Source organism: Homo sapiens, chromosome 20 (assembly GCF_000001405.40).
Source record: "Homo sapiens chromosome 20, GRCh38.p14 Primary Assembly".
Lineage (NCBI taxonomy): Eukaryota > Metazoa > Chordata > Mammalia > Primates > Hominidae > Homo > Homo sapiens.
Window position 1 is genome coordinate 2,074,669 of NC_000020.11, and position 141,275 is coordinate 2,215,943.

The 141,275-nt window shown below is 46.0% G+C and overlaps 1 protein-coding gene, 4 long non-coding RNA genes and 1 pseudogene across 6 annotated transcripts, besides 14 other annotated features; all 6 read left to right on the forward strand.

Moving 5' to 3' along the window:
- Positions 891 to 1,220, forward strand: RPL7P2 (ribosomal protein L7 pseudogene 2; annotated as a pseudogene).
- Positions 20,009 to 20,510: an enhancer, noted in NCBI's record as "H3K27ac hESC enhancer chr20:2075323-2075824 (GRCh37/hg19 assembly coordinates)". NCBI's record gives its function as "activates a minimal SCP1, AML or CMV promoter by ChIP-STARR-seq in primed H9 embryonic stem cells {active_cell/tissue: H9 hESC(primed)}" and the evidence as "EXISTENCE:reporter gene assay evidence [ECO:0000049][PMID:30033119]".
- Positions 20,511 to 21,010: an enhancer, noted in NCBI's record as "H3K27ac hESC enhancer chr20:2075825-2076324 (GRCh37/hg19 assembly coordinates)". NCBI's record gives its function as "activates a minimal SCP1, AML or CMV promoter by ChIP-STARR-seq in primed H9 embryonic stem cells {active_cell/tissue: H9 hESC(primed)}" and the evidence as "EXISTENCE:reporter gene assay evidence [ECO:0000049][PMID:30033119]".
- Positions 27,045 to 27,234: a silencer, noted in NCBI's record as "silent region_12598". NCBI's record gives its function as "represses an Ori minimal core promoter by ATAC-STARR-seq in GM12878 lymphoblastoid cells {active_cell/tissue: GM12878}" and the evidence as "EXISTENCE:reporter gene assay evidence [ECO:0000049][PMID:35858748]".
- STK35 (serine/threonine kinase 35) lies at positions 27,159 to 73,887 on the forward strand. 2 transcript variants are annotated; one of them, NM_080836.4, is made up of 4 exons: positions 27,159 to 27,507; positions 28,100 to 28,697; positions 41,998 to 42,747; positions 69,116 to 73,887. In NM_080836.4, exons 1-3 carry the CDS (start codon positions 27,214 to 27,216, stop codon positions 42,708 to 42,710), a joined length of 1,605 nt encoding a protein of 534 aa, NP_543026.2. In that variant the 5' UTR covers positions 27,159 to 27,213; the 3' UTR covers positions 42,711 to 42,747; positions 69,116 to 73,887. The 2 variants fall into 2 exon arrangements, with proteins under 2 accessions (NP_543026.2, XP_011527476.2); XM_011529174.4 differs by lacking the exon at positions 41,998 to 42,747.
- Positions 27,335 to 27,624: a silencer, noted in NCBI's record as "silent region_12599". NCBI's record gives its function as "represses an Ori minimal core promoter by ATAC-STARR-seq in GM12878 lymphoblastoid cells {active_cell/tissue: GM12878}" and the evidence as "EXISTENCE:reporter gene assay evidence [ECO:0000049][PMID:35858748]".
- Positions 27,635 to 27,684: a silencer, noted in NCBI's record as "silent region_12600". NCBI's record gives its function as "represses an Ori minimal core promoter by ATAC-STARR-seq in GM12878 lymphoblastoid cells {active_cell/tissue: GM12878}" and the evidence as "EXISTENCE:reporter gene assay evidence [ECO:0000049][PMID:35858748]".
- Positions 27,920 to 28,888: an enhancer, noted in NCBI's record as "NANOG-H3K27ac-H3K4me1 hESC enhancer chr20:2083234-2084202 (GRCh37/hg19 assembly coordinates)". NCBI's record gives its function as "activates a minimal SCP1, AML or CMV promoter by ChIP-STARR-seq in naive H9 embryonic stem cells {active_cell/tissue: H9 hESC(naive)}" and the evidence as "EXISTENCE:reporter gene assay evidence [ECO:0000049][PMID:30033119]".
- Positions 27,975 to 28,504: a silencer, noted in NCBI's record as "silent region_12601". NCBI's record gives its function as "represses an Ori minimal core promoter by ATAC-STARR-seq in GM12878 lymphoblastoid cells {active_cell/tissue: GM12878}" and the evidence as "EXISTENCE:reporter gene assay evidence [ECO:0000049][PMID:35858748]".
- Positions 28,525 to 28,574: a silencer, noted in NCBI's record as "silent region_12602". NCBI's record gives its function as "represses an Ori minimal core promoter by ATAC-STARR-seq in GM12878 lymphoblastoid cells {active_cell/tissue: GM12878}" and the evidence as "EXISTENCE:reporter gene assay evidence [ECO:0000049][PMID:35858748]".
- Positions 43,019 to 66,930, forward strand: LOC124900458 (uncharacterized). Its single transcript, XR_007067499.1, has 2 exons — positions 43,019 to 50,888; positions 53,252 to 66,930. It is a non-coding gene; the product is annotated as an uncharacterized LOC124900458 (long non-coding RNA).
- Positions 71,029 to 71,692: an enhancer, noted in NCBI's record as "H3K4me1 hESC enhancer chr20:2126343-2127006 (GRCh37/hg19 assembly coordinates)". NCBI's record gives its function as "activates a minimal SCP1, AML or CMV promoter by ChIP-STARR-seq in naive H9 embryonic stem cells {active_cell/tissue: H9 hESC(naive)}" and the evidence as "EXISTENCE:reporter gene assay evidence [ECO:0000049][PMID:30033119]".
- Positions 75,854 to 76,370: an enhancer, noted in NCBI's record as "H3K27ac-H3K4me1 hESC enhancer chr20:2131168-2131684 (GRCh37/hg19 assembly coordinates)". NCBI's record gives its function as "activates a minimal SCP1, AML or CMV promoter by ChIP-STARR-seq in naive H9 embryonic stem cells {active_cell/tissue: H9 hESC(naive)}" and the evidence as "EXISTENCE:reporter gene assay evidence [ECO:0000049][PMID:30033119]".
- Positions 76,371 to 76,886: an enhancer, noted in NCBI's record as "H3K27ac-H3K4me1 hESC enhancer chr20:2131685-2132200 (GRCh37/hg19 assembly coordinates)". NCBI's record gives its function as "activates a minimal SCP1, AML or CMV promoter by ChIP-STARR-seq in naive H9 embryonic stem cells {active_cell/tissue: H9 hESC(naive)}" and the evidence as "EXISTENCE:reporter gene assay evidence [ECO:0000049][PMID:30033119]".
- Positions 88,386 to 88,886: an enhancer, noted in NCBI's record as "H3K4me1 hESC enhancer chr20:2143700-2144200 (GRCh37/hg19 assembly coordinates)". NCBI's record gives its function as "activates a minimal SCP1, AML or CMV promoter by ChIP-STARR-seq in naive H9 embryonic stem cells {active_cell/tissue: H9 hESC(naive)}" and the evidence as "EXISTENCE:reporter gene assay evidence [ECO:0000049][PMID:30033119]".
- LOC124904859 (uncharacterized) lies at positions 98,507 to 102,370 on the forward strand. Its single transcript, XR_007067500.1, has 2 exons — positions 98,507 to 98,742; positions 102,108 to 102,370. It is a non-coding gene; the product is annotated as an uncharacterized LOC124904859 (long non-coding RNA).
- A 16,984-nt stretch (positions 102,371 to 119,354) lies between these two features.
- On the forward strand, positions 119,355 to 126,757 carry LOC105372502 (uncharacterized). Its single transcript, XR_937202.3, has 3 exons — positions 119,355 to 119,630; positions 125,827 to 126,076; positions 126,203 to 126,757. It is a non-coding gene; the product is annotated as an uncharacterized LOC105372502 (long non-coding RNA).
- Positions 132,260 to 138,483, forward strand: LINC03086 (long intergenic non-protein coding RNA 3086). The gene is made up of 2 exons (NR_161305.1): positions 132,260 to 132,851; positions 138,241 to 138,483. It is a non-coding gene; the product is annotated as a long intergenic non-protein coding RNA 3086 (long non-coding RNA).
- Positions 132,351 to 132,851: an enhancer, noted in NCBI's record as "H3K4me1 hESC enhancer chr20:2187665-2188165 (GRCh37/hg19 assembly coordinates)". NCBI's record gives its function as "activates a minimal SCP1, AML or CMV promoter by ChIP-STARR-seq in primed H9 embryonic stem cells {active_cell/tissue: H9 hESC(primed)}" and the evidence as "EXISTENCE:reporter gene assay evidence [ECO:0000049][PMID:30033119]".
- Positions 132,534 to 132,653: an enhancer, noted in NCBI's record as "active region_17463". NCBI's record gives its function as "activates an Ori minimal core promoter by ATAC-STARR-seq in GM12878 lymphoblastoid cells {active_cell/tissue: GM12878}" and the evidence as "EXISTENCE:reporter gene assay evidence [ECO:0000049][PMID:35858748]".
- Positions 138,484 to 141,275: the final 2,792 nt, after the last annotated feature.

Below are 141,275 nucleotides of genomic sequence, written 5' to 3' on the forward strand. Positions count from 1 at the left end.
ACTAGCTGGGTACAGTGGCACACACCTGTAGTTCCAGCTACTTGGGAGGTTGAGCCAGGAGGATCACTTGAGCCCAGGAGTTTTAGTCCAGCCTGGGCAACATAACCAGACCCTGTCAAAAAAAGAAAAGAAAAGAAAAAGGAAGGAAGGAAGGAAGGAGAAAAATTAACAAAAAATATCAACTTTCAGCAAACTAGGAATAGAGGGGAACTTCCTCGACTTGATAAAGTACAGATAAAAAAACCTTACAGCTAAAAACATATTTTGACAAAAACAAACTCACTAGAACTAATTGGTGATTATAGTGAGTGTGCAGGATACAAAATTTATGTTTAAAAGTTAATCAATTTCCTATATGCCAGCATTGAAAAAGTGGAATTTGAAACAGAATACTATTTACATGACCACTCCAAAAATGAAATACGTAGGTATAAATCTAACAAAGTATGTCCAAAATATATATGAGGAAAACTATGAAACTATGGTAAAAGAAATCTAAAAAGAACTAAATCAATTGAGAGATATTTCATATTCATGGATAGGAAGATTCAATATTGTCAAGACGTTGGCTCTTCCCAACTTAGTTCAATGGATTCAATACAATATAAATCAAAATCAAAAGCAAGTTATTTTGTGGATATCAACAAATCGTTTATATTTAGAGGCAAAAGATCCAGAATAGCCAAGACAATATTAAAAGAGGAGAACACTATTAAAGAAGAAAAACAATATTAAAGGAGAAGAAAAAGTGTCAGGACTGACACTATCCGATTTCAAGATTTAATGTAATGAATGCTACATACTTCGGAGGCTGAGGTGAGAGGATTGCTTGAGCCCAGCAGTTCAAGGATGCAGTGAGCTATGATCATGCCACAGCACTAAATAGATGTAATCAATAAGAAAAGAATTGCTTTGACAGATAACACTTTGATTGCTCGATATCTTGGCAAATACGGCATCATCTGCATGGAGGATCTGATTATGAGATCTATACTGTTGGGAAACGCTTTAAAGAAGCAAATAACTTCCTGTGGCCCTTCAAATTATTCTCTCCACGAGGTGGAATGAAGTAACAGACCACCCATTTCACAGAAGGTGGAGATGCTGGCAACAGGGAGGACCAGATCAACAGGCTTATTAGAAGAATGAACTAAGGTGTCTATCATGATTGTTTTTCTAATCTGGTCAGTTAATAAACAGTACCTGCTCTCAAACGGAAAAAAAAAAATACACACACACACACACACACACACACACACACACAAAGCTACAGTAATTACAGTAATCAAGACTGTAATATGGGTGAATGAATAGACAAATCAATGGACCAGAATAAACATCCTAGAAATAGACCCACATAAAAATAGTTGATCTTTGACAGAGGAAGAAAGGTAGTACAATAGAGAAAAGATAGTCTTTCAAAAAATAATAATGGAACAACTGGTCATTCACATGCAAAGAAAATGAATCTAGACACAGATCTCACACTCTTCACAAAAATTAACTCAAAATGGACCATAAACCTAAATGTAAAACACAAAATTATAAGACTCTTAGAAGATAACATAAAATAAAATCTAAATGACCTTGTGTATGGTGATAACTTTTTAGATACTATTTACATTATTACACCAAAAGCATGAAACATGAAAGAAAGAACTGATAAGCTAGACTTCATTAAAATTAAAAGCTGTTCTTGAGAAGACAATGTCAAGAGAATGAAAAGACAAGCCACAGACCAACAGAAAATATTTGTAAAAGACACATCTGATATAGGACTGTTACCTAAAATATACAAAGAACTGTTAAAAACTCAACAGAAACAAAAAAACCCTGATTTTAAAATGGGCAAAGGACCTGTACACACACCTTTGTGTGTTGTGTTGTGAAGATATATGGATAACAAATAAACATCTAAGCAGATGCTTCACATCATATGTCACCAGGGAACTGCAAATTAAAACAGCAATGAGATATCACTACATACCCATCAGAATGGTAAAAATCCAAAACACTGATGACATCAAATGCTAGTGAGGATGTGGAGTAGCAGGATCTCTCATTCATTGCTGGTGGGAATGCAAAATGGTACAGCCGCATTGAAAGACAGTTTGGCAGTTTCCTATAAAACTAAACATACTCTTATTGCGTGATGTAGCAATCACACTCCTTGGTATTTACCCAAAGGAGCTGAAAACTTATGTCCATGCAAAAATATGCACATGGATGTTTATAGCAGCTTTATTCATAATTGCCAAAACTTGAAAGCAATCAAGATGTCTTTCAGTAGGAGAATAGATAAAAACTGTGGTACATCCAGACAATAGCATATTATTTAATACTAAGGAAAAATGAGCTATCAAAACATGAAAATAGATGGAGGAAACTTAGATGTATGTTCTTAAGTGAATGGAGACTATCGGAAAAGGCCACATACTGTGTGATTCCAACTATATGACATTCTGGAAAAGACAAAACTACGGAAACAGTAAAAAGAATCGGTGGTTGCCAGGGGTTGGGGGGAAAGGATGAATAAGGAAGAGCACAGAGGATTTTCAGGGTAGTGAAACTACTTTGTGTGATAATGTAATGGTGGATACATGTCATTCTAGATCTGTCCAAGCCCAAGATATGTACAACACCAAGAGAGAACCCTAAGGTAAACTATGGACTCTGAGTGATAAAGATGTGTCAGTGAAGGTTTGTTGATTATAACAAACATAACGCTCTGGTTTGGGATATAGGAAACTGCTGCCACATACACACAACTGTGTGTATGTGGGAGCAGGGGAAATATGGGATATCTCTCTACCTTCCACTCAGTTTTGCTATGAACCTAAAAGTGATGCAAAAAAGAAAGTGTATTTTAAAATTAAATTTCAAAAAGCTAGCATTTAATGTGTGCCAGGCACTATGTACATATATATATATATATATATATATATATATATATATATATATATATATATATATATATATTTTTTTTTTTTTTTTTTTTTTTTCTTTTTGAGACAGAGCCTCACTTTGTTGCCCAGGCTGGACTGCAATGGCGCAATCTCGGCTGTCTGCAACTTCTGCTTCCTGGGTTCAAGCGATTCTCCTGCCTCAGCCTCTGGAGTAGCTGGGATTACAGGCACCTGCCACCACGCACGGCTAATTTTTTTTTTTTTTTTTTTTTGACGGAGTCTGTCTCTGTCGCCCAGGCCTCTCTCTGTCGCCCAGGCTGGAGTGCAGTGGCGCGATCTCGGCTCACTGCAAGCTCCACCTCCTGGGTTCACGCCATTCTGCTGCCTTAGCCTCCTGAATAGCTGGGACTAAAGGCGGCCGCCACCACGCCCGGCTAATTTTTTGTATTTTTAGTAGAGACAGGGTTTCACCGTATTAGCCAGGATGGTCTCGATCTCCTGACCTCAGGTGATCCGCCCACCTCCCAAAGTGCTGGAATTACATGTGTGAGCCACCGCGCCCGGCCTGTGTACACATAATTTAATTTTCACAACAATGCTATAAGATGGTTCTATTACTGGGTTGGAGTATACTTCTTCAAATGAAATTCTGTGTCAAAACTGACCTGTGAAAGACCTCAGGTGTCTTAGAATTGACCGTGGTTAGGCTGGGCGCGGTGACTCATGCCTGTAATACCAGCACTTTGGGAGGGTGAGGCAGGCGGATCACGAGGTCAGGAGTTAGAAACCAGCCTGGCCAATGTGGTGAAACCCTGTCTCTAGAAAAAATACAAAAATTAGCCGGGTGTGGTGGCACATGCCTGTACTCCCAGCTACTCAGGAGGCTGAGGCAGAAGAATCGCTTGAACCCAGGAGGTGGAGGTTGCAGTGAGCCGAGATCGTGCCACTGCACCCCAGCCTAGGCGACAGAGCAAGATTCCATCTCAACGACAAAAAAAAGAAAAAAAAGAATTAACCATGGTTTATCCCTCTGGAGGACAGAAGTATGAGGCAGAAGTCATTGAAAGAATTTTCATGCCTCTCAACAAAAGCAGATTTGGACTTTCGAGAGTTGACTCTGGCTGCAATATAGGAGATGAACAGAAGAAGAGGAGAATGGCATTTGAGAAGCAATCCAGATGAGAGATGGGGTGGCCTGAACCTGGGCAATGCCTGGGAGGAGTGGAGGATTTAGGAAGAAGAATCCCCCTGGTCCAGGACTAAGTGCATTGCCAGGGCAGGAGGAAGGGTGTCCAGGCAACTTACTCACCTGTCTCAGTTCACTCCTTATCAGTGAAGGTTCCTAACCACAAGCCACAGATACCAACTCTGATCAGCGTAAGCAGAAAAGAAATAAACTAGGAAGAAATGGGGTGGTACAGAAAATTGCCAGAACTGACTAACCAGGTTAGGGGCAGAAACAGGTGCTTCAGGTGCCCCATGTTACAATTGCTTGGCCCCAGCTGTGGTGAATAGATCTATTCACATTGATCATGTTCTACTTCAGGGGCCTACTCCATCTCTGCTTTTCTGCCTTGGGACTTTCTTGAAATCCCAGGAGTCTGCTCAGCCCACGCATAGGTTCAGTTCAGAAGTGCAAGAATATGGCCACTCCTGGAGGCAATCCAATGGGGAAGGACTCTGGCACATAAATGCCTACTATTCTTTTTGCTTCTCAGAGGTCCCTGGAGTTGAGCCCCATTTCCTTTAGGAGCCACCTTGAGAATGCACCCTTTCTAGGCTTTTCCTCCTTCCCGCTGTCATTCTCCTTACTTCCTCGTACCTACTTCCTGGGATCACCTCCCAAATAAACCATCTCCACCTGAGGTTCTTGTTTCAAGCTCTGCTTTTGGAAAAACCTGAAGACAGAGACTCTGCAACAGGGAACCATGCTGAAAATCAAAGTACAGGACAAAGTGGTCCAGGAAGCACACCTCTGATCTAGGGGAGCACTGAACATGGTGAAGTGCATCACTGACCCCTCCCACCTGGGAGCCTGGATGCTGCCTCAGCACCACGACCACCCCTGCTGCAGGAACACGAATTTCCTGTGACTGCTGCCCTTGTCATGCAAGCCTTCCTCACCATCCTCATTTCTTGTGTCACTTGTTTTCTCTCCAGAGTGTGGGTAAGTGTACCTGACTGGCTAAGCCCAGCTCACATGACCATCCTGTAGCTGCAAGGGAGGCTGGGAAATTGAATACGTCTCCTTGGAGGTTTTGAAATCCCAAGTGATGTCTGCCTCCCATTAAGACTCATAATATGAGGAATTCTCCAAATATAGCAAACAGAGGCAGGATGGCCCCCAAATAAATAATATCCATCCCACATATCGCACAGGTTAGGGCTGGACCCACTTGGATACTTCATTCCCCTGTCCTGAGAAGCGGTAGCATCTGGTGCTGAACCAGACAGTTGAGGTGTTGCCTTGACCTTGACTTTCCTTTACCAAGTTCAGATTCACTTTTACAGTATTCAAAAGAGCTTCAGTAAAACCCAGCCCTACTAGGGAGCCTAAGGGCAGAGGCACAAAGAGTTGTGATAATTGCCCTGCCTTCCCCTTTTTCTTTTTTCAGACAACGCACTCTGCCTTCTGCTGGACTTTGAAGTGTAATTCAAAGGACTGAGCTGATTTACTCCTATCCAGACCAGCTCTCAGCCCAATTAACAAATGCTTCATCCTGAGACTGGGAACACAGGTGCTGCTGGGAGAAGTTGGGCTTTTCCACCCAGACGCAGGAGGCACATCCCTCTAAAGGAAATGGGGAAAGTCAACAGATGGGGAAACACCAAGTGGTCACCTAAACTGAGAAGAGAAGTTGGGGGCCAGGAAAGACTTCCTGGAAAAGCTGATATTTAAGATAAGTCTGGAAGGAAGAGTAGGAATTAACTCCACCTAATAGGAAAAAGATGATCTAGTCAAATTACCTGCATGTGCAGAGGCCTGGAGTTGTGTGAAGGTAAGATATATTCAAGGAATAAAGCCAGGGAGAGAGCTTAGAGACTCAGACAATAAGTGGATCATCAGTTCTTAGGGGATCTGAGACCCCCTTGAAGAATCTGATTAATTCTACCCCAAAATTGAGCCCATATACCTGCATATACAGAAACTGGCACACTGCCAAGGGATGCAGGGATCCAAGATTAAGAATCCATTATGTCCCCAACCCTTCATCTGCAGATGCACAACAGCCCCAGAGAGGGCTAAAGTGGAAGTCACAGCAAAGCATTGTTTCTGCAACAAGATTTGGTTTGGTCTCTCTTTCAGGCTGGAAACTTACCTCAAGGGACTGATGATCTTTATCTCAAAGGGAGGCGAGTAAAAGCTGATGGAAAGCTTAGTAAGCACGGAGAGGGTTTCACAACTGATGTATTTCCTTATAGGCAATTGAGTGTCCAGCCAGATTTTTCACTGAAAAGTTCCAAAGGTCACGATTGCAGGTCCATTCTCTGGGGCAGTTCAATTTCTTCATAGAAAGAAGCTCCAGTCCATTGCCTGTTAGGGGATGGGGGACATTGCCCAATGAGCCTAGATGTAATGTTCTAATGCTGGGCTAGGAACAGGTTGGAGGTGTCATCATTCGGGAGGCAGCTTTTTAGTTAACCCCTATGTTGTTCAGCCCCCTCCCACCTCTCCCCTATATCGCAGCCAGAGTCAATGCTCTCTTTGTGGCTGCTAAATCTGGAACCTGATTCAAATTTCCCAGAGATCAAATCCCCGGTGGCCTCTGGGGACAGACGTGCATGGCTGCATAAGGTCAAAATGCCCCCACAAAGACTTTCAGTCAATCCTCGTGTTTTCAGCATCCTGCTTTCCCTCCACCTCCTCAATGTCTGGTTCTGCCAATTCCTGAGGCTTTCTGGCATTCTGGGGTGAATTGGATGTTCCTCAATAGATGCCCCTTCGAAGGCGGCAGGGTTAACCTTCTTCCACTCTGCCAAATTGTTTACCATTCCCCAACACAGTTTCTGTCTTCCTTTACAGTGTTGCAGGGCTAGAGATGTTCTACGGGCTTCATCAAAGATGGAAAGGGTGTTTCTGTTGCATGTTCTCCTAATTGTCTGAAGTGGATTTAATGAGAAGAGAAGTGGATAGAAACAAAACTTGGCCCTCCTTGAATATACTTAACACTGTTGATCTTTACACTTTGTAAAGTTGTTCAGATGGTAAATTTAAGCTATGTGTGTGTGTTTTTTTAATCATGATTAAATACAAGACAAATAAGCAAAACTCAGCCATCTTACTAGAAGTGTCCCCACTGAGTTTTCCACAAATTTTGAAAAACAAACACAACAAGACATTTCCTTTAAAATTTATTTACATGTACAACATGAACATCTTAATTCCTCCTAAACAATTTATTGAGGCTATTACAAGGACTGTCTAGAGTGGTGCCACTTAAAGTATGGTTTCTGGACCAGCAGCAGCCACAGCACTTTGAAACTTGTTAGAAAAGCAAATTCTTGGGCCCTACCCCAAACCTACTAAACCAGAAACTCTGAGAGCAAGGTGCAGCGATCTGTGTTTTAAGAAGCTCTCCATGACAAAAGATGACCAGCTTTGTGATGGTTGATGCCCAGTTAACGTTTGACAACCACTCATCTAGAACAATATGTGGGAAAAACAAATGAAGGAGGTTGAAGGTCAAAGGAAGGGCCCAACTTCATAACCTGGAGAAAAGCTAAAGGAAATCATGAAAGGAGAAGAAAAGGTAACTGCCATTCATTGAGTGCCTACAATGTGCAAGGTACCATGCTTCCCAGTTTACATATGTATCTCATTTAATCTTCACAGTTTTCTTCAAAAGAAAGACATATTTCCCCCATTTTACAGATAAGAAAACTAAGGTTTAAAAAAGGTAAGCAAGTTAGCCATGTAAAAAGGATTTCAACCACGGGTCTGTCTGACTCCTTAGGCTCTTCTGTTTATTTTCCATATGTCACTTTTTTATTTTTATTTGAGACAGAGTCTCGCTCTGTCACCAGGCTGGAGTGCTGTGGCACAATCTCAGCTCACTGCAACCTCCGCCTCCCAGGTTCAAGTGATATTCCTGCCTCAGCCTCCTGAGTATCTGGGACTACAGGAGTGTGCCACCACGCCCAGCTAATTTTTGTATTTTTAGTAGAGACAGGGTTTCACCATGTTGACCAGGATGGTCTCAATCTCCTGACCTCATGATTCACCTGCCTCGGCCTCCCAAAGTGCTGGGATTACAGGCATGAGCCACCATGCCCGGCCCCATCACTTTTTAAAAATTAACATCTTCACTGAGAATATCACTGACTATGGAAGAACAGAAAAAAAGAATGTCTTCATTGCTTGGCAAAATCCTGTTCTTCCTCCTAAGCAGAACCCAAATGCCACCTCCTCTAAGTCTTCCAGGACTGCCCTGCTCAAAGTTAACTGTCTCATAGTACCTTGCACATACCAGTCCTGCAGTACTTCACAGACCTTATTGTACAAGTTCTCAAACCTTGGGTCCCAGGGCCTCTTAAAAATAATTAACATTCACAGGCAAATATAAACTTTGACTTAAACCTCACACAAGAAAATTAATTCAAAATGGATCAAAGGTTAAATATAAAACACAACACTATAAAACTTTAAATTTTTCATTTTTATTTTTAAGAGACAGGTTCTCACTCTGTCTCCCAAACTGGAGTGCAGTGGTGTGATTATAGTTCACTGCAGCCTCAACCTCCTGGCTCAAGAGATCTACCCACCTCAGCCTCCCAAGTAGCTAGGACTACACTCATGAGCTACCATGCCCCACTAATTTTTTTTTTATTATTTTTTGTAGAGATGAGGTTTTGCTATGTTGCCCAGGCTGGCCTCAAACTCTTGGCCTCAAGTGATCCTCCCATGTCAGCCTCCCAAACTGTTGGGATTATAGGCATGAGCCACCATACTTGGCCTATAAAACTTTTAGGAAAAAGAATTAAAAAAAAAACATAGGATATCTTTGGAATGTAGAGCTGGGTGAAAAATTCTTAAACTTGATACCAAAACATGATGCATAAAATAAAAATGGATAAGATGGATCCTTCAAAATGAAAACCTTTTGCTCAAAGACCCTGTGAAGAAGACAAAAATACTGAAAGTATTTGCAAACCGCATATCTGAAAAGGCACTGCTATCTAGGTATATAAGAAACTCTCAAAATTCAAGAATGAAAACAAACAATCTAATTAGAAAACGGGCAAAAGACATGAACAGACATTGCACTGAAAAGGATCAACAGCTAGTAAATAAGCACGTGAAAATATGTTCAACATCATTAACCATTAAGGAAATGTAAATTAAAACCATAATGAGATATCACTACATAACTATCAGAATGGCTAAAATAATAATAGCGGCCAGGCGCAATGACTCACGCCTGTAATCTCAGCACTTTGGGAGGCCAAGGCAGGCGGATCACCTAAGGTCAGGAGTTCGAAACCAGCCTGGCCAACATGGTAAAACCCTGTCTCTACTAAAAATACAAAAATTAGCCGGGCACGGTGGTGGGCACCTGTAATCCTAGCTACTCAGGAGGCTGAGGCAGGAGAATTGCTTGAACCTGGGAGGTGGAGGTTGCAGTGAGCCGAGATTGTGCCACTGCACTCAAGCCTGGGCAACCGAGCAAGACTCTGTCTCAAAAACAAAAACACCAAATGCTGGTGAGAATGGTGAGAATGGATCACTCATAAATTGCTGGTAGGAATGTAAAATGGTACAGCCATGCAGGAAAAAGACATGGCAGTTTCTTCCAAAATTAAACATGTGCTTACCACACATGCAATTGTATTTGGGCATTTATCCCAGAGAAATGAAAACTCATATCCACATATGAATGTTCATACCAACTTTATTCATAATACCGAGAAATCAAAAATATCAAATATTCTTCCACAGGTGAATGATTAAACAGATGGTGTTACATGGCTACCATGGAATGCTATGCAGCCACGGAAAGGAATGAACTATTGATACATGCAACAACATGGATGGTCTGAAGGGAACTATGCTGAGTGAAAAAAAAGACAATCTCAAAAAAAGTTACATATTGTGTTATTCTACTTACATGGCATTCTTGGAATGACAAAATGAGAGAGAGAGAGCACACAGGGATTAAGGATGAGGGAAGGAAGAAGGTGGCTGTGGCTACAAAAGGGTAGCATGAGGGATCCTCGTGATGAAACTGTTCTGTATCTTGACTGTGGTGGTGGTGCCACAAATCTACACGTAATAAAGTTGCATAGAATTAAATACACACACGCACACACACGTGAGTGCATGCCACACATGACATCTGGATAAGGCGGGTGGATTGCATCAGTGCCAGTTTTCTGGCTGTAATATTGCACTAAAGTTATGCAAGATTTTACATAATAACAGCAACCACTGGTAAGAATGCAGAGAATTATGAGAATGGAGAGAACAGATCACTCATAAATTGCTGGTAGGCATGTAAAATGGTACAGCCACTGTATTTGGGTGAAGGGTATAAAGGATCTCTGTATTATTTCTTACAACTGCACATGAGTCTACAATAATCTTAAAATTAAAAGTTTTTTAAAGTATTGAGTACTCCAAAGAGATTTGTATATCGATATGTACTGTACCAGAAATTAACAGACATTTTAAAAGTATTTATTAGTCTATTTTTAAGGCAATAATAAATCCATTACATGCTAATATAAACAAAACATTTTTTGTGAAATATGAGTATATTTTTCAAAAAACATAGTGTGAAGAGTGACATTGCCTTATATTTCTGTAAACCTCTTTAATGTCTGGCTTCATGGACAACTGGATTCTCATGTCTGCTTCTCTATTATGATGTGTTGATAATCACACATCATGTAGCCTCTGCAGGGTTTTCTGGAGGTACGCAGTTGGCCCTTGACCAACACAGATTTGAACTGGGCAGGTCCACTTAGACACGGATTTGTTTCAACCAAACGCAGACTGAAAGTACAGTATTCTCAGGATGTGAAAACAGCATGTATAGAGGGCTTTGGTTTACAGGAGTTCCACAGGGCTGACTGCGGGACTTGTGTATGTCCTGATTTGGGTATTTTCAGGGGTTCTGGAACCAATCCCCTGTGTATACAGAGGGATGACTGTATGAATCTGGGCTCGATTCTGGGGTAAAACCCTCTGTATACTTGTGAAAGAAGGAGAGTGAAAAAGGCAAATAATGCCTCGGTGTTATTATGAGAATAGTTTTAACCTCATGGATGCTTTAAAGGGTCTCAGGGTCCCCCAGGTAACCCCGATCGCATTTGGTGATGATTTGTCCATGCGTGCTCTGGCCCTTACAAGTGAGTTGGGGCAAGGAGAGCATCTTTTCAACTTTGTATTCCAAGTGCCTTGTACAGTGCCTGGCACTCAGAGAGGGAGAGAGAGGGCGAGGGAGTGAGAGAGAGAGCATGCGCCAATCTGGTTGACAGCATATTGCTTTAGACTTCTAGTTCTGAGTCAGAGTAAAAGTCAGAGCGTTCTGATATAGCTTGGTCTCATGGAACAAACACTATTCTAAGAAACCAGTTTCATGCTCCTGGGGCATGAAACATGGGGCTGCAGTGATGGAGTGGCCTTTAAAAAGGGTCACAGTTTCTCACAAGTCTTGACCTTGAGGCCATTCAGACCAAGCACGGAGAGAAAGGGGCTTAGCGGGTTATGCAGACGTATAATAAATGATTTCCTCCTAATTTACTACCTTCCTCGTAACTCCCGACTCCTGTCCGTCCCCAAAGCACCCATTAGGGGCCAGTCTCAGTCCACTTGGTCCACAGCTGCTCTGGGAAGTGGAAAAGAATTTCAGGCCACAATTTCAGATTATGAATTGATTCTCAGTTCTCATCCAAAGTACTCATCAAAGCACAATTTAGCCAGGAGCATAGAAAAACGCAGATGCTGACTTGAAATTGCCCCTGAAAAATGTCTGTTGGTATCTACTGTGTGGCAGACACTGAGTCAGAACTGTGGGAATATTCCAAGATGACCCAGCTTGGCCCCTGCCTCGAAGAGCTCCCGATCTCATGGTGAAATGATTTGACTACAGCTGGCCAGCAACAAGGACTCTAAAGTGGAATGAGCAACCAGTGAAGAGAAATCAACTCTTCTAGGATCGGGGAAAGGAAGTTTGCATTTGATTTTGTTTTTGAAAGGAAGAGAGGGATGTGGCCAGTAGAGGGAGGACAGTGTACGGGAAGGTATTGTATTAGGGAAGATAGTTAATTGCTTTGACATAGATCTAAAGTCACAGTGGTCAAATAAAATAGGTTTCTGTCTTTTATAACAGTCCAGGCTTATGTATTCTATGGCTCCCACAGTGACCCCACAGCATGAAGAACCCAGACTCCTTCCTTCCTGATGCTCCACCACACCTGAGCCCCAGTCCTCATCTGTTTGCATGGTCCAAAGCCATCATATCTGTGTTCCAGCCAGTGCAAATAGGGAAAGGGGATAGCAGGCATACTCTTCCCTCCTAAGAGCACATTTCAGCAGTTGCACGTTTTACTCCTGCTCTTGCCCCATTGGCCAGAACACAGTTAAAAGGGAGATTGGGAAATACAGTTTTTAAATGACGGCCTCTGTTGCTGTAGAAAAAATTGGGAGACAACTAGAGGTTTCTGCTCCAAGCACAGGGATGAGGAAGTGGAGGGGGGTTTTAGAAGGAGCCAGTAGCTAAGTATGTTTAAAAATTGTTGGAGGAAGGAAATACAGTAAGAAAGGTAGGTTGGGGCCACAGTTGCCCCAGACTGTGGGGCTACAGACTTTATTCTGTAAATCAGTGGTTCCAAACTTAAGTATGTATCAGTATCACCTGGAGGACTTGTTAAAACCCACATTACTAGGCCTCACCCCCAGAGTGTCTGGTTTCATAGGTCTTAGGAGGGGCCTGAAAATACGCATTTCTTTCTTTTTTCTTTTTTTTTTTTTTTTGACAGTCTTGCTCTGTCGCCAGGCTGGAGTGCAGTGGCATAATCTCGGCTCACTGCAACCTCCGCCTCCTGGGTTCAAGCAATTCTCGTGCCTCAGCCTCCTGAGTAGCTGGGACCATAGGTGCGCACCACCACACCCAGCTATTTTTTTGTATTTTTAGTAGAGACAGGGTTTCACCATGTTGGCCGGGATGGTCTCGATCTCCTGACCTCAAGACCAGCCCACCTCAGCCTCCCAAAGTGCCGGGATTACAGGCGTGAGCTACAGCGCCCAGCCAAAAATACACATTTCTAACCAGTTCCCAGGTGCTGCTGGTCCAGGAACTTTGAGAAATGTGGAGCCACAGAAAGTTCTGAAGAGAGAAATGGCATCTGTATTTCAGGAAGTTGTCTGTTATAGTAGAGAACAAGCCGTACTGAAGCTTCTCAGAGCACCAGAGCTTCACACCTTCTTGATCCTTCATGTTCCTGAGAAATTGCACTCAAGAAAAACAGGGATGATAAAGAGCCTGCAAAGCAAGTTCATAGAATTTCCAACTGCCCAGGGCTCAAGGATTACTCCCCACTTCCTGGCAGGGCTAATGGCATCAGCCTCAACTATCATTTCTTTGCTTTGTGTGCAGAAGCCTGGATATGGGTGGTGTGGGGCAACTCCCTTTCCTCCCTGCACCCGGGTTTCTCCATCAATAATAATAATGAGAATCATTTACCTGTCTTAGGTGCCAAAAATGATCAGATGACACAGATCAAAAAGTTAGACAATGTCCCAAGACTGTGGAGACTCCAGCACTTGCCTACACTGTGGAGAGTGAATTGGCATGGCCTCTAGAAAGCAATTTGATAATCAAACCAGAATTAAGATGCTCATAACCTTTGACCTAATAGTTCTATTTCTAGGAATGGAGCCTATAGATACACTCATGTTTATTTGCAAAAGACAAAGTTGTTCAGTGCCCATAATTTTTACTGGAAAGAGATAGGAAACAACCTAAATGGCATCCATAGAGGGCTGGTTAAACAAACCCTGGTGCATCCAAAAATGGAACAATAGACCAGGCTTTAAAAATATTAAGTTAGAGCTACATGAGCCCATTTAGAATATATACATCTTAGAGCACATCTCTGGAAGGATTTAGAGAGATAGTTTGCCTTCGAGGATAGGAATTGGAATGGAGGTCCGGGATGAGAAGGAAACTTCCTTCTCACTCTAACCTTCTGTTTACTTGTTTGATTTTTTCTACTCCAAGTATGCAGTACTTGCTTAAATACATAAACACACAGGTAGTGCCAGGTGCCTTCCATGCTTTATCTCACTAAATCTTCAGAATAACCTAGAAGGGAAGCACTCTTATTATTCCCAAGGCACAAGGAGGTTAAATCATTTTGGGGAGGGGCTGCAGGAGAGAGGGGAGAGAAGGAGACTTGATTTGTAGGGCTGCCCATTTCCATAGTGTGAATACTCTCACTGTGACTGATTTCAAGCTCCCAGCATGATGTCACTGAACAGAGTTGGAAAGAGAAGCTCACAGTCAGCTCTCAGAAGCACAGAAGAGCCAACTCCAGCACACACACCACTGTAGGGAACCTTGCACCTGTAAAGAAGGCACCATTGTCTCTTTCCACTTCATTCCTGAAAGAGTTGGTTTCCAAGAACAAAAGAAACGCAAGCAAATACATCACTTCAGGACCTAAAAGCAACTTTCCCGATCCTTATAAGTACTGGGGACTTCAGCTATAGTGTAAACAACACGCATTGTGTTGCAATGGATTTGAAACAGAAACCCAGAAATTAAAATTAAGCATCTGGGTTTTATATTTGCAAATTGCTTTGTCATTTTCTTTATGAAATACTGCACACAGCTATACCACCATAAGGCAATAAAAGAATAATAAATGAATCAGCGCTAGCATTCTGTCAGCACAGCTTCACACACTTATGGAGGGCCAGCAATCTAAATTAGGAAGGTGGTTTAGAAACTTTGTCAGTGCTTTAATGGAAGAGGTGAGTCAAGAGAATCAGACAGGCTTAGATTTGCATCCCAGTTCTACCACTTGCTGGGTACCTCGGACAAAGCACCTCACCTTCTGAGTCTCACCTTATTCATGTGTTAAGTGGGGATAATGCCCACCATACAGACTTCTACAGGCTGGTTGGAATGTTTAAGAAACAAAGTCTGGCCGGGAGTGGTGGCTCATACCTGTAATCCCAGCACTTTGGGAGGCTGAGGTGGGTAAATCGCTTGAGCTCAGGAGTTCAAGACCAGCCTGGGCGACATGGCAAAACCCAGTCTCTACAAAAATTAGCTGGGCGTGGTGGTAAGCACCTGTAGTCCCAGCTACTTGGGAGGCTGAGGCAAGAGGATCACCTGAGCCCAGGGAGGTCAAGGCTGCAGTGAGCTGTGATCACGCCACTGCACCCCAGCCTGGGCGACAGAGTGAGACCCTGTTTCAAAAAAAAAAAGAAAGAAAGAAAGAAATGAAATGAAGTTAACATACAGTATACACCTGGACATAACTCAAGGTGTTTTTTCCCCAAAAAAACTCTTAGAAGAGAGAGTTGCCTTATATTTAAGTTCTTATAAAAGCTCACAGAATCTTTCATATTCCCTAGACTCTCTCAATTACTTTCTTTTAAACAACAAGGTATTGTTGGAGGTAGGCCAATCTATAGAAGTCATCTGAAGGAAGTAGTTAAAAAAAAAGCAAGCAATTTTCGACATGGATGTAAGTCATTACACTGGGGACTGACCTCACACACTTTATAAAGATGTAAGCCTTAAGAAAGAGCACTTTTAAAAGCAATACATAAAATGTTTGGATGTTGTGATCACAAATATAAACCAATGGGAGAAATGGAAAAACAATCTGTCCTAAGATTTAGTGCACTGGGAATTCTAAGATAAAATATTTCAGAGAAAGCATCATATAGAGGCTCAAAAAGTACTGGATCACAATTTGGATAGGAGTGAAAATTATGTGACCTAGAAAGAAGGCTGAGCGACATAGAAATCATCCCCAGTGACTGAGATCAAAGGTGCTCAGAAAGAGATGAAAAGAATTGTTTTGTGAAATGGAAGAATGGGAGAAAATCCAATATTTCTCAATGTTGAAAGTGTGTATGTACCTAAAATAATAAATTAAATATTACACAGATATTTGATTATTTATACCACCTTAAGAATTTATATATTCAAGTTGAGACCCCAAATATTTTCTCTTCTGCAATCTTCTTAGTGTGACAAGTGAGAGGGACACCTTACATTTTGGGCCACCCTATGTTGAGACATGTCTAATAGGTGAAAGCACTTTAAATCCCACAAAGCTTTGTATGATTTGTGACAAGTACTGTTATGGTGGTTAATACTATTTTTATTATGACTTTTCTACCACAGGGTGGACTCTTTGGCTATGCTCCTCTAAGCACTTCTCCAGGTGGGACTCCCCTGAACTATTTCCAAGTTGTGGGAATTTTTTTTTTTTTTTTTTTTTTTGAGACGGAGTCTTGCTCTGTCGCCCAGGCTGGCTGGAGTGCAGTGGTACGATCTCAGCTCACTGCAACCTCCACCTCCTGGGTTCAAGCCATTCTCCTGCCTCAGCCTCCCAGGTAGCTGGGATTACAGGCATGCACCACAATGGCTGGCTAATTTTTGTATTTTTAGTAGAGATGGGGTTTCACCATGTTGGCCAGGCTGGTCTCGAACTCCTGACCTCAGGTCATCCACCTGCCTCAGCCTCCCAAAGCGCTGGGATTACAGGCATGAGCCACCGTGCCCGGCTAATTTCCTAGCTGTATGATCTTAAGCAAGCTGCATAACTTGTCTGTGTCTCTGTTTCCTCATCTGTCAAGTAGAGATAATAACAGGATTGAGAATTCAATAAATTATTATATTGAGAAGTGTTTATAACAGTGTCTGGTAAATGCTTCTTAAATGTTAGTTATTATTTTCAGCAAGGGAGAACTTAACTGTTTGTAAACACATCAGTTTTCTTCACCATATGATGAGATTTTACCACCAGGGACCCTGTCTTATTCATCCCAGGATCCCCAACTCAAACACGGGGGCTAACATATAGTAAATGTTTGCTGAACCTACAATAATTTCTATAAAGAAAGAAAGGTAGTATATAAAGTCCAGAGCCCAACACAGACCCTGGTTCCCATTAGTTGAAAGAGGCACACCGTGAGTGTTGATAACTGGCTCAGCCTCATTTCTCACTGACCAACCAAACTCTAAAACAGCATCACAGTGCGATAGAGCTGGAAAAGACTCAAGACTGGATGTTTCTTCGTGTCTTCTCTAAACAATGAGTTCCTCTACAATAGGAACTGAGTTCAATTCATCTCAGTCCCCAGTCTGGCAAACAGTAGGGGCTTAATAAGTACTCATTGACCAAATGAGTGATGAAGTACATTCTACACTATTGTACGTTACTTGTTTTTTAAACTGAATTTTATTTTTTTAAATACCTACAAAAAAGAACTCAAATTAATACCCAAATATGCACATAAAAACTTCAAATCATACAAAATTATCCTGAAAGTGAAAGAATCACCTAGGGAGAATTCTTGGCATCTAGAGTATTATTTATACAAATGTTTCCATTATGTATACAGAAATTAACATGTAAGTACAAACGCTGTATCATGTGCTAGTTCAAGATCAAGAGCTTTGGAATCAGATACACCAGGGTTGGAATCCAAGTTCCATCGCTTTTTAGTGGTATAGCCTTGAAAAAGTAATAACCTCTTTGTGCCTCAGTTTCTATGGAAAATAGAGCTAAAAATAAAACCTACCCTAAGGCTTATTGGATTAATTAATTAATTATTACATATGAGCACTTAGAACCATCAGAATACACAGAAGTAACTCAATGAAGGTTAGCAATTATGTATACATGTTTAAACAAAATGTGGTCATATTATAGATGCTTGTTTGCATTTGCTTTTTTATGTAACAAAATATTGTGTACATGTATTGTATGGTAGTACATACAGAGCTAACTCCTTCTTTTGATGGGCATGTATTTAAATATATGATGACCCTGTGTAACCAAGCCTCTACTTTTGGTATTGTTTCTAATATTTTATTATTATTTTATATATATATATATATATATCTCACCACAATAAAATCCTTGTTGCACATATATTTTTCCACACCATGTGAGTACTTCTATAGGATAAATTCCTAGAAACGGAATAGCTGATCAAAGTGTATTAATTTTTAATTATATTAATAAACAATGAGTTATCAATTTGCCTTTCTAAAAGACTGTATCACTTTACATTTTGATTAGTGAGTGTACTTTGTTGCCTTATGGTTGTGTACATTTTAACCAGACGCCCCAATAATTTATTTTGAATGTCCCAGTAGTTACAGAATTAAGGACTTTGCCCTGCTCATTTGGCATTATAGCCCTTTATCTTTCCAAAAATCATAAACAACTCCTAAGAACTTAGCAACCAATTTCCTGCAGCAAATATTCAGATACATAGCCTGACAAAAATTTGTATGCCATTCCCAAATGGGAGAGGAAGAAATGTCAGACATTTCTTAGCCTTTTCAGTGGCCAGTAGGAAGAACACTTGAAATTAGACCCATCTATTAAGTTTTGGAGACAGGGTGGCTGTTATCTGCACCCATCTTTGTTTTCTGTAACTGAGACCCTCATTTAATAGACAAGAAGCCTCTCTGTTGAGTATTACTGGGTGCAGTGTCTCTAATCCAGTGTTCCCCAAGTGTGATAAGGGTACTATTGTTAGCCCTCCAGATGTGTTTAGGTAATACAAGGAGGACAGGTGAACCCCTTGGCCAGAAGCTGAACAGCGCCACCAAGCTGACAGGCTGCTTCAGTGGTGGCTAAAGCTCATGCCCACTTTTAGTTTTAATTTCAATTTTAATCCAAATGATAAATAGACATAATGTTTGAGTTAGATACCATTACAAGTTAAATACTACCACAAAGCTTATAACAAAAATCCTGTTTCACCTCTGATCCCATCCCAGAAGCAGTAACTTTAATTCTGTAGTTATTTTTCCACACTTGATTATGGGATCGCTCCTTGATTTAAATTTTTTTTTATTAACTCACGGCTATGGAAGATAAGGATTTAGTTATCTCTCCTTTTCTTCCCCCTCCACCATACACACAGACACACTTTCCGTCTCCAAGTCTCCCAATATAATTATATCATAATTTTTGGTTAAGTCAAAGTGCTGTTTTACATGACAATGACAATGTAATATTATTTCCAGCTGAGTGTTGTAGTTTATGATGATTACAATGTTTTTCTTATCAATTGTTTTTGTTTTCTTGCCTTTAATAATCGCTTCATGTTTTATTTGCTTAGTTTCCTAGGTAATTCATTCAGCTCCTATTCATCCTCGAATTCTTACCAGAACTCAAATCCTCTCCAGTTCCCTCTGCTTTGTGCTCAGTCTAGGAACATGACAGTGTGATGTAGTGGTTCTCAAAGCATGGTTCCGGGATAACAGCGTCAACATCAGCATCATCTGCGACCGTGTCAGAAATGCAAATTATCAAGCTCTACCCGAGACTTACTGAATTAGTCGCACTGTGGGTGGCTCCAGCTATCTGGGTTTTAATCAGCTCTCCAGGTGATGCCAGTGGATTGGGCACTCAAGCTTGAGAGCCATAGGTCTAATGGTTGAAAACATGGATACCCAAACCTAAGGCTGCTGGGGTCCAAATACCAGGTATTCCGGTCATTGGTGATGTAGCAACTTCCAACCCTCAGTCTTCCTAGTTGTCTTTGTTTTTCTTTTGAGACAGAGTCTCACTCGTCGCCCAGGCTGGCGTGCAGGGCATGATCTTGGCTCACTGCAACATCTGCCTCCCAGGTTCCAGCAATTCTCCCACCCCAGCCTCCCAAGTAGCTGGGAGTACAGGCATGCGTCACCACGTCTGACTAATTTGTGTGTTTTCAGTAGAGACAGGGTCTCACCATGCTGGCCAGGCTGGTCTCAAACTCCTGGCTTCAGGTGACCCACCCACCTCTTCCTCCCAAACTGCTGGAATTACAGGCGTGAGCCACCACATGTGGCCAGTCTTCCCATCTATAAAATGGGGACGAAAACAGCCTCTCCCATATAGAGTTATTGCGAGTTGTGTGGTGTTAGGCATCATGACAAGCTCTAGCGTTTCCTGGAGACAGCCTTCCTGGAGCCCTCTGAAAATCCAGAGCCATTATGGGAGGGGAGCTCTCCAAGGCGACTGCACACACTCCTCCAGGCCTCCCTAGTACTCCCTGCTCAGGGGATCTCCTTCATTGAGGCAGCCACCTCAAGCTTCAGTCTTCAGCACCTCCTGCTCCCAAGATCCTCCTCCTATACCCCTGTGCCAGCCTCTCTGCCTTTAACCCTCTCCCACGCTCGGCTCCCCCTTCTACAACCACCACACCACCTCATTCCTAGCCCCTACCCCCATGCCACCTCTGTCCTTAATCCTCAGCCCCAATCCTTCCTCCTCACTCCGCATAATCCCTCTTCCAGCCCCCTGGAGCAGTCTCAGCCCCCTGTCTCCTACCTTCCATTCCCCCACACTCCTTTACTCCATCCACCCTTCCCTCCCAGGACGAAGCTCCCTGCTTTCCCATGGCACCACCCCCAGGGCTGGCTGCCCCTCGGGTGTCCTCAGCCCCCTGAAGTACAGAGATGGATCACCAGCCTCAGCCTTACTATTCTGCCTTCTCACTTGGGACGGTTCTTACCTATCCGAGCTTCAGCACTCTCGTGTGAAAGGAGGGCCAATGGGGTCCAGCCACATCACCGACCGTAAGTGCTTGGCATATAGCAAGCACTCAGTAACTCCACCATTCTTTCCATGGCCCCTGAGTCCCTGCCTCGTTATGGGGCCCCACACATCCCTCTTCCTGTGTTTCCCACCACTCTTCCCCCATTCACTCAGCTCAGGCCACACTGGCCTCCTTGCCTGCTCCCTCCCACCTAGGGCCTTTGCTCTTCCCTCTGATCTGAAATGCTCTTCCAGTAGAGATGCAATTGACCTATTCTTTAACTTAAATCAGGTCCCTGCTCAATGGTCACCTCCTTAGAAAGCTTTCCCCAAACCACCCATTCTAGAATACCATCGACCCCATCCCTTGCTATCTTTTTTTTTTTTTTTTTTTTTTGAGACGGAGTTTCGCTCTTGCTGCCCAGGCTGTAGTGCAATGGTGCAATCTCAGCTTACTGCCACCTCTGCTTTCTGGGTTCAAGTGATTCCTGTGCCTCAGCCTCCTGAGTAGCTGAGATTACAGGTGTGTGCCACCATGCCCGGCTAATTTTGTATTTTTAGTAGAGACGGGGTTTCTCCATGTTGGTCAGGCTGGTCTCGAACTCCTGACCTCAGGTGATCCGCCTGCCTCGGCCTCCCAAAGTGCTGGGATTACAGGCATGAGTCACCATGCCCAGCCTCCATCCCTTGCTATCTTTTGTTTACTTTCTGGTCCCTAATGGGTCTACTGTGATGTGGGACTGCATAACTGCACTGTCATATTGTCTGTGTCAGCCCCTCAAGGCAGACACTGAGTTTTCTCCTGCTCATCCCCATACATCAGCTCCCAAACTGCCTTGCACATAGAGGAGTAAGGGTTCAAAAAATGTTAAATGAATGACTTTTCTTACAGTAAAAGTGTAGCCATTGCTTTATTCAGCCAGTGTCAGCGACTCCTTGAGTGTAGAGAGCACAACCAATGATGTGACATTCCATGCAGCTCTCTGTGCTCAGCAGAGAAAGGACTTCCTTCCGCATCCCTGGCCTGCTAAAAGGGCTGAAAACCTCACTGCTTGGTCGGTTACGGTGGCTCACGCCTGAAATCTCAGCACTTTGGGAGGTCAAGGTGGATGGATCACTTGAGGTCAGGAGTTCGAGGCCAGCCTGGCCAATATGATGAAACCCCATCTCTACTAAAACACACACACACACACAAAATTAGCCAGGTGTGGTGGCAGGTGTCAGTAATCCCAGCTACTCGGGAGGCTGAGGAGGAGAATCATTTGAATCCAGGAGGTAGAGGTTGCAGGGAGCCGAGATCATGCCACTGCACCCCAGCCTGGACAACAGAGTGAGACTCCATTTAAAAAAACAAACAAAAAACCTCACTGCTGCTCTTCTCTTCTACATTTCTTCTATCACTAAATATTGAGCTCAGTCAGATGTTTGGTACTGTCTGAGGTTCCAGGGATACTGAGGCAGGCATGTTTGTCAACAAGAAAGATGTAGAAGAGGGCTCGCTGTAACGTTTACACTGCTTAGCCTGGGGAGGGGCTGAGTGCGATCAAGAGATGTGGAGTGTCTGGGGCCTCAGTTTGAAACCCAGCTGTGCCAGCTTCACATTCGGTTTCTTCATCTGTAAAATGGGGCTAATGAAAGTCACTACCTCATGGAATTGTCGTAATTCTTTGTTAATCCCTGTGCCTGGCAGACAGAAAACTTTAGTAAATGTTGGCTATTAGTCCTAACAGTAAAGTATAGGTTACTTCCATAAGTTAAGCAAGACAAAAACAAAAACTAAAAATTTGGTCAAGGCATCAAATGATTTATCAAGCAGTCCAGCCCTCTTAACAGCATATAAAAGGATTCACACTCCTTGTGGTCCTCCCAGAACTTCATATTCAATCTCTCTCAAAATTCAGGTGGGGGATACAGCTGGAGGCCATTATCCTAAGCAAATTAACTCAGGAACAGAAAACCAAAAACCAAATACCGCATGTTCTCACTTATATGTGGGAGTAAACAATGGGTGCTCATGGACATAAAGACAGGAGTAGACACTGTGTATTACTAGGGTGGGGAGGGAAGGGCAAGGGTGGAAAAGCTACTGGTTACTATGCTCATTACCTGGACGATGGGCTCAACTGTATCCCAAACCTTAGCATCACACAATATATGCATGTAACAAACCTGCACAGGTACCCCAAAATCTAAAAAAACAAGCTGGAATTATAAAAAGTAAATAGGCCGGGTGCAGTGGCTCATGCCTGTAATCCCAGCACTCTGGGAGGCCAAGGTGGGAGGATGGCTGAGCCAGGAGTTCGAGACCAGCCTGGGCAACATGGTAAAATCCTAGTGGCATGTGCCCACAGTCCCGGCTACTCAGGAGGCTGAGGTGGGAGGATCACTTGAGCCCAGGAGGTCAAGGCTGCAGTGTGCCATGATCATGCCACTGCACTCCAAGCTTGGGCAACAGAGCAAGACCCTCTCTCAAATAGATGGATAAATAGGTAAGATGCCTAAAAACAAAATAAAAACATGTATATGTGTATTAGAAAACAAAACAAAACAAAATCAGATAGGAAAACTAGCCAGGAGGAAAGACACTGCTGGCTGTGCTAAACCTACGAAGCCAGTGATACAGGAATGGGGCCAGGGCCACACAATGCAGCCTTCTGTCCTTAGAAACTTCTAAGTAAAGACACAAGTGTTCGCAGCTACAGGGTTTTGGCTTTTTTTTTTTTTTTTTTATGTTTTAATTCAACTTTGTCGTGGTACAATTTACACACAATAAAATTCCATCACCCAGAAAATTCCCCTGTGGCCCTCAGCAATCAATTCCCACCTGAAAAACAACCACTGATACGATTTCTGCCACTCTAGACTATTGTTGGTTGACTTTATATTAATGGAATTATAGTATGTGTTCTTTTCCAATTTTTTTATAGCTTTATTAAGTTGTAAAACTGATTTACATAAATACACCTAATATAAAGGGTACAATTTGAAGTGTTTTAATATATTCCTATCTTGAAACTATTACTACAGTCTAGATAACCCATCACCCCAAAAAGTTTTATGTCCTTTTGTTTTCTATCCACCCTTCCTACCCCAACTACTGATCTGCTTTCTGTCACTACAAATTAGTTTGTATTGTTAAGAATTGTATATAGAATCATCTAGCAGGTACTCTCTTGTGCCTGGCCTCTTTCACTCAGCATAATTATTTTGATTCATACATGCTGTTGTATCAATACTTTATTCCTCCCCCCATCAACACACCCTCAGCAACATTTCATTGTATGGGAATACCACAATTTGTTTATCCATTCATTTATTGCTGAACACTGCAGCATTTTCCAGTTTGGAATTCTTATGGGAAAAGCCACTGTGAATTCCTATACAAGTTGCTTTATTAACAGAAGTTTTCATTTACCTGAGACCCATGGAATTGCTGGGCCACAGGGTAGACATATATTTAACTTTATAAGAAACTGCCAAACTGGTTTTTTTTTTTTTTCCCAAAGTGGTTGTACCATTTTAAAATCTTACCACATGGCTGGTTTCACAAGCTTGTATCCATCTCATGGCTTTTGTACTTGTTCTTCTTTCTTCTTGGAATGACTTCCCATTCGGTTTCAGAGCTGGGTTCTTGACATTCAGGTTTCAATTCAAATGTCAAATGCCAAAGAGGCTATTATGGACTGAATTGTGTCCCTCCTCACTCCAAATTCATGTTGAAGTTATAATTCCCAGTACCTTAGAATGTGCCTATATTTGAAGATAAGGTCTTTAAAGAGGTAATTAAGATAAAATAAGGCTGTCGGAATGAAGGACAAAAACCATACTATCATTTCAATTGATGCTGAAAAAGCATTTGATAAAATTCAACATGGTTTCATGATAAAAACCCTAAAAAAAACTGGGAATAGAAGGAAAATACCCCCACATAATAAAAGCCATATATGACAAACCCACAGCTAGTACCATACTGAATGGGGAAAAACTGAAAGCCTTTAAGATCTGGAATACAACAAGGATGCCCACTTTCACCACTGTTATTCAACACAGTACTAGAAGTACTAGAAGTACTAGCTAGAGCAATCAGGCAAGAGAAAGAAATAAAGGGCATCCAAATAGGAAAGGAAAAAGTTAAATTATCCTTGTTTGCATATTATATCTTATATTTGGAAAAACCTAAAGACTCCACCAAAAAACTGTTAGAACTGATAAACAAATTCCGTACAGTTGCAGGATACAAAATCAACATACAAAAATCAGTAGCATTTCTATATGTTAACAGTGAACAATCTGAAAAAGAAATTTAAAAAGTAATCCCATTTACAATAGCCATAAATAAAAATACCTAGGAATTAATTTAAAGAAATGAAAGATCTCTATAATGAAAACTATAAAACACTGATTAAAGAAATTGAAGAGGACACACAAAAAATGGAAAGATATTTCATGTTCATGGATAGGAAGAATCAACATTGGTTAAAATGTCCATACTACCCAAAGCAATCTAAAGAGTCAATGCAATCCCTATCAAAATACCAATGACATTCTTCACAGAAATAGAAAAAAGGTTATGGTTAAAAAGACCTTCTGATCACCATTTTGCAACTGTAATAATTGTTTCAAGCAAGAATCACCATGAATTCTGAAACCAGTGGGTAAGAGTCTAAAGAAGAGGATATTTAAATAGTCTCAAAATATCTTCCCACAGAATACTTAATAGTTACAGAAGGAAAAATCGTAACTTTATGGTAGAGTGTAACTACTCCTACACCACCTCAACCAAATGATGGAAGTTAACACCACGAATACTGGGACAAACACAATGCCATGTGCCTCCTGATGAAAGGCCCTGAGGAGGCAACTTTTTTCAGCAGTAGTCCTGCCAAAAAATGCATACCCTCTCAGAATAGCAAGGGATGGGTTGGTGGGGGGTGGGGGAGGAGAGAAAAATGGATACTCTGAAACTAATAAGAAAACACAGATGAATAAAAATTTAGGGACATTCTACAATATAACTCGCCAGTATTCTTCAAAAATGTCAAGGTCATGAAAGACAAAGAAAGGCTGGATAACTAACTGCCCTTCCAGATTAAAAGAAACTAAAGAGGCATGACAACTCAGTGCAACGTCTGATCCTGAATTGGATCCTGGGGAATAGCTATAAAGGACATTATTGGGACCATTAGCAAAATTTAAATATGGATGGAGTGTATTAAATAAAACAATTGTATCATTGTTAAAATTCCTGATTTTTGACCACTGTACTGAGATTATGCCAGATAATGTCTTTTTTTTAAGGAAACACACACATATATTTAGGATAAAGGAGTTTGATGTTGGAAACTCTAAAATGATGTAGTAAAAAAGAATATATACATTATATATGTGTGTGTGTGAATATCTATATACCGTATACTGATTTCCTTTCTTTTGGGGTATATACCATATAGATATCCACACACAATATGTATTTGTGTGTATATATACACATACACGAGAGGATATGGATATGCAGCAAAATATAACAATTTGTTATTCTAGTGGAAAAGTATATGATCTTTACGATTCTTGAAATTTATGTGTAAATTTGAAATTTAATCACAAAAAAGTTAAGAGGTTTTCAGCGACCAAATACATTATAAGAAATGGCCTGTATCCAGTGAGCACTCTTTAGCTCATTCTTTTTCTCCATCACACTTACCACTGGCAAAAATTATCCTGTGCATTTATTTAATAATACTTAACATTGTGTGCAAGGCTGTCCTAAGTGCTTTACCTGTATAACCTCTGTGGATCTTCTTACAGGTAAGGAACAAATACACAAGAAGGTTGACTAACTTGCCCAAGGCCACCCATGTGGTTTGTCTCCTGCAGTGGCACAGAACCTCAACCAAGGCAGAAACTGCCTTGTCTATTGCTCTTTCCCCAGCGACTTGGAATGGTGCCTAGCACATTACGGGTGTTCAATAAACATCTGTAGATTCAGTTAACAAACACTGGGCACCCACTAGGCCTACACTGGAATACAAAATACAGAACAAAATATTCAAAAATCTGTGCCTAAATGGGAGCTTTGGGTACTAACAGCCCCACACCCAATTAGCCTCCATCTAGGTATTTCATTTGGGTCTATCATTCCTGGGAATTAAAGCCCATTCTATCCATTTTGCAGAGGATCATTAGATAAACGGATGCTCAGGGTGGGTCAATGATTTGCACAAGATCACTGGGCTGGTAGAAGGGAAGGTCGGGATTCCAACCCAGTCCCTGAGGTTCCCAGGACAGAGCTATGAATCAAACGACCAAGACAATCACCCAGTCAGTATTTATTAGGCGCCTACTGCGGACGGTTGGTCTTCACGCAGATCAGGCGAGAAGGGATAGTGATGCGCGGGCCGCTGCGGAGACCCGGAGCCCGCCGCGGATCACGGGAATTTCGCGCCTATTTTTTGTTGGCTGGGTGTTCTCGCCAGTGATTGGGTCCCGGCAAGGCGTGCCGGTGCGCTCGGCTGCGGCTGCTCCGTCGACCTTTGCAGGACCGGGCGGTGCAGGGCTCACTCGGCTGGCGTCCCGGGGGATGGGCCACCAGGAGTCTCCGCTGGCCCGGGCGCCGGCGGGAGGTGCAGCTTATGTAAAGAGGTTATGTAAAGGGCTCAGCTGGCGCGAACACGTGGAAAGCCACGGGAGCCTAGGAGCCCAGGCTTCCCCAGCGAGCGCCGCGGCAGCAGAAGGATCCGCTACACGCCGGGCTCGGGCCGCCACCTCCCGCGCTGCTCGGTCCCGGAGGCAGCCCGGGCCCGGAGCGGACCATCCCCAGGCAGGGGCTCCAGGGGGGAAACGGGCCGCCCGGAAGTGGAGGTGCGCGGGCCAGGTAAGGGCGCCGTTGGAGGACTGAAGGCCAGCGCCGAGGCTGGAGTTACTGCCACTGCCTCCGCGCTTGGGAAGGGAAATCGGGTCCTCGGCCAGTCGCACTCCGAGAAGCCGAACTTTTCAGCCAATCCCTTCTACCCGTCGCCCTCGGGGACTTGGGTCGGTCCGCTGGGCTCCGCTAGGGCTTAATTCAATGGACTGTTTACACCCGGGCGAACACAAGGCGGGGCGCGGGGAGGAGCGTCACAGAGGGGGCCAAGCAAAGAAAAATATTTCCGCCGGCCAAATCGCGTCTCTAAGCGGTTTTCAGAAGGCGTGAAGCTTGCTGGCTCTTCTTTTTCCTATCGCTACATGACAAGCTAACAGAGAGAGCGGAGAGTTTGTGCTTTTCTTTCCGGTTCCCCCTCTGAGCTGCTGCCCAGTGGTTCGGTCTTTCCCGCTTTCCCCTCCCCTCCCCCGTTCAATCAGCGGCGGTGGCTTCCGTCTTAAAGGGGCCGCGGCGGCCGGGGGAGGAGGAGGTGGGACGCCCCGCGGCCTACGCTCCTGGCCTCCCCGCCTTGGCCTGGCCGTTTAACCGATTCTTTCGCCCGCAGGTCACAATCCAAGGTCCGGCTCCTCCGCGTCCCAGGGCCGGACGGAGGGATGAGGCAGGGGGGGCCCGGGCAGCGCCGTTGCTGCTCCCCCCGCCGCCCGCAGCCATGGAAACGGGGAAGGACGGCGCCCGCAGAGGTACACAAAGCCCGGAGCGGAAAAGGCGAAGCCCAGTGCCGCGGGCGCCCAGCACGAAGCTGAGGCCGGCGGCGGCGGCCCGGGCCATGGATCCGGTGGCGGCCGAGGCCCCGGGCGAGGCCTTCCTGGCGCGGCGACGGCCTGAGGGCGGTGGCGGGTCCGCGCGGCCGCGTTACAGCCTGTTGGCGGAGATCGGGCGCGGCAGCTACGGCGTGGTTTATGAGGCAGTGGCCGGGCGCAGCGGGGCCCGGGTGGCGGTCAAGAAGATCCGCTGCGACGCCCCCGAGAACGTGGAGCTGGCGCTGGCTGAATTCTGGGCCCTCACCAGCCTCAAGCGGCGCCACCAGAACGTCGTGCAGTTTGAGGAGTGCGTCCTGCAGCGCAATGGGTTAGCCCAGCGCATGAGTCACGGCAACAAGAGCTCGCAGCTTTACCTGCGCCTGGTGGAGACCTCGCTGAAAGGTAGGAGCACCGCGGGCCTTTCCACCCACGCAGGGCCTGGACCCCCTGCTCTCCGGACGGCTTGGCCCACACTGTTCCTGGCCTTCCTAGGCCTCAGACCTGGTCCCTGTCACCCTGTGCCCTGACACACCCTCCTTTCCTGGGCCCAGGCATTCGGCCCTCTCTTCTCAGGTCCTAAGATCAGTCCCTGGGCCTAAAGTTGGCTGGTGTTTCCATAACAAGAGCTCGTTTAAGTGCTAACCATTAACTTAATAAGTGCTCAAGAATTGCGAGCTATGGTTATTAAACGTCTTCTATTTTTAAGATCGGTTGGGGGAGTGGAGGAGGGGTCGGGTTCAGTTAGTAGCAGAACTGCGGAGCCTCCTCACCCCCGAGGGCCTCTCTCTTTCCCTCCCAAAACAAACAAAAAGAAAAAACTTGACTGGACCCACCCACACCCTCTCCCTGTCTGGTTCCAAGTTTCCTGACACCCTCCAGCTCCAACCCCCAAACTCCTGTGGCTTCCTCGTCTGCCTTTTCCTCTGAGGCCCCCGGCCCTTCATCCCAGGCAGCCGAGCAAACTGACTGTCTTCTGGCTTGGTCCTCTGAGGGGTGCAGGCTGACAACCCTCACAGGTGGCCTGAGAGCTGTCACATAACAAAGCATCCGGCATCTTTTCCCTCCGTTTTACATTCTTAATCTTTTTCTTAACCTCAGAGGCTGGCTGGGAAGTGGTTTTACTTAAAAGGAAAATGGGGTACATTGAGGCAAGAGGTCTTGCAGTCCTGGAGGAACTAATTATCTTAGTTTCCGGGTTTTAACTGCAGTTAGGGAATGTATTCATCCTAACTACTCAGTACTCACAAGCCTTTTTCATACTACCAGTAGCTAAGTGTCTGCTTGGAGAGGAGAGAGGCGGTAGAAAGTTTGAGGAGACTTTCCGAGGCAGGAGGATCCAGGGGAAGAAAGTTTACTAATCCGAGTCCCAGCTGTGGTCTCAGTGCTGAAGTAATTTTTAGGTAATAACTTCAAAAGTAAATTCTATCCTTTTTCTATAAATAAACTAAGGCTTAGAAGTGAACAAATAACTTGATCAGGGTTAATCCGCTTGAAAGGGAAGTTAGACTGTACTCCTGGTTTCCTTACATTTCTCAGAGCTTAAGTGACGGGGATCCCAGATCTGTCTTGATTCGAGGCCTGGATCCTTTCGAAGGCGTAATGCTGTTCTCTGCACCCTGAGGATGAACTTTTTTAAGAGTGGGTAGGATTTGGGGTGAGTTTGGAGGGGGTGGTTTCCCAAAATCTTGTTACTTTTGCACAACTTAAAGATCCCCCAAGTCTTTCCCAAGAGAACGCTTTGTCCCATTGCAAGTCAGTTGTTTGACAGTGGAGTTGGAAACATGAATCAGTATCACCTAGAGTCCTTTAATTAGATGTCTAACTTTATAAAGTCCATCCGTGCCCCATCCATTCTGAGAAGCCTACCCTCTCCCCAGGGTGAGTGTTTTTGTTTTGAAAAGACTTCCAGCAGGGCACAATGGCTCACGACTGTAATCCCAGCACTTTGGGAGGCTGAGGTGGGAGGATGGCTTGAGCCCAGGAGTTTGGGAACAGCCTGGGCAACAAAGTGAGACCCTGGTCTCCACAAAAAATAGAAAAAAAAATAGCCGGACCTGATGGCACAGGCTTATAGTCCCAGCTACTTGAGAGGCAGAGGCAGGAGGATCAGTTGAGCCTGGGAGGTTGAGGCTACAGTGAGCCATTATCATGCAATGGCACTATAACCTGGGCGACTGAGCAAGACCCTGTCTCAAAAAAAAAAAAAAAAGACTCCCTAGGGGATTCGTTTATCTTACCTATATTCTAGGAGCGCATCACTTACTTTGAAGTCTTTCTATTCTCAGACTTCTCTTAGTCTTCTCCTTTACTGCCAATGAATGGTCTGGACTTCCTACTACAGGATTGCCTTGGGATGTAGGAATTTGCCTTGCCGAATGTTTATTCCTTGTGTCCTCAGTTCATTGACGCCAGTCTCGAACCTTCAACCTCAGCTTGAAGCTCTTGCTTACTCTCTCAACATATAAATACTATGTGGACTTTCCTCACCTGAAGAATTTGTCAAAATTCCAAAGTGACCCCATGGCAGCATAGCATAGTGGTTAGTACCATGGACTTTGGGGTTAGACCCTCTGGCTCATCCCAGGACTGACTGCACAAAACATGGAGCAAATTGTTTGAACCCTGTGAGGAGCATTCCTTTATTGTAAGATAGTGGGTATGTACCTATGACATTAGGTACATAGGGTCACTGTGCAAACTGTTAATGTCAGCAAGTGCTCCACATAGGGAGGAATTCACTGCCTTATATAAGTTCACACCATGTTCTGTACTCTTCTACCCTCACCCCCTTCAAGATTCACATTGTTCTTGCTCAAGTTTCCCAAACTTGTTTCATCATAGAACACACCTTGTTTTCTGTGTTGTCAGGCACACCAAGTTGACAGAAACACTGGTGTTTTCATCCTCCCTTTGTGAACTAAAACTGGGACCTAGAAAAATGAAATCTTTTGCTTTAGGCCGTACACTGGATTGGATTGGTCCCTTTCAGTTGTTTGGAGTCTTTAAAATATTTGAACCTCTACGGTGTTCAGGGCTCAGAGACAGAGCAGTGAAGAAAATATGTGTTGTTTCTGCTTATGAAAATGACATTCAAGCTGACTTGCAATGTGTGGATTTTTCAAGTAGTAAATAGGTAATCATTTTTGCTTCTTAAAATAGAGAACAGATACCAAAATTACTCCAGGTTAAACTTTGCTTATTCTGGATTCCAAAATTTAGGGGTCTTGATCTGTCCTGGGGCCTTGGGTTTACAGCATGCAAATACCACCCAGTAATGTTAAAGCTGGAAGGAATCGTAGAGATAACCTGGTTCAGCTCTCTCATTAAATAGAAAAGTCCTTTACAGTCACCCTTGGCCCTGCCTCCTAAAACTCAGAATGATTTTGAACAGGCCAAAAAGTGTGAATCTGCCTTGAAGTCTCAACTAAACCTAATGCTGAGTCCCTACTGTGGTATTTGAAGGGAAAGAAAAAAAGCAAAGCAAAACACACCACCCCTTGCCCCAATGGAACTTACATTTGAAAAGTTTGAGAACTGGAAGAAGATTTAAATGCTATTCAAGATCACTGGAGGAAATGACCAGTCAACTCATAAGCAAGGGCTTTGCACAAGAATTAAGAGGAAAGAGAATCAGGAGTTAGGGAGAAGGTGGGCTTGAAAGTAGGGTGCCTAGGACTGTGGATAGGCGAAGAGACAAAGGGAGTCCGTTTCACTATTTGGCCAGTAAAATAATCCAGTATCGAAAAGAGAAATGTCTTGAAATGCTGTTCTTGGTCTTACCCCATTTTGTTTGATAGCCTTAAATGCATTGTCTCCTTCCATTCTGTGCACAGACCAAACACGTCCTACCCAGAGGCATTAAGACAGCAGAAGCTTCGGAGGAATAGAAAGAGGTCTTAGATGTGTGACCTGGCTGCCTGTTTCACAAGGAAGGAAACTGAAGCCCAGAAAAGGGACAAAACTTTTATCCACAATGAGTTAGTGATAGCACTCAAACCAGCCTCCCAGGCTTTTTAAAACCACATTTACAATCCTGTAAATTATTTGGTTGAAGGGTTGGTGCCTATGTTTTTAACTTTGAAATACTTCTCACATAAAGGTTGGGGGGGTGAAGGCATCAACAGTTTGCTTTTATCCCCTTGTTTTCCATTGCGAGAATGCCTGTCCTGAATGTGCCTAAAACAAAGTTCAAGATTACTGCCACTTAGACAGCAGGCAAGCCTGAGTCACTGTCAGTCAGAAATTCTGTTGCTTTGTCTAAGGCACACACTGATTCTTCTGACAAATAGCAAGTGAGGACACACTCACAGACACTAATCCAGGACAAACTCTCAAGACTCATATAACAGAATAGTTAGAAGTTTGGGAGAGCCGGGAGCCTAGCTTACACTCAACTTGATAAGACACTAATTGTTCTTTACCAATTGTTTGATGTCGATGCCTTTAGGTGGCTGGGAACCGAGGCCTTGGAAAGTAATCTTGCCTGCACACCAAGTGGCTTTGAGCCAGGCTACTATAAGAGGCCATGCAGAGTTTTTCTCCACGAGGCATGCAGAGGACGCATGCCCACATGAACATAATGCAGGGTCACAAGTGGTAGCATCTTAGAAAATAGTACAGTTGTCTGGGAGTTTAGTTAGGGGCATTGGGGAAGCAGGGGAAGGAAGAAGCTGAGGGAGGAACTATAATAGTATAGGATAGACCAGGGTCTTAGCAATAGATGGGTTGTCAGCCTGCAAACTTCCCCAACTTGTCGAGTGCCTAGGGAACCTTCAGAGCAGAGCAAGGCCGTTCCCTCCCCAGCCCTTAGAAAAGCAACTCTGAATCCTCTTCTGTGGCTTGGGTCTCAGAGTTTAGAGAGCCGCCAGGTCAAGAGGCAGAGAGCTGGCTGGCATTGGGGAAATATAAGTTAACACAATACAATAAAATGCTAGACTCAGAGTCAGAAGGTTTTAATCCCAGTTTCACCCTGTAAATAAGAGCTGAAACTTGCAGGTTGCTATGTATCAGGTGAAGTCAGTACCGTGATTATCTTCATTTTATAGGTGAGGCAACTGAGGTACCAAGGTTAGTGAAATTGCCCAATGTAAAACAGCTAAGCAAGTAACCAAGTCAGGATTCAAGGCCAGACATTCAAACTTGAGTATGCTTTCTTAACTGCTGTGGGGTACTGCTGGGACAGGTAGCTTAAGTTCTAGGTTCTTCTGTTTTTCTTGGTTGTAAAATGGGCATAATCATATTTTACTCAGAAACTAATGGCTCAGGCCGTGTGCGGTGGCTCACACCTGTAATCCCAACACTTTGGGAGGCCGAGGTGGACGGATCACCTCAGGTCAGGAGGTGGAGACCAGCCTGGCCAAAGTGGTGAAACCCTGTCTCTACTAAAAATACAAAAAATCAGCTGGGCGTGGTGGCGGGCGCCTGTAATCCCAGCTACTCAAGAGGCTGAAGCAGGAGAATCACTTGAACCCGGGAGGCAGAGGCTGCAGTGAGCTGAGATCGCATCAGTGCACTCCAGCCTGGGCGACAGAGCAAGACTGTCTCCAAAAAAAAAGAAAGAAACTAATGGCTCCTCTTTGTTTTTAGTTGTATATTGATCAGTGCTTGTGGCACTGCTGATTTCTGTTGGTTCCTTCTGTGTGTCTCAGCTGCCAGGGACCCCACCTGCTCTCTGCTCTACTCTTGAATGACTTGGGGCAACCACACAGACTTCTTGCTCCTGACCGACTACTTTTTATGTGCATTGGGGATTTTAGGTACCAGCCCCAGGAGACAGAAGCAGCCCTTCCTTAATTGAGAGCTTTGGTTAATTGGGGTTGCGTTGGGTAAGGCTTTTTATAGTATAAACTCTCGAGGGGTGCTTCCTAAGTAGAACTTGTAGTCTGCTCATATTCACCTCAAATGTGGCCTTTGCTGGTATCTGTAGGGCTAGGAACCCTCCTTAGTGACTTCTAAATTCTGGATCCTGACCTAGTTGTCTTTAACTTGCATATTCTGCATACCCTACTACTACTTTCTGTGTTCTTTCTCTTTTTACACCTCTCCAGCGCATGACTTTTATCTTGATTTATTTCACCCTCTTATCGACCACCTAGGTGTGCATGTGGTATACTGTGGGGAACCCAGAGACTTGATTTCATTCCACCGTGAGTGCCCAGTCTAATGGAAGAGATGGTTACAGTACAATAGATGTTACTTCACTGCAGCCTGTAAGAGGTGCTCTGGGTGAATCAGCTGCCAGGAATGTGGACTAAATCTGGGGAAAGGAAGGATGAGTTGTAAAAGGGTAAATCAGAAACAAGCCTGGCAAGAGCTGAGGCTTAGGTGTGTGGCAAGGCCCATGCATATGGAGAGAGATACTTGAGCCCGGACTGCCATGGATTAGGGGTACCCCAACTCTCTGCCTGGCTGGTGGATTCTACATTTTAACAAACCCCTGTAATGTTCCAAGTAGTAATAGCTAGCATTTCGTAGTATTTTCATACTCCTTTTCTCATTTAATCATCACCACTGTAAAGTTGGTGTTTATATAACTTGTTCTTACAGACAAGAACGTCAGTGTCCATCAAGGTCAAGTTGCTTGTCCAGCACAACACTAGAGAAAGGTCAGGGCCTAGGTTTACATCCAGATGCTCTTTCCAGTGTCCATGTTCTTGACAGGCTGCCTTGTGACCGTGTTGGACAGCTGCCAGTGGTGTCCAGAGACATTAGCATAATTCACACCCAGTAGCAGTCTGCTCTAGTGTCCAGGCACCATTCAAGGTGCTTTGTATGTCACAGTTAAGCCTTAGAGCAGTCCAGTGCTGTAGGTGTTTCTTCTCAATTTATAAAAAACTAAACAGATTCTTAGTGTTCTAAGAAATTTGCCCAGGATCATATAGCTATGTAATTGGGGGATTGGGGGCAGGTAGTAGAGGGAATGTTGACCCCAGGCCTGGCTGGCTTTACAGCCCCTGTCCGGCCGGTGGGTTTACTCTTGTCCTCTTTTGGACACTGTGTTTTGCCCTGGCAGCCAACAGAACAAGTCTGTTAATCTTAGGAAGTACTTTGGACACACCCTGTGGTGTTGCTATGGTACCCAGCCTCTTTATAATGACATAACAGCACAAAATCATTGAGAATGGGACCAATTCTTGGTCTGCATTTTCATATTTCTTTGGGAAGATGTGCCAGGATGGGTCCGTGTCTTTAGCTTCTTAGGACAGATCTTTGGCTGAGCCAGCTCTTTAACTAAAATATTTTAATGTACAACTCCTAATTAAACAGGGATGGCTATAGTCATAATTTATTCAAACTTCATTTTTCGGGGTTCCCTCATCCTTTTTCTTAAGACATAACTTTATAATTTTAATATTCTGCCCTTTTCCCCCCTTCACATTAAAACTTGCTTATTACATGCTATGTGACTTTCTCTTTTGGCTTTTTAAGTAAACTTTTGTTGAAGTATAATATGGTCCTTTAAAACTTTCAGCCAATTGGTATTACCATAGTTAACTGTTACTCATTCTCATTCTTGGACAGTAGTTTTCCAATCCTCCACTTTGACTTACTCTGTATGGAATACCAGTTCTGAGTGTCTCTGGTGTTTGGTGTGTGTTTTTTTGTTGGGTGGGGAGGCTTGTTTGTTTTGTGTCTTTTTGACACTTTTGGAATGAATTCCTCAAGTGGGATTTTTCTTTCAAATGGATCGAGCATTTCTAAGACTTCCTATATGTATTGCTGAATTGCTGAAGTGTGCGTAAGTCAAAGTCCTAATTAGTCCTCTGCTGAAAGACAGATCTGCATGTTGTGTGGTTGGACCATCACGAGGGACTGGATGAACATTAAACTCTGGGGGGCACGCATCAGAGTCTGCTGTGGGAACTAGCACATCCAGGTGTGCGATTTTGCTGCAGGCACTAAGGCAGTCACAGTGCTTCTGCTGAGAATCTAGCCTATGGAAACTCAAGGTCCTGCCCTCAACTAGGCAAGTTACTTAATCTTTTGCTCCTGAGTCTCCTCACCTGTGAGAGGAAATGTAATTATTATCTGAATAGATAGCAGTTTCGAGTAACCAGAGAGGAATGGCAGAGCACTCTCTGAATTCTTCCTTTCCATCTTATGTGACAAGTTATTAAATCTTATTTATCCTAAACTTCTAAGACCTTTCACATCCTCTTCTCACCTCCTCCCTTGCCAGCCCTCACTTCACCAGGTTTCAGAGCCTCTTGATAAGTCAGTCGGCCACTAGGCTGTCTCCCATCGCCAACCCCTCATGCCTCCATAAGGAACTTGTTTCATTGTCCAAGATATGCTCTTTCACAGTTTAACGTCTCTGAAATCAGCGGTTGACTTAGTCAATGGTGTGCCCATAGCGTTGTCAGCAGCCTATATGGCTTACTTAAATGGTATGCCTTAAAATTGGTGACTTGTAGATTCTGTAAGCGACACATCTCTAAAATACGTCAGTGGCCAGGCGTGGTGGCTCATGCCTATAATTACCCAGTACTTAAGGAGGCTGAGGTGGAAGGATTGCCTGAGCCCAGAAGTTCAAGACCAGCCCGGGCAACATAAGGAGACCCTGTCTCTACTAAAAATAGAAAAGAATAGCCGGGCGTGGTGGTGCATGGTTGTAATCCCCACTACTCTATTCGAGAGGCTGAGGCAGGAGGCTCCCTTGAGCCCAGAAGGTAGAGGCAGCAGTGAGCTGTGATTGGCTGCACTCTGGCCTGGGCAACAGAGCTAGACCGTTTCAAAATAAGTAAATAAATAAAATGTATTAAGAACTTTCAGTCACTTCCCATTTCTTGGAGTCTAAATCCACCTTAGAAGATATCCAGCCTCATTCCGGCACATCTACAGAAACTCTTCTGTGATTATCCAGACTACTCGTGTCCCTGGCGCACACCCACCTGCTCCTGTGCCCACTCCCCTCATCCTGGGAGACGCAGCTGCAGGGCCTCTCGCAGTTATTCTCAGCCTGCCTTCCTCTCATCCCAGCTTCTCTCCCAACTCTTCTGGCAGATCCGGGCCCGCTTCCTAGTTCTCACAGCTGTAGTCATTCTGCTTCTAATGACCAGAAGCCTATGTAAGGGCAGGGATGCCCCTCAGCTCACCGCACCTCTGTCTCAAGAGCAATGTGTGCTCAGAAATTGTTGAAGTGGCGTTGACTAAAACCTGGAAATCTAACTTCTGGAGAAGGCTTAAGGATAGGCTTGTAAAAATCTAGAGCATTTTGTATTTCTTTACAGGAAGTGCCTGTCTTTCCAAAGCTCCTACTGGCTTGTCTTTATGCTGAGCCTGCTGGCCTCACGTTTTTCAGCGAAGCAAGCCATGTTTTTATTGGGAACTTAAGCACTACTGATGAATTTCCATGACTAATGAGATGCAAGACACCTGCTTGGTTTTGTTCTTGGGTTTACTTTAAGCATCTTCTCTCCCTGTGGACTGTGGCATAGGATATGTTTTGAAATACATAATTTATATTATGGTCACCTGACTGTCAGACTTGAGGGAAAGGTAGTAAAACTGTCCCCAAAGGCAGGCCTGCCTCTCTTGGAAGAACACTTTTTAGCCCTCTGTGAGCTGGGAGACAGCATGGTCTGGGGGGAGGACTTGCTGTGGGGGTTCTCTCCTATCCCCCCCAGTTACTCATGGTAAGGGCCCTCGGGCAGACTCTGAAGCCTTTCTCAGCCTTAGTTGCCCCACCTGTAAAACGGTGCCTGGTAAGATGAGATAGCTCACATAATAAACTTTTAAAATAGTACCTGGAACCCAGTAGGCTTTCACAGGCTAATTTACCTCAAATCCTTACTATCTCCAAATAACCTGCCTGTTTTCTCCCTCTCTGGGAAGGAAGCTAAATTTGTAACTCTTATTAATCTTATACAACTGTCAGATTATACCAGACAAGGGAATTATAAAACTTAAGTAAATTTTATTTGTTCCTCTCAGCTCAAAAAACTGAATTTCATGTGGGGATTTTAGTGGTTGCTGCATATATCTATTCCAATTATATATCCTGAAACTGGGGAAATACCCGCAGTTGTGGGTGGGTCGGGAGCCCACTGTGAGATGGGCCTGAGCTGAAACTCCATGGATCACCTGCCCTCCATCAGTCCTGTTCTGACTGGTGGACCACAGTGACAGTTTGGTTCTTTGGGAATTAGTGTCTTTTTGGAACTTGTGTTCAGTAATCCCCTAAAGTTTGATTACTTTCCCTTCCTCAATGCACAGGCACCTTGGAAATGACTGCAGGTCTCCCTGGGGAGGCCGGAAGACTGAGTAAGAAATCTAGTCCCCCGACCTCAAAACATCTGCAGAATGTGCCAGCATTTCTCAGGGTTAAGTAGAAGAGTTAAGCCATAGATTGCTAACCAGAATATCTGGTATAATTTAATAAAAACTAAAATAAAAATATGAAACTAGGGCCTTGGCTGGTCAGAAGAGGGAAGTTACTGGGAAATCAAGTGAGTATAAGATAGACTGGTGTTGCAGCTAGCCTTAAGGTGCACATTTCAATTGTACCTGCAGAGATTGTGGGGGCAGCAGGCCTAGGGAGAGGGATCACTTCAAATAGGAATAGCCTGGTCTGCCTAGAACATGGGTTTCAGCTGTTACAGCCTAAGAAGTGTGATGTCTTAGATGGAATAATACACTTTCATTCTAAGATCTAAATTTCATCTTTTGCCTAACATGTAAAAACTTACTCTTACGGCCTACAGCACTGGGATTATTGAAATCGGTGACTTCCAAGGATTTGGTTGGGGTTGAGTGGGAATGATGATGTTAGTGATGGTCAGTGGTTCATTTCCCCAAAAAGATCTTACATTCTGCCAAATGTAGTTCCTATCTGACTTAAGTCACAGTACTCATGTGGTATAGTTTCATTCTCTCATTTGATAGATGTGAAGACTGAGGTACCAAAAAGACTGAGGCTCAGAGAGCTTCAGGGACTTGCCCAGGGTTCCAGCCATCTTTTCATCACACCTCAGTCTCCCTGTGTTTTCCTTGAAACAAAGAATCCACCCAGTGAGGCAGTGGTCAGAGTTGGGGTCTGAACCCAAACTCTTTGTTTCCTGGTCTGTGTTTTTCCTGTTACTTCACCAAGTGCCTCCGAGTGCCTGGCATCATCCACGTCGCCTCCTTCCATCTGGTCGTGAGGTAGCTGAGACCCCGTTAGACAGTCTGCTTGGAGTAAAGGACTAGAATTCTGACATGTTTGTTTTCTCCCGGGAGTTCGTGTGTGAAAGCATACGCTGCAGCTTCTCATGAAAGAAGTCCAGGGGCCTTTCCTGCGCAAAGAAGTACTTTTGAGGCCAGGTGCTATTGAGAAGCTGGGACTATTGAGGCCACTGCACCCGGCCTCAAAAGTACTTCTTTTGGAAGTACGTTGGGAAGCCAAGGCGGGAGGACCACTTGAGCACAGGAGTTGGAGGCTACTGTGAGCTATGGTCACACCTCTGCACTCCAGCCTGGGTGACAGAGTGAGACCTTGACTCGTAAAAATAATAACACTTTTGTATCTGGGACAAATAGCTGCACTCCCAGTTTTCCATTCTGTCATACCCACTGTTACTGGGTGTGATTCTGAGAATACTTCTTCCTGTCCAGAATTTTCCTCTCAACAAACAGCCCCTCCTGTAGCATCTCCTGAGTCTAGCTCCTTCCTCAGAGCAGCTCCTCAGTCCGAAGGTCCAGTCTCCCCCAACCACTCACAAACTTTGGGTTCTTTTTTTACCATTTTTTCTTTCCCTGGATTCTCATAACCTGGACTTAGATTATAGTCTGTTTTGCAGACTTGTTTTCTTTTTCCTTAGGTTGCCATAGTTACTAACTTTGTATATAAAATAACCATCATTCCTCTTCCTTTATTCCCCCACCAGAAGTTTCAGTGTTTTCTGATGTGGCCTTTGCAAAAGGAATTGGATGGCTTTTTGATCTTTTCCTTTCTGGTTCTACCTGTAGTACACATTTCTTGCTCTCCTTTTTGTGGGTCTTTAGCATCTGGATTGACTTGGGCTTCAGATTGATGCTTCATTGTGCAGTATTTTTACATAGAGGGCCTCTGCCCATGACCTAGATAGAGGATTATGAGAGGGGAAATAACTGATTTGAAAAGAACAAAAAACATCTGCCCTAAACTGGTTCTACCTGTATTACTTTGATTGTGAGTAATATAAGCAAATAAATTATATAATTACAAGGGAAGTGAGGGCTATCCGATTGTGATCAAAAACCTAAAGCTTTTGTTTTGTGTGTCACATCATCTTGGCTGAACCCAGAACTCTCAGACCATTGGCTTTAGTAGACTGTGAGCCTTGGTAATTTCAGGCTGTTGGGGTTAGCAGAGCCTCACCTAGATCACTCGTTTTCTTTGTAATAGAGTAAATGACTAGTAAAAGGAACCCTCTGCCAGAAGCTGTCTGAGGAAGTGCAGTCATTTTTGGTAGGATGCATACTCCATACTGGGGCCAGAGAGAGGACTTCTCTTCAGGTCCTGGCTCAGTTACAAATGACCTTGTGACCACCCAGAACAAGCCAGCACATTTGCAGGCCCAGCCTCTCCTCATCAGTGAGATAAAACATCTGCCTTCTTACACTTAGCTTTGGGAGCAGTTGTAGTCATCACATAACATCCACATAAAGATTCACTGGACTGTCAGTTGCTTTATAAAGAACATTGAGATTTGCTTGGAGAGGTTGGTCACCAGCTTTCCTAGAGTTTCAAGCCCACACAATTTAAATCTGTCTTGTACATCGACTTTAGACTCCACTGTTCCCACCAGACTTCCAATTTACACCTTTCTGGTCTTTTTGTCCCTGTGTTCCATCATCCATTCCATCTTTCAGCCTAGAATTACCTTCCTGCTCCCCCACTGATCTACTGCCTGCCTTTTACAGGGTAAGTTCAGTCCTGCCCCCTCTGACACCTTCAGATCTGGCCACTCCTGCCCCCCCCTTCACTGTTTATATGAGTTGACCCTGATGGAGATGTACATTCAGATCTGGCGACTCCTGCCTCCGCTTCACTGTTTGTAGTAGTTGAGCCTGATGGCGATGTACAGCTTTTGATGGTTGCTGCTGTGGATACCTGTCATCTCCTTGAAACTAAGCCTCATAGAGGTGGAGGCATGTTATGTACCTAACTTGTGCTAGGCATGTGGTGGGCTTGCAGAAAATATTGATGGATCGGACTGTGCCTCTGAAATAAACCAAGGAAATTGTAGGAGTGTGCCTCTGAAATAAAGGAAATTCTAGTGCCATTCTAGGTGCATTAACAAGAATCCTTCTACAAGTCAGGAAAAAAGAGAGGGAAGGTCATTTGCTCAGCATGGAGTAACAATGATATTAGAAGCAACAGACCCGTGACAGCCTTCTTGCATGCTTTCCCTTGTCCCATCTGCCCAGCAGCTTTGGGAGGTGTGGGTGGTATGGCACTCCCTGTTTGGAGACAGTATAATGAAACAAAAAGGCTTCGCAGTCAACCAGACGGCAGTAAACCCGAGTTTCCACCTGGGCCTCATTCCAAACCCAGGTACCTGACACCAGTCCCTGGTGCCTGTGTCATACCTTAGAAAGGCACTCAGTGCCAGTTGTGCAGGTCCCCTTGGAGCAGTTGTTTGTCACCAATGTCACTCTTGAATACACTGCATCCTTTAGTTAAAAAGAAGTGTGACTGTGTCCATCTCACTCAAGCTCCTTCCTGTCTTCTTTGATTTAGGAGAAAGGATCCTGGGTTATGCTGAGGAGCCCTGCTATCTCTGGTTTGTCATGGAGTTCTGTGAAGGTGGAGACCTGAATCAGTATGTCCTGTCCCGGAGGCCAGACCCAGCCACCAACAAAAGTTTCATGCTACAGCTGACGAGCGCCATTGCCTTCCTGCACAAAAACCATATTGTGCACAGGGACCTGAAGCCAGACAACATCCTCATCACAGAGCGGTCTGGCACCCCCATCCTCAAAGTGGCCGACTTTGGACTAAGCAAGGTCTGTGCTGGGCTGGCACCCCGAGGCAAAGAGGGCAATCAAGACAACAAAAATGTGAATGTGAATAAGTACTGGCTGTCCTCAGCCTGCGGTTCGGACTTCTACATGGCTCCTGAAGTCTGGGAGGGACACTACACAGCCAAGGCGGACATCTTTGCCCTGGGCATTATCATCTGGGCAATGATAGAAAGAATCACTTTTATTGACTCTGAGACCAAGAAGGAGCTCCTGGGGACCTACATTAAACAGGGGACTGAGATCGTCCCTGTTGGTGAGGCGCTGCTAGAAAACCCAAAGATGGAGTTGCACATCCCCCAAAAACGCAGGACTTCCATGTCTGAGGGGATCAAGCAGCTCTTGAAAGATATGTTAGCTGCTAACCCACAGGACCGGCCTGATGCCTTTGAACTTGAAACCAGAATGGACCAGGTCACATGTGCTGCTTAAAATTCAGGGCTAAGCATTTTGGGTGATTTTAAACTAGGTGAGTGCTCTCTGTTGTTGTTTTTTGTTTTTTGTTTTGAGACAGGGTCTCACTCTGTTGGTCAGGCTGGGGTGCAGCGGGTGCAGTGGCAGGATCTCAGCTCACTGCAACCTCCACCTCCCGAGTTCAAGTGATTCTCGTGCCTCAGCCACCTGGGTAGCTGGGATTACAGGCACCTGCCATCATGCCCGGCTAATTTTTGTATTTTTAGTAGAGACGGAGTTTCACCATGTTGGCTAGGCTGGTCTCAAACTTCTGACCTCAAGCGATCTGCTGGTCTCAGCCTCCCAAAGTGCTGGGATTACAGTTGTGAGCCACCATGCCCAGCCTCTCTTTTTTTTCTGTATGCCCACTTCTTGGACCGGGTTCTTCATTCTGGACCCTGGCATGGGCCCTGTGAACTTGCAGGGGAATACAAAGTTGAAGAAAATGAAGTGCTTCTTTTCAAAGATCCCCCCCATATCTTGATGGGAGAAACGTGCAATTATCTGAGTACACGTTGGAAAGTCTAGAGAAGTCTTCTCAGAGGAGGTTGCGTTTAAGCCGAGTCTCCCTTTTTTTAGAAACGCTCTTTCTCATCATTATAAATGCTCACTGTAGAAAATGTGCATAAGAGGTAGACAGGTTTTCAGAGAATAAACACTATCTCTGATTGTATCCCACCTACTCACACATCCGGTTCCACATAGTTTAGATCTTGCCCTAGTTGGTCAAGGTCTTTTTCTTTTTACTCATTACTAATCTGAGCATTCCTCCATGTCATACTTTAGAAGTATGGCTTTTCAGGGACTGTATGACATTCCCATTATATGTACCATAATTTAACCATTCTCCTACTTTAGAAAACAGATTTTTTCCATTTTAGATACTATAAAGAATGTATTAGTGAATATTTATGTAGAAGTCTTTGCTTATTTAAAAAATTTATTCCAAGGTGGGCGGATCACGAGGTCAGGAGATCAAGACCATCCTGGCTAACACAGTGAAACCCCATCTTTACTAAAAATAACAAAAAAATCAGCCAGGCGTGGTGGCGGGCACTTGTAGTCCCAGCTACTCGGGAGGCTGAGGCAGGAGAATGGTGTGAACCCGGGAGGCGGAGCTTGCAGTGAGCTGAGATCGTGCCACTGCACTCCAGCCTGGGCAACAGAGCGAGACTCCGTCTCAAAAAAAAAAAAAATTTATTGTGAGTTTTCCTTTGTGAAGTACAGTCATGCTCCGCATGAACAACGTTTTGGTCAAAAAGGAATGGCCTATATGACGGTGGTCCCATTAGATTATAATGGAACTGAAAAATTCCTATTACCTAGTGATGTAGCTGTTGTAATGTTATAGTGCATATTATGGTGTATGTGTTACCTTTTCTGTGTTTAGATACACAAAAACTTACCATTGTGTTACAACTGCCTATAGTATTCAGTACAGTAACATGCTGTACAGAATTGTAGTCCAGGAATGATAGGCCATACATGTCATCTAGGTGTGTAGTAGGCTACACCATCTAGGTTTATGTAAGTACACTCTTGACATTACACAACAATCGCCTAATGACTCATTTCTCAGAAATCGTTAAGCAGCCCATTGTTAAGCGACCCATAACTGTATGTGCTAGGCTCTGGGGTGACATGATAAGCCAAATCAGAGACTTTCTCCATCTTCATGAATTCTGCATCTTAATTAGGGAGAGAAACTCCAAGTTGAACTTGGTTTCATGTGTAGTATTTTCAATGAAGGTATTTTTGTAATGAGTCACTAGGTCTAATTCTTCAAATCATAATTGTTTTATAGCTGTTTAAGGAGAAGAGGTATTCAGGGAAATTGACCTTTCGGGTGTTGATGCACAGAGTCAAGAGGAGGGAATTGGGGGTGAGGGAGCATCCCAGATAGACCAACCTCTGCGAAGGACCTGAAACCAGGGAGAGCCTGGCACATTTGAGAGACTAGACCAATTTGGGTTAATGAGGAAGTAGGCATGTGGAAATTAGAGAGGACAGGGAACAGTGTAGACAGAAATTGAACTGGAAAACCCAAAGGTATTTATAGGAACAGCAGAATAGTTTAGTTGGACTGAAGTTTGATGTGTGTGTAAGAGAAATAAGATGAAAAATTGACCAGCATATATGCTAGGTAGTTTCACATGAACCATTTTGTTTCACCTTTACAACCCTGCAAGGGATTAAGTAATTTACCCCAGATCCTACTAAGTTAAGGATGGGTATATCTTATTCAAGCATCCCCCACCCCCTTTTCCCTTAATATGGTGAGCTAGAAGTAAGCTGCTCTTACGTTGTGCTGAAGTCTTGATGAGGTGATGGAGCTAGTGCTGATCCTCCTGGTGGTCACAAGAAGCCTCAGGAGCCATAAGGCACGGAGCTTTCCATCACTTGGGTGGGTTCCCTCCCTTTCCCTTCATTATCCTCTGGTTTCTAGGTGGGGTTGGCTCATTCCAAGTTGAGCTTGGTTTCATGTGTAGTGTTCTCAGTGAATGTATTTCTCGAGTGAGTCACTTAGGTTTAATTCTTTCATTCTACAAACGTGTGTTCCAGGTGCTGGACCAATTGGGCCTACCACCCGTGGGTAGGAGAACAGCAGTCCCCAAAGCTAGGTTTAGGGTAGTGCTATATTAGAAACCAAAAGGGTTGGCTAGACAGTGTTTTAAATGTATTTTGTGCTGTCACTTCCCATTTCCATCTCATGCTTTCTGCTTTTGAAAGACCTCTTAAAATTCAGATTTGCTCTGGCATAGGAAGGTTGTCATTGGAAGAGGGACCTGAATTTAGGTTACGATTATGGGGTTGTCATAACTAATTGAGATCAGGGCTTCCATGTGGATATCCACACTTGAGATTTGTGCTGTTTTGCAGGGCAGTTTTGGCTAAATTGGAGTGATTCTTTCATGTAGGAGAAATAGGCGACCTTGAGAAGAGGGGAAAAGATTAGGAATATGGTTACTGGTGAGTGTCCCAGGCTGTTTTGTTAATTCATTTTGTGGCTCTTACAGCTAATCTTTACAGTACTGGTGGTGCCAATTTGACCATAGCCTATCCTCCCCTGTCTTAGGTGGGCACTTAGAATTGTGGGCCTGGGCCCAGGTCTGTGACCAGAGCCAAACCCTGTGTTGCCAGAAACTTCAAATCAGCTTCTGTAGAAGAGCTGTATCTGGCTGGTCAGAGAATCTGAGGCTTGACTTGGGAAGAACATTGAGTCTGACCTCCCTTTCCCCTGCCAAGTTTTGTAGATGGACAAGCTAATTTCATTTATTCATTCAACATGTTCTTTGGAAACTCTTTCCAAGTACCATTTTAGACACAGATAATACATCGGTGAACAAAACAGACAAGTTTTTGCAGTATGGAGCTTAACATTCGTTCTGTTGGGAAGACAGTACCCATAGGTAATGTACAAGAAAGTGCTCGGTGCTGGGTGCGGTGAGAGGGTAGGATGGGAAGAGTAGAGCAGGGTAGGGGAGATCTGAAGCTTGGGTGGTGGGGAGGGGTGGGGATGTACTTTTAAATGGAAGATATCAGAGTGGGTCTCCCAGAGACGGTGACCTTTGAGCGAATGTTAGAAGGAGTCGAGGGAGTGAGTCCCAAGGATTTCTGGGGAAAGAGCATCTCAGACAGAAGTAATGGCCACTGTGAAGGTCCTGAAAGTTGGCCAGAGTGAGCAAGGAGTGTATAGGAAGAGATAGATAACTAGGAGCCAAGTAGGCCTCGTAAGCCTCTAGAGATTTTGGCTTGTGTTTTTGGATGAGATGGAAAGCCATGGGGATGTTTTCAGCTGTGTGATATCTGCTCTTTTGAAAGGATCACTTTGCATCTTGAAATAACGGGATAAGATGGGAGGCTGTTGCAATAATCCAGGTGAGAGATGACGATGGCTTGAAACAATGTAACAGAGAAGTGATTATTGGATTTTGGGTATTTTTTTGAAGTCAGAGCCAGCAGGATTTCCGGCCGGATCATATGGGAGGTGTGAGAGAAAGGAATTAATCATCACTTCAAGGTGTCAGCCTAAGTGATGGGAAGAATAGAGCTGCCATTAAATAAGATGGGGAAGACATTGGGGGAATAGGGTTGGCAGGACAAAGTTAGGTTTTAGTTATCTGAAAGTTTGGCATGCCTATTTAGAATCCAACTACAGATGTAGAGTAGGCAGTTGGATGAGTCTGGAGTTCAAGGGAGGGGTCCAGCCTAGAGATACAAATTTAGAGATTTGCCACAGTACTGGAGTGGGTATAGACAAGAGGAGGTCAGAGGACTGAGCTCCAGGTGGTGCAACATTGAGGATGGGAAGAAAGAAAGGAGCCAGAGAGAGGGGAAAAGACATCAAGAGGAGGAGGGAGCCAGCCGTGGCATCATCTGCTAGTTGATTGAGAGGACTTGATCATTGGATTTAGTAAATGGGAAAGCATCAGTACTCATGAACAATTTTGGTGGAGTAATGGGGAAACCTGTAACTAGAGTGGATTTGAGAGGGGAAGAGGAGAGGAATTGGAGACAGTGGAAGAATAGACCAGTAGTTGTCAAAGTATTTTGTCTGAAAGCCTCTTTACATTTTTGAATTTACGGACTCCAAAGAGCTTTTGTTTTGGGTTATATCTGTGGATGTTTGTACTATTAAAAATTAAAATAGGCTGGGCGTGGTAGCTCATGCCTTGTAATCCCAGCACTTTGGGAAGCCAAGTAGGGGCAGATTGTTTGAGCTCACGAGTTTGAGACCAGCCTGGGCAACATGGTGAAACCTGGTCTCTACTAAAAATACAAAAATTAGCCAGGTGTGGTGGCACATGCCATAGGCCCAGTACTTGGGAGACTGAGGCAGGAGAATTGCTTGAACCAGGGAGGCAGAGGTTGCAGTGAGCCAGGATCACACCACTGCACTCCAGCCTGGGCGCCAGAGAGGGACTCTGTCTCAAAAAAACAAAAAAACTCTAGTTGCATAAGTAAACACACTTGACCCCTATACCACCAAGATGAAAAAACACCTCAATGTTTTAGGATTGTAGATTTCAGAGTCGCATTTAAGTCAGGACTAACTAGTTTCAGTTTTTTTGCAAAAATAAAAGGAAATGCATTTTGGGTTGGAAACCTGGGATTCCCCTGAAAGAAGTGGTGTCTAGTAACAATGCAGGGATGGAGTCTCATATCTGCGTTTTCCTGACTGTGTGGCCTTAGGCAAATTATTCCACTTATCAGGGCCGCAGTTTTATTATCTATAAAATGGAGTTGATCCTATATATCTTATTGAGGTTGTTGGGGGAATCACAAGAGGTTGTGAAAGTGCCCTATGTAAACAGTCTGAATTAATTGTAATACAGTAGCATTGTTTAGATCCATACTTTGGCCTAGGTAGAAGTATTGGCTTCCATTTCCCTCTGAAGACAGTGGTCTTTGGTAGCCTCACTTTTGTGGATTGCCAAATAGCTTTTCTTTTGAAACAAAGCTGTAGTCAAGGCCCACGCTGTCCAATCACTTGTTCCAGAAAAGTATATCTATTTTTAAAGACCATTCAGTGATGGGTCTGATCTCTTTCTTATTTGTCGCTTTTGAAAGATGTTTAATAATTCCTAATGGCTCCTACCAGCTAGCCACAGCCTTTTATCCCATGCAGGAAGCCAGCCAAACTGATGTTCCAGGTGCCTCCGCCCACGTGTTACCAGGGAGAGTGTTGTGGGATGAGGGAATCTGCATTCATGGCCAAGTCTGCTGTCTGATATACAAACCTCCGTTACTAGGGCCTTTTGAAGCCAAAGCCCTCGAATGACGTCTTTTTGGAGTGGGCAGCTAAGGCCTGCTGAAGGAAATCAGATGTTGGTGTGACCTGAGGGGTCACAGAAAGTATTTCTAGTTCTATATGAGATCTTGGTAGCTGCCTAACATCAGAGAAGGAAATCAGGCCCAATTTCTGTTGAAGTAATAGTTGATGCATTTATCCCTGGCCTGGGGTCCAAAGATGTGGCTCTCAGCTAACGTACTGGGTGACCTGCGTTGGCCCCTTGACCTGCGCTTCAGATTTTACTTCTATTTTGCAAGATCTAACCCTAGTACAACCCTAATCAAAGACAGGAATTCACAAGCCCTTTCAGCTTATCTGACAGGCAAGAGTATATTGCCTGTTGAAGCCATAGAAGCCCAATTCAATGACCAATTTTTTGCTTTGGGCTGGAATTACACGCAACTGTGTTGTTACGCACGCTATAGCTACCAAGTTAATCAGCAGTGATACTAAAAAATGGAAAAGAAATGCGTAATTAACATGGTTTGTTTGAAACAGCAAAGTATTCAAAGCAGTCTCTGTAGGGTAAATTTTAAAATCGTTTTAGGTGAGAAGTTGGGACCGCCAGTACTAAATAGGTCCACTCTATGACTTCCTGGCCCAGCTCTCAGGATGGCCAGGAACTAGCTCCTGCCTTACAGGACTGCCCTCCCTTGCCTGTACCTGGTGCCTGGCTGAGGAGTGTGGCAGCCTGAGGGGTTAGGCTGTGAAGAAGGGCAGCAGCGCCAAAGATGACCAAAACGGCAGTGATTCATGGTCGTCCCTGGGCTGAGTGCTTTATGACTGATAATTCATTTACTTACTTTCAAGTAAATTCCTGAAGGTCACAGAGCTAAGAAGAGGTAAAGCCTAGCCTTGAACCCAGGAGTCAGTCCATGGCTTTAACCAGTTTGGTTTATTGCCTCATTGAATCATCTTTAAATTTAAAATGTTTTCCTAATTGAATTCAACAAATAACTGAGCATCAAAGTAGATAGAATTTCCTGCCCACAAAGCCCAGAGCATTATGAGATGCGCAGTATGGAACACTTAGTAGGGCTTCAAGAGGAGCTAGTTCCTCTCCTACTCTGCAAAGGTCCAGAATATGGTGATAAGCAGCCAGGTAGCCCAAAGGAAAGTAGAAGCAAGGAAGGTTCTTCCTTCATGGGAAGGTGTAACTGCCAAGGGGTCGAAGTCAGTGGTTTGGTTTTGCACCCCAGAAGCTGATCCCTACTTAGTCTTTGGTGGAGCCTTGAATTTCCCAAAGGGAGGATGGGAAAAGGGAAACGCTAAGCTGTACCCCGAAGTGGGTAAGAATGGAGGTGTTATTAAGAGCAGAGAGATCATGGGGTCGAGGTGGTATCTCTTGATGATGATCAATTCTTTAATCCAGGCAGATCCAGAACCCCTGAGGTTCTTTGAGTCCCTGCCCATATAGTAGGGGTCACAGCTTTGCCACAACCCATCTCACTAGCACTAAACAGCTTCACAAGAGGTGGGGGTTATGAGTGAAGAGTCAGAGTGTTTGGTTCTCTTTTCTCGCAGGAAATTGAAGCTCAGTCTTCAACTGTGAAGACCCTAGTGGCGCTAGATACCTGTATACAAAGAGACATGTCCCTTGGGGCCTCATCTCTCTGCTGGTGTTTTCTGAGGAGTTTTCCTCCCCAGGTGGGGAAGGCTGGTATTTTATTTTTTTTGTAAGTCCCCACAAGCTCCCCAGTGACCTGCTGTTGCCATCTCTTGATTGTTTCTGCCGCATCAACAGCAGGAAGCTGAGCTGTCAGTTATGTAATGGGGCCGATGGCCCCCCAGGGATCATCTGTCCCTTGCAGCTCTGCAGGACTTGAAAGCATCCATGAGGGGACAGGCCTGGCCCGGGGCTGTTGACGTCAAGGCCCAGTTGCTGCTCACATGTTCCTCCTCCATGGCCTCCTTGGTGCCACCTAACCTAGATAGCATCCCTTTGGGCAAATCAGAGTGGCTCTTGTAATCGTCCAGCTGTGAGCAAAGCTGCCTGATGGTTCAGGGGTGCTTCCAACTCCCATTTCCTCTTACCCCAGGGACGCAGACACTCCCACCAACAGCTACTGGTTATCAAAACCTGCTCTGAGGGACCCCTTGACTTGTGCAGGGCAGAGACCCTGCCTTTTTATTCCGAGCCCTGAATTAAGCACTTTACATGTATCATTATCATACATCATCTGCTTAGCTATTCTGTTATGTGCCCTCTTTTCTGCAGATAAGGAAGCAGAAAATCACTTTCCTAAGGTTTTGAGAGCCAGGATTTGAGACGAGATGTATCTGTCTGGAAACTCTACTGCTCCGTTCTGCATTCTACAGCCTCTTAAAGCCACTTTTAATGAATTTCTATTCTGAGGCAGATGGTGGGTTCCCCTCCAGTAGTACCATACAGTAAAGCAGCCAGGGCTGCCATGGGTGTCCTTCACAGTCTGACACTGGTTTCAGCACAGGCACACTGTGGCAGGGCCACCAGCCATCCCTTCAGGCGAGGTCAGCCTGCATGTGGATTCCTCCTGTGTTACAATGACTGCCCCAAACATTGGCAGAGGAGGCAAGGCTGGGATAGTGTGAGGTGCCCATATAACCGAGGTCTGGCAGCAGAGAAGGCAGGAGCCACATATGCAGCCAGGTCAAAATTGCCAAAAGTTTGGAAAGTAGGAGATCTAAAGCACACCTCCACCCACCGGCAGCTGGGAAAGCACCCAGCACTGAGGGAATGCTGTCATTAGGCCAGCGTCTGGCACCAGCTGCAAGGAAAGGGCTCCAATAAGAGCCAAAGGCATCATACGTGTCTGTGGTCCTGGTGCCCTGGCAGAAGCCCATTCTGAGTGAACCCAGGGATTTTAAAGTTGATGAGGACCCAGCAGAATGGCAGCGGTTGCTCTGTTTCTTTCTGACAAATCTTCCAGCTCACTCACTGAATCCTGACTTAAGCAAGGGATTCCGTCACTCATGCTTACTCCAATTGATGTGGCTGCCCATAGCCCTGTGTCGAAAGATTCTGGAGCCAAGTCAGATTCTGGCATATGGTAGGCACTTGCCCAGTGGAGGCATTGATTGTTTAGACCCCAATATGGTCTCCTAGGAACTTAGTTTAATAATGCAGATGAGATATGGACACTTGGTGGTAATGGGTTATAGATGGCTCAGTAGAGATACAGGAGGACAGGAAAGAGTGGAGGAGGTGGTATTCCAGGCTGGTTCTTGAAGGTAGGTTTTAGGGGTACCTTGTAAGCCAGGTGGGATGCGCAGGAGCCACATCTCAGGGTACATACTCAGGTTTGGTTTCATTACAGTATTCTCAGCTACAGGAGGAAAGGGTACTACTGTTCAGGTAGTGAAATTCCCAACTGGAGATACACTGTGGACCCAGGACCTAGGGAGAGTGCCCAAGGCTCTGTCTTGATTAGGGCAGCCGCATTCGTGCTCCCAGCCCCTCTTTTCATTTCCACTAGTGAGTCCGCTGTGATATTACAAAATCAGAGGAAATGGAGATCTCCTCCAGCGTTTCTAGGATTCAGAGGCATGGCAGGCCTTAAAACTGCCAACCAAGTTTAAAATAAATCAATACCATAAAACACTGCAATGAATTTCCCAACTTTTAAAGAAATTTCACTTTCAGTTAGAGGTGCCAGGGGAAAGCTATAACTCAGTTTGCATCGTACACAGGTCAGAACTCTATATTTTGTTTCTTTATTAAAGAAAGTGATGTCTAGGGACATGGGAGGAATGGATTAGGGCCACCCAGGCACTCCATAGGCCATAGTGAGGAAGATGAAAATGCTTCCATTTTTCCAGGCTGCAAAAAGCATCTTGATGTGGGGCTTGGGGAAGTCGCCTTATGAATGGTCACCTTTATTTTTTTTTCCCCTGAACTCGGAGGCCTGGTAGTGTAGCTGTAACAGGAGGCAGGTTGGCTTTGTTATATCGTGTTGGGTTTTAGTATTGATTATCTATTTTAATGGGAAAATCACAAAGATGATGTGAACCAGTTGACTCATTCTGCATTTACTTCCATCTTTGTGGGGAAAGAAAACCCTTCACCATGTACAGCACCCCTTTGTTTTTTTTTTTCTACTTTTTTTGGATGTGCTTAAGACAAGCCCTCTCAGAAAGCTAGGCATGCCTAGGGCAAATCTAAGGCATGGAGTTGGGAGTATAGTGTTGTCAGATCTTGGCAGGTTGTATGGGCATTACCAGCACAGCCCGGCCTTGTACCAGACAGAAAGAGAACTAGAAGTCACAAGTAAAGACTCTGTTGTTAGTAACCAGATTGCATCTTGGATCTGATGATGTTTGGAAGGAACCCTTGGTTTGCATAGAACAGCAGAAATAAGTGATTATACCACACCCCAGACAAACAGGCTAACTTTAACTTTTAAAAATATTTTGGAGTTTAGGCCAAGTGCCTAAACTGAAATCCAGATGACACCACTGACATGGTCCAGAGGTCCTCCTCCCTTTTCTGACCTGAGCATCTTAGGGGCCAGGGTACCAACAGGTATAGCAGGAAAAGCCTTCAGAGAGCACATAGCTCCTTCCTGCTGCTCTGGAGTCCTGTAAGCAGGACAACAGCCGTCGTGATAATGCCAGACTCGCTCCTGCTCTTAGAACTGAGTTGGGATCATTGCCATAGAGAGATCCAGATGTGAGTCTTGAGCCTAATTATATGAACCTGGGTGAAGTTTTAACCATGGTTAAAAGATTGCTTTTATTTTATCTGCAGCAGGAACAGAGGATGTCATGAGTAAGAAGTGTTGGTGAAGATATCTTCAACCCCTTGTGTCCTCTCTGCTCCTCCTCACTTGATCCCACCCCCCAACACACAGTGTCAGTGAGAAACCCTAGCACCAGTGGTTCTCAGGATGTGGTTCCCAGACCAGCAGCATCACCTGGGAACTTGTTAGAAACACGTATTTCTGGCTGCACCTCAAACCTACTGAGTTGGAAACTGGGGAGTGGTATTGTATCAGCTCTCCAGGTGATGGCTGATGAACACAAAAGCTTCAGAACTGCTCTGGCAAAAGAGGGTAAATGTGCAGTCAGCCACCCTGCCATCTTTTAGACATGCAGACCATTGCCCTCACCTTTTACCCTTTTACCTTCAAAAAGCTTGGACCTAGGTGTGAGAATCGGGAGGGCCTGTAAGGTCCTGGCTTCTATAATTCCATAAGTAATTGTATAATTACCTAGCACTGTGACTTGGACAAGTCACTCCTCCAGAGAACCAAGGTACCTGAAGGACCACTGTTTTCCCTTTCCCCCGTTCCTTCTGTCCTGGCGTGTTCCTAGTTCCATGGTGGATGTGGTTCTGGGACCCTGGGACAACTGACTCCCGCTCAGGCTCTCAGTGCATTTGTCTTCAGGATAGGGTGAAGCCCTGTGGCCTCTTACTCCTGTGGGAGTAGGAGGAAACAATTTAACCTCTCCGTGGGCTTCCCTGGGGAAGTGGACTTCTGAGCCATAATAATGATGAATGTCTCAAGGTGATCTCAGGGGAGTGCTGTCAGGGCAACCACAGGATTCCTGTGAAGTCTGAATGGTAGGGAGGTCACCCCTAGAGGAAGGAGAAATTGAGAAGCAACAGGGCATAGGAAACAGGGAAGCCCCCCGAGGTACAGGTGGAACTTAGGTCTCTTAAGTGGAATCTGTGGGGGGTTTTTTTTGAGGTGGAGTCTCGCTCTGTTGCCAGGCTGGAGTGCAGTGACACAATCTCGGCTCACTGGCTTCACGCGATTCTCCTGCCTCAGCCTCCCGAGTAGCTGGGATTATAAGTGCATGCCACCACGCCCAGCTAATTTTCATATTTTTATTAGAGACAGGGTTTCACCATGTTGGCCAGGATGGTCTCAATCTCCTGACCTCGTGATCCACCCGCCTCGGCCTCCCAAAGTGCTGGGATTACAGGCTTGAGCCACTGCACCAGGCCTCTAAGTGGAATCTTAAACATGACTTTGAATTGTGACTAGCAAACTTCGTTTTTCTGTTCCACAGACATGTATTGAGCACCCGCTGTGAGCCAGGTTTGGGCCGTGGAGATGAGAATTCCCATCCTCAGTCCATGTAAACCCTGGGCATCTCTCTGAGCCTCCGAGTCTGCCTTCGTAAAGGGGGGTTGCTAACACCTGGAGGGATTGCCGTGGGGATTACATAGAACGGGAATGAAAAGCTGGCAGAGGCCTGCCAGGCACGCAGCAGGTACCACACAGGCGTTGGTTCCTGCTGCCCTTTCATGCCAGTTCTCGGGCACGCTGATGGCAGAGCGAGAATTAGCATCTCGGAATGTGTGCAGGCTCATGTGTTTCCCCCTCCCCCACCAATAAAAAGGAAAACATGCATGCCCAAGGGGACCCGTTAATTTTTTGATCAACTGTGTGTTGGGCACTGTAGTGGGTGCCTCTATTAATAACACATGGGTGAAAAAAGCAGACGTGGTCCTCACCCTTGAGGCACTGAGTTTGAGAGACGTGTCATACGAGAGTACCATAGGTACAGTTTCAGTTGTGTGTAAATGAAGAAAATAGCAGAAAATGAGGACCTGCCCAAGGCGGTCAGAGAAAGGCTCTCTGAGGAGGTGGCATTGAAGCCGAGACCTGAAGGATGAGGCCTCTGCCAAGCAGAGGAGGAGGGAGCCGGCTGGAGTGCGGTGGTCAAGGTGTGGGAGGCCAGGAGGAGGTCACTGGCTGCTCTGTGGCCAGTAAAACTGGAGAGAGGCAGTTGTGGAAGCAGGGAGCCCAGGTAGGAGGCTGTAGCTGCCCAGGTTAGGGGAGATGGTGAAGTGGGAGTGAATTCAAGGTGCATTTTGGAGGTTCAAAAGGGCTCTCAGATGGCCTGAAATCGGAAGGTAGGAAGGAGTGGCTCAGAGCTGACTCCATCATGTGTGGCTTGAGTGACTGGGTGGTGGGAACAGAGCCATGTAAGAGTGAATGTTGCAGCAGGAGACGGTTTAGGGGAGTAGGGAGATACACAAATGAGTCTTGGACGTGCGGACATGAGACCGTACTCTCTCTCCTGCGTGGGTGTTTGTGGTAAGTGGCGCCCGTTTATCTGGGTCTTCTGAGAGGACTGTTGGATCTCAGTTTTGCTGCGAACAAAGAGCACCTTCACAGGCACAGAATGGTCCCTTGGACTCGGGGCTGCGTTCATGGCTGAGTCTTGCTGCGTTTTGTTCTTTTCTTGGTAATCAGCTTCTCATTAGGTTATGATGTGTTGCTCTTCTGTCCTTATTTGCATCTGCTCTCTGCTATAATTGTGTTTCAAGAACATGGCGTTTTGTTGTTTTTGTACTGTTTTGCTTTTTAGAGCTGAAAACCTGTGCGGGGTCTTGTCACATGGGCAGCCTGGTGATCCTGTCACGGGGCAGCTCTCCAGTGTGGGCATCTCGCTCTCTCTTTATTTATTTATTTTTACTAGTTATATAACATCAGAGTCATGATTGCTGGCTGTAAAATTGATTTTGAGAACTACTTTAATTTGTAAATTGGGAAATACTTTCTATTTTGGGTTAGGGAAAGGCATACAGGGGAGGGAGATGGGGGAAGAAGGTCTGTAGTCCCTGGTTTCAGTAATCTTCAGGTTTCTAAGTGCAAGCACCCGGAGCTGAGGGGCGGCCCTCCAACCTTATCTGGACGGTCAGCCAGTGGGGAAGGGGCTTTGGAGTCACTCCTTTGGCCATCCCGTCACACCGTGGTTTGAATGACAATAGAGGGCGTGGGTAGAGGTTGTGTCATCTGCCTGCTCACCAGACCCCCTTCCCTGGAACCCCCTGGGGACCTAGGTCTTTATACAAATTCAGCAAGTGGTTACTGAGAATTAGCAGCTTGCCGATCATCTTGCATTCACTATATACTCATGCGTCACTTAATGACGGGGATATATTCTGAGAAATCCACTGTGAAGCGATTTTGTCTTTGTGCACACATCATGGAGTGTTCTTACACAGTCCTGGATGGTATAGCCTCCTATACACCTAGGTTATATGGTAGATAGAGCCTATTGCTCCTAGACTGCAAACCTGTACAGCATGTTGTGGTACTGAATACTACTATAGGCAGTTGTAACACAATGGTGTTTGTGTGTCTAAACATGTAAACATAGAAAAGGTACAGTGAAAATACGGCATAAAAGGTAAAAAAAATGGCTGGGCTTGCTGGCTTATGCCTATATTCCCAACACTTTGGGAGGCCAAGACAGGAAGATCACTTGAGCCCAGGAGTTTGAGACCAGCCTGGGCCACAGAGGGAGACCCCCATCTCTACAAAATTATATTAAAGTTTTGTTTTTTTTTTTAAGATTAAAAATGGTATACCTATATAGGGCACTTACTATGAATAGAGCTTGCAGGACTAGAAGTTGCTCTGGGTGAGTCAGTGAGTGAGTAATGAGTCAGTGTGAAGGCCTAGGACATTACTGTACACTATTGTAGAATTTCTTTCTTTAAAAATAAATTAACCTTAGCTTACTGTAACTTTTTTGCTTTCTAAACTTAAAATTTTTAAAAAATTTCTTGATTCATTAACATTTAGCGTAAAACACAAACATAAGACAGGGTCGCGCTCTGTCACCCAGGCTGGAGTGCAGTGGCACGATCTTGGATTACTTGGCAGCCTCGACCTTCTGGGCTCAAGCTGTCCTCCTGCCTCAGCCTCCCAAAGCGCTGGGCTTACAAGCCTGAGCCACCGTGCCTGGCCCTTCTTTCTTCATATCCTTATTCTGTATACTTTTTTCTATTTTAAAAAAGTAATTTTTTTACTTTTTAAATTTTTTTTGCTTAAAAACAAAAACCCACACATTAGCCTAGGCCTATGCAGGCTCAGCGTCAGTACTCCCCACTCTTTTTTAAATGTTGTGAAATCCTCACCTGCATCCTAAGTATTGTTGTCCCCCCAACTCCCACTCCAGAGAAAGGAAGTGATTTACCACTGGCCACATGGCTAGCTCATGCCAGCTCAAAGGCCAGAGCTCCAGTGCTCATGATCTCCATCGAGCTACCAAAGAGAGTTCATCTGAGCAAATCCATATGCACCGCACTGTCTCAGGGCCACCAGGAGCTCAGAAAAGGGAGCTGGCTTTTGCCAAAGAAGTAAGTGATGGCAAAGTAGAGGACACATGACTTAAGATGGACCTTGAAGAAAGAAGAACAGATTAGGATATTTGAAGCAGGGGCCATAGCACGTCCAAAGACAGAACACTGGAATTTGTGAAGAGTGCCTATCCCTGGGTGGGTTCACACAGAGGCTAGAGTAGAAAGCTAAATAGGGCTAAGTTGCCAAGAGCCTTGAATGCCAGCCTGAGGAGAATGAACTTCATCCTGCCAAAAAAGACAAGGGTGAGTGGGTGGTGGTGAGCAAGGCTGTATTTTAGGCAGGTGAGTCAGTAACAATGAGGGGAGAACTGTCAGTCCCCCAGGAGGGGAAGATGAATTGCCACACTGGCAGTACCTGTCTCCAAAAAGTGTGAGACTGCACAGGCACCTTCCAGAGCATGGGAAGGCGGTAAGGGTAACATCTGAATAGGAAGATGAGAAACCTTTGCTTCTATATTGGTGTCAAGACATCAACAGACTTGCTGTTGAACCTGTTGGACTGGTCAATCTAGGTTTAAACGGCAGCTCTCCTACTTACTAGCTGGGCGGCTTTGGGCAAGTGATCTACCTTCTCTGGGCCCCCATTTCCTTGTCTGGTCAGTGCAGTAAGTGTTGCTCACTGTAGGCTGTGTCCGGCGCAGTTCCTAGCTCCTGATGACAGTTGAGTCAGTGGTGGCTCTGTGTATTGCCCCCATCCTGCTATTTTGTTTGTTTTTGCCAAATCCTTATAGGCTAATCACACGTTTTCACTTTGCTTCTCACTAACAATTTGTGATAGCATTCTTTCTCCCAAAGAGATCTCCAAACCCCTTAGCAATTGCCTCCAGTGAGTTCCCCTTGGCTTAGTGGGCTTTAACTGGTTGTTGTAACCAAAAGTCCATGTGGACCTCTCTGTGGGTGTGACCTTCTTGGCATCTTTCTTATAACCACAAATTGTTCTGTCCCCATATGGAAGAGTGACCGTTCCCCTTTAGCTAGTAATGGCACCTTAGCATCTTCCTCCTGGCAAGGGCCCCTGAGGACCTCAGCCTTTCCCTTGGGCTCTTTCTTTGCTAATCACAGCAGCCACAACTGAACCTGTCTCTGGGGACCAATTGAGGCAGTTGGCAGCTTTTATTTTCTGCCCCACACTTAATAAGTTGAGGAGGGGAATTAGGGTATCCACACAGCTAACTGCCAATTACCTGGGCTGTTTCTAGAGACAAATAGTTCCCCTTAGTTGGTGTTGGGTTTCACCCAGTGTCTGTGTACTAATTAAAGTGCTTAGAGGAACTACCATCCCAGTGCCCTATTGCCTCTTGACCTCCCAAGGCCAGAAAGACGAGGTTTAAGTGAGTCTGGGTTCTCAGACGCAGACAAGATGACTCAGTGTGCAGCCCTGCCTGCTGGTCACCACGGAGACCTCCAAATCTCAGAATCTGCAGTCTTGCCTACTGTTTCTCTGTGTGCATTTGGCAAACTTTTTAATACTAGCACTTTTGGCAGTATACTCCAAGCAATCAAATTGTTTAAAACAATATTAAGCAAGTCTTCATGTCTAGGAGCTTTCACAGTAACTGCTTGCTCCACTGCCCTGACTTTCTGGCACACTTGAGATACAGCTGACATCTCTTTGCAGCAGCATGCTGTCTCGGCTTTAAGCTTTGTTCAGACCCTTTCCCTCAGTAAGTCATACCCTGCTGACTTACTGGGCCTTACATGGGCCTGCCACTTGTTGCTGCAAGAGTGTTTGTGCCTCTTCCTTGTATAAGTGGGGCGTGGATTGAGCTTCAGGGACGCAGCATAGAGCCTGTCTCCTCCTGATAACATTCGTCCACTTGAAAGGGGAGTCTCAGGCTGGGCGTGGTGGTGCACACCTGTAATCCTAGCTATTGGGGAGGCTGAAGCAGGAGAATCGCTTGAACCCGGGAGGCAGAGGTTGTAGTGAGCTGAGATGGTGCCACTGCACTCCAGCCTGGGCAACAGAGCGAGACTCCGTCTCCAAAAAAAAAAAAAAAAAGATGGGGCGGGTCTCGGGTTCTGCTAGAAACTTTCAAGGAGGAGGAGGACCTCACTGTTGCCCTGTTAGAAAGGGCTCTGGTGCATTGAGCTGAAGTCTGCCTCCCTCCAAACACTCTTTGGCCTGATTTCCCTCAGCCCCAGCCACACAAGTTGTACGTCTCACCTGTGCTGGGGGTGCCCTGTTTAGAGCACTCATGTGCCACTGTCCAGTTAGTTTTTGCCTTAATAAATAAGGGGCCTATAGAGGGCCTCTTCTCAGTATTCTTTGTGCCATGTTCCTTTCTCAGAACCTGAATGGTGTGTTATTCTACCATTTAAAAAATGCCTGGGGCCTGGCGCGGTGGCTCAGGCCTGTAATCCCAGCACTTTGGGAGGCCGAGGCTGGCAAATCACCTGAGGTAAGGAGTTCAAGACCAGCCTTGCCAACATGGTGAAACCCCATCTCTACTAAAAATACAAAAATTAGCCGGGCGTCATGGCACACGCCTGTAATCCCAGCTACTCGGGAGGCTGAGGCAGGAGAATCGCTTGAACCCGGGAGGTGGAGGTTGCAGTGAGCCGAGATTGTGTCATTGCACTCCAGCCTGGGCAACAGAGTGAGACTCTGTGTCAAAAAAGAAAAGAAAAAAAAATGCCTGGGATATGCATTAAACTTCCCAGCCCTAAGGGGCTTTGCAGAACCTGTGCATCCTTGGGGTTAGAAGGAGTCCAGGTTAAGAACCCCTGTGCTGGCCCCAGGTCCTTCATTTGGCAGGGGAAGAAATGAAGTCTCCAGAGGGGGAGTAGGGAGAGAGCTAGAGGGGCCTGGAACCAGGTTTCCCACATTTACTCTTAGCAACAGGCAAGATCCTTCATCTTCCCGTGTTTCACTTCAGTTCCTCTTAGTAGGTTGCCTCCTGGGAGCACATTCCTATGATTGCATCTGTGCTTTTATAGCCTGGGCGACAGTCTGTCTGCCTTTCAGAGAATCCGTGGGACTGGCTTCCTCTGGATACACTTAAGTGGGTGAACAGAATGTGGAAGATGGTGGCAGGGGGTGGCTAGGTAAAGGGTGGACCCCTGCTGAGCAGGGGCTGGTGGTGCTCAGTTCCTTGTAGGGCTGCCCCAGCCGCCTCTTTCAACAATCCATGTGTTTTGAATGTGGCATATGGGAGTCCTCCAGCAGTCCAACATATCTGGCAGGACTTCAGCCAGGATTCCACTTCCTGGACCACTTGTTAGCTAAAGAGACTTATAGGATATATTTGCCATTTTACAAATGGTTGGGTCTAGAAAGAGGCTTTGTGCATTTTAAGATCTTGGGCAGGGCGTTGTGGCTCACACCTGTAATCCCAGCACTTTGGGAGGCCAAGGCAGGAGGATCACTTGACCCCAGGAGTTCAAGACCAGCTTGGCCAACATGGCGAAACCCTGTCTCTACTAAAAATACAAAAATTAGCCGGGCGTGGTGGTGCGCGCCTGTCTTCCCAGCTACTCAGGAGAATCACTTGAACCCAGGAGGTGGAGGTTGCAGTGAGCCGAGATTGCACTGCTGCGCTCCAGCTTGGGCGACAGCAAGACTAATAAGACTAATTAGCTGGGCACAGTGGCATGCACCTGTGGTCCCTACTCAGGAAACTGAGGCGGAAGGATCACTTAAGCCAGGGAAGTCAAGGCTGCAGTGAGCCAGGATCATGCCTTTGCACTCCAGCCTGACAGAGCAAGGCCCTATCTCAGAAAAAAAAGCCATCTTGGGAAGTCCATACTTTCAGACTAAACCATAGTGCTCCAGTCATAAGTCTACTCTTTTCATTAACCTCTTACCATACCTAACTTAGACTCAGGGGACACATTCTGAGGCCGGGCCTGCTCCAAATAGCCACACTTGGATTTCAAGGAACCCCTCCACGTGAAACAGATGTATTTGCCAAAGTTGGCCGTCTTCTTCCCCTTGAAAGAAGGCCTCCTGTTGAGAAGTCAGTAAGGGGAATAGTAGCAGAGAGAGCTGAAATCGAGACAGGAGCCCCCTGGTTGTGTAACTGATAGGCTATGTAATGTCAGGAAAATCTGTAATCCCTGCATGCCTCATTTCTCTCACCCAGCTCTGAAGGTGTGAGAGAGGGGAGCAGCACCCTGTAGCATGGTAGAAAAATAGCATGGGCTTCCGACTTGGACACGGTCCCAGCTCTGTCCCTTACCAGCTGCTGGAGTTTGGAGAAGTGGCCCAGCTCTCTGAGCATCACTGTCCACACCTGGCTTGCCGGGATTTTCAGTGGGAACGTGTGCAGAGCACTTGGCAGTGATGCAGGAACTCAACCAAAGGCAGAGATTTTTTTATAATCATGTGTTTATGTTAAAACCCTATCATGTGGAATGAATGATTCTGTGAAGTTTTATTGCTATGTACTAATTCCCAGTTTCTAGCTATCACCTGGTATTTGAGCTCTTCCTAAAAACCCAGCACTGCTGCTTGGTCACCTGAGAGGCTTAAGAAAAGCAGCAGACTCTCTCTGTCCTGCAGGAAGCTCAGGGTCTAAGATGGTAAGGTTGGAGCACACGACAAGGCTAGTGGGATCTGAGGTCGTCCATGCCTTTTCACTGGGCAGGGGGACAGAAGAGTTCCCATAGAGACTGGGCCCTCTGGGAGTGTTTCCTGGGGAAGGCGTGTGGATGGGAACCCAAAGGGTGAATGCGATCTGAGTGACAGATAGGGGGTGGGAGTTGGGGTAGCCAGATCAGCAGGAGCTGAAGACCCAAAGCAGGAGGGAGGCTGTCACCTCAAGAGAAGATCAACTTGAGGCCAAGGCATCTTTTCTGGAATTTTTGCCCTGGCAAGTGACTGCAGTGAGGTTTTATGGGTTTGGTTTTGTGTTTTTTTGGATGTGATTTGCAGCCACTGTTGTAGCTTATTAAAGTACCTCCTGTGCACCTCACTCCACCTGCTATGTGTACTATCACTGGTCTTTGTACCCGGCAAAGTAGACATTTCCTCATTTTAGGCTGAGCAAACTGAGGCTCGGGGGACCCTGACTTGGTGAAGGTCAGCTGGGATGTAAATTTTGGATCTTCCTACTCCAAAGCCCATGCCTTGAGAGAACACCACCTCCAAGCCACGCTCCTCTGCATTTGGGGCCTGCCCCTGGATATCTGCCTGTGGGTGAGCTGCCTTGGTTTGGTCTCCTGGTCAGGGCTCAGATGTCGTAAGGCGTGGACCTGTGGTCTTCTGGGTTGTCATGGAGCACTGCGAAGCTCCTGTTGTATATGTTGTATAATCTCTGCCCTCTTGCTCCTCTTTTTCCTAACATTTTGCCCGTTCTGTATACCCGAAGACTGAAAACAGTGTTATCCCATTTGTCAGTACTCCCATTCCTTCGACCCTGACAACAGGCACGTTCACAGCACAGTCATCCCTGTTTTTGCCCTACTTTAAGCACCACAGTTGGGAGTGCAGCCTTAGAGGAATGATGCATCAGGAAGCGTGACTCCCTGGCCTTGGTGCCTCTGAGTGATTGGAGGAGACATTCGTGCTGGGGCCACCGAACCCCCAGGGCTGGCATGTTGATGTCTGAATGTGAAAAGCCAGATGCTTTGGTGTATTAAACAAGTGAAGAATGACTAACCCCACTTAGAGGAAGGAGAGGACTGCCGTCTGTGACCCTGACAGATGACTTTGCCTCTGTGCACTTGTGAGGCCTGCTTGCTCCACAGCACGATATGCTGAAAATTAATAACCTGAGCCTCAGTTTGCTCATCTGTAAAATGAGGATAATTCTTACATGGTCCTTTGGACAAATGAGGTGTTGCATATTCAGTTTGCACGGCAGCTAGCATGTCATAGGTATCATTAGCTACAGTGATAATGCCACTACACAGGACTGCGGGTGAATTTAGGTAGGAGTGAATTCTTGGCTAGCCACCCAATAATACCCCACTTTGAGTTTATACTGTACCTTAGTCTATGAGTATGCCAATGGGATGACTTTCTTTTCTATTAACTAAATCTGAGAGTCAGGATAGAAAGAGAAAATTGGGCTTTGGGTTTGAAGTCCCAGTCTGTGATACCCTAAGAACCAAAATGACCATTAACATGAATGACAGCAAGATCGATCTTACTGAATGCCCCACCCTGGGTCAGGTGCCATGACAGGCAATTTACTTGAAGAATTCTTCACTCTTCACAGCAGGCCCCTGAAGAGGAAAGAGTTCCATGCCCATTTTCTAGTTTAGGAGAAGGAGATCATGGAAGTAGCTAGTAAATGGCAGAGCTTGCATTTGAACCAGGACTGTCTGCCATAGAGCCTGTGTTCTTCCCTGAGGGAGCACTGGAGTGACGATAAACCTCGTGGTTACCAGACTTCCACATTTCCTAAGATGGTGCAATTTTAAAAACTGGGGAGGCAGGTCCAGGAGGGAAGCAATTTTTAAAACCATTCCTACTTACTTTCATCATCATTTCATCAAAGAAATGATGTTTTAGGCCAGGCATGGTAGCTCATGCCTGTAATAATCCCAGCACTTTGGGAGACCAAGGCAGGAGGATTGCATGAGCGAAGCCAGGAGTTTGAGACCAGCCTGGGCCACATAATGAGACCCCGTCCCTACAAAAATAAAAATTAAATCTAGCCAGGTGTAGTGGCATGTACCTATAATCCCAGCTGCTCAGGAGGCTGAGGCAGGAGGGTTGTTGAGCCCAGGAATTTAATGCTGCAGTGAGCTATGGTTGTGCCACTGTACTCCAGCTTGGGTGACAGAGTGAGACCCTGTGTCTTAGAAAAGAAAGCAAAAGGTAATGACATTTTGACACTAATAAAGTAGGAAGGCCATCCTTTTAGAGTAAGGGATAATCACCAAGGTATTCTGTGCCTGCAGGCTGAGGAGTAGGGGAAGGAGGTGAACACGTGAGCCATCCTTGTCTCCAGCCCCATCCTGCTGTGCATGTTCCCCTCATATCTCCCAGGCTTCTGTTCTCCAAGCTGCTAATGGCCTTCATGAAAGTAGTTCAGTTTCTCAGTCTTCTTAAACAGACCAGACACCTGCCTGACTGGCAGAGAAGCTTGCTGGAAGACCGTTCACTGCCTGGTTGGCACCATGTCCCCTTTTGTCCCCCGAGCACTAGACCTGTGCACAGGCACGTAAGCCTTCCATGAGCCTTTTTTCTGAGTGAGTCTATTTATAAATGAAGGGATTAGATGGGTTTTAAACTCCACTTAAGACTCTTCTTGTCTTCTCTAGGAAGGGATTTTGCATCGTTACATGTCAAAAGCAGGGGATTTGGAGTGAGACTGCCCTGAGTTAAACCCTTTTCTCTACCACTTACTGTCTATGAGGCTGTTCTCTCTGAGCTTCAGTTTTCTCATCTCTAAGACGAGGGGGACGATAACCCCTACCTCTTAGGGTTGCTGGGGTGAAATGAGGCAATGGATGTAAAACACTCGATCCTTTAACAGTGATTGGAAAGCAGTGTTGCTTTACGAGGTTGTTGCCTATAACACAGTTAGAACTTGCACAGACAGACTGCTCAATAAGTGATTGCTGTTACGCCAGTTACAGAGAAATAAGAAGGTGGGGTGCACTGAGAGAACTTGGTCCAAGAGCTGAAATGAGAAAGGTAAGGATTCATAGCACATTTTCCCAGATCACTGACACCTTCCACCCCCAAGGTCATCTCAGGTGCAAGCTACTGGAACCATTGCTGAGCCGGCTTTGGAAGCACTGATTGAAGACTATCATAGTGCAGAGACTTTGGGTAGTAAAGCTGGAAAACTTTGGATTAAGTGCTGGTTCTACTGCTCAGCAACTCTGGTGTGGGGCAAGTTGCTCCATTTCTCTGGGCCTGTTTTCTTGTGAAAACTGGCCAAATCCCTCCTCACAGTAATCATGGAAGGGCACTACAGATGTCAGTTGCAGGTTTATCACATCACCACTTTTCATTATGCTTAGCAGGTGTGATTTTTGCCCTCAAGGAGCGGGCTCTGGTCAGAGGTAGGGGTTCCACAGAGAGGAATGAGAAGAGCCCCGGTAGAAGCTGGTAGCCAGGCAGTCAGGCACAGCCTGAGCAGTCAGGGAGCTGAGATGTGGCATCTGCTAGGATGAAGCACCACAAGCCTAAGGCCTCCCCAAGGGCCCACTGGGGCTGAGACCTACACCCTTTATTGTGCCCACAAGTACCTGGGAGGGTCTGTGCTTAAACTCAGAACCATGTGGTCTGAGCCATTCCTGTTCATAGCTACAGAAAGCGCCTCCACTACCTTCGGTGAGCTTACTGTGCTGTTAGCTCCCTGGGAAAAATGCTCTTTCTGTGATGGCAGATGGGAAAAGAACCCCAAGCCAAGATCCTCTCCCCAGTAGAGAGCCCTCTTATTTTCCTTCTTTGTGCCCACAAGAGAGAACCAGACTCAGACCTGTAGGCTGTTCTGAGGCTTCCAACAGGAGGGCCAGAGCCAGTGCCAGAGCTAGAGGGAGCAGGGAGGAGCCTTTGGGAAATGTCAGCTTCACTTCCTGGCATGGGACCCAGTGATTACAGCGGTCATTACAAGCTGGTGTCTCAGGAGTTCTTGCAGAGTGCTGTGCTGTTGGTCTGACCTTCTGTAGTCACACTGTGTTCTGCTAGTTTATTATGTAAAAAGGAACCTCTGGTTTCTGAACCTGCCTCCTTGCCAACACTGCTTTTCAGCTGCCACATGCTACCTTCCTGCTGATGGGCATCCTTTTCAGGAGATTGTCCGCAGGGAGGGAGGAAAGGAATGCTGGAAAGTCATAACTGGTCCCAAAGATTATTTTAGCACATCACATGTGGCTGTATAATTTCTCATCGTATTTCACAAGGTCTTAATGTCTCAGATGGTGAGGGCCTACCCTAAATACCCTCTTCCCCCATCTTCAGGTTGATCTGCTGTGTCTACGGAAAGCACGGAGAGAAAGCAATAGGCATGCTAAATAGAGCTAGAGTTTGAGATGGCTGCTGAATCATCAGGGAATATGTTTATGATGATTTTCTTTTTCCAAGTCAAAAACTGGGATACAAGACCCACAAGTGGATTTTTTTGAGGGGAATTAACAGACCAAGGAACAGAAGCAGCAGAGTGAAAGACTGGGCCCGAGAAATCCTGTATTTTCTTTCCAGATCAGCCACACCCACTTTCTTGGTCACCCGCTCCCTGGGCAGTAGAGCAGGGAGTCACATAGTCTAACCTCCCGTTTGGCAGTGTGGAAGCTCTCCTTTGTCCACTGGGCATGGAAGAGTCCAGACAAGACCCCACATCTGGACCTTTCTATTGGAGCTGCCAGCTTTTCTTGTTCATTAAAGTACCCTATTTTTCCTATTAAAAACTAAAATATAACATTGGTGTGTGTTCATTATTAAAAATCAGAAGTGAGGGAAGAGGAAAATCCAGTCACAACAAGCACAACATGTTGGTGTATTTATTGTCAGATTTTCCTACACTGAGGGGTTTGTGTTTTTACATAGTTATGGTCATGCTGTGCGCTACACAACTTTGTAACCTACCCTTTTCCACCTACCCCAGGGAAGTGCTTTTGTCATAATCTTCAAAATGTCATGCAATGATCTCATTTCCTCTGTAGTATATCAGTGCGTTGAAGGATCATTTGCTTACTTAATCCTTATTTTTGGACTTGTGAGTTGTTATATTTCAGTGAACTTCTTTATCCATAAAGTTCTTTTCATATTTAGGTTTATCTGTTAAGCTTGGCTTTCAGGAGTAGAATTTCAGGGAGCTACCAATCTAAACACCTTTGAAGCCCTAAAAACAGTGCCAGACTACCTTCCAGAAGCCTTATCCCCTCCTCCAGCAGTGTGCGGGGCACCCTCACCAGCCAGAAACACTTTCAGTGGTTGCGTGGCTGAGAACCATGGCCTGTTCAGATTTAACACGTTTATAGTCTCTGGTTGGGGACAGTTGGCCAGGAAGGGGTAGAGTCATTGAGTATGTTTGTCCCTGCTGTGGGCCAGGAACCTGAGTCATTCCACCCAGACCTCAACCAAGAGTCCCCAGTGCTCAGAGGGAGAAACTGAGGCCAACAGACAGTAAATTATCCAATATTGTCCTATCCTGCTGCCTCTTGGGAGGACTGGCCAGGTCCCTTCCCAGGAGCTGAGGACAACGAGCTGGTGTTGTCAGCCCGCACAGGTGGCAAGTCATGGCAGCCACGGTGCTGGCTCTGCCTGACAAAGAAAGGCACGCACAGTGAAAGACTTGTCTGCTTTGGTCATTCGGGCACTTTAAAAACTCCTAGATGGGCCAAGGTAGGTGGATCACTTGAGCCCAGGAGTTCAAGACCAGCCTGGACAACATGACAAAACGTCGTCTCTACTAAAAATATAAAAATTAGCCTGGCGTGGTGGCATGTGCCCTGTAGTCACAGCTACTCAGGAGGCTGAGGTGGGAGGATCACTAGAGCACAGGAGTTCAAGGTTGCAGTGAGCTGTGATCAAGGCACTGTACTCCAGCCTGGGTGACAGAGCAAGACCCTGTCTCAAAAAACCTCCTAGATGATTCCATGTGCAACGAGGCTGGAGCACTGTTGCCCTAGATGGCCCGCCCTGCCCAGGACAGCGCTATACTTAGCACTGATCCGATAGCTCAGAGTGGGCGCTGCCCAAGACTAATCTCTGTGGGCCCTTGTATTCTAGGCCTCCAGTAGAATAAGCCACTGAAGGGCAGGCTTCTTGTCTTATTCCTGAGGCCTGGCACTAAGGCAGTTTCCAAATAATAGCCAACACTAATAGGATCAGGCACTCTTCTTGGTTTTACGTTCATTTAATCTTCATAATAGCCTGTGACGCAGGTACAGGTGATGAGACCAGGGAACAGAGGACTTAAATTCCCCCACAGTCGAGGGGCAGCTCCTGTTTACTCAGTTGCCCGTTCTGGCTCCAGAGCCCTCGTTCTTAACCCCCACAGTGCACTGCAGCAGACAGTGCAGGCCCAGTCCAGCCCTGCCCCTGGGTGTGGGATTCTGGCCCATGTTAAGACCTGAGCAGGTAGCCTGGTTCGGATTCTCAGAGGCCTGAGCTTCACTCTTCTCTTCTGTAAAACAGGATTACTGAACCTAGAGAGGGTTGCTGTGGCGTTTCTAACAAACAGCACAATTAATCACAGAGAGTGGGGAAGAAAGCATGAGTGGAAGCAGTGCTGGCAAGGTCTGTGGGGACAGACTATCCAGGGTGGGCCCTGCGGTGTCTTGCTCCTAATAGTACGGGGAAGCCAGGGTTCAAGATTGGTTTGACAGCTAGAGCCAGCAAGCTTGGGTTCCCAGCTAGTGTCTGCCCCTTAGTCAGTGTGCCCTTGGGTAAGTTACTTAACCTGAGCCTCAGTTTCCCTATCTGAAAAATAAGCATGTGTGAATAAGACCAGGGAGGTTGTGAAGCTAGATTTACCCCATCTCTTTAGAGCTCTGCCCCACAGCCCCCAGCACACACAGCTTCAGTGTTCCTCTGGGTTGAGGGCTGGTGCCCAGGCCTGCTGACCAATGTCCCCTCCTTACCCGCCTTCTGTCTTCCAGGTCGATTCCTCGGGACCCACAGTCTCACCACGTCTCCTCCAGAGGACGGCAGAGGGTACAGGTGGTGGCCTGGCCGGTTGGCGATCTCCCGACAGCTGGATCCGGCAATGTGAAGCTTTTGTTTGGGTTTCCCCGCTTCTTTTTAGTTTTGCTTTATTTTTTTCCTTTTCTTTTCTTTTTTTTTTTTCCTCTTTCCTTTTTTTAAATTTAAACCATTGAGACTTCAGAAGAGCAGGACACAATGCTGTGGACAGGCACCAATTTCTTTAAAGAAATTCAATGTGGGCAAGGCATATGTGTAAATTTCACTTTTACTTTTTATAAGGGGTTAGGGAGCTATTTTTGGTTTTGTCCTTCACTTTCCCTCTGTCTTCCTTCTTTATACTTTTCTCAGTTCTACTTATGACACCTCACTTCCCTAGAGAAGGCCTGCCTCCCCATAGGGAATCTGGGGGTTTCTTCTGGAACGGGGCGTGAGGACACAAGGAGGCCTCTGGGCCACGCCTCCCTACCAGATGCAGGAACTCCTGGACTCCTTGGTGGGCTGGCCCTGGCTAGCCCTTGGGCCTCGGAGATGATCAGAGGTGAAGAACCGCCTGGAAGAGGAAGGCCAGGGTTTGGCCAGGAGAACTAAGAAGGTCTCAACTCCAGGCTTTGTTGTGTTTAAGCTATTGAGAGCCCCAGGCCACACCAGGACTTGCAGTGGTGGGAATCCATTCCTCTTCTGCCCTGTGTTGCAGGGAACTAGGAGGTAAGGGTGGAGGGCGACCATCTCGCTCTTGCTGGCGGTGGAGCAGCCATCCCTGCCTTTCTGTTGGGAAAAACTGTTGTGCCAAACTCTTGTGTGGAACACAGCTGGGTCTTCAGCAGGCATCTGTCACTGCCGTGAGGTCAGCGCTTCTCACCTAACTGCCTCCTGGATTGTCATCTTCCCAGATGTGTCCCATAGTGTCCAGGTGTCACAGAGACGGCCTGAGGCCCTAAGATCTGGTTGTGACTTTGCCATGATAACAGGGTGTCCTGAACTGGCTGCCGTTGTCGTGTTCTCACAGTGAAGGGCGTGCCCTGTGTGCCGGGGTCCATGGTGTCATATGCAGTGACACACACTGTCAAGCGCCATTTCCCTCACCCCTGGAGACTTACTGTTAGGTGCCTGCCCTCAGTATAGACGTATCCAATGGGAAAACAGCGGACCTGCCCAGAGCAGGGAGGTGTCGTGGAACTGGGTAGACCCCCTGCAGCGTTAGGGGCCCATTTGTGGGCTCGCCACCTTCAGGCTTCCCCAGCCATGACACTTCAGCCCCGCCACCCATGCCTGTCTGCTGCAGCCATCCTTGCACTCTCCAGCGACACTCTCGCACCTCCCTAGGGGAAGCTTCCCTCCCCCTGGGCTGCTGCTCTGAGCCCATCTGTTCTCCCCCTGCAAGAAGGGGCAATGCTCTTGTGTTGTCCCTCTGTCTGGACGCGCCTGGCCACTCCGAAGGCTTTTCACCCCATTATGGCCAAATAGTATAGGGCCACTGGGGAGGGGGAAGGGAATCATTTTGTGTTCATTTTTGTTTTCTGTTTCACCTAAACCAGCATAGGATTGATAGGGGAGACGGTTGGCGGGCATTTCCGTTTCTATGTGACCAAGGCAGCAGGGGCTTTTACCTGCTAAGCGGCAATCCTTTGGCCCTGAGAATTTGGGAGAGAACAGTGCATCAGGCCAGGCTCAGCAATATGTTTGCTCACATTCTTTCAGCCTTCTGTCACCCCCCTCAACACCAAACTTTCTTCCTTGTGAGCAGAAGGTTGGCTGCTGTTAGCAGGATCCCACAGTGATAACCAGGCCCTTCCCTTCCTAAGCCAAAACCCATTGTGACTGCCTGTCTCTCCTGTCTCTGACTTCTCAGGCAGCCTCCTGAGTGCACTGAGTTGTATCCGAGAGGGTGGGAACAGCAGCATCCCCTAATTGCAGTACACGGTTCCTTTTCCGCCCGCCACCCTGCCTTTCCTTGGGGGCAGCTGTCTCTCTGTACATGAGCAAATGGGCAAAAACAGTCCCCAAACCCAGCACCCCCCTCTCCCTGGCTGCAGCCCACACTGTAACATCCCTAGTGAGGCTCCAGCCTAATGAGCCCCTTATTTTCTTTTTTTTCCCTCCCCAGGTCTAGTAGCTCTAACTAAAAAGTTCTTGGAGCCATCGTGCTCCCCCTTTGTTATTTTTCTTGCTATCAGAGTAGCAAGAAACAGCACCCCTGTAGGTGACAGGTGGGCAGCCTGGTAGGGGTCGCCAGCCTCCATGCCCCCTCATCTTCCAGTTCTTGCTTAGTGGCACGACCTCTTTCCATAGCATAAATGCAGGCCAGCGTTTTAGCCCCAAGTGCCTGCCCTTGCTTCTTACCCCTCCCCTGCTTTCTCAAACACTTGCCCACCTCAGGCACTCAGCGGGCTCCGCCGTGGTGAGAGAACTGGCCGTGGCTCAGCCCCGGGTAGCACCTGTAGTTTCAGTGCCACTCTCCACTGTCCCCTTGTGGACCAGCTTCCACTCACTGTCACGTCCCCCCTCCTGCGTCTTCACTGGGTCTCAGGCTGCCAGCAGCTCTCTGGTGCATCGTCTCAACACCACCAAGTTTGTAGGACCTGCCCAAGTTCTAGTAGTATTCAAAACTTCAAACGGCAGTCATTTGTTCTCCTCGGCTCTGTGGCAAGGATAGCCCTTTGGAGGGGGACTCTTGACCTCGGCTGTTAGGGATCTGAACTTGGTTTTCCCGTCAGAAGAATCAGCAGGACAGATCGTAGTGCCTTATTCCATTGTCCTCCCCTGGCCAGGCCTCCTGGCTCAGCTGGAAGTGCATGGCTTCTTTCTCCCTATCTGTGTCCTCTGTCACTTGCTCTTTCACTCTCTCTCTCATTCCCAGAGAGCCACGGGGGAGGGATCACCCTCACCCCCAACACCCTCTTCCTGAGGGCTGTAGCCAGGTCCGCATCTCCCCACCACCACCAGGGCACTCACTCGCAGCTATAGCCCAGGACAGAAAAACTGTGCTTTGGACAGGTGCACACTCTCTGCCTCTTACCTCTAGCCAGGAGGATGCCTCAGTCTGTTCATTCGAGACTGGCCCCGTCTGAACCTTCTCTGGGCACTGGGGACTAAGGTTGCAGGCCTTAGCCTCGTCTCGTCCCAGAGGCATTGGATCAGGAGAATGGGAATTTTTTTCCTCCCACCTGGACATAGTTTGCCCCTGTGGCTGCCTTTCTGAGGGAGTATACTAAATGTTTACTTAAGAAACACCCTGTTTACAGCCAGAGGAGAAACACCCAACACTGAGTGGAGATTTGACTCTGGACAGGGCCTGGCCTCCTTAGTGGCACTGCCGGGGGGCCCCAGAGCGAATGAGGGCAGAGATGCCCGGGGCAGGGGCAAACGCCCTCCGCTCCCTCTGCTCCCAACCCTGTGGTGCTAGGACCACTCCCCGCCTTCCCTACGGCCTCCTCGCCCTGCACATTCCCCACCTCCACATTCCCCTCCTCCAAGATCTCAGCTCCTTAACATATCAGTTGTCTCCTAGCCTAGAAAACCAGTGTTTGGAGCAATAAGATGATTATTTTTGCTTGAATCTTTTTCTAAGAGAAGGAAAAGAGCTGGCATTGTGGGAATTTTCTTTTTATGCTGTTAGCTGTTTACCTTCTTAGAAGACATCCTAATAGGATGGATGTCTGGGTTTTAGCCTTGGGGTATCTTTTGGAAACTTAGAAAAGCAGGAGTCAGGCTGCCACCCCCTAAGGAGGGACCCTAACGTTCTGCCCTTGCCTGGTTCCATATGGCTCCTTCCAGCCCTGCCCACCAAGTGCAGCTCCCACTTTCCATCCTGCCCATACGCCCCTCTTCCCCCGACATCTGGGGGCGCTGGTGGCACTTACTCTAGGTTGGTCTCAGACTATCCCTCCCCTTGGCTGGTTTTCCCTCCTAGGCCTGTCTGGCAGCCCCCAGACAGACGTAGCTCCTGGGAGTCTCGGCCCTGGCAACCTTGGAAGAGCCAAGCTGACATTGTTTAGCTCTTCAGGCCACTGGGTTTTGGAGGCAGAAGTCCAGAGATACTGGCTCTGCCAAGCTGTCGTACTGGGCTGTGGCACAGCCTTCGAGACAACACGGGTGTATCTCTGATCCTGCCCTACCTAGGCTTCAAGGGGCTTCTGTCTGGAGAAATGCCCTCAAAGGGTAACCAGTAGGTGTGGCATTGAATTGGCCAGTGTTAGCATCTACAGCCATCACCGAGATGAGTCCACTGCCGTTGCCTGCCCGAGGGCCCCCTAAGGTTATAGACGGTATCAGCAGGGAGGCCGTCCCGCTGGTTTTCTAGGAGAGCCCACAGGAGGAAGGGAGCCTCTTCAGGGGCACTGGAATCTTTTGTGCCAGGGGCTTCTTTTCATCAGAGCCGGGGAGTACATTGCAGTGACTTCTTAAACATTTGTGTGGGACAGACGAGCGTGAGGGAGGTTTTAAGCCAGGCACAAAGTTAGTTTCCAATACTAGTTAATAAATCTATTTTTCTTCATTTCCTTTTTTTGCACAGAAGCTGGTAATCTAGGACCTACGTGTGAACAACTTTATATGAATATTTTTTGTACTTGGTTTACTTGGGTTGGTATGATACATTATATTTAAGTTCCTTGAACACTGTGGATCCCCTAATGTGTATGAATGACTGAGGCTTTGTAAATTAAGGGACGTTTGTGTGAATAAAGTTATTTGATGGGGTCAAAGAAGCCATATGTGATTTGAAAAAGAGTGTTTTGTGGTTTGTTGCCCCTGTTTGGGAGGGTGGCAAGGCCAGCCCATGCGCAGCCCCCCATCCCAGCTGGTGGGTGGTGGGAGAGAAGGATCCTTGGCCGTTTCCATGTCCCCGTGCTTGAAGAAGCTGCCTGATGGCCTTTGACTGACCTTCCCATTCTACACCTGAGAAACCAGCACTTGGAAGTGCAGGAAGCTATCTGAAATCGTGCAGCTGCCACTGGGGGATCCTGGATCCAAACTAAGCCTAGTCTGCCCTTCCAGGGGGTCCGGGGCCTAAGCAAACATTGTGGGCCCCTCCTCCAGACATCTCAGAAGCCCCCTCAACCCCCAACCCTGTGGTTCTGCAAGTTCTGCCTTTGAGAGAGTTTTAACAAAGAGCTAAAAAGGGGGGGTCTCCATACCACAGCAGTAAAGGTGTAAGGATCAAGTTTTGGAAAAGCTCAGCAGAGAGGTCGGTTCCATGAGAGGTCAGAGGTCAGGTCAGTGGCCTGAGGTTGGTAGCACCCGTGTCCAAAAAGCAAAGGGGTCCAATCAAGCCAGGCCATCCTGGTTGGGTTGGGAATGGGAAAAAGAGCACATAGTCCATCTCCCTTTCTGCCTGGGCCAACAAAAGCCACATTCCATGAGGACCAGGGACTGGAATTTATGAAAAGCCACATGTTTTTGTGACCATCGTACTGCATAGCAGGTGTGATGTATGCTCCTCTACGCATAAGAGAACTAAAACCCAGAGAAATCAAGACTGCTGGGTGAGTGCCAGGCGGGCTGGGGAAAGAGCTCCCGCCACTTGCCAGCCGGGACAGGTAACTGAGCCTCGCTGAACATCTACTTCCTCAACGAAAGTGGGGGTGATGACAGCTACCTTCAGACAAGTTGCAGGCTAAATAAGAACCTAATATTGGGCCCAGCACATAGTAGGCACTGAAATGGTTTTTTGATTTTCCCAAAGAGACAGGTTTGGGATTCTTCCGGAGTCTGCTGAGCACTAAGCCCCAACTCCTGGCATCGCGCAGCTTTGGTGAGGCTGCCCAGTCTGGTGAGGGTTGATGTTGACTGTGGAGCCCATCATTCAGGGGCTGTCCCAGGGAGACCCGGGGAACCCAGGACAAATACAACTCCTGCAGGAGGATGGAGTCAGGACTTAGGAATGTGTAAGTTAGAAGAAAAGAGAAGACTGGCTTGCCTAATCTGCGAGTGAATAAGCTACATTCTGGGCCCAAGAGTTGGTGCCCAGTGGCTGCTGGGGATGGGGCTTCCAGAAAAGGATACTTCTGTCCTTAGCCTGGGCGATAACCTGGAGCTTGAAGGACAGCCAACAAATTTGTTTTCTTATTAACAGATTTTTTTAGAGAATTCATCCTTCTGAAGAGTGCAATTCAGTGGTTTTTAGTACATGTACAGAGTTGGGCAGCCATTACACTAGCTAATACCGGAACATCTCCTCAAAAGAAAAAAAAAAAAAAATCCATGCCTGCTGGCAGTCACTTCCTAGTCCTTCCATGTTTTTCATTTCCTTGGGTATATACCAAGCAGTGGAATTGCTGGGTCATATAATCACTGTTTAGTTTTTTGGGACCTGCCAGGCTTTTCCGGAGTGGCTGCACCGTTGTCCATTCCCACCGGCAATGCACTAGGGTTCCTGTTGCCCCACATTTTTGCTATATTGTCTTTTTTATTGTAGTCAATTGAGTGGGTGTAAAGTGGTCACAAGTTGTTATAGGCTAGGTCTACACCATTGTACTACGGGTTAATAGCGGATAAGGGGAGAATAGACAGTAGATGCTTTAGACTCTTGACCCAGACACTGATGCATCCAGCAACTGCCGGGGGCATAGCCTGTGCCTAGGATGGTATAAAGAACACAAACAGGCTCTGATCTTTACTGGCTCTTTGAGGCAGATCACCTTTCTGACTTTATTTTCTCATTTACAAAGTATAAATACTCACTTCGCAGGACTAAAGATTTTACCTGCAAAATGTTTGGCGGGCACCCCTTCAGTGAGCATCTCCTTTCCCTGTGTCCTACAGAGTTAAGGCAGGGCTCAAAGATGAATGGTGAGGAACGTGGGATGTATCACTGTAATACAAGGTCTGAGGTGTGTCACCCAGACCCTGGAGGGAAGGATCTGGAATACAGGACCAGGCCAGTGTCCATGCCAGTGGAAGAAGCTAGACATCCGGGCCCTCACTGATCTTCCTCTCCTAAGCCGCTGCTGGCTGTCCAGCTCCAGCCTCTGCCGTAGTCGTTGGATTAATACCCACTCCCAGCCACCTACTCAGTGCTCTGAGTCAGACAGGCCTTGCCAGCAAGGAGCTCCTGGCCCACGGAAGGGGAGTCAGAAGACAGGTACATCCTCATAGCATGCCAGGTATAACAGAGAGGGAAGCTCCAGGGGCTGTGGAGCTTGGAGAAGGCCCCATTGCAACCCAAGGGCCCTTGGGGAGACTTTTGGAAGAGGCGAGGTCTAAAGGGCCACACTCAGTCCACCCTGTTGCCTGACCTGAGCCTGCCCCTTTCCAGGCCATGCCACAGCCCCTCAGCCTGCAGTGCCCCCTGACAGACTGCTCACCACCCATTGTTCTGAGGGCGTGGTGGGCATGGCGCCCTCACCCTGTTTGAGCCTTTCAACTTGGAGAGCTGCAGGGTCTGCTGGCCTCCCAGGGGGTCTTTACCTTGTGATATCTCACCCTGAGAATCCAAAAGAGATCCTGAGGCATTGAGCTCCACTCCTCAATCCAGTCTCCAACTAACAGATTTCATTTTAAATCATCAGAACAGATCATGCTGTGGCACAGGACACTGTAGGCTCCTATTACGCCTAAGATATTCTCCAGACCCCCTGTCTCCGTGGCCTCCCAGGTCCATTTCCTACCCAGTACCCCCTCAGGCTCTGCCTCCAAGCCATCTTGACCTTATTGCTTAAGCACACAGGACACTTCCGTCTCAGGGCCTTCACACTGGCTGTTTCTGCTACCCGGAACGCGTTCTTTCTTCACTGCCTGATATAGGTCTTTGCTCATTTCACCTGAGAGAGCCTTCCCGGCACCCTTATTTAAAGAAACACCTCACCATCACCACCTCTTTAGCATGCTTTATTTTTATTTATAGCACTTATCACTAGCAGAAAGTTTTATATATTGTATATATACACGTGTGTATATAAATCTGTGTGTATGTATGTGAGATAGATAGATAGATATAGATATGCTTAAGCAGTGCCTGAGAAGGCACATAGTAAATACGTAATATGTATTTATTGATTGCATATCATATCAGAGCATGCTAGTTCACAGACCCAGTAGAATAAACTTCCTTGGGTGCCTGCAGGGTAGAGGGCGGTGCCAGGATAGGAATCCAGGCCTCCTGAGCCCTGGCCCACACCCTGTGCCTGGCCTGCAAATTCTCTTCTTTCCTGAGGCTTAGTCACAGTCCACTTCATTCCCGCCAACCCCTGATAAGTAGGAATGAAACCAGCTACTTGAGAAGGAAATCACCAGATGTGAATGATTATATTATTGGGCTTTGATTTTTTTCATCTGGAAATGGGTCAGCAAACATTTTCTGTGAAGGGTCAAAAAGCAAATATTTTAGGCTTTGCATGCCATAGGGCCTCTGCTGCAGCTCCTCCGCTTTGCTGTCCTAACACACAGCAGCCATAGACACCATGTAAACAAATGAGCAGGGCTGTGTGCCAGTAGAGCTTTATTTATGGGCACTGACATTTGGATTTCACAGAGTTTTCACCAAATTGTCGCAAAATATTGTTCTGTTTGTCTTCAACCATTTAAAAATGTAAAAACCACACACCTAGAGTGGTCCAGGGCTTGCTTTTGAGTGCTGGCTTCTGGACAGCATGGCCCATGACACATGGGTTCAGCTCAGGGACTAGTCCATGTGTCAGGTCCATAGGGGGAAGGAGAGGCCATGTGCATATTGGTGATGGGCAGGCCCAGAGGTTCTGCTTCATCCCCAGCTGGTCCCTTGGTCACAGCTCTGGGTGTGTGGGAGGGAAGTACAGTGTGGGGAGATGGGCATCACCCACCATCTGGCACATCCGTGACCTAGAAGCAGCAAAGTACAAAATGGTAATTGGAAAAGGAGTCAAAATACCTGAATCCAGATCCATCATGGCCTCCTGCCAACAGTGTCGGATGTGGCAAGTTACCTCCTGAGTGTAACAGCATGGCGGATTCTGTAATCAGACAGAGGGGTTTGACCTCTGCGTTACTACTTAGTCTTGTGACCTTGGCCATGTTACTCTCTGAGCCTGTTTTCTCATTTATAAAATGGCAATACGAGCACCCACTTCATAAATTTTTCTGAGAATTAATGAGATAGTGCATATATACTACATAACACAATACTTGGCATGCAGTAAATTATTCATAAATATTATCTATTGATAATATTTTTTAAAAACCAGAAAGACATCCTGTGAAGTGCTTCGCAAATAAAAGAGCTCCAACTTCAAGTGATGTTAAGGAATACTGTGTATTTCCTTCCCTTCCTAGAAGGTGCCAATGCATGCTGATGGCTCTGAGAAGCCCTGCAATAATCCGATTTCTCAGGCTTCTTGGATCCGTGATGCTTCTACATTGAACACCTATTAACATCTTCTAATTCTAGTGTTTTGGGGGAAATGCTGCAGAGCCCGCTTTGGGAGATGCTAACTAAGATCACCTTTGCAGCTCTAAAATCCTAATTCCCTTTCAGAGGACTTTAGCTGCCCCACCCTGTTTCACATGGGACTAGAATCACTTTCCTCTTGTAGAAGCCTCCAGAAATTGCCTGTGTTTGGTCTACTGTTCCTTAAGGACAGACCAGAATATGAAGAATTTAATAACCGCAGTGAGTGCCCTGCCAAAATGCTGTAGGGCCCAGGCCTCAACCTCTTGAATGTGGTAAGAACACAGAGTGCAGTTCCCCCAGCCAGCAGACCACAGACACTGCCAAACCCCTGCATTCCTAGTTCCCACACTGGCAGACCCCAGCCACCCTCCAACTAGTGTTTACCCAGTGCCTAATACGTGCAATTAGCATTCTTCTGGGGGGCACCTATAGTTTAGTGGTTCCGTACACGGGCTCTGCCATGTGACTGCCCAGCTTCAAATCAAGTTACTCTACTTCCTTAGGATTCAGTTTCCTCATATGCAAAATGAGGATAATGACTGTACCTGGGCCAGGCTTGGTGGCTCACGCTTATAATCCCAACACTTTGGGAGGCCAAGGCAGGAGGAGCATTGAGCCTAAGAGTTCAAGACCAGCCTGGGCAACATAGGGTGAACTTGTCTCTACAAAAAATAAAAAAATTAGCCAGGCATGGTGGCATGAGCCTGTCGTCCTAGCTATTTGGGAGCCTGAAGCAAGAGGATCCCTTGAGCCTGGGAGATTGAGGCTGTAGTGAGCCATGTTCACACCACTGCACTCCAGCCTGGGTGCCAGAGCAAGATATTTTATTTGTGTCTCTAAAATAAAGTAAAATAGTAAAATAAAACAACAGGAAACCGCACCTGTGTCTGTGAGGATTAGGTACCGCTGGACAAACAGTAGACCCCAAACAGCAGCCACAGAAAAAGCTAGAGCTTGGTTTCTCTCTCACATGAAATGGTGGCAATCCAGGACTTTCATGCTGGTTACCCAAAGTCTTCAGGGATCCCATCTCCTGGTCTTCAACAAGTGGCTTCTATCTTCAAGGTCACCTCCTGGGCCAGGATAGCTGCTGGAGCTTCAGGCATTTCATCCTCATCCCAAATAGCAGCAGAAAGGGAGAGAGGAAGAGAACTTGCCCTCTTTTTAAGTAACTTTCCTGGAGACACAACCAAACTTCCACTTATATCTCATTGGCTAGAACTTGTTCACATGGCCACATCTGAAGCCAAGGAGGCCAGGAAACGGGCAGTGGTCCTGTCACAAAGGCCAAGGGGAGACTGGACGTTGGGGTAGGCAACTAGCTGCTCTGCCACACGGAGTGTGCCCCTGGCTCATTCCAATAACAGCTAGGTATTATCATTATTAATATTAGCTCTGCAGACCTCGGCAAAGACAAGAAAACTGCCTAGGCCTTGTCTGTTGGTGTACCATTTATTCAGTAAACATGCATGGCATCTATATGTCAGCTCTCTTCTAGGGCTGGGAATATAGAAGAGATGTGGGAAGAGGCAGTATCTTGTGATGAAGAGAGTGGGGTCTGAAATACAGAGCCTGGGTTAGAGCCCCATGTTGGCCACTTTCTGTGTGATCCTGAGAAATGGATGTAACTTCTGTGGGCTTTGTTGTCTTTGTCTCTAAGATGAGGAAGATGATAAGAATGCCATCACAGGATTATTCTCAGGGTGAAATGCATTAGTACAAATAAAGGGCTTTGAATACTTCGAGGGAGAAGGCTCTGATTCTTTCAATGGACCCACGCAGCTGCTCCATGGGTCCGTGGAGCAGCTTGCTTTGCTTTTACAAAGCTTTACTTTGCTTTCACCCTGCCCGCCTTAAGTATTCACTGAGCACGTACTTTGCTAGGTACTGGGGATTCACAGATGAAATACATGTAGATCTGTATCCCCTAATCACACAAATGTTTCCTGAGCCTCTGCTATGTGCAAAACTCCATGCACCAGATGACAATACTGAAAGAGACTTGGCAGAGCTGTGGAGGCAGGTGTGGGATATATTAAGGACATACCTTGAGAACTTTTGTTCCAGGCAAGAGGGATCTAAGGGGCTAAGAGAGGTGGGTCTGGTCCCAGCTGTGTTGGTGAGAGGTAGCGTGTGGACATCTGTGTTGCATAATTCTGGACAGGCAGCAAAGCCTGACCTGTGGATGGGGCCTGGGAGAGGAGGACACCCAATTCCAGCACAGAAAAGTAGTACTGTATTTTCCTGGGTCATCAAATGAGCAGTAATCTGGGAACAAAAGATGATTAGCCATGGATGCCTGCCGAGCTGAGCCAGTTGCTTGCACCCCGGAACCCAGCCAGTGCTCTGCTCTCAGGGTCCCAAACTCGCTTCCCTGGACTGTCCTTTGAGACTCTCACACCCACTCTCCAGCCAGCTTTGGAGAACAGTTAAAATAGCAAGTTCTGCCCATCTGTGTCAGTTCCAAGCACTCCTTCAATATATGTTCTATGGTAAGCAACAGAATTCCACTAGGCATGGTTTACAGCCCTCACTAGGAGGACGCTGGAAGGACATTGCAGGAGGAAAAGGCTCCCTACAATATCCTGCATGGGGGAGGGGGGAGGCGTCTGCAGTGGATTCCTACCCTAGCCATAGGCCCAGAACACAATTTCTGTGCGACTCTGCAGCCTCAGTCTAGTGGTAACTTTTCTACAGCCTCGTAAAACCAAAGCCCTCATGTGGCCTGCACACAGTTGACTGTGGCTGGGGTCTCGCATCCCCAGCAGCAGAGCAAGCTCATGTTCAGCCCTGATTGTCTAAAGACTTCTTGCTCCCACTGGTGCCTGGACTCCCACTGCATGTCCATGATGCTGCGTGCCCATGACAGTGGTTGCTGAAGGCCTTGTCTCCTTGACCACACTCTGGAGGGCCTACTGCTCACCCAGCAGCTCCAGGCCAGCTCCAGCCTGACTACACCATCAAACTTCTCCGCTATCCAGTGGCTGAACTACAGCTTTTCCAACAAAGTCCAAACTCCTTCCAAGTTTGCCCTTCCTTGGGCATTTATGAAAATACTACAGCTAACATCATACTAACGGTAGAAGACTGAGTAACTTCCCCCTAACATCAGGAATAAGGATGTCCGCCCTTATCATTCAACATTGTACTAGCGTTTCTAGCCAGTGCCATCAGTCAAGAAATAAAGAAATAAAAGGCATGAGATTAAGAGAAGTAAAACTGTTTTTATTTGCAGATGACATCATCATCTATGTAGAAAATCTAATGAAATCTATAAAAAGCTATTAGAACTAAGTGAATTTGGCAAGGTTGCCAGATTCACGATCCATATACAACAATCAATTGTATTTCCATATGCTAGCAATAAATAATCAGGAATTGAAATGGAAAAAATAATACCCATTTAAAATATCATCAAAAAGTATGAACTACATATGGATAAATCTGGCAAAAGAAATCAAAGATTTGCATGGTCTACAAAATATTGCTGGGAAAATTAAAGAAATTTAAATAAATGAGGAGATATAAGTCGATCCTCACTATTTTGTATTTGCAAATTCACCTACTCACTAAAATTTATTTGTAACCCCAAAATCTAACCACAGGGCTGTAGCAGTCACTCAGAGACATGTACAGGCAGCAAAAATGTGAGTAGCCAGATGCTCACGTTCCCAGCTGAAGTCATACAAGGCAACTCCCTGCCTTCTTGATTCAGGTCTTATAACTGTTGACAAGGATCCTTTCCACAGTCTATTTAGTGCCATGTTTTTCACATGTATGCTTTTCGCTGGTGACTTTAAACTGTCCCTATATATAGTGCCCAAGTGCTGCCTCATGTTCCCACATACAAGGAGGCTGCAGTGTGCCTCATGGAGAAGACACATGTGTTAGGAAAGCTCCGTTCAGGGGTGAATTATGGTGCTGTTGGATGTGAGCTGAATGTGGATGAATCAACAGTGGCTACTATAGGCCAGGCACGGTGACTCACGCCTATAATCCCAGCACTTTGGGAGGCCGAGGTGGGTGGATCACCTGAGGTCAGGAGTTTGAGACCAGCCTGACCAACATGGTGAAACCCCATCTCTACTAATAATACAAAACTTAGCTGGGCATGGTGGTGCACGCCTGTAATCCCAGCTACTCAGGAGGCTGAGGTAGGAGAATCGCTTGAACCTGGGAGGTGGAGGCTGCAGTGAGCTAAGATCATGCCATCGCACTCAAAAAAAAAAAAAAAAGAAAATAGCTATTACATAAGGTGCCTTTAAAGAGAAATGCACACAAAGCAAGGTAATGTATTATCAATGGACAAGAATGTTGGAGCCAGAGGCTCACAGGAACTGCACTCTGTACTTCCCCTGGGATCAATGGTTCAGTATTTGCTAATTCAGTGTTCGTGGACACTTTACAAAACATAACTACCATGAATAACAAGAATTAATCATAGTTTGTTCGTGGGCCGGAAAACTCAAAGTCATTAAGATGGCAATTCTCTCTGAACTCACCTATAGATTCACTGGAATCCCCACCAAAATCTCAGCAGGCTCTTTTTGTAGGAGTCGACAAGCTGATTTTAAAACTCATATAAAAAAGTAAAGGGGCCTAAAATGGTCAAAACAACTCTAAAAAAGAACAGTTAGAGGGCTAACACTATCTGATTTGAAGAAGTATTATGAAGCTACATTAATCAGAACAGCATGGTATTGGCATAAAGATAGGCATATAGATCAACAGACAAGAATAGTGAGTCCAAAATTAGATCCACATGTATTTAGACAACTGATTTTTGACAAAGTTACAAAGGCAGTGCTGTGGAAAAAGGCTAGCGTTTTTAACAAATGGTGCTAGAATAACCAGATAACTATATTTAAAAAAATAAACTCAATATATGCCTCACACTGTATACAAAAGTTAAATCGAAGTGGATCAAAGATTTAAATATAAAATGACAAAACTTCTAGGAGAAAACATACAAGAAAATCCCGATGGCACTGGCAGATATCTCTTAGATGACAGCAAAAGCACAATTTATAAAAGAACAAATGGATAAATTGAACCACATCAAAATTTAAAACTTCTGTATTTCGGCCGGGCGCAGTGGCTCACGCCTGTAATCCCAGCACTTTGAGAGGCTGAGGCAGGCAGATCACGAGGTCAAGAGATCAAGACTATCCTGGACAACATGGTGAAACTCCATCTGTACTAAAAATACAAAAATTAGCTGGTCGTGGTGGCACGTACCTGTACTCCCAGCTACTCAGGAGGCTGAGGCAGGAGAGTCGCTTGAACCCAGGAGGCGGAGGTTGCAGTGAGCCGAGATAGTGCCACTGCACTCCAGCTTGAAGACAGAGCAAGACTCCATCTCAAAAAAAAAAAAAAAAACCTAAAAACTTCTGCATTTCAAGGGACACTGTTAAAAGAATAAACAGACAAAACAGACTGGGAGAAAATCTTTACAAAGCATGTATTTAATAAAGAATTTGTATCAAGAATATAAAGAACTGTCAAAATTGAATAATAATAAAACACCCCCGCAAGCTGGCAAAAGATTTGAATAGACATGTCACCAGAGACCATAAGCATGGCAAACTGCACATAAAAAGATGCTCAACATCATTTGCCATCAAGGAAAATTAAATTGAAAAGTTTTAAATTTAAATTTAATTGTTTTATACTTAAGTTGTAAACATTTTAAATTTAAATTTAAAGATCAAATTAGGCCGGGCACAGTGCCTCACGCCTGTAATCCCAGCACTTTGGGAGGCCGAGATGGGTGGATCACCTGAGGGCAGGAATTGCAGACAAGCCTGGCCAACATGGTAAAACCCCGCCTCTACTAAAAATACAAAAATTAGCTGGGCGTGGTGGCATGCACCTGTAAACCCAGCTACCCAGGAGGCTGAGGCAGGAGAATTGCTGGAACCTGGCAGGCAGAGGTTTCAGTGAGCCGAGATCACACCACTGCACTCTAGCCTGGGTGACAGAGCAAGACTCCGTCTCAAAAAAAAAAAAAAAAAAAAATCAAATTAAATCTCCAATAAGGTGCTACTTGCTACACACCTATGTTGGTAAGTAGGAGGAAGAACTGGAACTCTTATGCCCTGTTGGTAGGATGGAAAATGGTATTACCACTTTTGAAACACTTCAGCAATTTCTTAAAAATTAACCATAAACTCCAGCCATTTCACTTCCAGGTACTTACTCAAAAGAAAAGGAAATCCATGTTCATGCAAAGACTTAGATAAGTACATCTTTATTTATAATAGCCCCAAACTGGAAACAACCCATCTGTCCATCTGCATATCAATGCATGGATAAAAGAATTGTGGTATATCCACACAGCCAAATGCTACTCAAGAACACAAAGGAAAACTAGGCATACATGCAGTAACATGGGTGAGTCTCAAAGTAACAATGCTGAGGGAGAGGAACTAGACACAAAGAGTATGATTTTATTTACATAAAACGCTAAAAAATGCAAACCAATCTATAGTAACTGAAAGCAAGTCAGTGGTTCCTTCAAGATGGTGAAGGGCTGCAGGGGAATATGACAAAGATACCCGAGGAGGGCCGGGGGCAGTGGCTCACGCCTGTAATCCCAGCACTTGGGGAGGCCGAGGCCTGTGGATCCCTTGAGGCCAGGAGTTTGAGACCAGCATGACCAACCAACATGGTGAAACCCCATCTCTACTAAAAATACAAAAATTAGCGGGGCGTGGTGGCAGGCGCCTGTAGTCCCAGCTACTAGGGAGGCTGAGGCATGAAAATCAGTTGAACCCAGGAAGCGGAGGTTGCAGTGAGCTGAGATCGCACCACTGCACTCCAGCCTGGGCAACAGAGTGACAGTCTGTCTCAAAACAAAACAAAAAACCAAAGATACCTGAGGAGAATTAGTTGTGACGGGTGTGTTCACTCCCTGGAATACGGTGACGATTTCATGCGTGTACACATATGTCAAAACTTATTAAGTCGTATATTAAAATATGGGCAATTCATTGTGTGTCAACTATACCTCAATCAAATTGTTTTTAAAAAGTAGGAAGGACATAAGAGTTCACCTGAAGGGGCCCCTACCTGGAGGCCAAACTTGGAACAATTTGAGCGTCAAATAAGAACAGTGATGATAATGGATTTACAACACATCGAACAATAATAATAGTTTTTTAATCTGTGTATGATGATACTACGAAAGCAGGGGAGAGGGAAGGGAGAGGAAAGCTTTACAGAAGAACATAGAAAGGATAATGGGAAAAATCTCTATTTGCAGCTACTAATGCAATAATTGATTCAGGCAAGGCATCAATAGCTGCTAAAATCACTATGTGAAAATTCGTGAGGAAACAGGTACTCACATATCTCAAATATCATAATTCATCACACAGATGAATTACTATGTACAAAAGGAAAGATTAGCTTTATAATGGAGAGATCTTCGGGAACACATTAGTCAAATGATCACACCTTAGCATTACCAATGATGAGACAAACTGGCAGGAGGCCCCTCCTTATATAACACAATGGGAGACACAGCCTCCCCTCTGCAGATCTCGTGCCCAGAATGCTTAGCCAAGTCTAATCACAAGGAAACAATCAGACACACCCAAATTGAGGAACATTCTACAAGACACCTGGGCTGTCTCTTTTACAAATGTCAATGTCATGAAAGGAAAAAAAAGGTGGGGGCGATGGTACAGTGGGGACTATTCATTCCAGATTAGACCCTAAAGGAATGTAACAACCAAAGGAAGTGCCTGATCCTTGATGGAATCCCGTACTGAAAAGAATAAAAGTAAAACTGCTATAAAGGACATTATCGAGACATTTGGGGAACTAGAATATGAGCTGTATGAGGACAGCCTTGTAACAATGTTAAACATTTTGGTTATTCTGGTATTTAGTTAGTATTTTTGTTGTGTGGGAGAATGCCGCTTGTTGTAGTATTCTGCTTGATACACGGATGCATGCCCAAGTTTTTAGGGGTGAAGCTTTATGATATCTCTCTCGCTCTCTCCCACCCTGCCCTACCCCAGCCACATACCTGCCTACCAAGAGAACAGCACAAATGTGGCAAAATGCTAACTAGGGAGGCTTGGCGAAGGGTGTAAGGGTATTCATTGCATGATTCTTTTAATTTCTCTGTAGTACAAAAATATTCAAATTAAAAGCTAGAGGGCAGGCTGGGCGTGGCAGCTCACGCCTGTAATCCCAACACTTTGGGAGTCCGAGGCAGGTGGATCATTTGAGATCTGGAGTTCAAGACCAGCCTGGCCAACATGGTGAAACCCCATCTCTACTATAAAAAAAAAAAAAACAAAAATTAGCCGGGCATGGTGGCAGACATCTATAATCCCAGCTACTCAAGAGGCTGTGGCAGGAGAATCATTTGAACCCAGGAGGCGGAGGCTACAATGAGCTGAGATCGTGCCTCTGCACTCCAGCCTGGGTGACAGAGTGAGACATCATTTAAATAAATAAATAAAAGCTGGAGGGGAAAGGTAGGGGTGGCTGGTCCAGAAGGGTCCTTCCAGCTCCAAGAGTCAGCTACCAGCTCTGACCTTTGATTGCCAGTACCTGGGCCCCTCCTGCCCACCTGGCAGCATCTTCCTTCTCCCAGCAGCCATGGTGCTGTCCATCCTGCCGGACCTGGACCACTGGGAGCAGGAGGTCACCTCCTCCTGCCCATAGCTCAGAATGAAAGCATAGGTGAGTTGCAGAGGAGGGAGCAAATATGGAGAAGTAATAGATGGGCAGGCTGCAGATGGGAGGGAGCATGGCCTCAGGAGGTAGGGGACCCCCAGATCTGTTTGTAGATGAGAGACCCACAGCTGCCACTCTGTGCATGTTGATAGGACCAGACTTGCCCTCAGGTCTGCTGGCTGGAAGCCTGCAGTGGTGTCCATCCCTCCGAGTCCTCACCATGCATACATCCTCTACTCTCCTCTCCCCTCACTCACGCCGTTCCAGCCTCCCCACACCCCCACCCTGCCCTGAGCTGCTGTGTTATGGCAAGGACACACAGGCCTGCCCCAGGGCCCCTGCACTTGTTCACTCTCCTGCACTGCTTCCCCCTGCCCCTGCCCTGATGTCTGCCCAGCCACACCCTCGCCTCTGTCTTCCTTGCTGGCTTTGTTTTTGTTTTTCTCCAGAGGACACATCACCATGTGACATCCCACCTGCGTGTCATGCTTCTTGTCTGTCTCTCCCCCCACATGCCAGGGGCATCATTTTTATCCACTGTGTTCGCTGCCATATCCCCAGCATCTAGTAGGGTGCAGGGTACATGGTAGATGCTCAGTAAAGAGTTTGTGAGTGAATGACTCCAAAGCCAGGTTTCTGCTTTCCCTTGGACAGTGGTGTCTGTGTGTGAATGTGTGTGTGTGTGTGTGTGTGCGCGCGCGTGCACGTGTGTCAGTTGGGCAGGTTGGAGGGTGTCCAGCCAGCTGGGTCATTCCTCTGGGACTCATTTCCTGGGGTGCAGGCAGAGTTCTCAGAGGGCTGTGAGGACGCCACTTGCAGCATCAACACATTACATAATCTGGCACTGGACAGCGGTGAGGGGCAGGCAAAGCCTTTATTCTGTGTTTGCCCAGAGAAACTTCCCCAGGTCATGTCCTAAGCTGCCAGCTCTTCAGCTTTGTGCTCTCTAATTGCCCTGACAGATCCCACCACCCATTCACCCGGCCCACTGGCTCTGAAAGAAGACTGCATGGGTGACGCTCGGAGCTTGGGAGGAGCCCAGGCCCTGGTATGTTCTGGATGCTGTTGCCTGGGGCCTGAGCCCCACCCAGGCAGTGATGACCCTGCGAGGCCGAGCCTCTCCATCCTCCCGTCTGTACACGCGCAGGGCTCCAGGTGCTCCCTCTGGTGCCGCCTCGCTGCCTTCTGAGCTTTCCTGAGCTTGGACTCATGGCCTGAGCTGCCCCTGTGGGCACAACCGGATGCCTCCTCCTACCCACAGAGTGGCTCAGGTAGCTCATCCTCTGTCCACCTGGGACTAGCACTGTCACTGACCTCTCAGAGTTATGGGGACACGGTGCATGTCAGGAGTCCAGCTCCTTCTCAAAGGTCAGTGAGTGACAGCTATTGTTGTAGTCACAGTCCCTGAGGGTCCACAGTGAGCAAGGCCATGCCAGCTCCCGGGGCTTCAGAATCAGCCATCCCTCCAGTCCCTGCTTTGTTGGCACATGGAGCCCGGTACAGGGAGATACATATACATAAACAAACGTATACGTATACATCAGGCAGGGAGAGCTTTGAAGAGAGAAGTCAGGTCATGGGATATGGAGGGCCAGGCCGTCAGGGCAGCTTCCCTGCAGAGGTGACAGCTGAGCAGAGGCCTGACTGGAGTTGGGGTGAGCCAGGCGGTGGCTGGGAGGGGGAGCAGCAGGTTCAGAAGCCCTGAGTGGAGGGTTGGGGGCGTCTAGGCCAGGCTGGCTGCAGCAGAGGAAGCAAGGGGAAGAAGGGAAGTCGGAGGTGTCAGATCAGGGGCTTTGCAGTCCTTTGCATGGTCCCTGGTTTTCCTCCAAGTAGGGAGGGGTACTTTTGAGGGTTTTGAGCAGAGTGGCAGGATCTGGCTTCCATTTTCAAAGGGTCCCTTGGCTTCTATATTAGGAATAAATTGGGATGGAGATGGCTGAAGAAGCAGGCAGATGGGCCAGGAGGAGCCCCATGAACTCGGAAGGGCTGGAGGTTCTTGGGCCAGGCTGTCAGGGTGGAGACGTGAGAAGTGGCCAGAGCCTGGAGAGCTCTGGGAGTGGCCAACAGGTTGGCCATGACAATAGAATCTAGGCAGTCCTACTCCAGAGCCTCACCCTCCACTTGCTGCCCCCTGAGCCCAGACGGGACTGTGGAAAGGTCAAGGCCTAAGGAGCATAAGAAGTGACTGACAAACGTTAGCTCCCTCATCCTGGGGAGGAGGGGAGAATGGAGTGTCAGGAGCACAGCTGTTGACTCTTAACACCTTCTTTGTGTCATGCCCTGATGTACCGGTTACACTTCTAATCTCCACAGCACCCCCTGAAACTGCACACTGTGGTCCTCATTTTAAATAGAGAGGAACTGAGGCTCGATGAGTGGGGAATGACTTGAACCAAGGGCTGCTGGCTCAGTCGAGGCACCAGCATGAGGGTCGTCCTTCCCTTTCTCAGAGACCTCCTTTATAAAGAGGCTGTGGTTGAGGCCAGGGCTCACCTCCACCCCATCAGCATCTCAAACTGTTTTCTCTAGAGTCACATAGCACTTTCCTCTGAGAAGAGGGGCGCCCATCACGGTTTTCCCTACCCTATTGCAGGGCCAGTGACATCTCCACGCCTTTTACCCATCTGTGCCTTCCTGCTTCCCCCAAATGTGCCCATACCTCCACCCACCTGTCCAAGGGTGCCTCAGCTCAATAGGTGAAAGGTGGAGCTAACCTCCTCTCCCATCTGCACCCTCCATCATACTCCTCCTCCTGTCCCCTGGGGACAAGGACGCATATGCTTCTCCCAGCCCTTGGCAGGTACTAGCAACTCACTGCGGGCATCTGCTCTAGGAGCTAGGCACAATGGGTAACCCCATTGTACAGATGAGAAAAGCAAAGCACACGGATGTTAACCCACTTGCCTGAAGTCAGCCAGCAGGTGACTGGCGGAGCTGGGATTTGAACCTAGGCAGTCCTGCTCCAGAGCCTGACCCTTCACTCGCTGCCCACTGAGCCCAGATGGGACTGAGGGGAGGTGGAGGCCCAAGGTGCATAAGAAGTGCTTGACAAATGTTAGCTCCCTCGTCCTGGCCTTCAGACAAAATACTGCAGCCTGGAAAGCCTCACTGTGACACGATTGCATGCTGCTAGGTGTGTTGTTACTGCTCCTATTCTACCGATGAGAAAACCAGTGCTGCTGGAACATCAGCCAATTCCCCACAATGAGGAGGAGGGAACCTGAGCCCGACGCGGAAGCAGCAGACCCAGATGAAGGGAGTCCCTTCAGTGTCTTTCCTATGTGACCATCAAGCACGCGCCAGGGAGGCGTCAACCCGGTCGACTGCAGTCCAGGCGTGGGAGGGAAAGCCAAGTCCGAGGCCTATTTTACACTTTTGAGTTTTCCTCTGGATGAAAAAAGCAGTTCATTAGTGAGATGGCCACTGCGTCCTGCGCCTGAAACGTCGGTAGCAGAGGTAATTGGGGGCCTCTGTCTGGCCTCTCAGTCCTTGAGAATTTTCAGGTAGATTTTAGCCGGGAGCACTGAATTCTACTTACAATGTAAAATGCGTCTGTGAAGTGTTTTCTCTGAAGTGGGAGTAGGTAATTGATTTTTTAAAGAAAGCCACCTTTTGGATTCCGGAAAACACTTTCAGGTCCGTCTCTTATTTTTCAGCACATAAAGGCAATTATCCCAGGTCAGCACTTCCCACAGGAAATGGGACTCTAATTTTGCACAACAAATGTTTCACTGTTGCATTTTCCTTATTGCAAGAGAGATTGTTGTCCCAGCTTGTTTCACATCAGAGTGAGAAAAACCAAGCCCTGCCTTAAACAGTGGCTGAGGTTAGAGATTCCACAGGGTTTCGAAAGCCCTCTGTGTCCAACTCACCATGTGTTGCTGGCAGAGCCGCTTTCCTGCTCCGTGCCTTAGTTTCCCCATTTGTACAGTAGTGATCAGCACAGCACCACCTCTAATAATTCCCAGCAGTGGTACATGGTAAAAATGGTCACGCGATCCCTTTCCTCTCTCTATGCCCTTTGGAAATCTCTTCCTACCCCGACAATGGTCATGGCCACATGACTTGCTTTGGCCAATGGTGACAATAACAAACATAATGCAAGCTGAGGCTTGGAAGCACCGCCGCTCTTTGGAACGCTGAGACCACCATGAATGAGCCTGAGCTAGCCTGTTGGAGGGTGAGAGGCCACATGAGACAGCAGTGAGCCCTCCCGGCTGCGCCAGACAGATGCCTGAGGCCATCCTAGATGAGCTGGTCTAGACCGGAAGATCCATGGAATCGTTAGAAATAATTGCTTATTGTTTTTGTTTGTTTGTTTGAAAGGGAGTCTCACTCTGTTGCCTAGGCTTAAGTACAGTGGTGCCATCTCAGCCCATTGAAACCTCTGCCTCCTGGGTTCAAGAGATTCTCCTGCCTCAGCCTCCCAAGTAGCAGGGATTACAGGCACCCGCCACCACACCCGGCTAATTTTTGTATTTTTAGTAGAGACTAGGTTTCACCATGTTGGCCAGTCTGGTCTTGAACTCCTGACCTCAGGTGATCTGCCCACCTGGGCCTCCCAAAGTGCTAGGATTACAGGCGTGAGCCACCGCACCTGGTCTGCTTATTGTTTTAATCCATTAAACTTAGGGGATGTTTCGTTGCACAATAGGAGCTGACACGTCCCCTCTTGTTCTTGTACCTGTTAGAATCTTTGGTTCTTGGAAGAATGGAGAATTTATTGGGAGATTATTAGGGAACACAGAATTGAGGCAAAGGCTGGAGAGGCAGGCTTGGAATCAGGCAGGAACCAGAAGAGAAGTTACCTGATTGTCAGGACCCCAACTATGGGATTAGCATCTCCACTAATTCTCCCACCCTTCATCATTCCACTCAGACGATAACGTCCCATATGGCGAGATGGTGAGGTCACACATCTCACTTCGGCTGTATGAGTGCAGTGAGAGGCAGGACCTAAGGAAAATGCACTCACAAGGGAGCAAAAAGGCCTGGCACCCCCAGAGCCAGTCGATCTCGGTTCAAATCCCAGTCTGCTACCTGCTAGCAAGTTTCCATTTCTCTGAGCCTTGCTTTTTCCCTGAAAGAGAGCTGGGAGCTGCATCTGTGTCTGGGCGTAAGGTTATGGTAAAGATTCAATGAAATATCTATGTAAAGTGCTTAGAACATTAGTACCTGGCATTCAGAAAACATTCAATAAATGTTAGTGTTATTGTTATTATTTATTATTATTAATTTATTCTGCAGGGGAGGGGAGAACTATAATTTATTTTGGGAGATGTAGCAAATCCCTAAGACTCCACAGGATGTGGAAATCAGGGTACTGTTAGGAAGGGGAGTAGGATACTGGGTGACTAAAGATGACAACTGTCCCCTCTAGCGGTGTTATGAGGCTCCACCTTCATCATTCCTTTCCTGCGCACCTACTGTGTGCCAAGCCTAGTGCAGGCGAGGCAGAGACAGGTGTCAACAAGAGGGACTTGGTCCCTGCTCCCCTGGAGCTTGCCTTCTAGTTGGGGAGAGGCTGGCGATGAATAAGTGAATCAATAAATCACATGGTCATTTCTGAGTGCACCAAGTCCAAGATGCATGAGAAAAAAAGGGACGAGATGCTACTTAGGGAGTGGAATGGGGATGAAAGAAGTCTCATGATGCCGGTTTAAAAGGAGTGATTCAGCATTTAGTAGCTGCTGCACAGTCCCTATCGAGGAGCTGGCAGCACGTAAGTCCTCTGGACGTGTTGTTTCCAATCCCCAAGATGGGGAGCAATGGGAACCCATGGTGGAGAGTGGAGGGGTCAGGGATCCTGGCTCCCAGTTCTTTTTTTTTTTTTTTTTTTTTTTGAGATGGAGTCTCACTCTGTCACTAGGCTGGAGTGCCCTGGCACCATCTCAGCTCACTGCAACCTCCGCCTCCTGGGTTCAAGCAATTCTCCTGTCTCAGCCTCCTGAGTAGCTGGGACTACAGGTGCATGCCACCGTGCCCAGCTAATTTGTGTATTTTTAGTAGAAACGGGGTTTCATCATGTTGGCCAGGATGGTCTCCATCTCCTGACCTCATGATCCACCCGCCTCGGCCTCCCAAAGTGCTGGGATTACAGGCGTGAGCCACCGCGCCCAGCCGGCTCCCAGTTCTTATTGTGCATCTTGGGCAAGTCGCTTCCCCTCTGTGAGCCTGATTTTTCACGTTGATGCAATTAAGGCACCGAATGGATCATCAATTTCCCCAAAACACTTTAGCCTTTCTTTTTTTCCTTGTGAGACCCAAATAAAATAGATGAAGATGAGGAGGGCATACCAGAGTGTCACTTGCGAGATCAGCGTCTCTTTTACCTTCCCTCCGAGGCCCTGAGACACTTCTGCAGACACCTGAGCCTCCAAGGAGTCCCGCCTGGAAATCACAAGGGTACATAAAGGATGCTACAGTCATCTTGGAATAGACAGACCTGGCTGGAATCCTAGCTTTGCCCCTTACTTGCTGCATGACCGTGAGTCAGTCCCTTGACCTCTCTGAGCTGTCTGCATCACCTTGCCAGTGGGGATTGGAATTAGGAGATCAGATCTATGTTCAACAGCCCATGTTGTACCACTGATTTGCTCTGTGTCTTGCTGAGCCCCTCCCCTTCTCTGGGCCCCAAACCTGGTGACAGATTGGGATTTCCAGCCTCTCCTGGATCATCTCTAAAAGGGGCATGGCAGGCCGGGCGCGGTGGCTCACGCCTGTAATCCCAGCACTTTGGGAGGCCGAGGCAGGCAGATCACGAGGTCAGGAGATCAAGACCATCCTGGCTAACACGGTGAAATCCTGTCTCTACGAAAAAATAGAAAAAATTAGCCGGGCGTGGTGGCGGGCGCCTGTAGTCCCAGTTACTTGGGAGGCTGAGGCAGGAGAATGGCATGAACCCGGGAGGCAGAGCTTGCAGTGAGCCGAGATCACGCCACTGCACTCCAGCCTGGGCGATAAAGCGAGACTCCATCTCAAAAAAAATAAAAATAAATAAAAAAATAAAAGGGGCATATGGCAACTTATGGATTTCCCAAACCAGAGCCCAAGGTATGCTTCTCCTCCCACAGGACTCGATCGAGGCAAGGAATCCAGGAGCACTGGCAGCCCCCATAGCCCAGAAATAGCAAGCCAGTTGGTGGGCAGCTGACCTTGGGGCTCGGGGCCTGAGCTGAGGCCTGTTGCTTGGCAACAGCCAGCATCACACACCGTGGGCAGCAAGGGCTCTGGTGGTGACCCACGCCTCCAGCCCAGCCCAGATCTGCCTGGGTGCTGGAGAGGGCCGGCGAGTGTCCTTGGAGGCTTGGAAGAAAAGCTTCCGTCTGCAGGAGCACTTGCATGTGGTCCTGCCGACCTCCAGCTTTCTAGAAGGGCCGGCGACTGTGTAGTTATTATTATCTTTAATCCTGATGAGAACTCCGCAAATAAGGTCATCCTGCCCTCTTTATAGGTCAGGGAACCGAGACAGCCTGGTGAATGTCTTGCCAGGATCAGGTGTTGATTCTGCAGCACAGCCCCTCCACTGTGGCTGGAAGAGGGGTGGAGGGTCTGTAGCTCCTAGGTAGGGTTCAGAATGGGTTCAGTGGGAATTGGAAGGTAAGCAGAAGGTGATTAGAAACAGCGTTTGTGGGCCTGATACCCCCTGAGTCCTCCTCATATGAGGACTGCAAGTCCAGGGGTCCAGGGTGTGACCGCAATGGTGGTGGTGGTCCCAGGGGTGACGTTTTCAAGGCCCCGAGCTCCTTGCAGTGGGATGAGCCTGCATGGCACATGGGCCCTGGCTTGGGGAGGCAGGCCCTTTGGTGAACCGGCTCAGGATCATGGGCCGGGAAGCACTAAGCCTCTGGATACTGACTATCTCTTCAGACACCACCACATCCAACACCACGACAACCCGGCTTGGATCCTTACGGAGTGCTTCAGAGCACTGAACCAAAACCCCTGCACTGTGTATTGCACAAACCTCAGGCTCAAGCCTGCACATCTCTGCTTGCTGTCTGTGGGGGATGCTTCACAAACGAGTTCCCCTTTCTGGGTGTTATGAGAATTTTTCATGAGATATCTATCCTCCTTCTGTTTTTTTTTTTTTAATTATACTTTAAGTTCTAGGGTACATGTGCACAACGTGCAGGTTTGTTACATATGTATACATGCGCCATGTTGGTGTGCTGCACCCATTAACTTGTCATTTACATTAGGTATATATCTCCTAACGCTATCCCTCCCTGCTCCACCCACCCCACAACAGGCCCCGGTGTGTGATGTTCCCCTTCCTGTGACCAAGTGTTCTCATCGTTCAATTCCCACCTGAGTGAGAACATGCGGTGTTTGGTTTTTTGTCCTTGCGATAGTTTGCTGAGAATGATGGTTTCCAGCTTCATCCATGTCCCTACAAAAGACATGAACTCATCCTTTTTTATGGCTGCATAGTATTCCATGGTGTATATGTGCCACATTTTCTTAATCCAGTCTATCATTGATGGACACTTGGGTTGGTTCCAAGTCTTTGCTATTGTGAATAGTGCCGCAGTAAACATACGTGTTCATGTGTCTTTATAGCAGCATGATTCTCCTTCTGTTATTATTTGTATTATTCCACAGTTGAGGCCACTGAGACTCAGAGATGTTAAGTGACTTACTCAAGCTCACACAGCTGGAAAGGGCAGGGCTGAGATTCAAGGTTATTTATTCCAGTTATCTATTGCTGCATAACAAACCCATAACATAATGACTAACACAGGAACACATACTGTGTGCATAAATGTACAGTTTGGGTAGGGCTTGGCAGAGAGCTCATCTCTGCTCCTCTTGGCATTAGCTGGGCATGGAGTTTTCTGAAGGCTCATTCACCATGTGTTGGATGAGTGGTCTCGCTGTCCCCTGCAACCTTAGCTGAGTGCCTCTCCATAGGGTCTGGATTCCTTCCTCACAACATGCTACCTGTCTCCAGAGCCAGCATTCTCCCTCCCATCAAGGATTGAATGAGTCAAGAATAAAGCATTAAGCCAGGGGCAGTGTTTCACACCTGTACTTTGGGAGGCTAAGACAGGAGGATCGCTTGAGCCCGGGAGTTCGAGACCAGCCCAGGCAACATAATGAGACCCTGTCTCTAACAACAGCAACAGCAAAATAGCCACAGTGAGCTATGATTGCAAGGCAAGCAGGCAGGCAGGCAATCAGGCAGACAGGCAGGCAGGAAAGAAGGAAGGAAGGGAGGGAGGGAGGGAGGAAGGGCAGGCAAAGAGCTGTCTGGAACTGAAAAGTCCCCGTATAGGATCCAAGCAGAATGTTCTGTTCCTGAGCCCTGCAGGGCCCTGGTAAGCCTGGAGGTTAGGATGGAACCAGCTGTTTCCAGAACCTCCCTCCAAAAAAGAGGAGGATGGAGAAGGGACTGGCCCTGGAAGTCCTGAACTGGTCAGGTCAGGGAGCCAAACCGTAGAGGTTTCAGGCAGAAATGAGCCTTTCAAATGCCAGACTGCCCCTGATACAGCTGTTCCTCTTAGAAGTCTTGGTTCAGGCCAAGAACCAGGAGCTGCCCTGCTTCCGCCTCTCGCCCCCACTGTCAACAGTGCCACCTCCCAAATGTGCTGCGTCCACACACTTCCTCAGCCCCCATGGTCACACCGCAACTCTGGCCTGGACTGGTGCAGTAGCCTCCTCACTGTCACTGGCCCAATTCTAACACATTCCCACTCAGCAGCCAGAGATCTTTTGAAAGTGTAAATCAAACATCACATCGCATCACTTGGCTGTTCAAACATCTGAGGACTTCTTGTCCTTAGAATTAAATTCGAAGACAAGAAACAAAAACAGCCTGGGCACGGTGGCTCACACCTGTAATCCCAGCACGTTGGGAGGCCGAGGCAGGTGGATCACTGGAGATCAGGAGTTTGAGACCAGCGTGGCCAACATGATGAAACCCCGTCTCTACTAAAAATACAAAAAATTAGCCGGGCGTGATGGTGTGCTCCTGTAATCCCAGCTACTCGGGAGGCAGAGGCAGGAGAATCGCTTGAACCTGGGAGATGGAGGTTGCAGCAAGCCGAGATTGCACCACTGCACTCCAGCCTGGGTGACAGAGTGAGAGTCTGAAAGAGAGAGAGAGAGAGAAGAGAAAGAAGGAAGGAAGGAAGGAGAGAGAGAGAGAAAGAGAAAAGAAAGAAAGGAAGGAAGAAAGAAAGAAAGAGAAAAAGAAAGAAAGAAAGAAAGAAAAAGAAAAAGAAAGAAAGGAGAAAGGAGAAAGGAAAGAAAGAAATTAAAAAGAAAGAAAAGAGAATTAAATTCGAACTCTTCAAACTCAAACTCCTACAAGACAGCACTGCATCTCACCTTGCCCTCCCTGCTCCCTCTGCCTGGAACCATCTCCCACATTTATCTGTGCTTGGCTGGTTTCCTCTTGTCCTTCTGGTCTCAGTATGGAGGTTGCCTCCTTGGAGAGGTGCTCTGACCACGTGGTTCAAATCAGTCCCGACCCCCACCTTAGATCTTTATTATCTGGTGACATCACTTTATTTATTTATTTATTTATTTATTTATTTATTTATTTATTTATTTACTTGCTTTTTTCTTTGCTCCCCTCTACTGAGCTCTGGTCTCTTGAGCTGGTCCCAAGTATCAGAGTCAGGGCTTGGCACAGAGTAGACACACAATAAGCCGAGTGAGAGTCTAATGAACACACACACACCTCCCTTGGAGCGCTCTCACTCGTGTCCACTCAATCATATGCTGAGACCCTCTGCCACACTTGCAAACACAGACACACACTTCTCCACCCCTGGACACGTCCTGCGCGGGAGCTCCGAGATGCGTGAGCGCCTGTAACCAGGGATGCTGCCGCCCCCTCCTGGAAAGATTGGGAAAGTACAGCCAGAGTCTTTCTGGGAAACCACTCCAATGCTAACCTCAGGCTAATCCTAACTCCCCTTCCTTGCAGACAGCTGTCCCTGCCCAGGCAGGGTCTTCAGATCATTTCTGATATTTGGCCTAGGGCCTGGGCTGTATGTTCTTACCAGGTGCGGAGGAAGGAAGGAAGGAAGGGAGGGAGGGGAGGGGAGGGGAGGGGAGGAAACTGACGCAGGTAAGAGCATTCACCTCTTTCCCTCTCCAAGGCTCAGTTTCAGGATCATTGTCACAGGTCTGACACGAATCATGTGCAATAATTTTTTGTACATTCATAGGTTTGGAACACGGTATAAAGGGCCTTGAATGCCAGAATGAAGCCTTGGGTTTTATCCTGCAGTCGTTGGGAGCCACTAAGAGTTTCTGAGCAAGAGAGGGACAGGATCCGAACTGTGCTTTGGAAAGATGAACCAGCCGGTGTGCATTCATGCATTCACTCATTCGTTCATTCATTCATTCATCTGACCAAAATGTGCTTTAAACATCTTTTGCATGCCGGGCCCTGGGAATGCAGCAGTGACCAGAGGTGCTGTTGGACTTCATGGAGCTCATGGCCTCGAGTGACATGTGTGGGAGTGGACATTTGGACACAGAGGAGGCATCACCCCAGTCCTAGGCAAGGTGAGCCCTGGGGCAACATAAGGCTCACATAGGCGCCTTAGCTTCTGCCCTGTATGTAGACAGAGCAGGGTGGGAGTCAACTAAGCCACTGATTTAAGTACAGACCCTGGGACAGGGGCAAGCCTGTTGGTCCTCAGCTCCCATCCTAGGTCATGAGAGGCCAACTTGACCAACGCAGGAGGTGTATCTGTTCATTCCCCTCCCCAATCAAATAGATGCAAATAACATGCAAGAGGTCCGAATTTAAAGTATGTTAGTGTTAAATAAATGTATTATGGTCTGCCTGGCGCAATTATAGTCAAACTCAACATGTAGGATGTGACCCACATGAAATACTGAACCGATTTTAGTATCAGACAGCATACTCACTTTGGAGACGAGAAGAGGCAGAGGCCCAGGGACACACCATATGGAGAGATGCACACACGGGCAGGTGTTCATGAATTTACTGCATTCAGGAGGTGAGAAGAAAAAAGAGACAGATTTCATTTTCAGCTCTGGCTGGAGTTACGGTCCTTCCTTTGAAGGAACATGGATGAGGAGCTAGAAGTCCTAGGTACTAGTCCCCACCACAGCCACTTGGTAGCTGTGTCAATTCTAACTGGCCACTGTATTCTCATCTGTACAATGGGTCCAATGACAGGGAAGCATGAAGGAGACCATGGAGGTGTCTTAGGTTGGGATCTCCAGAAGTTGACCCTGAACCAAGGATTCCTGTGAAAATGACTTACTGTGTGTGAAGTATTTCCAGGAACAGCTAGAGGAAGGGGAAGCAGGCAGGGCCAGCAAGACCATGCCCCACCAGGTCTGTCCTGCAAAGGAGGTGGCATAAGTCATACCTCAGAGTTGGCCCATTTGGGGGGCAAGGGAGCTGGGGTATTCATACTCCTGTGCTCATTGGTAATTAGAGGGAGTAAATTCCCCTCTGGAGGACATACCTTTCCAGGCACTTCCAGCTCTCCATACGTACAGGCAAAGCTGGGTCGAGCAGGCTACGAACTGTCCTCTGAAAGACACAGGTGCTGGCTGCTGGGAGTGAGAGCATCCTGGGAGCTGCTGTACACAGTATGGGACCCAAGGGATGGTCTACTGTAGGACGGGAAGTGCTTTGTAAACTGTGAAGTGTGGTACTGGGATTGAGGAGGGTCCTCATCTGGGACTTCCTGCAGCTCACTGATCCGTCTCAGCCAAGTTGTCTTTCCTCGTGGGTCTATTTCTTCCTGGGCAATTGAAGGCAACAACACACACGGATTGTCATGGGTGGAGGGGTGTGGTGAAATGGTAACTACTCTGGTGGTGAGGCTGTGGAGAGGCGTGCACCTTTATGCACTGCTGGTGGGAGTGTAAATTGGCGTAACGTTCTATGGAAGGCAATGTGGCAATGTCTATCAAATTACAAATTCACAAATCCTTCAACCCAGCAATTGTATTTATAGGATTTTGTCCTACAATAGATACTCACACACATGAAACAACATGACAAGCTTATCCGCTGCAACTCTGTAATTGCAAATAAATTAAAACAATTATTGAATAAATTATATACACTCATGAAATGGAATATCCTACAACAATAATAACAATAAAAAGGAGAATGAGGAAGTGGCCTCTGTATTGTTACTGGATGATCTCCAAGCCCCATAGTTAAGTTACAAAAAAGCAAGATAAAGAACTACATATGATATTTCTTTAACAAATTCTTCTATAGCCAAGTATTGTCTTAGGTGCTTTACAAATATGAATCCACTTAGTCCTCCTGACACTCCTGAGATAAATATTATTATGTCCATTTTACAGATGTGAAAACTGAGGCACACAGGTTAAGTAATTTTTTAAAAAACAGGTGTGCACCACCATGCCTAGCTAATTAAAAAACATATATATATATATTTTGTACATATGGGATCTTGCTATGTTGCCAGAGCAGGTCTTGAACTCCTGGGCTTAAGCCGTCCTCCTGCCTTGGCCTCCCAAAGTGTTGGAATTACAGGCGTGAGCCACCACACCCAGCAGGTTTAGTAATTAGATGAAGGTCAGGAAGCTAGTAAATGGCAAAACTAGGATTTGAAGAGGAAGGGGCTCCAGGAGCTGTGTTTTTTGTTTCAGCTTTATTATTATTATTATTATTTTGAAAGTTTTGGGGGAACAGGTGGTATTTGGTTACATGAAGAAGTTCTTTAGTTGTGATTTCTGAGATTTTGGTGCACCCATCACCCGAGCAGCGTATACTGTACCCAGTGGTTAGTCGTTTGTCCCTCACCCCTCCCACCCTTCCCCGAGTCCCCATAGTCCATTGTATCATTCTTATCCCTTTCTGTCCTCACAGCTTAGCCCCCACTTATCAGTGAGAAGATACAATGTTTGGTTTTCCATTCCTGAGTTGCTTTACTTACAATAATGGTATCCAGCTCCATCCAGGTTGCTGCAAAGGACCTGTGCCTTTGTGTTACTAGGTTGTATTTCCTCTCTGTAGCTGAAGATTACTCCTAACTAATCATAACTCCATTTCCCAGTGATTGGTTTGGCAGTGATTGGTTTGAGGAGGGAACACAGCCCAATTCTGGCCAATGAGATATGAGGGGATGTCTGCTAGGGAACTTCCAGGCAAGATTTTCTCACTGATGAAAAGGGATGTCCGGGGAGTCCATCTCCTCTGCTTCTTGAAGTCATGGTGAAGCTGTGGATGGAGCAGCCACCTAGTGATTGGGAGAGTCCAAGCCTGAAGTCAGAGGCCCACACACTGAGGATGGAGGAATGGGAAGACAGGCATAACCTGGGACCCTATAGTCATTGGGCCACTGAGATAACCAACCCTGGGCGTCTTGATTTGTGTGATGATAGACATCTTTACTGCTTAAGGCAGTGGATCTCAAACTGGAGTGGGCATTAACATCACCTGTTAAAGCACAGGTGGTTGAACTCCACCCCCAGAATTTCTGATTCAGTAGGTAAAGCCAAGAACTGGCCTTTCTAACAAGGTGATGCTGATGCCAGCTGGTCTGGGAACCACACTTGGAAAACCATCAGTATAAAGCATTTTAAGTTAGAGTTTTCGTTCATTAACAAAGGAAGCGGCCAGGCATGGTAGAGCTCACCTGTAATTTACATGCAGCTGCTCTGGAGGCCGAGGCAGAAGGATTGCTTGAGCCCAGGAGTTTGAAGCCAGCTTGGGCAACATAGAGAGACCCCCATCTTTAATTATGTAAAAAGCCAGAGGCATCCTGTGACCTTGAGTGACGTGCCTTTCAAATCCTCTGGAGTAAGGGGTGCCAGGGGTTGGGAGTCAGAGCCCCAGAGCAGGGGCCAGGAGCCCAGGGTTCTCCAACCCTCCTTGTGACCTTGTGCAATTCATTTCTTCTCTGCAGGGTCTGCTCCCATCTGTCATGGGAAGGAGGTCAGATGAGACCACAGCTAACTTTCCTTCTGGCTCCAACACTCTGTGTTCCAGGATTCTCCAGAATGGAACAGTCTGACCTTGGGGATTCTAGCAGGATCAAGTCAGGTCCCCTTCATCATCCCCTCTCTCCCTCTCATGCCCCGGGAGGCTTCCACTCCTGCAGCATCAGGCACTGGGAGGCAGAGTCCAGCTCCACAGTCATTTTTAACATATTAAAGTTCTGGACAGAAAGCTCATTTGAAGCCTGTGTTTGTGCCGGGAGAAGAGAGGCCAGAGCCAAGCCTCTCCCCACGGGGGTTTCATCTCCCCCGGCTTGAGCAGAAATGTGTCGTCACAAGCAAGCATCCAAAAGGCACGGTGCCCACGCCTGCGGGACCACTCCACTCCCTAGGGGTTCTGAATATGAAGTCTAAACAGACTTTGGCAGTTTCTTCCTCTGTATTCAATCAGCCTCCGAGTACTCTCTTTCACCCCCTAAGTGTCATTCAAATCTGCCAGGCTCACTATCTCTTTGCCTCAGATTCTTGGAACAGGCTCAGACAGGTCTCGCTGCCACGGTCTTGCCCCCTGTGCCCTCCTGCCCCACTCTTAACACGTGATATGGCCTTTGGATAAAGTCTAGACTCCTGAGCATGGGAGACCCACAATGCCCTTCAGTGTGGCCCCTGCCACCTTCTCTGGCACCCCATACCCTCTGTGCTCCAACCGAACCAAAGTACTACAGTTTCTGGAACATACTGGGCTCCCTTTCATCTCTGAGCCTCTACACATGCTGTGTCTCCTTCATGGAACACAGAGCTCTGCAGCCTACCTGCCTTCATGCAGCACCCCCGGTCTCAGTGGGGATATCATTCCAGGCAGGACCAGATACATGATTTGTGGGACTTAGTGCAAAATGAAAAAGTTCAAAAATAATTAGGAATTTCAAGATGGCAACAGCAAAGCATTAAACCAAGTTTAGAGGCCGGCTGTGGTGGCGAATGCCTGTAATCCCAGCTACCCAGGAGGCTGAGGCAGGAGAATCGCTTGAACCCAGGAGGCGGAGGTTGCAGTGAGCCGAGATCACGCCACTGCACTCCAGCCTGGGTGACAGAGTGAGACTCCATCTCAAAAAAATAAAAATAAAAATAAAAAAATACACCAAGTTTAGGGCCCTTCCAAGGGCAGGGCCTGACCACACAGGTCACATGCCCACAAAGCCAGCCCTGCTCCAGGCTATCACCCCAGAGTGTCCACTGGGGCCTCCTCTGTGCCCCCACAGCCCTCTGTGTGTCATTATCTCAGTACTGATGGCCTGCAGTGGGTTTGTCTATTTTTCTCCTCCCACTAGACGATGAGTACCAGGGGGTAGGACTCCCTTCTGTCTTGTTCCAGGTATGTCCTGGATGCCTGGCATAGAGCTGGCAAAGTAGGCACTTCAGAACTATTTGTTGAATTGCCATTCAGTGTGTAAACAATCTGTTCAACAAATGTTTTTCCAGAGCCTCTGATGTGCCAGGCACAATCCTAGGTACTTGGACTACATCAGTGGACCAGAGTCCCTCGCTCCTAAGCGTGTACATTCCAGCAGGGAAGACACACAGTGCACGCTTTGCAGTGGGTTCTCTCAGAAGCAGGCCCTGAGTTAGGATTTGAGCATAAGTAGATTGTTTGAGAGAGACAGGAAGCACCTGGTTCTCAGGCCTTCAGACTCAGATTGGAACTAACCACGCCACCAGTTTTCCTGGGCCTCCTCCAGCTTGCAAACAGCAGATAGCGGGACTTGTCCGCCTCCATAATCACGTGAGCCAATCCCTCGTAATAAATCATTTTCTATCTATGTCTATGTGTAGATATCCCTTTGCTTCTGTTTCTCTGGAGAACATTGATGACTACACGGCTGGCGACTCACCTGCGGAGCGAGGGGAATGGTGGTATCTATCCAGCACCTTTTGTTCTTTAGTGGCCAAGGGCTGCTCCCAGGGCCCTCAGCTCCTGGGCACTTCTGGGCTGGCCCGTGCAGGCTGAGCAGCTCCTGCAGCTGGAGGAAGTCCTCAGGCAGAGTCAGTGGTGCTGCCGTGAGCAGCTATGAGCGGAGAGAAGGGTGGAAGGGCCCTGAGGGATGCAGGAGTGCCAGAAATACACTAAAAATGAAGTGGGTCCTAGTGAGAGCTGTAAGTGGAGCACAGTGAAGGGGGCTGGGTGTGCATGTGGAGAGAGGTCTCAGAATGCACTTGACCTGGAACTGACCTCTCAGACCTCAGTCCACCCACAGGTCTTGGCAGCAGCCGGTGCCCCCGACACTCAGTCCCTAACCTACCTGCACTCCTGCCCCACCTCAGCCCTTGGTCTCATGCCATGGTATTTTCCTTTTAGCCTTTAATTCTAGCCATAAATTACAATTTCACAGACACCAATGGCATGAGAGATGAGGACCCAGATTGCCAGAGACTTTTAATTTGCTGTCAACAGTCCCTCCACTGGCCCTGCCAATCTAGGAGAGCTCCATCTACCCCTCCCTCGGGCCTGATGACCTGGAGCAGCCTCCTACTGTCCCGATGTGGAGGAGGGTGCTAACCGCGGTGATGTCAGCGGAGCCTCAGCTTCCACAGAGGGTACGCATGCCTGGGACACAGAGACCGGCTGCCCCAGTGAAATCACATTTGTCTTGATTTTGCCTTGATCTGCAGCCCTCGCATAAAAACAGGATTCTGAGGTTCAGCACAGCTGATGCACAAGGCCGGGTTCTAATTTGCTTCTGTGAGGACTGAGTCGCCCACTTTGAGCCGGAACAGCCCCCCTCCCACTGCCCCACACAATCACTTGCAAAAGGAGAATGATGCACGCTCACCTGGACAGTACGTAGCACACATACCTGATTGTTTCCTAAGTCTTTTCACATCTATGATCTTGTTTGCCCCCCAAACCAGCCTACGGCTTTAGTGGAAGAAGTGTTGATATTCCTGTCTCAGAAATCAGGAAACAGACATTCAGGCCATTAAGACAAGGTTGCCCAGCTAGTAAGTGTTGGGTAAGTCTAGAACCCAAATTTCCTAAGCCTTTATTCAATGCCTTCTCCATGACACCAAGCTGTGTCTGCCTTCCACGAGCCCTCTAGTAGGGATAAGATCTTGGAGAAGCAGTTTTTAAATATTTTTTAATTGAAATATAACATAGATCATAAACATACAGCTCTATGAATTTCACAGAATGAACATACCCATATATCCAGCATCCAACATCCAGGCCAAGAAACAGACCATGTCCTCCAGAAGCTTGGCCACCACCCATCACTATTCATGGGCAAGTACTTTTACTTCCAGTTTTGCCTTTTAGCCACATCTTTATCCCCAGGGTATAACCCTTCAAGAATTTCCATTCTTGGTGGGGGAAGAGCAAAACCGTTTCTGAGTGGACATAGTTTAATGATCAAAGCTCTAGGCTGCGAGTCAGGAGGCTGAGTTCTCTTGTGACTTGGCTCCAAACTCACTGTGTGACTCTGGGCATGTCATCTGTCTTCCCTGGACCTCAGTTTCCCCATCAAAAAAACCTCAGTGATTTCCTCCGGCCTCTCTGCTTAGAACTGGAGCTGGAACCCCTCTTTGTGGGCCTGAAGTTTTAGTTTCCTATGGGACCCCAGCTTTCTGCAGCAGCTGACGGCCTAAGCACAGTCCATACTGACCCCTAGTAACTGGCCTGTATGGTCTCTGTGGGGCTGGGCGCAGCATATGCTTGTCCCCTTTGGAAGTTGCTAATAGAAGTCCCTAATGGGTGTGTGTTCTGTTTAGGATGAGAACGGCTAATGCCTTTTTGGAATGGACCAGTCCCCCATAATTGCCAATACCTGTAAACTTTTCCTGAGTGCTTACTGTATCCTAGGAACTCTGCTAAGGGCTCTACGTACATATCTCGTTTCATCTCCCAACACTCTGATGAATAGATATTATTCTTATCTCTTGTGTATAAGCTAGGGACCCCTTTGCAAGTAAAAGAGTGCCTTCTTTAAAACAGGACATTTAACTGTATAATCATATAATGAAGTCTGAAGGAGGCCTGTTCTACGTTGTTGCAACAGCTCAAGAAAGGTGTCATCTCTGGCCAGACTTTTTCTGTTTTTCTACTAACCATCCTTGTCTGTTGTGCTAGATTGCAAATGGCCCCATCAAAACATAGAGTCTATTTCTCCACCTTCTGAACCCAGGCTGGCTATGTGACTGTCTTTGATCAGTAGAATGCAATGGAAGTGAGAGTGTAAATGTTCTAAGCCTGGGCCTCCACTCTTGTCCTCTTGAGGTGTTGCTGCCGTGTGAACAAGCCTGGGTCAACCTCCACCTCACGGAGGGAGACTCAGCCATTCCATTGGACACCCCAGACATAAAAAGAATCCCAGGCAATACCATGTGGAGCAGAGATAAGTCATCCCAACTGAATCCAGCCCAAATTTCTGACCCACAGAATCCTAAGCAATAAATGTTATTTTAAGCGACTACATTTCAGAATATTTTGTTTGCAAAAGCTAGCTGATACAGCTGTGTTGGCTTTTTGTCCTCAGGTTTGTTGTCTGTCTCATGGTTGCAAAATAGCTGCTGTCATTTCATAAAACCAAAGTCAAAGAAGGAAGAAGGGGATGGATTAAAAAGGAAGTGTTTTCTTGCAATGCTCCTCAATTTTATCAGGAATAATTTTTTTTTTTTGAGACTGAGTCTTGCTCTGTCACCCAAGCTGGAGTGCAGTGGTGCCAATTCAGCTCACTGCAGCCTCTGCCTCCTGGGGTTCAAGTGATTCTCCTGCTTCAGTCTCCAGAGTAGCTGGGACTACGGGCATGCACCACTTCACCCAGCTAATTTTTGTATTTTTTAAGTAGAGACGGGGTTTCACTATGTTGGCCAGGCTGGTCTCAAACTCCTGACCTCAAGTGATCCACTGGTCTCGGCCTCCCAAAGTGCTGGGGTTACAGGCCTGAGCCACCAGGCCCAGCCGAAATGAAATTCTTAATAGCCTGCATGCTCCCAGATAACTCACTGGAGCTTGGTTTTAAGCTCACTAGGCTGTCATATTTAAGCAATGTGACCCCATTCCTCCCTCCATAGCTGATTAGATCCTTGATCCTGGCTGAACCAATCTCTTTCCTGGGAATATTGATTTGGGACAAAGAGCTTAGTTTGGGTTGGTCTCTTGAATGCAGGAACTATTATATAAAAGCATTGCAGCTCTTGGTGGTTGCGGCAGAGACGCAGAGAAAGCCAGTTTGCATTGAAGGAAGGGTACAGCAGAATGAAGTGAGTGACAGTCTCTTGCAGGACTTCTGGGTCCCAGGTCTGGGCTCTACCTTTGTCCTTGGAGCATCAGGAAAAACAGCTGTGTCACTGTATACTTTCTTCCCTTAAGCTAAAGTTGGGTGGGGGTTGGGGGGCAAGGTCTCTGTTATTTGCAACAAAAAATCCTAACTCTTGTAATGGGATTCTCTAAGACTCAGGGTTGAAACTCAAAGGCAAATGGGCTCAAAGTCAGGCAGGTCCGGGTGCAGGGGGGACCTTCTCACACCTACCCCAGGATTTCTGAGAAATCTGGTGAGATGATGGGCATAGAAGCCTTGTGTGAGATTTTATATGAACTCATACTCATTTATACATGCTCACTGCACATAAAAAGAAGATGAAACTCTCCACCTCAGGATGTATATACATAAAGAAGGTCATGGTGAAGGAGAGGGTGTGATAAGACTTATGATTGGCTGAGCTTTGTCTCAGGTATCAAAGTCCCAAGACTTTATGATTGGCTGTTACTCATTTGCTTTCTTTTCTTTGGCTGAAGGAGCACAGGGTGGTGATAGTGGAGAGGATGGAGCAGAATGAGAGACATTGGAAGGGACTCAGTGTGGAACAGAAACACCACTTGGGAAAGCAGGTGCCCAAAGCTGGAACTGACATTGAAGGCATCAGCCATCTTCCTACCCAACCCTGGAAACTCAAGGATACCTTGAGGAAATCTTTAACAGCCGAGTGTTCTAGCCAATCATATTTAGATCTCAAGAGGCAAGGAGGCCCCAGCTCACACAGGGGTTGGATGAGAACATAGAAGATTGCAACTCGAAGCACTAATCCCTGAGTACAGCTGCAGCAGCATCTGAAGAAGGCTGAGGTAGACATACCCAGGAAGAGACATGAATCACAATTGCTCAAAGCTAGCTAAGGGTGGCCTTTTGACCCACTTCTGGCTAACGAAACGTAAGGAAAAGTCTGCCACGTTGGATGTAGGGTGAGGGTGGGGGTTCTCGAAGTGTTTTTTTCCCCCTTCTGTCTTGAACACAGGCACGATGGTTGGTGTGGTGGCAGCCATCTCTTTACCATGAGTGAAAGGTCAAGAGAATCAGAGTCATGTCTCCTAACATAGTTGAGCTGCTGAACCAAAACTAGCAGCCATCTGCCTCTGGCCTCTTATATTGGAAAAACGAACCTCTATTGGTTTAGAACCAATACAGTTAGCTTTTCTGTTTCTTGCATTGAACACATTTCTAACAGGTATAGAGGTGGATGAAGGAAAATGCTCCCAAAGGACTTGGTTTTACTCATGTTTGAGAATTAAAGACAAATTCACAGGACAATTTAATCAGATGCCTGGAATCACAGGCTGAGCTCTAGCCCCGGTAGAGAATAGAAAAGAACTGCCAAGTCTCATTACCGAAGGCACAAAACAGCCCTCCAGTGAAGCATCAAAGTTAATAGTGTATCTCAATCTCATCCACTGGCAAATCCAAGGCAGAAAAATGACTCCAGTGATGGATGCCACCACATCAGCTGTTAGCTTGCTATGGTTTTAGTCCCTTAATCACCAACAGCTTCAGGATCCCACTGGAGAGATGGGTGATCAAGCACGAGGTGAGACAGCTGAGAAGGGGTGCAATGCCTCTAGTTTGCAGGAACCAGAGTAGGCATTCATGGGCAAGAAGAATCCACCAAGAGCAGGTAACTACTGTCCCTATCTTATATGTATAAGAAAACAGACAAGATGAGAGTTTTAGGAGCTTTGTTTGTGTTTAAATTGATTATTCATCAAACACTTATTAAGTACCTGCTGTATACCAGGTCCTATGCTGGGTGTCAGGGAGATGCCCTGAGTTCAGTGAGGACAGTAAACTGTGAAAGCAAATAACTACAACATCAACCAAAGGGATCCTGGGAGTCTTGTCAGAGGAAGAAAATGCACTGGTGTCTTGGGGAGGGAAATAACTTGGACTCTGCGTTGCTGGTGGATGGGAAGAAGTGACTCAGTTCAGCTCCTCAATTACTTTTGGGACATGCATGATGTGAGCATACAAAACTAAAAGGAGAAAGAGGGAAAGAATGGGCTTAGCCATGAGGACAGGGACTCTGCTCCCGATTGGTCCCTAGCACCTATAACATGCTAAATGAACACACTGATTAGGCATGTACAGTACTGCAGAGGCACTATGCTGGGTACCTTAGGTATATGGGTGGAGGAGTTATTGCCATTTTTCGGAAGAGAACTGCGACCCAGAGAGGAGAAGTATTGATCAAGCCCTCACAGCGAGTGAGTGCTAAGTCAGGATTTGAACTAGTTTATGTCTAAATCCAAATCCAGGCTCAATCCGTTGCACTCTGCTGGATCCTTCTACTAGTCAGGACATGTTCAGAAAATTCAACTAAAATGGAATTAAACAGGAAAGGAGATTTATAGGACCATGTAACCAAAGAGCCTAGGTGTAGGTTCAGGTAAAGGTTGATGACATCAAATGGTGTCACCAGGGGCCCATTTCCTTTGGCTCTCACAGCATTGTATTGCTTCTTCCTCTGGCTCTACATTTGCACCATCATAAAATAGGCCTTGGTTCTCCTGGGCAGATGATGGTTCTCCTGTTCTAGACCTCGTATCGTCTACAGTATTGACTAAGGGAAGAGAAAAGGCATGCGTTGGTAGGCTTTATAGGGGGAAAAAAAACTTCACCTTTCCAGAAATCCTGGCATTTTCTTATATCTCATTGGCTCCAGTGAGTCATGGGCCCATCCCTGAAACATCAGTTTACGACTCCTGAGGATGACTTTTATACATGGATAAAACTATTTTTGATTACTTTAGATTTAATATTAAATGTATTAAGGTTAGAAATTATTAGTTCTAAGAAAATTCTAGTTCTTAAACTTTTAAATCCAGCTTATAAATCTTACTTTTTAACCTCTAGATCTAGTAAACTTTAATAACCAAGTTTAAGGAAGCCTTTGCAATTAACTTAAACATTTTTAACTGTATTAATAAATTTAATATAATTGGTTTTCTTTTTAGGTACTTTAATTATCTGACTAATAACCTGTTATTTATTTATTTATTTATTTATTTATTTATTTATTTATTTATTTTGAGATGGAGTCTCGCTTTGTCATCCAGGCTGGAATGCAGTGGCGCGATCTCAGCTCACTGCATCCTCTGCCTCCCGGGTTCAGTCCTGAGTAGCTGGGATTACAGGTACGTGCCACCACGCCCAGCTAATTTTTGTATTTTTTAGTAGAGATGGGGTTTCGCCTTGATTGGCCAGGCTGGTCTTGAACTCCTGACCTCAGGTGATCCACCCACCTTGGCCTCCCAGAGTGCTGGGATTACAGGCATGAGCCACCAGGCCCAGCCCAAAACCTTTTAGATATTTAAATAACGCTTGTAATATATTGACCCTTAAGCCTTCTTAAATGTACCAAATCAGTTTACACACTTAACAAAATTGCTTATACTTTTTAATGTAAAATCATAAATCTAAACCAATTACTCAATTACACATTTCAATTAAAATAATGAATTAATCTCTTAGATACTCCAATATGCCCCAAAATCTTAAATATTACAAGTACTAAAAAAATACTAGACATGAACAAATTATTTCTGAACCAAACATAAAAAATTCAAGTTGTGGATATGATTTATTCATTGTTTCTGTGAACAATACTAAAACATTTTGGAATTAGACTCTTCCCCACTTCAAAAACATTTACAGCATCCTTGGCAAGACAGTGTCCTTGTCACAGAGCAAAGCATACAGATAGACTTGTGAAAGATTGGGCTGTACCCAAAACATGATTCAGGGCTAAGCTGCTGTTGAGACATGCTGAAACGTACTTAGAGTTGCCACAACAGGGACCCCATAAATTCTACAGAGGTTGTAGCAAAGTAGTACTGAGGGGTAAGAGGCAATGCTTCAGTCACATAAGCTATTGTAGCCCATCATAAGGACTTTAGCCCTGAGTAAGAAGGGAAATCTTTGAGGATTTTGAGTAGAGAAGTGATATTCTCCTGATATTAAGGTTGGACATAAGGCCCAATTCTTACCAATGAGTTGTGAGAGGAATTGTGCCTGAAGGTTTCTGAGAAAGGTTTTTTCAATCTTAAAAAGAAATATGAGAAAGCAATCTCCTAACACACACTGTTTTATTTTACTCTAGATATTGTCTCATGAAGATATGATACCTGGAGCCATGGCAGTAGTTTTATGACTATGAGGAAGTTAGATGAAAACAATCTGACACTAAATACAACAAAGATGAAACTTTTAAAGAACAGCTTTATTGACATATAATTCACATACCATATGATAGACCTACTTCGATGGTTTTAAGTGTATTCACAAAGTTGTGCGACCATTACTCCAGACAATTTTAGAATATTTTCATCACTACGGAAATAATTTACCATTAACAGTAGCTTGCCACTTCCTCTCAACTTCCCCAACCCTAGGCAGCCATTAAATTGCTTTCTGTCTGCATAGATTTGCCTATTTTGAACATTTTGTATAATGGAATCATATGACATGTGGCCTTTTCTTGCTGGCTTCTTTCGCTTAGCATAATATTTTCAAGTTCATCCATGTTGAAGCTTATATCAGTATTTCATTCCTTTTTATTGCTAAATAAGATTCCATTGTATGGGTATATCACATTTTATTTATCCATTAATCACTTGATGGACTTTCAGGTTGTTCCCACTTATTTAGGATTCCAGGTTTATCTCTTAAATTGTTTTCTAAATTTCATTTTTAGATTGTTTGTTGCTGGCATATAGAAATACAATTGATTTTTGTATATTTACCTTGTATCCTGCATAGTTGCTGACTTGTTCATTTATTATAATAGTTTTGAGTGATTTTTAAAGGTTTTCTCTATACAAAATTATGTCATGTTTAGTAAAAATAGTTTTACTTCTTCCTCTCCAAGTTAAATGTCTGTATTTATTTTTCTTGCCTGTTTTTTCTGGTTATAACCTCCAGAATAGAAGTGGCAAATATCCTGCGTTAGTTTGCTAAGGATAAAACAAACACAAAAAACAACAAAAAAAGAAGTGGCAAATAGAAGTGTTGAGAATGGACATCTTTTTCTTGTTCTTGATCTTAAGGGGAAAGTATTCAGTTTTTCATCATTATGAATGATGGTAAATGTGGGTTTTTGATAGAGGCCCTTTATCAAGTTGAGAAAATTCTTTTGTGTTTCTAGCTTGTTGATGTTTTAAAATCATAGAAGTGTTGTATTTTCCCAAATGCTTTTCTGCCTCTGTTGAAATGACCATGTTGTTTTTCTCCTTTGTTCTATTAATATTGTATATTACATGAATTGATTTTTGGATGTTAAACCAGCCTTGCATTCCTGGGATAAATCCCACTTGGTTGTGGTTTATAATACTTTCTATATGTTGCTAGACTTGATTTACAGGAATTTTGTTGAAGATTATTGCATCTATATTTATGAGAGATATTGATCTGTAACTTTCTTGTAATGTCTTTGCCTGATTTTAGTATCAGGGTAATATTGGTTTCATAGGAGTTGGGAAGTGTTCTCTCTTTCTATATTTTTTTGAAGAGTTTGTGAGAGATTGATGTTAATTCTTCCTTAAACATTTGATAGAGTTTACCAAGCCATCTGAGCCAGAACTTTTCTTTGTGATAAGTTTTCTGATTCAGTATCTTTACTTGTTATAGATCTATCAGATTTTCTATTTTTTCTTGAGACGGTTTTGATGGTTGTTTCTTTTTAGGAGTCTGTGTGTTTCATCTAGTTTACCTAATTTGTTGGTATATAATTGTTAACAATATTCCTTTTTAGATTTTGTAATGTCCCCCCTTTGATTCCTCATTTTAGTAATGTGAGTTTTTCTCTCTCTTTTTTGTTTTTTGATCAATCTAGCTAAAAGTTTATCAATGCTGTTCATCTTTCCAAGAACTAGTTTGGGTTTTGTTGGGTTTTTCTCTATTGTTTTTCTGTCTATTTCACTTCTTTCTACTCTATATTTACTATTTCTTTCATTTAGCTTTAGTTTGCTCTTCTTTTTCTTGTTTCTTAAAGTGGAACATGGGGCTGTTGATTTGAGGTTTTTCTTCTTTTTGAATATACATGTTAACAGCTATAAATTTCAATCTGAGTGCTGCTTTAGAGTGTTTTGTTGCTTTTCCACATATTTATATAATTCTTTGCATGTCTCACAATTTTTTTTTTACCTTTCCTATGGTACTGAACAATTTTTTTGAAAAGTGGACATTTTAGATAATATGTTGTAGCAACTCTGAATACCAGTTCTCCATGCTCCCACAGATTTGTTGTTTGCTTGTTTATTTGGTTAGTAACTTTGCTAGAGCAATCCAGCACTCTTTCTATGTATTCAATATTTCTCCCAATATGAAAGGACAAGAGAAATAAAGCTTTCTTCCATAATAAATATTCTTTTTATATTTCAGGAAAGTCTATTTCCCTCACAGGGTGCAGCATCTGATGTTGTTCCTCAAAGAGCTCAGCCTTGGGCATGAGCACAGCCTCTCTAGGATGCCACTGGTTTTAGCAGGGCTCTCTTTGACTGTCTTTTTCCTTTATCTCTGTTATGCTGTCTGCCTCTGTTGGTATCATACCTAGATATTAGCTTCTACCAATTGATGGTTGATTGTTCTATTGTTTTTGACAGTGCTGTGAGGCAAAAATTGCTCTACAATAGGATTCTGTGATATTTGGGCCCCTTTACAGGGGTAGTCTTTAAGGCCAGTTTTTGAGTCTTGTTCTGATCCCAAAGAGCTTTTCTTAACTGTCTCTTTCCCTGATTATTCGTGTTAAACTACTAGATGGTTTAGGTTTAGCTTCTTTTTTTCAAGAAGCTACTTGTCTCCTCGTAATTTCTTACCACCAAAAGATCCATTGTTTAATTACCACCAGTTACCTCTCCTTGCCCCACATTCATATTTTGTTCATATCATTTGATTTGAACTTCCCTCTACACTCTGTTCACAATAAAGCCTGTTCCCCTAGGGGAGAACATTGAAGCTCTCTGTTCTGAAGGCCTCTCTCTCCCTCTAGACAAAATCTCTACACCACTGCTTCAGAGCTAGGGGTAAAGACAGCAGCCTCTTCCTCTTGCAGCAATATCCAGACTTTACAAGTAGTGTGCTTGTGGTGGTGGTTGTCTCTGGTCTGCTCAGTTTGCCTCTCTCAGTGCAGAACTTCTCCCTTATGAGCAACATGAAACGAGGGCAATCAGGGTCCCAGTATTCTCAGACTGACAAGTCTCGGGTAGAGCTCCTACCCTGTGAGTGAGCGGGGACTGGGTAGAGAAAGGAACTCCAGATCTCTCAGCTGCTCTTGCCTGGAATTTAGCTTCTACAACATAGAGCTAGGGGAATAAGTGTTTCTGGTAACCTGCAATATTCCTGCCCTCTGGGGGAAGAGGAAATCCTATGTTCTTGTCTGCACCCACCTGTGGCAGAGCTTCATCGTGCTGAGCTGGGGGAAGCGGAAAGGAACAGGCTATGGCTCAGATACCCCAGATGCATGCTATTCTTACCATGAAATGTTTCTTTATTTGCTATATGCCTTTCTTCTTCTTCTTTTTTTTTTTTTCCTAGAGTGAGTGATAGAGTGATGGAGTCTCACTCTGTCGCCCAGGCTGGAATGCAGTGGCATGATCTCGGCTCACTGCAACCTCCGCCTCCCAGGTTCAAGAGATTCTCCTGCCTCAGCCTCCCAAGTAGCTGAGATTACACAGGTGTGTGCCACCACACCCAGCTAATTTTTGTATTTTTAGTAGAGATGGGGTTTCACCATGTTGGTCAGTCTGGTCTCAAACTCTTGACCTCACGTAATCTGCCTGCCTCGGCCTCCCACAGTGCTGGGATTACAGGCATGAGCCACCGTGCCTGCTCTATTTGCTATATATCTTTAAGACAGTTTCCAGAGACTATAAATGCTTCTTTTTAAAAATAATTTTTACAAGGTACAGTTTTTTTCACCAGGGAAATATCTACACAGCTCCTCAGACGGCTATTCCAGAAATTGTTTCAAAGATGGGACTCAGATCTTTTAATTAGCCAACCCTGCCTACTGACTTCTTCAATTTCTTGTTATGTGAGGTTAAAAAAAATTCCTGACTGGGCACAGTGGCTCTCACCTGTAATCCCAGCACTTTGGGAGGCCGAGGCGGGTGGATTATGCGGTCAAGAAATCGAGACCATCCTGGCCAACATGGTGAAACCCTGTCTCTGCTAAAAATATAAATATTAGCCAGGCATGGTGGCATGCGCCTGTAGTCCCAGCTACTCGAGAGGCGGAGTGAGGAGAATCGCTTGAACCCGGGAGGCGGAGGTTGCAGTGAGCCAAGATTGTGCCATGCACTCCAGCCTGGCAACAGAGGGACACTCCATCTCAAAAAACAAACAGACAAACAAAACAAAACAAAACAAAACAAAACAAAAAATTAGCTGAGCATGGTGGTGGACGCCTGTAATCCTAGCTACTTGGGAGGCTGAGGCAGGAGAATCGCTTGAACCCAGGAGGTGGAGGTTGCAGTAAGCAGAAATCACACCACTGCACTCCAGCCTGAGTGACAGAGCGAGACTCTGTTTCAACAAAATAAGTAAGTAAATAAACATTAAAATTTTTTTTTAAAATCCTTATTGTACATTTCTGTTGCTCATGGCCAATAGCGTCCTGATTGATCCTAACTTAATGAGGACTGAACCAAGGCCAGCAGAGTTTTTTTCCATCTAGAAAGGTGACAGCAGGTAAGGCCTAGCCTAAAAGATATTCATTCACAACACCTGTGACACTTTAGTGCTCCATTTTTCTGTTTATTGGCATATCTCTTCTACTAGACTGTGGTCTCTTTAAGTCAAGATCACATGTCTATTTTGTCTTAGAATTTCCACTCTCCAGCACTGGGGCTGTTACTTAGTATACGTATAAAATATTGGCAAACTAATGAATAACTATTGTCAGGGTAGCTTAATTACTTTAGAGCTATTTGCCTTTTGGTCTGTCCCCACAAATGTCCTTGATTCATTTTGGTGCTTCGGACCGGGAACTGACCTACCCAACCGGTCCTATTTATCTCTGCTACCGAGAAGTCTGATAATGTAGGGCTTAGGGTTTGAATTTTGTCTCTGTTACTTTGCCTAAAAAGGTTGGGCACATGCTTTAACTTCTCTGTACTTCAGTTTTTCATCTGCTCAATAGCATAACAATACTAGTCAACATTAAATGTTATAATAATAGTAACAAACATTATTGAATGTATACTGTGAGTCAAACACTGTTCTAAACTCCTTACATGTATTATTAGCTGCTGTCAGCCTCACAGTTACCCTACAGGATAAGTACTACCATTAACTATCATTATCCTCATCTTTCTTTTTTTATTTTATTTTTGAGACAGAGTCCCACTCTGTCACCCAGGCGGGAGTGCAGTGGAGCAATCTCGGCTCATTGCAACCTCCACCTCCCAGGTTCAAGCAATTGTCCTGCCTCAGCCTCCCGAGTACCTGGGATTACAGGCATGCACCATCACGCCCAGCTAATTTTTTTATTTTTAGTAGAGACAGGGTTTCACCATGTTGGCCAGGCTGGTCTCCAACTCCTGACCTCAAGTCCTCCATCGGCTCAGCCTCCCAAAGTGCTGGGATTACAGGTGTGAGCACACGGCGCCCGGCCAATCCCCATTTTGCACAAAACAAAACTGAGGGATAGACAGGTTAAATAATTTCCCCAAGGATACACAGATAGTAAGTAATAAAGCCGGGATTTGCACCTAGGTGTTCCGTTCTAGAGTTCTTACCTACCATCTATAATATGTGTATATATGGCCCTCTGAGTTCAATATATGCATGCAAAATCGTTTGCCATAGATACCTTTTTAAAACAAAAATCTGATCATTTCACCCACCTACCATTGCCACCCCAGTTTAAAATGTATCAGTGGTTCTAATCCACTCTTAGGATCAAAGCAAAATCCCCTATTATGACTGATGAACCTCACCCATCCGGGCTCTCTCAGATCACCCCTCCCTGTTGCTGTCTCTGCTCCAGACACTCTAGCGTCCTTCTGCTCCCTCACACTACCAGGCTTCTCTATCTTGCCATAGGACCTTTCCATATACTGTTCACTCTGTCTAGAATGTTCTCCCCGTCATCCTTCCTCCTCTCCACTTTTTTTTTTTTTTTTTGAGACGGAGTCTCGCTCTGTCGCCCAGGCTGGAGTACAGTGGCGCGATCTCGGCTCACTGCAAGCTCCGCCTCCCGGGTTCACGCCATTCTCCTGCCTCAGCCTCCCGAGTAGCTGGGACTACAGGCGCCCGCCACCATGCCCGACTAATTTTTTTTTATTTTTAGTAGAGATGGGATTTCACCGTGTTAGCCAGGATGGTCTCGATCTCCTGACCTCGTGATCTTCCCGCCTCGGCCTCCCAAAGTGCTGGGATTACAGGCGTGAGCCACTGTGCCCGGCCCCACTCCTCTCCACTCTTAACTCCTGCTTATTCGTCACTTCCTTGGGGCAGCTCTCCCTATCTCCCCAAACCAGATCAAGTCCTTTCATTAGAGGGATTCAGGGCAGCAGTTACCTTTCCTTGCCCCACATTCACGATCCTTCCATTAGAGGGATTCGGGGCAGCAGTTACCTTTCCTTGCCCCAAGTTCATAATTTGTTTGTGTGCTTGTTTGGTAGCATTTGGACTGTAAGCTCCAGGAGCATTGCTTGTTTTTGATAATCATTATATCTCTAATGCCTAGTTAGAGCCTTGTACCTGGTAAGGATTCACTTAATATTTTTTGGAATATGAATGAAAGATTATTCATTCTGACCTGGACTGTAGCACCAGGCCAAGGGCAGGAATCCCAAAGCTGTGTTGAAACTTGCCCAATGCAGCTGGTTACTTCAGCCAAGTTTATCTTGATAGCCTCATCCATTTATTCATCAAAGATTTATTCAGTCTCTAACGTGTTTACTATTGTTCTAGCAGGTGGGGATTCAGTGGTGAGCAAAACAAAGTCTTTGCTTTCATGAAATATATTCTGGTTGTGGGGGACTGAGTGAATATATAAGAAACAGGCCGGACACCATGGCTCACACCTGTAATCCCAGCATTTTGGGAGGCCAAGGTGGGTGGATCACTTGAGGTCAGGAGCTTGAGACTAGCCTGGCAAACATGGTGAAACCCTGTCCAACTCTACTAAAAATACAAAAATTAGCCAGGTGTGGTGGTGTGTTCCTGTAGTCCCAGCTACTCAGGAGGCTAAGGCAGGAGAATCACTTGAACCCAGGAGGTGGAGATTGCAGTGAGCCGAGATCGTGCCACTCCACTCCAGCCTGGGCGACAGAGCAAGGCTCTGTCTCAAAAAAAAAAAAAAGGAAGAAAAAGAAACAGATAAGTAGGTTGAATAATGTCAAGAGGGAGAAAACTAAAATAGATTGAGTAGAATGGGGCTGGGGGGAGGTTACTTTGGCTACAGTGGCCAGGGAGGCTTCTTGATGAGGTGGCATTTGAACAGAGACCTTCATACAGTGACAGAGCAGACCTCTGCAAAGACCTGGGGAAGAACATTCTAAGCACGGGAAGGGCACATACTTGCGGAAGGGCAGGAAGGCCCTGGGCTTTAGCCTGAGGGCAGGGTGCAGGGCATCACACCCCAACCTCAGAGGGCAAGCAAGTTGACAGCTGCACACCTTTGTCGCTGTGTGCTTAAACTGGTTTGGAGCCACCTCTTTGAGGTCCTGCCAGAAGCCTGCATTCAGAAACAATGGAGCCAGAAATGAGTCCGTTTAAGAGCCACTTGTGCCCATTCGCCCACACCTCAGGCGGGTCAAGCAGGCCGCTGTCACATTCACTCAGGATGTCTCTCTCTGGAGGTGCTTCTGGCTGCAGAATTGTTTTCAAAACAGAAGAACGTTCTGAATTCCGCCTTCCCCCACTCCGCTCTGTCAATCTATTGATTATGTGTGGAATGAACTGGAGAACTCAACTAGGAGATGAAGAAAAACCCTCAGAAACCTCAAGGCCAAGAGGACGTGGTGGAGGCCAACTTGGGGGTTGCAGGACATCACCCACCTACCCACGAGATGATCTATTAATAGCTCAGTGGTTCTCACACCTGGGCAGGCATTGGCATTACCTGAAGCTGAGATGAAACCCAAATGGCTGAGTCCCGCACCCACAGTGTCTGATTCAGCGAGTCTGGGGCGGGGCCTGACTGAATTTCCTGCAATACAGGTGATGCATTTTTTTTTTATTTTTCTTTTTTAATTTTTATTTATTTATTTTTTTTGGGAGACAGAGTCTTGCTCTGTCACCCAGGCTGGAGTGGCAGTGGTGTGATCTCAGCTCACTGTAACCTCCTCCTCCAGGGTTCAAGTGATTCTCTTGCCTCAGCCTCCTGAGTAGCTGGGATTACAGGCATGAGCCACCACACCTAGCTAATTTTTGTATTTTTAGTAGAGACAGGGTTTCATCTTGTTGGCCAGACAGGTCTTGAAACATGGCGAAACCCCCTCTCTACTAAAAATATAACATGGTGAAACCCTGTCTCTACTAAAAATACAAAAATTAGCCTGGCGTGCTGGCGCACGCCTGTAATTTCAGCTACTTGGGAGGTTGAGGTGGGAAAATCTCTTGAACCCAGGAGGCAGAGGATGCAGTGAGCCAAGGTGGTGCCACTGTACTCCAGCCTGGGTGACAGAGCAAGACTGTCTCAAAAAAAAGAAAAAAAAAGTTCCAGGGCATTGAGCAAGTTAGGTATCCCCTGTATTCCTCAGTTTCCTCATTTATATGTCAGAGAGGTCTTCCTTGACCTCAGTTTACATTGCTCCCTTTCCTGATTTATAACATATAATACAATTATTGTAATATAATAGAATATGAGGTAAGAGATGATGACAGCTCCCACTTCATGAATTTGCCAGGAAGATTTAGTGAGTTCCCTTGTCCTCAGAAGAGTGCCTGGTACATAGTAGTGTTGAGTTAATCTTTGCTCAGGTTTTTCTGAAGTCATTCTGACGAACGCTCAGGTGTGTTGAACCCTCCTTGTTTGTACCCGGGTCAGAGTGGACAGCCCTTATCAGAATCACCTGGCTACTTGTCAAAAATGAGGATTTCTGGCCAGGTGCGGTGGCTCACGCCTGTAATCCCAGCACTTTGGGAGGCCAAGGTGGGTGGATCACGAGGTCAGGAGATCGAGACCATCCTGGCCAATATGGTGAAACCCCGTCTCTACTAAAATACAAAAAATTAGCTGGGCGTGGTGGTGTGCGCCTGTAGTCCCAGCTACTCAGGAGGCTGAGGCAGGGGAATTGCTTGAACCCGGGAGGCGGAGTTTGCAGTGAGCCCAGATTGCGCCACTGCACTCCAGCCTGGCGACAAGGTAAGACTCCGTCCCCCCCGCCCCAGCCAAAATGCGGATTTCTGCTCCCCAGCCCAGATCTGCAGGATCCTAAGCTGAGGGAGCAGATGAGGCTCTGGATTCTGCATTTTTTTTTAAACCATTGCCTCTGGGTGATTTTTGTGCAGAGTAGTCTGGAGAGCAGAGTGGAGTTAAATGAGTCTGGGTTTGAATCACCTTGCAGTTCGGGTTTGTATTACTCAGTGCCAGTGGGGCCCTGAGCAAAGTACTTTGCTGGGAGCCAGTGGAGCCTCACATACTAATGGAATGAAGGGTGCAGATGCCCTGGTGCACAGAGCCCTCAGCCCTCTGCCCCACCCCTGGCATGCCAGGAGTGCTCCACCATGTGGCTGTGGGCTCCTGGTGGCTCTGTCTCCTCCAGAGGGCCAAGTCCGCACTGGACACTTCCTCCGCACTACCAGAATCGGCCTCAGAGTCACCCAGACGACTCTGGTGGGCTTAACCCTCCTGGGTTCCCATTTGTCAAATATGGCCCTGTTCTCTCTCTTCCTTCCTTCCCTGATTATTAATACCTGTGGAGTGAGGAGCCCTATGTGGGGAACAGAGCTGGGTTAATGGAGGAAACAGAATCACAGAGAAATTTTACACTTGCAGCTTCCTGTTGTAAGTACCTTCATGTGAAAAAGCATCCTTTCTTTGTGTTTGAACAGTAATTATTCTTTTGAAGTTAGTTGTAGCATGTAAGCTGTCAATGCTAAATGTTGGATATAGGAGAAGTGACATGAATGAATGAATGAATGATGAATAAATGAATGAATCTATGGATGATGAACTGATTAATAAACAGGCAGAAGTCCTTTGCCTGAGCAAAGAAAGCAGTCCCAACAAGAAGTGGGCAGCAGAGACACTCTGCACCAAAATCGCATCTGGACCCCTGGAGGGGAAAACTCTCTTCCTCCTGTCCTCTCACCCGTTGCCCATATAATTGTCCACTAGACTTAAAGGCTTTTAAAGGGTGAGACCCTGAATTTGGCAAACTCTCTTATTTCTTTGCTTTTCGGAGGTATATTTTTCTCTAGTTTCTTAGTTGATGCTCTATTTGAAAAATTCCAACCTGGTCTTAGGATACCGTACGAAAAGGAACCTCCTCCACATTTCAGGGAGGTAACGATATTCACTTCACAGTAACTTACTTTTGGATGGTGCTTTATAGATTGCAAAATATCAGCTAGCCCCCCACGAACAAGTGTAAGTCTCTCTGCTCCTCTATGCTTGGCACTAACGCCCAACCCAAGGCAGGAACTCCAGCAACGATGTTGAATAGACCATGTCTGATTTGAGCCTTTAACAACTAACATTCGACTTTTATCATTGGAAACTGAGGATCAGAGGGATGGCGTGGCCATCCATGGTTGCCCAGCCTAGATCAGAGCTTGGATGTGGGAGTCACATCTCTGGTGATCTACCATGGAGAAGGGCATGGAGGAGGGCCTGGCACTGGTAATACAAAGGATGGGGATTCACAGCGGAATGAGATGGTTTCAGTCAGGGGGACTTGATTTAAATCCAGACTCTGCATCCTGACTAAGTCCTATGACCTCTCAGCCTCTCATTCTCCATCCTTGAAATGGGAAGGGCACACACAGCTATTTAGCAGGGCCATTGGATTAAATGGGAGCACATGTGTAAGGCACTTGACCCACAGGTAGAGAATAGTAAATGTTGGTGCCCTCCTTGCACCCCCAAACACCGAGAATGACCTCCATGCCTCCCCCTCTTCCATCCCCAACCTCATGTGGGTTTTGATGGTACGACGAACACGTTCTCCACACCGTATTAAAAAGTGACATGAGTCAAAGGCACAACAACAGCTTCTTTGTTCCAAGATTTTTCAAGAAAGAGACATCTTAAGCTCTCAGTTGCACTCTCCCTGGCGTATCCTGGCTAGTTTCCTGAAGAATGAATGACAAAGCTGATTGCTGCTTCACAGAGTGGAGGTGGAAAAAGAAAATGGGATGCATAATTTGTTAAGGAGCAAGTTTTTCAAATGTCAGTGACTTAGCATCAGGGAGCTGCAGGCTAGGGGGCCTATTGGGATTCTGCTTCTGGGAACTTCTGTGCCATCATTTTGCTCGATTAAATTCTGTATTTCAGCCCACTCCGCCTCTATTCATCTGCTTCAGTGCAACACTCCTAATTTGAGTAGCTCTAATTGGCTCAGATGGACGGCTGCAAGGTAGACGCCCTTCAAGGATGGCACACTTCGGGGGCTGTTTATAGCGATGCTGAACTTTAATCAAAGATAGCATGGGAAGAACACAGCTTTGGAGACAAATAGGCATGGGTCATTTTCTGTATGACCTTAGGTAATACTAGGCCATTCTAAGCCTGTTTCCCTGCCTATAAAATGGGGGTTATGTTGTGACTTCCTAAAGCCATTGCAGGGATAAATGAGGTCAGACATGGTATTAGTGCCTGGCACAGGAGGCAGACATTTTTTACAACAAGCTGCTGCATTTTCATAAAAATATTTTATTATGCCAAAGAAAATGTATGAATTCTGAAATGCCAGGTAGCATGATGGCTCTGTGAGCAATGTGGCACTAGTGACATCTGTTGTCAAATTTCAGAGATTCACAACCTCCTCCAGGTCATTACAAATCCAGCCCTTATTCCTGCGGACTACAGTCTAGATTGAGAAAATAAAATATGAACACGATGTCTGGAAAATGACTTTGTATTTAGGCACTTAGGTTAGAATGCAGGTTCAATTCTCTGGCTCCAAATGTTAGTGTTTCTATCAGTTATAACAAATAAATATGCAGAGGCAAAGCTGATCGACCGTTTCATTCCTTTTAAGAAACGGCGAGATGAACAGCTTCCCTAAGTCAGTGTGTCACAGCATTTAATTTCATGATGTTGTCTAGAAACTCTGTGTACTGTTTTCCAGGCCCAAACATATCACTCATTTACAAGAAGAAAATCAAAAGACAAGCTACCAATTCCCAGTAATGAGGGTTATTTGTTGATCATAAACGTAGACTCCATTCCCAGTGGAGGAGAGGCAGGGGCTCTTGTAGGATTAGAAATGATAAGGAAAAAACGCCAACAATCACGCACAGAGCATGGAGTCAGAAGCCCAGGAAGTGGAGACCTCTGGGCCCCTGGTTACGTGACCTTGGGCAGGTCACCTGCCCTGACTAGAACCATCTCCTCATCCTGAAATAGGCAGCAGTCCTTCCCATTCATCCTGTTCACACTGAGGCTTTTCAGAGCCAGCTCTTTATTCCTTGGATCTTTTTTCAATCTTTACAAAATCCAGTGAGGTTCGTGACTTGCCCAAGGTCAGAGATGTAAAAAGAAGCAAAGCCAGGATTAAAACTGTAGTCTGTATGCTGTCCCTATACACTATAAAATAATACGAGAGCTATTAAAAATATGATGACAGTAAGGACCACCAAGACATTGAAGTAAAAAGAAAAATACTCATTCATTCATTAATAAATATTTGCTGTCTAGTATGAGCCTGGCACCATTCCTGGCACCTGGCATCAAGATGATGGTGGTAGCTGAGCATAATGGGGAGACATACAATAAATAAGCAAGTAAATGACATAATTTCAGATAAGGCAAGTGCTGTGAAGACAGTAGAACATGGGTTTTCTTTTCTTTTCTTTTCTTTTTTGAGACAGGATCTGACTCTGTTACCCAGGCTGGAGTGCAGTGGTCCAATCTGAGCTCACTGCAAACTCCGCCTCCTGGGTTCAAGAGATTCTCCTACCTCAGCCTCCTGAGTAGCTGGGACTACAGGCACGCACCACCATGCCCAGCTAATTTTTGTAGAGACAGGGTTTTGCTATGTTGGCCACGCTGGTCTCAAATTCCTGGCCTCAAGTGATCCGCCTGCCTCGGCCTCCCAAAACGTTGGGATTACAGGCGTGAGCCACCGTGCCCGGCTGGAACATGGGTTTTCAATAATGAAGGTGAGGGGTAGCAAATTTAAATCGAGGTTGGGAAAGTCCTCTCTGAGGAAGTGACTTCTGAGCAGAGCCATATAGGGCTATCCTGAGAGGTCAAAGCACAGACCTCCTCTTTGCAAGGGCAAAACTCCTCAGAAGGAACGAAGCTCGCCATGGTGAGGATCAAGAGGAGGCTGGTGTGGCTGGAACTCAGTGAGAAAGTGCTAGAGGATGAAGGCAGAGACAGGCAGGCTGAGTTACGAGGCCTTGTAGCTGAGGAGTCTAGATTTTCTGTTAAGTGAAGACAGGAAGTGAGATAACTGAGTTAGTTATTTAATTAATGTAAAAAAGTTTTGTGGGGGGTGGGGGACAGAGTCTGGCTCTGTCGCCCAGGCTAGAGTGCAGTTGTACAATCTCGGCTCACTGCAACCTCCGCCTCCCAGGTTCAAGCAATTCTTCTGCCTCAGCCTCCCTAGTAGCTGGGATTACAGGTGCGCGCCACTACACCCGGCTAATTTCTGTATTTTTAGTAGAAATGGGGTTTCACCCTGTTGGCCTGGCTGGTCTTGAACTCCTGACCTCAAGTAATGCTCCTGCCTTGGCCTCCCAAAGTGCTGGGATTACAAACATGGGCCACCACACCCGGCCAAATTCAAGTAAAAATTTTAATTTGACTTATTGTTAAACTGATGATACGACTATTTAGAGTCGTAGGATTCAAAACTCAAAAGCACCAAAGGCAGAGAGTCTCCCTCCCACCCTATCCCCTTACTGTCCAGATCTTCTCCCTGGAAGCCATTTAGGTACAAGGTTCTTGTGTTTTCTTACAGAGATGTTATACACATACAAAATCAAACGTGCACACACATGCATCCTCCCTTTTTCTTTTACAAATGGTAGCATAATATTCACACTCTGTTTTTTTGAATTCTTGTCTTGGAGAGCATTTGTGGCGGTATTGGTAGAGTGTTTGCATGGTCATTTGTTTGTCTTGACTGCATGGTATTGCATTGCATAAGGTACTGTTATTTATTTACCCAGTTCCCTATTGGGAACCATTTAGGTTATTTCACTTGAAGGTTTTAAGGTAACATTCTGATTTATATTTTAGAAAAATCTCTCTGGCTGCTGCCAGGAGGCTGCTGTGTAGGAGACTGAGCATGGAAGCCCCAGCCCAGCCCTGCCCAGTTAGGAAGCAACTATTGTATTCAGCAAACCCTGCTGGCTCTAACGAGAAGTATCATCCCGAGTGCATCACCATCACTTCTCACCTCCATGGCCTCTCATTATGCACTCTCTGCCTCTACTCTTGCCTTCCTGGAGCCGTTCTCCAGCCGTTAGCCAAATGGGTCTTTTCAAAGGTGAGTCAGCTCATGCCACTTCCCTGTTGAAAACGTCAATGTTTTCCCATCACAGCTCAGGTAATATTAAAATTATTTCCTGTGGCTTCCGACTACCGCCCGACCTCACTGGCGCCTCTCTCCCAGGTTCCCTGTGCTCCAGCCCCTCATCACCTGGGATGGGGTTGTCTGCACCGCTGTCCTTGTGCCTGATGTCCCCACACGCTCGCTCCTCCTCCACCTTCCGGTAGTCCCAGCTTGAAAGTTCTGACCTCATCCCCTTCCCCAACACACCCCTACTCCCTGTCACATCACTCGAATCTGCTGCCTACAATTGGTGGGAGTGAAACCACTTAGTTTGCCAACTTTGAAGGAATCCTGTGAAATGCTCAGGTAACTGGCACCAATTTCCCATTTGTTCCCTTGACATTTCAGTGCTGCTTATGGATTAGTGCTTTGGGCAGCTGCACAGATAACCCACCTTTTGATCTGGGTCCGCTTGGCACAAGATACAATAAATGTCATGATAAATGTCAGCCAGGATTACAATGCTTCCTTCACAAACCTTAGCACAGACGGTTTCAATAAAGATTGCTTGATTAACTTTTTTCTTCTAATTCAATGCCATTTTAATCATGTGCCTACTTTTTGCTTAAAAGGCCTGTGAATTTCATTCTGACAAATAAAATTATTTTCCAAAAATGTACACAATTGCTTTGGCGATGTTCAATTTTCATTTCTTTGCTTGGTAACAGTGCTTAGCATTTAGCTGAGACTTCTTTATGGAAACTCTGCCTCCAGGAGAAGTAGCTAAAAGTCTGAAAAGTAATATTTGATGTATCATAAGGGGATAGTTATTAAATTCTTTTATTAAATTTAAGTTTTTATAAAACAGAACATCTTCAATGTGGAAGAGCTACATAGAATCACACTGAATGACTTTAAAGACATTTATTTCAAAGACTGCCATGTATCACACTGGTTAACAGTCACTCTGGATACAATTTTCTTTAAAGAGACCACTTCATTCCACTACAGCCACTTCAACTGCTTCCTCAATGGCTTAGAGAGGTCCAGGGGTTTTAGAGAGTCAGTGGGAAGTCATCCTAGAGATCATCAAAGTCTATCTTCCTCCTTTCTCAGAAAACAAATACCTGATAGTGTTGGTGCTTCCTTTCTCGGAACAATTGTGTTCCCTGAATCATACACAGTGGATGTTTTATACACAAAATTGTATTCTGATTGCATATACATACTATGCTAATGAATCACCCTCCAATCCATTTGTAGAGTGCTCTATCTGTAGAGTTATAGAAATATCAGTGTTCGCTCAAGATGGTCCATTGGGATGAGAAAATATTAGGACTTATATTCATGGTTATGTTTATTTGAAACTAGGAGAGATACTAAGTTTTACTAGTGTTTGCTACATGGCCTGACCCCAAAGGCCACACTGGGTCATGTGTCATGGGTGGTAAGCATGGGGGCGTCAGAGTGGTAGCCCGTGGCTCTTTCACTGACTTCTTGGCCTTCGGTGTATTACCATGTGTTACAGTTTCCCTGCTAGAGGAGGTTATCAACTCATCAACAGGGCTCATTTGGCAAAACCGAGACCCCTAAATGATATGATTTTTACAATACTTTAAAAATTGGCTGTATCTGTTTCCAGATTTTTTTCCCCTAAGCATCTACTAACAAATAGTTATATGTATTAGAAAACAAAAAGAGAGCCGGGCACAGTGGCTCACACCTATAATCCCAGCACTTTGGGAGGCCGAGGTGCACAGATCACTTGAGGCCAGGAGTTCAAGACCAGCCTGGCCAACATGGCAAAATCCCATCTGTATAAAAAATACATAAATTAGCTGGGCGTGGTAGCATGCGCCTGTAGTCCCAGCTACTTGGGAGGCTGAGGTAAGAGGATCGCTTGAGCCCAGGTGATTGAGGCTGCAGTGAGCCATGATCACACCACTGCACTCGAGCCTGGGAGTCAGAATGAGACCTTGTCTAAAAAAACAAAAACAAACTCAAAAAACAAAAAAAGCTTCATAATCTACATACACCTCTTTTCTTCACTCAGCCATATGGTTTGGGCATCTTTTCATGTCACTATATTTAGCTCTACCTCATTTTTCCCTACCTTATTCTTTTAAATATTTGCATAGAGTTCCGCAGTCATCCCTCTCATTACAAGGTTAGTTTGTTCCTAAGAAAATTCATAGGGTGAATTTTCATAAACGGAAAAGATAATTACTATTTCAACCGATGGTACACAGTTACTGCACAATTTCAGAAACAAAATACACACATGATTCTCAAAGTCATAAAAATTTTTTTAAAAAGCAGTATAAGAGAGACAAAGGAAACAATGCAAGTGATGCCTGAGTCTGTTACTTACAACCCGCACCAACTATGTCACCATAGAGAAGACCATGTGGAGGCTGCTCCAGAGGCTCAATAGCAGTCTTTGCTAATGCAGTGAAATCCTCACAAGCCAAAGAAAAGAAATTTAATGGAAATTAAACTCCTTTTAAAGTCAAAGTCTTGAACTTGCATGGGCATATTTTAGGGTAAGACTCTTTCCCATAGTATGGATGCATTATAATTTATTTCCCAACTGTTCATTATATGGACATCTGGGTTCATATTAATCTGCCAGGACTCCCATAACAAAATACCACAGACTGAGTGGCTTAAACAACAGAAATGTATTTTCTGACAGTTTCAGAAGCTGGAAATCCAAAATCAAGGTGTTGGCAGCTTGGTTTCTCCTGAGGCCTCTCTCCTTGGCTTGCAGATGGCAATCTTTTCAGTGTATCCCCACATGGTCTTTCCTCTGTGTGTGCACCCTGGGTGTCTCTCTTCTTAGAAGGATACTAGTCATATTGGATGAGGTCAATATGAGGTCATTACCCATATGACCTCATTCAACCTTAATTACCTCTTTAAAGACCTTATCTCCAAATATAGTGGCATTCAAAATCATTAGGAGTTAAGATGAATTTTGGGGTGCACAATTCAGTCCATAACTCAGTTGTTTCTCATATTTTTCACCGATATTCCTCACCTCACACACTCCTCAATCCATTCTAATCTCATTTCCACCCTCAGTGCTCCAATGGATATTTCCCTCCTCTGAGTGCTACCTGGTCAATTGTGATTGTTGCTCCCGTAAACAACTACAGTGTTCTCCTTCTTATTGGTTCCATGATGTTTATCATCCCCCCTGCCGCCGCCCAATCCATTCTCCCATAGACATAGTAAAATGCATTTGTAATCTAATCACCCCACCCCTTATCTTGATACTCTTCCCTGACTTCTTGCTTTTGAATTAAGACGCAAACAACTTAGGATGGTGGACAAGCCCTTGCAGGATCAGATATCGGTCCACCTCATTCATACTCCAACAGCCTCCTCCAACCCACTTCATTCCAGCCACACTGGCTTGCTTTCATCCCATGAGAAAGGTCAAGTCTTTTCCCACTTCAGGGCATGAATTGTGTCCTCTGCCAAGAACAACCTCCTCTTTGTCTGTCTCATCCTTCACACAGATTAAAAGTGAGTTTCTCAGTGAAGCTCTCCTTGACCCCCACTTGTCAGGTTACCATTGTCCCAGGCTCCCACAGAATTCTGGATTTTCTCTGCAGTGGTTATTACACATTGCAGTCACTGGAGCGATTGTTTCATATGCATCTCCCCCACCAGACCAAGAGCTTCTGGAGAGCAGGGGCCACATGGAAGATGCTCATTCCTGCATCCCCAATGCTCAGCCCAATTCCTGGCACAAAGTAAGTACTCGATAAATATTTAATGAATAAATAAACTCGTTGCATTTGGCTGTTTCCTCCATTTGGAAGGCCCTTTTCATTCTCATCCATCTGGCACGTTGAGGCCAGCCAGCTCCTATATCGCTCTGATTAGACTGTGAATTACTTTCATGGCAGGACCTGTGTTCCCAGTGCCTGGTAAAGGGCATGGCGCACACAGCAAGCCTGCCGGTTGAAGCAGATCATTTTTACTTTGCTGCGTATCCAGGTCCTACATCACTGCCCTACTGAAGGTTCTTGAGTCAAGAAGCAGATGAAAAAATTATCAACCTTCTGTCTGATTCATAATGACTATCACCGGTAGTCATTTATTTTGTATGATTTGTCTATAAATCATACAAAATAAAACTGACAATGGTTAAGATGGCACCTGTGAAATTTGTTATGAACTCAGAAGACTCACATCTTAAAGGTAACACTGGAAATTACAAGAAGCAAAGGAAATCAGATCTGGTTGAAATAATCAATGCAAACTAAAACAGACTGCCCACGTAAAATTTGCTCCTTACTAAACATTTGTAGAGGACTGCCATTGACAGATTTTTGGACCCACAAAATTTTGCCAAAGGAAATGGAACTATGGCGGCTGGGCATGGTGGCTCATGCCTGTAATCCCAGCACTTTGGGAGGCCAAGGCAGGCAGATCCCTTGAGCCCAGGAGTTCGAGACCAGCCTGGGCAACATAGTGAAAGCCTGTCTCCAAAAATGAAAATCAACCAGGCGTGGTGGTGCATGCCAGTAGTCCCAGCTAGTTGGGAGGCTGAGGTGGGAAGATTGCTTGAGCCTGAAGGTTGACGCTGCAGTGAGCCCTGATGGCGCCACTGCACTCCAGCTTGGGCAAGAGGGTGAGACCGTGTCTCAGAAAGAAAAGAAAATAGAACTTGCTAGTGTCAATGCCTTTTAGCCAAAGACCACCAGGACACACCTATAGTTGAACAAGTTGGGTTGCACTGAGGGAGAGTACATACCATGACAGAACTATGGGGGGGTATCTTCGAAAAGAGGTGTTATAAAGAACCTATTACTGGATTTGAGCTTTTATGGGTAATTTAAGGAGGGCCTATGGAAGTTGGATTCGCCCTAGATTGGAAGTGGTCAGGAAGCAGGAGCCAATTCCATGATTGGGTATCTCAATAAATCTAATCTATAGAGAAGGCAAACTAGAAGAAAGATAAAACTGTAATTAGTTAGCAGGGGGCCGGGCACGGTGGCTCACGCCTGTAATCCCAGCACTTTGGGAGGCTGAGGCAGGCAGATCACGAGGTCAGGAAATCGAGACCATCCTGGCTAACACAGTGAAACCCCATCTCTACTAAAAATACAAAAAATTAGCTGGGCGTGGTGGCGGGCTCCTGTAGTCCCAGCTACTTGGGAGTCTGAGGCAGGAGAATGGCATGAACCTGGGAGGCGGAGCTTGCAGTGAGCCGAGATCCTGCCACTGCACTCCAGCCTGGGCGACAGAGCGAGACTCTGACTCAAAAAAAAAAAAAAAAAAAAAGAGAGAGAAAAAAAAAAGAAGTAGCAGTCACTCATTTTCTCCAAGACGGGTGTTTGGTATTTTGTGAGTGGCACAGTGACTGTGTTTTTGTCTGTGCTTAGACAAAATTTCAAAGTAGATTTGCTATGTCTCACTTTATCAGGCTCTCTGTAACCATATCTGAGGTTGTTATTTTGTGACGCTACGTACAATAGGAGGATAACATGGTGGACCTGTGATGCCAGGCTAGCTTCTGAATGTCGGGGTTCCCTTTTTTTTTTCTTTTTCAATAAAATAAGCATGAAATACAAAATATCACAATGATGGAAACCAAAGTAAAATTCGACATACAAATTTTAAAGAAGTAAAATCTTTATCATGAAATTTATATGTAAAAGAATCACTCAGTAAAGACAATTTCCATAAAATAAAAATGGATATGGATACTATTTAACTATGTTGTATTAAAAAAAACTGATCAAAGAATTGGTTTAATGGAAAATGCTCTGGAAAATTCTTTTGCAACAGTTCATCGCTGTTGATATAATCCTAATTAAAATTATCGGACTCCAGTTTTGGTGGAGATGTAAATTTGCTAGTGTCTTTGAAGAGCAATTTAGTCATATTCATGAAAATTAAAATTGCATGTGGCCTTTGACATAGAAATTTTACTTCTGGAAATTTACAGAGAAAGTTGCACGTGTGCACGTACATACAAGGATATTACCACTCCACTCTAGTATTTTTTGTAGTAACGAAGATTGAACAAACATTAATGTCCTCCAGTAAGAAGCTGATTAAAATTCAGTATGAGACATCCATTGTACCCAAAGCTAGGTGGCCTTAAGAAGGTCAGTGTCGCTCAGCGACAGGGCTCGGCCCCCCCTCGTGCAAACCCACCCCGAGGTGTGAGGCCAGGAGTGTGCGGTCACGAGGCGCCCGGGAAGTGTGTCCAATGCCCGAAGCAGCCCCCACCCGGGCGGTCCTGAGTCCGGGTCGCGCTCTGGTGTATCTCTTTTGACGTCTGCTACCCACAGCCTGGGGCAGGAGAGTGGCGACGGCGAGGAGCAACTGCACGCGACTTGGGACCTTGCCCTGCCCCGCGGCCCGCGTCACCATGGCAACTGCAGGCAGCCAGCACCGACGGCGGGAAAACGAGGACCGGAGCCGCGTTACAGCCTTGGCCTTCGAGCAGCCCAGGGAGAGTCTCTGCGTCCTCCAGCCCCCGCTTCCCTTCATGTCGGAGGTCCTAAGCCCGCAGCGAAGTCCGCAAAGAGCTTTCCCCGACGCCTACGAGACCGGAAGTGCCTGGGCCCAGGTGGAGGAAGGACCCGCGTGGCCGCCTCCGCGCTCTCCCTGGGGTCCGTGCCCCTTCCGGCGTTTCTCCCGCGTCCTTCACCATGGCAACTCGGGCGTCGGGAGCGTGGGCTGCGAGCCGAGTGGGTGGGGGAGCCGCCGGGCTCTATCCGCCAGCCCACGAGAAGTGACGCAGGTGACGGGAGGCCGCAGGGACCTGAGGGCGGAGAGGGGAATTCAGAAAGTGCCGGGCGGCGGCTTCCGCTTCCTCTGCGGGGTCTCTGGGTGGTCGTGGCTGGGAGCTGCCGGGGCCCGGTGGCCGTGCGCCTCTGCTCCGGGCAAGCTCTCCCTGCAAGGCCCGGGCGGCGGCAGGGGGCAGTAGCGGCCCGCGATGCTCAGAGGCTCGCTGGCACGGAGCTCCCGGGCTGGGGCGTCCAGATCTGGAGAAGCCGGGGGCCTTGGTCACACTCAGAGCTGACGTCCAGTGCGGCCCTTGCTGAGGACTCGAGCGAACAGATCTCTACCCAGCCCCCGCCCCACGCGCACCCAGCCTGGGTCAGCTCGCCCTGCCCGCAGCCACGCAGCTGGTGGCTAAGCGCGGGCTCCGGGTTCAGGCTGCCTTGAGCTCTGTTGGTTCCCTCTGAAAGTGCTGATAATGATAGCAGGTATCTTGGGATTGCTTTGAGTATTAAACGAGTTAATCGTACTTAGTACAATTTCTGGACTTAGTTTCTAGCACGTGGGAAGTGCTCATGGGCTTGCCTGGGGCAAGTTAGTTGACCTCTCAACCTTGCCTCATTAAAAAGTGGGGATAATAATAGTACCCACTTAATACCGTTATAATAATTACAGTAGTTAATATTTGTAAAGCCCCTTGCCTTCAAGAACTTAGGACATTAAAAAAAAGATTGTGAAGTCCCTAGAATGGTGCCAGGCACATAGTAAGCTGCCTCTATTATTACCATGGTCATATTGTTGTTATCACTATGTTAAATAAAATTTATAAGAGGCTATTGGTTTGGACTGAGCTCCTGCACTATGCCCAACAGATCAACCCAACATGGAGTCACTTATGCTGAAGTTCCGTGCCACCAAGCTGAAACTAAGTTGCTTATTTGACTTTCCTAGAAATTAGGAGAGAGAGACAGTTAATATAGCCAAATGCCCAAGTAAACCAGCTTTAGCTGGCATGATGAGGAAGTCCTCTCTGCTTTAACCTTTACAAGGAAAATAACTTTGAAACAACCAATTCGCTTTTTGTTCTGTGTTTCTGCTTTCTTCAGCCCTTTTCTGTCTATAAAGCCAGCCTCCTCAGCTCAGCTCATCAGAGCACTCATTCTGTTTTATAGAACGAGGCATCGGCTGATTCTAGAATGCAAATATAAGCCAATTAAGATTTTAAACTAAATTTCTTGTAATTTTTGTCTTTTGACAACTATTATCGTCTGTTTGCCTTGTGAGGTTGGAAAGGATTGCACTTGTCCTGCTACAAGGACTCTTAGTCTCTGGCTGGATTACAGAAACATTTGCCTGCATTTCTCCTTTTATTTCCCAAAGTTTTTCAGCGTCTTACATGGTTCTGTAGAAGAGGCAGGATCGTGTCCTTAAAAGACCACTGGGCTGTGAGTCAGGTGGATTTTGGTCTTGATAATGCTACTTGGGCAGGTCACTGTTTCCTCATCCATCTGTAAGCCTCTTTCAACAAAGGGTAGCTGGTATTATCTATTATGCATGTTTAGCCTTTCCGGTAAGGTAATATATTTAGTAAAACTAAATTAGCATCTGTCAGCAACTCTCCAGGGTAGTAGGAGAAGGTGGCAGGTGCTTTGAGGAAGTTACAGATGAGAAGCTATGGGATTCTGAGAAGGGAGAGTAAGCTTCTTAATTTATACTTTAATTTCTAATAAGTAGAAATGTCAAGATGTACGGGGGTCAAATGAGAATGATTCTACCCCTCCACCCCACTAAAAAGTCTGGGAAAGTGAATTTTCCCCTCTGAGGCCTTCTTATTTCTCAGTTGGAAATAAAATGTATGTTGGCAGCTACATTCATTATTGCTTGCAGTGTAATCCGGCCCCTGTTATGGATTCCCAGACTTGGGCTCCTGGACTGACTTCTTCCATTGGCAAGAACATCATATTCACCATATTCTTCTCTTTCTCTCTCTCTCTCTTTTTTTTTTTTTTTTTTTTTGAGACAGTCTCGCTCTGTCACCCAGGCTGGAGTGCAGTGGCATGATCTTGGCTTACTGCAACCTGCAACCTCTGCCTCCCCGGCTCAAGCAACTCTTGTGCCTCAGCTTCCCAAGTAGTTACAGGCATGCACCACCATGACCGGCTAAATTTTTGTATTTTTTAGTAGAGATGGGGTTTCACCATGTTGGCCAGTCTGGTCTTGAACTCCTAATCTCAAATCTGCCCGCCTTGGCTGCTTCCCAAAGTGCCGGGATTGCAGGTGTGAGCCACTGTGCCTGGCCCTTTGTTTTTTGTTTGTTTGTTTTGGAGACAGGGTCTCACCCTGTTGTCCAGGCTGGAGTGCAGTGGCACAGTCACAGCTCACTGTAGCCTCGTCCTCTAGAGCTCAAGTGATCCTTTCACCTCAACCTCGCTAGTAGCTGGGACCACAGGCACACACAACCATGCCCAGCTAATTATATTTTCATTTTTTGTAGGAACGGGTAGGGTGTCTCTATGTAGCCCAGGCTGGCCTTGAACTCCTGGGCTCAAGGGATTTTCCCTCCTTGGCTTCCCAAAGTGCTGGAATTACAGACATAAACCGCCGCACCTGGCCTTCTTTCTGTTTTCAGAAACCTCCCTTCACTCACCAGAGTGTAAGGTCCCTATTTATCCCACTTAGGTTAATGCACTAGGTTAGAGTAAGCAGTGTTTCCTAGCAGTTATGGGCATTGGCTTTTATAGTCAGGGGATTTGAGCCCTGCTGTGATTTTGAATCAATGTCTGAGCCTCAGTTTCTTCATCTTCAAAACAAGGACAGTAATACTCCGGGCTGTTGTGATGATAGCGTGAGATCTTGCACTTAAAGAATCCAGCATGGCCGGGCATGGTGGCTCACACCTGTAATCCTAGCACTTTGGGAGGCCGAGGCAGGCAGATCATGAGGTCAGGAGTTCAAGACCAGCCTGACCAACATGATGAAACCCCGTCTCTACTAAAAATACAAAAATTACCCGGGCGTGGTGGTGCAGATTTGTAATCTCAGCTACTCAGGAGGCTGAGGCAGGAGAATCACTTGAACCCAGGAGGCGGAGGTTGCAGTGAGCTGAGATCGTGCCATTGCACTCCAGCCTGCATGACAGAGAGAGACTCTGACTCAAAAAATAAAAAACAAACAAATAAAAAAAGAATCCAGCGGTACCTGCTAGGACAAGTGCTCAAAAAAAAAAATGTTGGCTGCTCTTTTTAAAAATATACATAAATAAATATGGGGTCTTACTGTGTTGCCCAGGCTGGTCTCAAACTCCTGGCCTCAAGCCATCCTCCTGCCCCGGCCTTCCAAAGTGCTGGGATTACAGGCATGTGCCACCACACCCAGCTGGCTGCTCTTTTTTAGCACTGTCATCATGGTTATTACATTGTTAGTTCACAAAAGGCAGGGTGATCTTTTGTAGTCTTTTTCTTCTCTTTATTGCTTGGCAGATCTCTTTATTGCCAGCAAATGTTTGTTGAATGAATGAGTGAATCCACCCAGGAAGCTCTAGTAGCAGTGAATTTCACATTGCCCTGACTAATAGCAGCTCTGCGCCAGAAACCATATTCAGTCCCATTACCTTGTTGAATCCTCAAGTTTGATGACTTTGTCTAGCCTTCCAATTTGGCTCCTGAAGCATTGGTGTCATTGATTCACAGTCCAGAAGCTGGGAGTAATGTCTGCTGCAGATTTCTGTATTGTTTCCGTAATGAAGCTGACAGCAGCATAATATCTGTAGCCTGTGCTAAGATAGGAGTTGGGTGTCATGCTGACGTCAGGCAGTGTGTTCTCATCTCCCCAAGGATGAGCTGGCTTCCTTGATGCAGTTTCCTCATCTCATTAGTGCATTGCTTGACATTACACTTCTGAAACAGCAGGGCTCAATCAGAGTTTAGCACTGCAACTCTATCAGGGTGATAATGTCACAGGGCATCAGATTCCTTCTTTTGTCCCTCTGTGGCCACTTCCAGAGAAGTGTAGCAGCTGTAGGGGAAGGACAGACCAAGGAAGGTCTTTTTGCTTCTTCTGATCCACTCACTGTATTTGAGTTTTGGGTTAGAGAAGCCTTTAGAAACCTCTAATTTAGTACTTTTTAAATACTGTTCTGTGGGGGTTTTAGAATTCGTAGGACTCCCTCATCCTGCCAGGAGCTGTTTCTGGGGAGAATAACTACCTAAACAGGTAGAACTTGGGGCATCCTACCTCTGATTCAACCAAAGTGAGCCCTGTGACATCTCTGGAATACTGAAGAACAAATTTCTTTTTATTCCTCAGTAGAGACTCTGAAAGCCAGTCAGCAACATTGTTGGACTTTGAGCAAGCTATTTATGCATTTGCAGTGTTTATTCATTCATTCAGCACATTCTCCGACACTTTACTAGGGGGCTGGGGATAGAGCAAGAAACAAAATAAAGATCCTGCCATCAAAGAGCTTACATTCTAGTAGGAGGAGACAGACAGTAAAATATGTGCCATGCAGGGCCTCTCCAAGGATGTAGAATGAACAGACGGCTGAAGGAAGTGAGGGCTGATAAATGGTGGAAGAATGTTCTAAGCAGAAGAAATAGCTGTGCAGAGTCTCTGAGGTAGGATGCCAGAGCAGCTGGAGAGGAGGGAATGATAGAGCCAGTGGAGGTAGACAAGAGGCTGAGGTCTAGATTACCAGGACCTCGGAACCATGGAAAGCACTTTAGATTTTACTCAGAAGGAGATGGGAGGACATTGGAGAGGTGAAAGCAGAGGAATGACAAGACTTGATTAATAGGAACATTCCGGCTACTGGGTAGAGAATAGAACTTAGGGAGTGAGAGTGGAAGCAAAGACCAAGGAGGCTTTTAGAAGGGTCCACGTGCGAGGTGACAATAGCTTGGACTGGCATAGTAAAGAAAGGTGAGAAGCACTTGGACTTGGGATGCATTCCGAAGGCAGACCTTACACATTCTGCTAATGAGTTCTATGTTGGGTGGGAGAGAAAGAGGAATCGACCGTGACCTCAAGGCTTGGGCCTGTGCACCTGGATGAAGGGCGCTGTTTACTGAGACATTTGTCACAGTCACAGTTTGCCAATTCAACTGCTTTTCACGATGGAGGAGGAACTGCTCTAGGGTGATGTCAGAAGCTCTGAGACCAGGAGGGTGTTTTAGCTGAGGCTTTCTCATAACAGTCACTTGCCCACAGTCACACAAGTTGGATCTAGAACTAGAGCAAATGATCCCTGGTGCTAAGGCTGCATAGTGCCTATTAGCATCCACAAAAATCTCATTTCTGTTTGGCTGCGCTTCAGATTCAGGCAGCTGGTGTATTTTGATGTCTTGGTGGTTCCATGCTGTGAGAAGAGTTTGTGTCATGAAAATTAGCAGCCTTCTCTTTTCTCCCAGGAGCACCATTGAAGGAGAATTAGACAAACTGGAGTCTACTGAGATGAGGCTGTTGGGAATGGCCCTGGTACCACATCCTGAGCAGGGATGGCCGATGGAATGGGGAGAAGACTCAGGTGGGGCTTGAGTGTGTCCTCTGATGACTGAAGAGCCTTGGGAGCAAGCATCCTTCCTGCTACTGTGTGTTTGCTGGTTCCAATGATACATAATTTGTGCTTTTCGTAATTAAAGTATTATCCTGTAGATCTTGATGGTGTTGACTACTTCCCCTTGGAGGCGTGTGACCTGGAGATGAGGTTAGCGTATCCCACCACCACGTTTCCCCAGACCAAAAACTGAAGCAGCCTAGGGGGTTTCAGAAGTTTTAAAACTGGGCCTCTTGGGTCTTGATCTATAAGGAGATGAGATAGTTCCTGTGTGGGCACAAACGAAGGTGGGGGCCTTGCGCCAGTGGAGGAGTCCGGGGGGAAGAGCCTAGAGGAGGCAGCTAGGAAGCTTGTGGCAGCTACAGAGGCTACATATGTGTTGGCTTAGGGCCAGAGGCCTGTCCTATGGAGACTTGTCTGTTCTGTCATTTAGGAATATGTGCAGCTGCAAGAAACAGAATACCACTTAAGGTGCCTTCAGAAAAGCAGGGCTTTATTTTTCTGTCATGACAAGAGATGTGAATTGGTCTTGGTTCAGTTGCTAAACCTTGCCAGCAAGAATTCAGGCCTCACATCTCCCCTCCCTTGGCAGGCTGGCTTTTGTTCTCCTGGCCACGAATTGCCTGCCTCGGCTCTGGGCATTAAGCCTTCATTCGGGACGGGAAGAAATGGGAGAGGGAGGAAGGGGCAATACCAGCTGGGTCTTTTTTTTTTTTTTTTTTTAACATTCTCGTTCTCTTTTAAGACTTTATTTATTTAAGTGGCTTTAGATTTTTTTTTCTTAGATTCACAACAAAATTGAGTGGAAGATACAGAGATTTCTCATACACCTCCTACCCACCCCTCCACACCCACCGTCTCTCCATTATCAACATCCCTGAATCAAGTGGTGTATCTGTTACAACTGATGGATCTGTATTGACACATCACAGTCACCCCAAGTTCACAGTTTACATTAGGGCTCACTCTTGGTGTTGTACATTCTGTGGGTTTGGATACTCCTGTGATGACATGCATTCGCTGTTATAGTCTCATAGTCTTATACAGAGTAGTTTCACTGCCCTAAAAATCCTCTTCAATACTTCACCTATTCATCACTCCCTTCCCCCAACCCCTGGCAACCACTGATCTTTTCACTGTCTCCATAGTTTTGCCTTTTCCAGAATGTCGTATAATGGGAATCATATAGTAGGCAGCCTTTTCTGATTGTTTTTTTCTTCATTTAGTAATATGCATATTGTAATATGCAATACATATCAAGCCATGTATTTCTATGGCTTAGTAACTCATTTCTTGTTTGTTTGTTTTTATTTTTTGAGATGAAGTCTCACTCTCGTTGCCCAGGCTGGAGTGCAATGGCACAATCTTGGCTCACTGCAACCTCTGCCTCCCGAGTTCAAGCAATTCTCCTGCCTCAGCCTCCAAGTAGCTGGGACTACAGGCACACACTGCCACATCCAGCTAATTTTTTTGTATTTTAGTAGAGACGGGATTTCACTATGTTGCCCAGGCTGGTTGTGAACTCCTGAGCTCAAGCAATCCGCCTGACTCAGACTCCCAAAGTGCTGGGATTACAGGCGTTAGCCACCGCACCTGGCCAATAACGCATTTCTTTTGAGCACTAAATAATATTCCATTGTCTAGATGTACCATAGTTTATTCAATTATCTACTGAAGGACATCTTAGTTGCTTCCACGTTTTGACAATTATGAATAAAGCTGATGTAAACATCTGTGTGCAGGTTTTTTTATGGACATAAGTTTTCAGTTCTTTCGGGTAAATACCAAGCAGTGAGATTGTAAGAGTGTGTTTAGTTTTGTTAGAAACTGCCAAACTGTGTTCCAAAATAACTGTACCACTTTGTATTCCCACCAGCAATGAATGGGAGTGTCTGTTGCTCCACATCCTCACCTGTGTTTGGTGTCATCAGTGTTCCTGATTTTACTCATTCTAATAGGTGTATTGTGTCAGTCTTTTTTAAATCAGGAAAGCCAAAACTTTCCCAGAATCCCATCCAAATCCCCACCCCAGCAGCCTTCCACTTGGCCAGAACTATGTCACTACGACCATCCCTAGCTGAAAGAGAGATGGGAAAATGAGTATTTAGTTTTGTAACCTCTCTGGGAGAGGGAGACAAGCGAGAAAGGGGGAAGAGCCCCTAGGGCAACACTGTCCAGTGGAAATAGAGCCACATACATAATTTTCAATGTCCTAGTAGCCACATTTTTTAAAAGGTAAAAAAAGAAACCTAGGTGAATCAATGTTTAAATATTTATTTTATCTAACCCAATATATCCAAAATCATTTCAGCATGTAATCAATATAAAAATTATTTAAGAGATATTTTACACTCTTTTTTAAAATAACGTTTTCAGGCCGGGTGCAGTGGCTCATGCCTGTAATTTCAGCACTTTGGGAGGCTGAAGGGGGCGGATCACCTGAGAAGTCAGGAGTTTGAGACCAGCCTGATCAACATGGTGAAACCGTGTCTCTACTAAAAATACAAAAATTAGCCGAGCATGGTGGCAGGCATCTGTAATCCCAGCTACTTGGGAGGCTGAGGCAGGAGAGTTGCTTGAACCCGGGAGGCAGAGGTTGTAGTGAGCTGAGGTTGTGCCATTGCACTCCAGGCTGGGCAACAGAGCAAGACTCCATCTCAAATAAATAAATAAAGCTTTCAAAATATGATGCATATTTTGCACATACAGCACATCTCAGTTTGGACCAGGTACATTTCGAGTGCTCAGTAGCCACATGTGACTAATGGCTGCCATATTAGACAGCACAGGGGTAGACGGCATGTTGGGTGAGCAAGCCCATTCTTGCCACGCCCCTTTTGCTGCTGCTAGTATTCTCTGTAATTATTTCCTTTTCATTCTCCCAACTGA

Excerpts from the sequence above, each read along its gene's own strand:
- STK35 (NM_080836.4), top strand. The coding sequence starts at position 27,214 with ATGGGCCACCAGGAGTCTCCGCTGGCCCGGGCGCCGGCGGGAGGTGCA. Across the intron at positions 27,508-28,099 it reads AGTGGAGGTGCGCGGGCCAG|GTCACAATCCAAGGTCCGGC; the intron begins GTAAGGGCGCCG and ends TTTCGCCCGCAG. Across the intron at positions 28,698-41,997 it reads GGTGGAGACCTCGCTGAAAG|GAGAAAGGATCCTGGGTTAT; the intron begins GTAGGAGCACCG and ends TCTTTGATTTAG.